At 55.0% G+C, this 125,332-nt stretch overlaps 7 protein-coding genes, 1 long non-coding RNA gene and 1 pseudogene across 22 annotated transcripts in view; 6 read left to right on the top strand and 3 right to left on the bottom strand.

The window, feature by feature from the left end:
• The first annotated feature begins 7,626 nt into the window (after nucleotides 1-7,626).
• ZMYND19 (zinc finger MYND-type containing 19) lies at nucleotides 7,627-16,129 on the top strand. The gene is given in 8 exon segments (XM_082401933.1): nucleotides 7,627-7,904; nucleotides 8,512-8,601; nucleotides 8,604-8,630; nucleotides 9,257-9,316; nucleotides 10,011-10,117; nucleotides 10,721-10,861; nucleotides 15,253-15,433; nucleotides 15,643-16,129. Coding segments are annotated over 8 exon segments (801 nt in total). The 5' UTR covers nucleotides 7,627-7,853; the 3' UTR covers nucleotides 15,787-16,129.
• Nucleotides 16,130-18,881: 2,752 nt separating this feature from the next.
• DPH7 (diphthamide biosynthesis 7) lies at nucleotides 18,882-33,185 on the top strand (the record flags this gene model as incomplete). Its single annotated transcript, XM_082401932.1, has 11 exons — nucleotides 18,882-19,457; nucleotides 19,993-20,106; nucleotides 20,214-20,347; nucleotides 20,893-20,980; nucleotides 22,470-22,564; nucleotides 22,943-23,115; nucleotides 25,897-25,950; nucleotides 26,720-26,789; nucleotides 26,909-26,974; nucleotides 27,207-27,379; nucleotides 32,660-33,185. Coding segments are annotated over 11 exons (1,995 nt in total), but the record flags the coding sequence as incomplete, so codon positions are not given.
• Nucleotides 23,122-25,540, top strand: LOC309633302. Its single transcript, XR_014247414.1, has 2 exons — nucleotides 23,122-24,359; nucleotides 25,473-25,540. It is a non-coding gene; the product is annotated as an uncharacterized lncRNA (long non-coding RNA).
• Nucleotides 33,186-34,459: 1,274 nt separating the features above from the next.
• On the bottom strand, nucleotides 34,460-35,135 carry MRPL41 (mitochondrial ribosomal protein L41). The gene has a single exon (XM_082401941.1). The coding sequence runs from the start codon at nucleotides 35,017-35,019 to the stop codon at nucleotides 34,612-34,614; it is 408 nt and encodes a 135-aa protein (XP_082258067.1). The 5' UTR covers nucleotides 35,020-35,135; the 3' UTR covers nucleotides 34,460-34,611.
• A 266-nt stretch (nucleotides 35,136-35,401) lies between these two features.
• PNPLA7 (patatin like domain 7, lysophospholipase) lies at nucleotides 35,402-90,189 on the top strand. The gene is given in 35 exon segments (XM_082400650.1): nucleotides 35,402-35,456; nucleotides 36,712-36,743; nucleotides 38,610-38,681; nucleotides 38,841-38,928; nucleotides 39,298-39,377; nucleotides 40,716-40,807; nucleotides 40,987-41,127; nucleotides 42,559-42,718; nucleotides 45,163-45,243; nucleotides 54,618-54,746; nucleotides 55,239-55,319; nucleotides 56,247-56,373; nucleotides 57,080-57,128; nucleotides 57,130-57,218; nucleotides 59,831-60,301; nucleotides 61,985-62,341; nucleotides 69,535-69,684; nucleotides 75,656-75,719; nucleotides 75,838-76,006; nucleotides 77,305-77,487; nucleotides 78,188-78,306; nucleotides 84,293-84,449; nucleotides 86,426-86,542; nucleotides 86,683-86,752; nucleotides 87,378-87,494; nucleotides 87,989-88,092; nucleotides 88,096-88,137; nucleotides 88,503-88,523; nucleotides 88,527-88,604; nucleotides 88,606-88,659; nucleotides 88,739-88,849; nucleotides 89,259-89,343; nucleotides 89,551-89,642; nucleotides 89,780-89,857; nucleotides 89,859-90,189. Coding segments are annotated over 34 exon segments (3,894 nt in total). The 5' UTR covers nucleotides 35,402-35,456; nucleotides 36,712-36,713; the 3' UTR covers nucleotides 89,895-90,189.
• On the bottom strand, nucleotides 42,728-43,365 carry LOC309633300 (NADH dehydrogenase [ubiquinone] flavoprotein 2, mitochondrial pseudogene; annotated as a pseudogene). The gene has a single exon. The product of its transcript is annotated as an NADH dehydrogenase [ubiquinone] flavoprotein 2, mitochondrial pseudogene (transcript).
• Nucleotides 90,190-90,908: 719 nt separating the features above from the next.
• On the top strand, nucleotides 90,909-102,579 carry NSMF (NMDA receptor synaptonuclear signaling and neuronal migration factor). Of its 7 annotated transcripts, none has more exons than XM_082401926.1 (16): nucleotides 90,927-91,176; nucleotides 91,382-91,449; nucleotides 91,583-91,644; nucleotides 92,282-92,782; nucleotides 93,992-94,067; nucleotides 95,201-95,269; nucleotides 96,135-96,187; nucleotides 96,540-96,633; nucleotides 97,186-97,306; nucleotides 97,429-97,512; nucleotides 97,604-97,637; nucleotides 97,710-97,780; nucleotides 97,928-98,007; nucleotides 98,149-98,251; nucleotides 98,472-98,547; nucleotides 102,348-102,579. In XM_082401926.1, exons 1-16 carry the CDS (start codon nucleotides 91,087-91,089, stop codon nucleotides 102,392-102,394), a joined length of 1,629 nt encoding a protein of 542 aa, XP_082258052.1. In that variant the 5' UTR covers nucleotides 90,927-91,086; the 3' UTR covers nucleotides 102,395-102,579. The 7 variants fall into 7 exon arrangements, with proteins under 7 accessions (XP_082258056.1, XP_082258052.1, XP_082258053.1 ...); XM_082401927.1 differs by lacking the exon at nucleotides 102,348-102,579 and adding an exon at nucleotides 99,033-99,783; XM_082401924.1 differs by lacking the exon at nucleotides 102,348-102,579 and adding an exon at nucleotides 98,634-99,783.
• Nucleotides 102,580-116,226: 13,647 nt separating this feature from the next.
• Nucleotides 116,227-121,606, top strand: ENTPD8 (ectonucleoside triphosphate diphosphohydrolase 8). Of its 8 annotated transcripts, XM_082401921.1 has the most exons (10): nucleotides 116,227-116,832; nucleotides 118,153-118,295; nucleotides 118,379-118,496; nucleotides 119,085-119,235; nucleotides 119,362-119,521; nucleotides 119,608-119,838; nucleotides 119,914-120,177; nucleotides 120,363-120,473; nucleotides 120,682-120,816; nucleotides 120,891-121,189. In XM_082401921.1, the coding sequence occupies exons 2-10, from the start codon at nucleotides 118,170-118,172 to the stop codon at nucleotides 121,077-121,079; spliced, it is 1,485 nt and encodes a 494-aa protein (XP_082258047.1). In that variant the 5' UTR covers nucleotides 116,227-116,832; nucleotides 118,153-118,169; the 3' UTR covers nucleotides 121,080-121,189. The 8 variants fall into 8 exon arrangements, with proteins under 8 accessions (XP_082258047.1, XP_082258044.1, XP_082258045.1 ...); XM_082401918.1 differs by having other exon boundaries at nucleotides 120,363-120,816; nucleotides 120,891-121,606; XM_082401919.1 differs by having other exon boundaries at nucleotides 119,608-120,177; nucleotides 120,413-120,473; nucleotides 120,891-121,606.
• NOXA1 (NADPH oxidase activator 1) overlaps nucleotides 121,563-125,332 on the bottom strand; it is a gene marked incomplete at its 5' end in the record, with an annotated part of 10,473 nt that continues 6,703 nt past the window's right edge. Inside the window, 10 exon segments of the mRNA XM_082401931.1 lie at nucleotides 121,563-121,714; nucleotides 121,812-121,926; nucleotides 122,017-122,128; nucleotides 122,267-122,421; nucleotides 122,663-122,721; nucleotides 122,945-123,038; nucleotides 123,040-123,136; nucleotides 124,234-124,366; nucleotides 124,871-124,914; nucleotides 125,158-125,217. Of these exon segments, the coding sequence (XP_082258057.1) occupies nucleotides 121,626-121,714; nucleotides 121,812-121,926; nucleotides 122,017-122,128; nucleotides 122,267-122,421; nucleotides 122,663-122,721; nucleotides 122,945-123,038; nucleotides 123,040-123,136; nucleotides 124,234-124,366; nucleotides 124,871-124,914; nucleotides 125,158-125,217 (958 nt within the window). The 3' untranslated portion in view covers nucleotides 121,563-121,625.

Here is a 125,332-nt window from a genome sequence, read left to right as displayed (position 1 = left end):
CTTGTGCAGGAATTCTGACTTCAGAATCCACATAGGTTTCCTTCCAACCTCAACCTCCTGGCCTCTATCTTAACATGAACCCAGGATTTGTTTTAATCAGCTATGGTAAGGTGACAGACACAAAGCCAACTGCCTTGAAAGAAGAGTTTAGAACTTACAGTTCCCAAGTGGGGCATGCCACACCATGCAGGGCCACATGGGGAAGCACCAGTGTCATCAGGAGCAGGAGGGAGAGGAGAGCTCAGCCAGAGCCTTTACTGTGTTTTCAGTGGGAAGGAGGCAGGGTACGCAAGTTTGAGCAAGTTCAGGATTGGATAGTTTGAATAATTTCAGTGGTCTCTAGTTGTCCAGTACCTGGCCCTGGGTGATTTAGGCAGGGAAATACTGGCCTGGTGTGCTGGTTACAGGAGGTGGTTGAGGTGTGGGCTCTGGATCGGTTGGTTTGCATGTGAAAGGTGTGTTGGCGGGTGAGTTGTTTGCTGTCTCTAGGAATTAGCCAGCCTGGGAAGGGCAGTCTCTCCCCAGCCAGCAAGGCCCTCAAGATGTCAAAGCATCAAAGATCTAGAAAATAAAAAACATGATCAAAGCAGTGCTCATTCCCTTGACTCCTGTCCTCTGAGAACCTTCCCCAGCTGGCTTCAGCAGCCCCTCCTGTGGCTTTAGGTTTGTCTGAACAACGTCACCCAACAACTTCTCTCACCCCTTTCCACTCATGCTGTTACTCCCATCAGCAGGTGGGTTCTACCCCTCCCACTGAATGGGGCTGGCCCCTTGACTTGCTTGAACTGCCAGAGAGAGAGATGCCATGCCAGTTTCAGGCTCTAAGAAGGGCTGGCAGCTTTTGTTTTCATTCCCTGACAGTCCTGAGCTGCCATGTGACAATATCTGGCTACTCCTCTGGAGAGATCACCTAGAGAGAAAGGGAAAGCCTGCACGTAAGAGTCTCAGACTTCTCGCCTCACTCACACATCCTGACTGCAGCTCCGTGAAGGACCCTGGCTGTTTCAGCTGTCTATTGTCGCATAACAAACCACCCAAATTTATTACTTACGCTGAAAACTAGGTTGCATTCAGCTGGGAGGCTCTTCTACTCTGTGTGGTATCTGCCTGGGTTAGAATGGCCAAGATGTCCTTTTTGCTGGTGTCTGACGCCTTGACTCGAGTGGCTGGGGCAGCTGGGGGCTGGTCAAGTATCCGTTCCCTGAGGCCTCTCCACATGGTTTGCTTGGGGTTCCGCACAGCATGAGGGTCTCCAGGTAGTAAGACTGATTACCTGTGAGCAGGCCCCCAAGAGGGAGGAAGGTAAAGCTGCCAGTCCTCTGGCCTGGGCTTGGAAGTCCCAGAACTTTCTACCAGATTAAGTGCATCAAAACAGTCACAGGGGGCTTCCCTGGTGGCACAGTGGTTAAGAATCCGCCTGCCAAGGCGGGGGACACGGGCTCGAGCCCTGGTCCAGGAAGATCCCACATGCCTTGGAGCAACTAAGCCCATGCGCCACAACTACTGAGCCTGCACTCTAGAGCCTGTGAGCTACAACTATTGAGACTGCGTGCCACAACTACTGAAGCCCGCACGTCTGGAGCCCGTGCTCCGCAACAAGAGAAGCCACTGCAATGAGAAGCCCGCGCACTGCAATGAAGAGTAGCCCCCACTCGCCACAAGTAGAGAAAGCCTGCGCACAGCAATGAAGACCCAATGCAGCCAAAAATAAATAAATTAAATTAATAAAATTTTTTTTAAAAAACAGTCACAGGAGGGAGATTCCTGGCAGTCCAGTGGTTAGGACTCAGTGCTCTCACTGCCGTGGGCCAGGTTCAATCACTGGTCAGGGAACTAAGATCCCACAAGCTGCGAAGTGTGGCCAAAAAAACCCCCCAGAAACAGTCACAGGACGAGTGAGGATGGAGCATCACACCTGACAGGGAGGGAAGGAACTGATGGTGAGAATTTGAGACAAACTACCCACCAGCCAATAGCAGAAGAGTCAACCAGCTGAGCCCAATCTCATCACGGAATAATTAGAAAATCAACAGCTTTTTTTTTTTTTTAAGAGCTCCTGACCTATTTATTTATTTTATTTTATTTTTTTGGCTGTGTTGGGTCTTCGTTTCTATGCGAGGGCTTTCTCTAGTTGTGGCAAGTGGGGGCCACTCTTCATCGCGGTGCGCGGGCTTTTCACTGTCGCAGCCTGTCTTGTTGCGGGGCACAGGCTCCAGACACGCAGGCTCAGTAGTTGTGGCTCACGGGCCTAGTTGCTCCGCGGCATGTGGGATCTTCCCAGACCAGGGCTCGAACCCGTGTCCCCTGCACTGGCGGGCAGATTCTCAACCACTGCGCCACCAGGGAAGCCCCAACAGCTGTTTTAAGCCATTATTACGCAGCAGCACATACCTGGAACAGACACTGACACTTAAAAGTGAGATGCTGCCTCGGAAAATCTACAAACAACAAATGCTGGAGACGGTGTGGAGAAAAGGGAACCCTCTTGCACTGTTGGTGGGAATGTAAATTGATACAGCCACTATGGAGAACAGTATGGAAGTTCCTTAAAAAACTAAAAATAGAATTACCATATGACCCAGCAATGCCACTACTGGGCATATACCCAGAGAAAACCATAATTCAAAAAGACACATGCACCCCAATGTTCATTGCAGCACTATTTACAATAGCCAGGACATGGAAGCAACCTAAATGTCCGATGACAGACGGATGGATAAAGATGTGGCACATATATACAATGGAATATTACTCAGCCGTAAAAAGAAACGAAACTGAGTTATCTGTAGTGAGATAGATGGACCTAGAGTCTGTCATACAGAGTGAAGTAAGTTAGAAAGAGAAAAACAAATATAGTATATTAACGCATAGATGTGGAACCTAGAAAAATGGTACAGATGAACCGGTTTGCAGGGCAGAAATAAGAGACACAGATGTAGAGGACAAACGTGTGGACAAAAAGGGGGCAAAGTGACGGGGGGTGGTGGTGGTGATGGGATGAATTGGGAGATTGGGATTGACATATATACGCTAATATGTATAAAATAGATAATTAATAAGAACCTACTGTATAAAAAATAAAATTCAACAACAAAAAAAGTGAGATGCTGCCATCACAAAATTCTGAAATGTGGCCCTGACTTTGGAACCAGGCAGCAGGAGGACCTGGCAGGCAGTGAGGACATTGCTGGTGGAGGCCTGAGAAGGGCGGAGCCCAGTCAGGTATTGGCAGAAAAGTGGGACACCATTGCCTGTGGTAACGGGGAAGACAGAAAATATATCTAAGGATCTGATTTTCCTGGCAGAAAGCTTAAAGGGCCAACCGGCTTCTTTCAGTCATTTATGCTAAAGTGAAATAAAGAAAAGAGAAATGAACTAAAGAAGTAATGTTCCATGTTCCAGCAGGAGTTGGAGGAAGTATTTCAAGCCAGGTCCTGCAGCCGGAAAATAAAAACTATTTCTCAATCTCAGCCTCTCCAGGCAGCAAAGGTTCTCAAGGTAAGAAATGGCATCGTGGGGAAGATCAAATCCAGGGCACTGCAGCAAAACACGACCTCAGGGTTAAAAGAAATGCAAGGGCATGGCGTATGACCCCTTGTTAAGACCTCTGAAAGATTCCCAGGGGACGGGACCCTCATAGATGCTGTCAGCCATACAGAAGCGCCTCCAGGCGTCTTGAGGTCTTTGTGCCACAGCACATGGCTCGACGTCCAAAGCAGAAAGGAGCCGCTCAAAGATATTTGCAGTGTAGCTTCTGTCTACTGAAATGTGTTATAATTTGACACCTAGAAAATCCACAAAGTTTTTTTTAGGGGTTGTATTTGCTTGAACTACAATGGACGAAGTTCGAAATAAAAGAGGCCTTTGGGGTCTCAACTGTCTCCAGGCAAGAAGCAGGCTGAGAATGCTACTCAGCAGCAAACAGGGCCCATTTCCCACGGCAAAGGGAGGACGAGCGAGCACGCAGGGCCAAGAGGCAGAGAGAGAAGCCGTGGGGACCCATAGAAAAGGGGGGATGGGTGAGGGAACCACTTGCCGGGAGCAGACAAGCCCTTAAAGGAGCACTGTGACAGCTGTCTGCTGGATTTCAACAGCGCTGTGTGCCCGTGGCTGCAGGGGGCACGCCCCCTTTTCCTTTTTGAACCGGGTGTCTGTTCACTTATCCTGTGCTTCCCCTTGGAATGTTGGCTCTTGGGGGGCAGACAACTTGCCTCTCGCCTTGTTGCACATCATAAGCCAAGAGCCACGGTGAGGTGGTGGTTCTAGGGTCTTCACGTGGGAGAAGCATGAATCATTAGGGGTCAGAGGGTGGACGGGTGGGGGGCAGGCTGTTCCACTGGTAGCCCCCACAACGCGCCACACTTTCAGGACTCATGCTCTTGTGCATATCCCTCCCACACAGACTCCAAGCTCGCCTGCGTGACTTGCTTTGGCCAGCGGGATACCAGCAGGTGTGATTCAAGCAGAGGCCCACTGGGACCTGTCACTTAGAACAGAGCCTCCACATGGTAAGCAGTCCAGCTCTCCTGCCTGGATAACGGTACACCACACCCAGGGTCACATGGAAGAAAATGAGGTGCTCCAGGCGAATTCCCAGCTGAGTCCAACCGAAGGAGGTATCCGGCTGACACAGTGTGGAACAGAAGATGCCCAGTCAGTCACAGAATTGTGCAAAATAATAAGTTGATGTGCTTTTAAGCCATGAAGTTTGAGGGGGTGGGGTTGTCACAGGCCAGCAGGTAACTGAGACACGATCATCCCCAGCACCTGCAGCCCCTTGCAAAAGTCTCTGAAGCACTTCCCGTCCTCGCTCACTCCCTCTATCAGCGATCCTTTGAACCCACTGGGACCTCCAACCCTCGGATCTGCCCCTCTGGTGTCCTCTCTTCTTTACTTGCTGAGCTCAGATGCCCCGGGCAAGCATCCCTCTCTTAGACAGCTCGCTCTCTCCCCCTCACCTCACTGCACTCGCCCAGCATAACCACAGTCTTGGCTGAATCCAACTCTTTCTCCTTGCCTTCTCAGGAGCAGCCTAAATAGGCTGGAGAAAAACACACAGTCACACGGACTGGTCCCCTTGACACTGCCGGGCCACCCTGTCTTTTCCTAGTTCCCTCCTGGTCCTCCTGGTCCTCTCTCCTTGGACCACACTCCCTTCTCACCTTCAACTGATGGCCTCGTTCTCATCAGAAGAGAACTCCCCAGATTCCTACATCCACATCCACTCACCTCTCCGACTCCTCTTCAAGCTGTGGCTGAGCTGAACCACCCAGGCTCCTGTCAGAGGCCAGCCCCCGCCCTCCCCTCTCAGGCGATTGCCTCACCTCTTTCTCCTCCGTGGGCTCATTCCCACTGGTGGACAACATGCTGCTTCCTTTCCCACTATAAAACCAACACTCTCTCTGGACTTGCCTTTTCTTTCTTGCTTTGGCCGTTTCTCTGCTCCTTTTCAGCCAGAACACCCCAGAAGAGTTGTCAGTCTCAAGATTTCCAAGCCTTTCCTTCCACTCCCCCTTAGCCCGTTCAGTTGGGCTTATTCCTCCATCACTTACTTGTCAAGGTGCCCAGTGCCCTCGTGCTGCGTGCTCTATTGACTAACTCCCAGTGCCCACTGACCAGGACCTCTCAGCAGCATCACACAAGGCTGATCCCTCCCGCTCACCCTAGCACTGTCTTCACTTGGCTCCTGGCCCACTGCCCTCTCCTGGTTTCCCTCATACCTGGCGTCCTCATTCTCTTTACCAGCTCCTTCTCTTTTCAACCTCCTTCTCCCTTTAGTATGAGAGTACCCAGGGCTCAATCTTTTCCCTCTCTTTTTCTCTATTTGCATTTCCTCCCATGGTGAGCTCATCCAGCTGTGTGGCTTTAAATACAACAAATATGCTAATGAACGCCAAATCTGTACCTCAGGCTGGACACCTCCCTGAATGCCATATTCACGTATTCAACTGCCTTATAACCTTAACGTGCAGCCTGAGGAAGAAATACATTTTTATTTTGCTAAGCTGCTGAGAATTGAGGGATGTTTGTTACTGCAGCATAACCAGGGCTATCCTGACTGCTACAGAACACTGCCACCACAGGTGTCCCAACATCATCGTTTCTTGGCTGGGTGCTTGCATTAGTTTCCTAAACAGCCTGCCCGCTTCCACTCTTTCCGGCATTGTCTCCATCAGCCAGTGTGATGCACTGAATAGCTATTCCTCTGCTCCAATCCTCCAGTGGCTCACTTTTCTGAGTGTAAAAGTCAAAGTCCTCACGAGAGCCTACATGACCCCCTTCCCGTCCTCCACCTCTCTGGCCTTGTCCCCTGTTGCTCTCATGCACTCCTTTGCTCACGGTGGCCACCTCCACTTTTCAGACACACCAAATGTGTTCCCAGTTTATGGCCTTGGCACTGTCTCTTCCCTCTGCTGGAGATGCTCTTCCCCTAGAGCCCACATGGCTCACTCCTCCTCCTCCTCCCAGTTTGTTCAAATTACTTGGCAATGAGGCCTACCCCGCCCACCACCTTTCCTGGATCCCCAACTCCCTAATGCTGATCTACTTGTTTCCCCACAGCACTGATCACTTTTTAACACGGCATATAACTCACAGGTCACTAGCCTTTTCTGCCTCCCTCGCTATAACAGGGGTTTTCAATTTGTTGGGTGCACCGGTGTAGAGTGGTTTCATCGGGCGCTGGGGGTGAGAGCCCGCTGGAGTGGCTGCCAGGAGACAGGTAAAGCCCCGCCAAAGTCCTCAGCCCTTGGAGTTCCTGTTCAGGAAGGACCTGGCCCAGGCTGTTCAGCGCACCGGCTCAAAGCCCAGGGAAGCCTGGTGTAGCCCGAGGATGGGCTATAGCGGCGGTCCCCAACCTTTTTGGCACCAGGGACCAGTTTCGTGGAAGACAGTTTTTCCACAGACCGAGGGCGGGGGGCGTTTTCAGGCGGTAACGCGAGCGATAGGGAGCGGCAGATGAAGCTTCGCTCTCTCGCCCACTGCTCACCTCCTGCTGTGCACCCAGGCCGCGGACTGGTACCGGTCCACAGACTGGGGGTTGGGGACCCCTGGGCTACAGGGTCCTGATCCGGGCCCCTGTGTGGAGGTGGCCAGGGAGAAGGAGGGCGGGCCTGTCGGCAATGGACCCAGACCCTACGCCACAGTGGCCCCTGGGCTCCAGGTCCCTGTCCCCACTCCGGCCTCCTGCCCGCTGTCCGAGGACGGGGGACGGTTTACGGGCAGCCGCAGCCAGTCCCGCAGGGACCCCGGCCTGCAGAGCCCGGACGGCCCGGGGCGCGGAGCCAGGCCGCCCTCCTCGAGGGGCGGGGGCCGGGTCGGGGTCGCGGGGGCGAGGGCGGGGGCCGGGTCGGTGTCGGGGTAGGGGGTCGGGGCCGGGAGCCTATAGGTCAGCATCCAGCACAAAGCTTCCCGCGAAACTGACGTCGCGCGGGGCGGCCGCGCAGGCACCGCCCCCGACCGCGCCCCTCCCCCGCGCTGGCCCAGGTCCTCAGCGCGCCGGCGCACTCGCCCTCCTGCCATTGGCTGCGTCGTGGCGGCGCGCGCCGGCCGGCGCACTGCGCGCCCCACCATTGGTCGGGCGGCGGCGCGCGGGGGTGTGTCCGCGTTGCGCTCCGCCCCTGGCCCCGCTCGCTGAGGTGCGCGCGGCGGTGGCGGCGGCGGCGCGTGGCAGGTCCGGCGGGCGCCAGGAGGCGGCGGCCCGACCCCGGCCCAGCCTCGTCCCGCCCGCCCGCCCGCCCGGCCCCGATCCTGACCCCGACTCATCCGACTGGCCCGCCCGGCTCGCCGTGGCCCCGCCCCGGCCCCGGCACCTCCTGAGGGAGAGGCGCCGCCGGCCGAGCGCAGGCCCGGCCATGACCGACTTCAAATTGGGCATCGTGCGGCTCGGCCGGGTGGCCGGGAAGGTGAGCGGCGCGGGGCTGGGGCTAAGGTCGGGCCGGGGGAGTGGGGCGCTGGGCCGGCGCTGGGAGTAGGGGGCCGGGGTGCGAGGCAGGGGGCCGGACCGGAGCTGGGGGTGGCGGGCGGGGTCTGGGATTCGGAGTCGTGGGTGCGAGGCTGGGGGTCGGGGGCGCGGGGCTGGGGGCTGGATTGGGGGCCCGACCCGGGCGGGGGCACGGGCAAGGGCCGGGCGGTTTGCGGGCGGCGGGCCGGCGGCCTGGCTCCCGGGGCAGCCCTCCTCCGGTTGCGGACCGGGGCTCCGACCGTGCGCCGTGGTCGGGGGAGCAGGGGGCTGTGGCTGCGCCTGCGGCCGCGGGGAGCGCAGGCCCTTCCGAGGAGGCGCGCTCGCTCCTCACCGAGACCTGCGTGTGCGCGCCGCCGGTGCCTGCCGGTCCGTAGTGAGCTTCGGGCAGGGTTCGTGCCGCCAGCGGCGGCCCCGTCTGGCTGAGCCTCAGTGGGCCTCGCCAGAGCAGGGCCTCCCTCTGCTTCTCTCCCTTACCTGGTCCCGCCCTCCGCGTGTTCGAGGCTGGGGCTTCCTGGCACCTGTGGGCATTGAGGCTTGGCTGTTTCCAGGAGCCGGCCGGCCGTGCAGCTGCACCAGCCACGGACCTTACCCTGGATGGGAACCCTGTTCCCATCACCAGCGGCGGAAGCTTCTGGTGGGAGAGAGGAGCAGAGGCAGTCAGATGAAGGTAAAACCGATTCAGATGCTAGAAAAAAGCTTTCCAAGCGAGAATGACACTGGTCCGTTTTGGGGACCGTTTCCTGCCCTTCCTGCAAGGGGACGTGGCTTTCTAACTAGGGAAGGGTGGGCTCCGCATCAGCTCTGAGGTCCCTTCTAACTCAGTGACTGATTGCACTAATGTCATCCCTTAAAACTTTTATTTGGAACATTTTAGACAAAGAGGTAGGAAGGACGATTCAGTGAGCATCTGTGTGAGGACCGCCTGGCTTAATAAATAAAATAAATGTTAACTGAAACCTGGATATTCTGCCTCAATCCCGGCCCCCTCTCTCTACTCCAGTGACGTCATACTCTTGGACTAGGTTTATCAGCACATTAAAATGCACAGCTTAGTACCTGGCCAGTCCTGTGGCACTTCTTTTGGTTCTTCACGAGCAGATGGGAAGTGAAGCCTGATGCCGCGACTCTGCGCGGTCGTGAGCGGGGAAGGACCAGGCTTTGGCACCTCTACCTGCTTTCAGGATAGACGGCCCCTCGCCTGCTGACCTCGCTTAGTCTCAAGGGGCCGCTCCTGCTTATTATCGGTACCTCGTACTGATTCCAAATGTAACGTCTTGAAACGTTAATTTCCAGACCAAGTACACACTGATAGATGAGCAGGACATCCCACTGGTGGAGGGCTACTCCTTTGAGGTAAGGACGCCGTTCCTTTGCTGGCATGCCCTTAGTCATGCCCGGGAGGGTCACAAGGGGTGGGCTTTCTTCCCTGTGATGCGAGGGCAAGACCTGGTACGCGAGCCTCTCAAGCTGTCTGTCACTGCCCCGTGGAGCCCCCTACCGCCTCTGCGATGCTGGTCTTCCCCCACTTCCGCCTGGTTGCAGGCTCTTCCTGAAAAGGAGACACATTGTGTCATGTTTGTGATTGAGTTCAGTTGGACAAGCTTCTGTGCCCTGGGAGTCTCTCCAGGGCTGCCCCCTGTCTCTGGCCCTCCGCTGTTCCTACCTGACGAAGCTGTCCGGGCTCCAGTCCTCCCCCTCCCACTCCTCCTTCCACAAGTCTGTGGACCCGCTCTTACCTCAGATGTCACCCTTTTACACTTACTTGGTCTAGGGCTTATCTATTTTTTACTGGGTGGGGGCTTTTTCTTTTTTAAGGGTAGGAAGATTTATTTCTCTGTGTCCACAATGTTTTGCAAAGAGTGCTTCGTGACCGTGTCTTGCCTCCACAAGAGGAGAGTGCTTCTTGGTGCCACGTGTCTGGGAGACTCCGGAGACCCCCAGGGTCCCAGGAATAGGCCTGGGATTGTCCCTCTGGCTTGTTTTTTAATATGGAATGTTGTTGATAATCAGAGGCTTTTTAACAGAGCTTTTTCTTGTTTCTTCTCAGGCCCGGATGGAAGTAGACGCAGATGGAAATGGTGCTAAGATATTTGCATACGCCTTTGACAAGAACCGAGGAAGGGGGTCGGGAAGGCTCCTTCATGAGCTGCTGTGGTGGGTGTTCCAAGCTGCTTATTTCCCCTGTCGGGTTTGCGCAAGCCCTGAGGTGCACGGGGCTCGTGGAGCCAGCAGACCCCTTGTTGACAGACGGTGCCTTCCCTGGGTCTCCCAGTTAATTCTGTGTCATTGTCACTATCCCGGAGGGGTGGCTGCTTTGCGACCTGTGGCACTGGCAGGGCAGCCAGAGAGTCTGCAGGCTGAGCGCCCTTTCTGCTCGGTGTGTTTGGGACGCAGCCTCCTCGGGGGCGGGGGGTGGGGTCTGGCCCCTCCTCCGGGTTGGGGAAGGACCTTCCTCTCTTCTGTGTGAACCGCGAGGTTCCGAAGTACTTGGGACCACGCAAGTGGGGTATTCTCCAGGCTGTGTGTGAGACAGTTTCGGGTTCCCTCCTTGGCTTCCTGCAGCCTGGCTCTTAAATCCAGGGGCTGGGCTGTGCACGTGGCCTGTCCTGTTCGGGCCACAGACGCACTTACCTGGGCTCCTCTCTGCAGCCTTGCTCCTGATGGGTCCCGTCGGTGTGAGAAGGGACCAGTTCAGGGCACGCGGCTGAGGCGTTCAGGAGGGTTGGGAGCCCACCTGGAGCACTGTCTGTTTCCTAGGGAGCGGCACAGGGGGGGCATCGCCCCCGGCTTTCAGGTGGTGCACCTCAACGCTGTCACTGTGGACAATCGCCTGGACAACCTGCAGCTGGTGCCGTGGGGCTGGCGGCCCAGAGCCGAGGAGACCTCCAGCAAGCAGAGGTGGGTCTTCCTGGGGCCCGGTGATGTGGCTGAGATGCCCCTGAGGGCGACCCCTCCAAGCTCACTGCCGAGAGGGGCCCGCGTCTACTCTGTGCTCTGAGGCTTCTGTGGGTTTGGTGACCTTGGCTGTTTTCCCTCAAGGTGCGGGGGTCCTCTTTTTCTTCACTGGGGGAGGAGACCGCTTGGATGCTTATCTTTCTGGGCTGGTCTTCTGAATTGGCTCTCGCGGGGAGAGGGGTTATGTGGGCCGGTCCCCTGTAGGTGGGCAGGACGCCCTTGAAATGTAGGAGCCGTCTCCATCTCAGGGGTGCCCCTGTGCACACAGATGGGTCTTGCTGTCATGCTCTTTTGTAAACAACTTGTCTGGTCAGTGGTTTAAAGGAAGCAGGACAGTGTGGTTCGGGGGTTGGCCGCTCAGCCTCCGCCTTTCCTTGGTCCTGAGGACTTGGGTGGAGGGGATGCTCCGAGGGCAGTTCCCATGGCCCCAGGAACAAGCCCCTCTGTGACTTCATGGAGCCCTTAGGAAGAGCTGGGGGACCCGCAGGATGGGAGCCAAAATGAGCCAGGGTGTCCCTGGCCACGTGTGCATCATTTAGGGGCTCCCTAGGGCTTCTGTGCATCTCCTCGGGCCCCTGGGCAGCTTTTCCTGACTTTGGCGGTACAGGTGCTGACTTCCCCTACAGGCAGAAGTCGGTGAGGTCGGTGCGGGGGTGTCAGTGTTTCTTAGGATGGAGACTGGGTGGAACCTTTGCAGTGGTCACCACTGGGGTCTCGGTGGAGCCCCATGCACTGGAGGTAGGAAATGGCAGGATTGCCCGGCCAGCTGGGCTTGCTGGTGGGGGATGGTCCCCAGGTGTAAGAAGGCCACATCCAATCCGATGCTGCTGCAGCTCTGGAGGAGTGTCCATAACTCTACGAGGGGAGGGGGTGGGTCTCCAGGCGTTGGGGGTCTCTGCTCTGTTGTTAGAGGCTGATCCTCTTGTGATAGCTGGGTTAGGATTTTCATCTTCCTGGAGGTTATGTGAGTCTAGACTTTTGGTTGCAAGTGACAGAAACTAAGCCCAACTTGGCTGAAGCAAAGATAGGACCCTTAATGGCTCCCCTGCTGAGATGTGGAAAGCCACAAAGCCACCTCCAGGTCTCAGAAGCAGCTGCCAGGGCTGCACACTCGCTTTCCTCAGCAGTGTCTGGCGGCGTGGGGGAGTCAGCTTGTTTTGAGTCACTTTTGTCTCCGTGCTGGGGGCAGGAGGGTTCTTTCATCAACAGAAGGAAGCTTGTGTCATCAGGACAAGTGTAAGGGCGGCTGAGCGGAACACCAGCCTCCGTGGATTTCCCCCAAGTTGTCCAGCGCTCACAGGGGTTCAGGGCAGGCCTGGGGCTCACCCTCCCTGGCTCCATGCAGGTCTGCTGCTGCCCATCGCAGACACTGGAGGGACGCTGCCCACCGTGTCACCCAGCGATGGGTCTGTCTTTCTGGGATCTCAGCATTTGTCCATCTGAGCACCATGTATTGTTGTGAGATGAGGCGACCACAGTTAAGAAGACCTGTTTGGAAAAGGGTCTGTTACACCCAGGGCTGCCCCACCAGTGGTCTCCCCCAGGCCATGGCCCAGCTGCCCCATTCTCCTTCAGACCACTCTCAGGAGGCCCAGGACCACCCCAGGGACCTCTCCCTGCTGGTTGTCCCAGGAGCAGACGGGCTGGGGTTGGCCTTAGTTTGCAGGCCTGGGGTCAGCCCGTCAGCAGTCCTCCACCTGTCGGGGCAGAGCCAGCCCAAGGGTGGCCTGAACTCCCCGCTGGCCCGGCGTCACGTGTCCTTCCGTCTCACTCAGTGGCCTCCGCACGGCGGCTCTTCGTAGGAATCACCCCATATGTGAGGCGGGCGGTTCGGCAGCACAGCTCCTGCCAGGCGTGTACCTTCTGCTCTGCTTTCCTGGCGTCACTTCAGTGGGGCCATGAGGGTGGCCCAGCCGCGTGGAAGGTGCTCTTTGCAAAGGTGCATTTTCCTCCCTTTCTGCCTTCAAAAGCCAGCTGGGACTGAAACTCACCTCTGTCTTCCAGGACTTCATTGGAGGGCTCAGAAAGTAACCAGTTTTCTCCCACATCCTGACTTTCACCCTTTTCTTCTTTAAAAAAATCTTTTTATTGTGGCAAAATACAGATAACATTTATTGTTTTAACCACTTTTAAGTTCATGGTTCCGTAGCATTAAGCAAATTCAGATTGTCGTGTATCACCCTGCCATTGTCTCCAGAACTCTCACCTTCCCAAACCGAAGCTCTGTCCCCATTAAACACTAATTCCCCACCCATCTCCTCCGCCAGCCCCTGGTACCTACTGTTCTGTGAATTGACAAGTCCTTGGACCTTATCTGAGTGGATTAATATGGCATTTGTCTTTTTGTGTCTGACTTATTTCACTTCGCCTCATTTATGTCTTTGAGGCTCATCCATGTCATAGCATGTGTCAGAATTTCCTTCGTTTTTAAGGATCAGTAATACCCCATTGCGTGTGTGTGTGTGTGTGTGTGTGTGTGTGTGTGTGTGTATGGCACATTTGGTTTATCCATCATCCATCAGTGGGCACTTGGGTTGCCTCCACCCCTTGTCTGTCGTGAATGATGCTGCTGTGAACACAGTTGTACAAAGAGCTCTTCGAGTCCCTGCTTTTGATTCTTCAGAGTGTGTACCCCGAAGTGGAATTGCAGGATCATAGGATAATTCTGGGTACTTTTTGAGGAAGCTCCACACCGTTGTCCACAGCATCTGTGCCATTTTACCTTCCCCCCAGCAGTGCACAGAGGTCCCAGTGTCTCCATACCTTCACCAACACTTGTTTTCTGTTTGTTTGATAGTAGCCATCCCAGGAGTGTGAGGTGGTCTCATTGCGGTTTTGAGTTGCATTTTCCTGATGATCAGTGATGTTAAGCATCTTTTCATGTGCTTTTTGGCCATTTGTATGTCTTCTTTGGAGAAATATCTATTCAGATGCTTTACCCATTTTTAAATTGGGTCGTTTGTTTTTTTGGTTGACTTGTAGAGTTCTTTATATATTCTGGGTACAAATCCCTTATCAGCTATATGGTTTGCAGATATTTTCTACCATTCTATAGGTTGCCTTTTCATTCTATTAATTGTCTCTTTTTTTTTAAAGTTTTTATTTATTTATTTATTTAGGCTGCATTGGGTCTTCGTTGCTGTGCGCAGGCTTTCTCTAGTTGCGGTGAGCGGGGGGTACTCTTTATTGCTGTGCGCGGGCTTCTCACTGTGGTGGCTTCTCTTGTTGCAGAGCATGGGCTCTAGGTGTGTGGGCTTCAGTAGTTGCGGCATGTGGGCTCAGTAGTTGTGGCTCTCGGGCTCTAGAGCGCAGGCTCAGTAGTTGTGGCGCACAGGCTTAGTTGCTCCGCGGCACGTGGGATCTTCCCGGACCAGGGCTCGAACCTGTGTCCCCTGCATTGGCAGGCGGATTCTTAACCACTGCACCACCAGGGAAGTCCCTGATTGTCTCTTTTGATGCACAAAATAATTGAATTTTCATGGAGTCCAATTTGCCTATTTCTTCTCTTGTTACTGTGCCTTTGGTGTCATATCCAGGATTATTGCCAAATCCGATGTTGTGAAGCTTTTGTCCTATGTTTTCTCTGCGAGTTTTATTGTTTGGGGTCTTACATTTAGGTCCTTGATCCATTTTGAGTTAATTTTTGTCTGTCACTTTAGAAGAGGGTGACCCTTCCCTTTTTCTTTTTTCTTTTTTGGAAGTATAGTTGATTTACAGTGCTGTGCCAGACCCTTCCCTTTTTTATCCAAGTCCCTCCCGGCCTGGTCCCCAGAGAGGGTGGGTGGGTGGAAGGGGCTGGTCCACCCATCCATTTACTCTCAGAGTGCGGGAGGTGCCTCCTTTGGGGGCCAGCCCCAGGGCGGGCCTGTGCTCACCCCACCGCCTGTGCCTCTTGTGGGGCAGGTGCGGGCACTTACAAGCTTCTGGCCCCGTCCAGCAAGAGAAGTGTTCAGGGGGGTGTAGAGCAGCTCACAGCAATCAGGCAGGCAGACCAACCAGGGGCAGATGTGGGCGCCTCTGGGGCCGCGAGCACGTGATCTCCGTGCCTGTCTTGTGTGCAGCCGTCCCAGGCGTTGGGGAGATTGACGAGCAAGGCAGACAAAGCCCTGCCCTGTGCCTTTTAGTGGGAAGATGAAACAGGCTACATACTGGATGTTACGGAGAGGTGAGCCCAGGCAGTGGGATGGGCCAAAGGAGAGTCAAGCTGCAAAACTGGGGGCGGGGCAGCCTGAGAAGAGGAAGCAGCTGGTCCACCCTGGGGTCACTCATCGTCACCTCCATACCTTGACCCTTCCTGGCCAAGGCATCCTGAAGCGCCTGCTTCTCTCTTTAAGGGAGCAAAGCTTATACTGGCTGGCGATTCAGCAGCTGCCCACGGACCCCATAGAGGAACAGTTCCCCGTCCTGAACGTGACCCGGTACTACAACGCCAACGGGGACGTGGTGGAGGAGGAGGAGACGTCCTGCACCTACTACGAGTGCCATTACCCGCCCTGCACGATGATCGAGAAGCAGGTGCGCGGTGGGGGAGCCGGGCCGGAGGCTCGACCCTGCGGAGCCCCACGCCTCCCCTAGGACTGCCCTCTCGCGGCTTCTCCCCTGCGGTGGCCGTTCCTTTGTCACTGCCTGACCGGGGCCCAGACCCTCCGGCCTCGGCGCACGGGTGGCCAGGTCCTCACAGGTCTGCCGTGTGACCAGAGCGCCGCTCTTCTGTGTCCTTTCAGCTCCGGGAGTTCAACATCTGCGGGCGCTGCCAGGTGGCACGCTACTGCGGCTCCCAGTGCCAGCAGAAGGACTGGCCAGCCCACAAGAAGCACTGCCGGGAGAAGAGGCGCCCCTTGCAGCACGAGCTTGAGCCGGAGCGATGACCGGCCGGTCAAGTGGCTTCTCATCTCCCCAGGCTGCGGGCGCGGCTGGCGGCTGGACCGGGGCCACCAGGGGGGCTGCACCTGCCCCTGCCCCTGCTCCGCCACCGGAGGCCCCCCCGCGCGCCGCAGAGCAGAGACAGCTGGGAGGCCCCCCGGGACGCTTCTCATTATTTATATGTTAATATGTTTGTAAACTCATGTACAGTTTTTTTGGGGGGGAGGCAGCGGGAGGGTTAGAAAGTACAAATAGGGTCATTTGCTGTAACACTCACTTTCCGGGCGGCTGAGCCGAGGAGGGCGGCCCGCCCGGGCTGGGGCAAAGTAAAGGGTGGGACCGCCCGGCGTCCTGGCTGCTGTCTGCTCTCTGCCTTGGCCGGCATCCGTGGTGTGGGTGTGGGTGTGGGTGCGGGTGCGCGGGCTGCCCTCCCCACCCCCAGGCTGCGTGGGAGCGTGAAGGAGACCCAGACCTGTCCGTGTCCTGTGGCAGGAGCTGCTGAGGGTGGTTAGTTGCTTGGCCCCTGTTCTCGGCCCCTTTGAACTCATGCACTGGGTGCCTGGGAGCTCGGGGCGGGGCGGGGGGCTTCTCCCAGCAGGACTGCTGAGGTCCGCCTGCGACTTGGAGCAGCCCCAGGGGTGAGAACTGCTTTCCTGTGCTCCTTCTGGGAGCCGCAGATCTCAGGGCTGGGCAGCGTCTTGTACACCTGGCCAAGCCACCTGGGGGCCACGAGCTGGGTGGTGTGGCTGGGAACTTGCTGGTCTCCAGGGAGAGTGAAGGCTGGCGTCCGTCTTGGGTCATCCCTGGCCCCACGTTGGTCCTGCAGGCTCCTGCCATGCCCTCCTTTCTGCAGCGTTTCTGCAATCTCCCAGGACGCCCTGTGTGTGCTCTGCTTCCCTGGCTGGGGCTAGCCCCTTTGTGGCCTTTGGTCTGTGAACTGAGCTGAGCTTTCCGTAGCTTCTTTTGCAGAACTTGGAGGCCTCCTGGGCAGTGCGTCCTGGAGAACAGGACTGGGGAAATGGGTGATAGCAACATGCGGGGAGCAGGCGGGAAGGCTCAGTTCCAACCCCGAGGGAGGGGTTTTCTGCAGGTGAAGGGACTCCACGTGCCCACACGGGTTTTTGCTGAGAAGACCTTGCTACCGTGCAGGTCAGCTGTGGTGCCTCTTCCAGGTTGGGGTTTTTTGCTCCGGGTTCCCCGAGACCCCAGGTTGAGCAGCAGTGGGGGCTCAGAAAGCTGTCAGAGAAGAGGCTGTGTGGTCCTGAGAGACTGTCCTACCGACCACAGCTGGCCCGAGCCCTCGGGACGTTCCCAGGGCCGGGATAACTCCCAATTCAGAGGCCAGCTCTGGCCAGGCCCATGGGGGTGGGGAATCCGGTGTAGAGCAGCGTGTTGAGGTTTGGGTAGTCTTCCAGGCATGGGGCCCTGAGTGTGCTCAGTCTGCTTTTAAAAACAGGCTCCTGGGATGAGGAGGCCCTGGGCTACAGGCTGTGTGTCTTGCCTGTGTCCTTTGGGGAGTGGCCAGGTCGGCCCTCCAGCCTGTTTACGTTCCCTGACCAGGACTGTCCTGTGGTCAGCTGTTCCTCGGAAAATTACATTGAAAGGGAAGTGCCAGAGTGTCGGCCGACCCATAGGATGCCACGCTGGGTCCTGATCCCGGGTGCTTGCTGCCGTGGCTCATGGCTCATCTGGAATAGCCTTGACCTGGGGATCGCTGTCCAGCGTGGCTGCAGGAGCTGGTGCTGTAGCTGGTGGCTGTCCCCTCCTCATGGTGCTGTGTCTTGTGCTACTTGTTAGAGACTCTGAGTCTGGGCTGGAGCTAAGAGGGTGGAGGCCATGGGGGCCTAGGGTTTGCTCATATCAAGGCTCCTAGAGTGGATGCCCTCGTGAAGCTGCCAGTGTTTTTATTCCCCTTTGCTTCCCTTGTTCTTTATTTGACACCCAGCCCCTGGTTTCTTTTCTCTTCTGAAGGCCCCGAACCTCTTGATTTTTGTAGCCACACATCTGAGAGCGTCTGCAAGTTCAACATTCATTCATGGTTAAAACGTGGGCCATGTTTCTTACCTGTTTGGAGCGAGGTGTAGGGGGCTGCTTGGCCTGACTGCCTTTTGTACCAGATCAAATCAAGATGTGTGGCTCAGCCATTTCAGGGTGTCCTGTTGCTTCCTGACCAACCTTTTCTGCTTCTCTGCTTCAGCTGCCGTCTGAGCTGCTGACTGGTATCTGTATCTCTAGCGATAGAAACCACTTTAAAAACCACAGGCTAACTACCCAGGTATCCATGTGGATTTCAGTCTTGTCCCATTTCCTGGAGCTGCCATGACAAATTATCTCAAGCTGGTGGCTGAAAACAATGTATGGTCTAGGTCCTAGAAGCCAGAATTCTCAAATCAAGGTGTGGGCAGGGCCATGCTCCCTCTGAAGGCTCTAGGGAAGGTTTGTTCCAGGCTCTCCCAGCTTCCAGCAGCCTCAGGCAGTGCTTGCCTCTTAGAGACCTACCAGTCTTTACATTGTCTTCCGTTGGTGTCTAACAGACCACATCTCCCCTTCCTAAGGATGCCAGTCATACTGGATTAGGGCCACCCTAATGACCTCATTTTAACTGGAGTACCTCTGTAAAGACCCTGTTTCCAAAGGTCACATTCTGTGGTACTGGAGATAAGACTTCAACATATCTTTTTCGGGGACACAATTCAATCCATAACAATATCAGACAATTGCCTTCCCCAAACCTGTTCTGTAGAGTTCACTGACTTTATTGAATGCTGTCGGCACATACTTGGTTTACTAAATCAGATCGTGGCTGTGCTGGGTGTCCTCCCCTTCATCCTAAATCTAACTGGCACACAGACCCCTGCCCCTGGGGTTCAGACGCTGGCTCTTCTCCATGCCCTCTGTCCACCTTCCCGTCCACCACCCGTGCTTGGGGCCCTGTGGCCGACCCTGTCTCCTTTCTCTGCTGTCCTGGCAGGCAGATGTGCGCCCACCGATGCGCCGCGCTTCCTGCCCTATGGGCAGCTCCTTGGGGTGGACATGACCAGGGAGAGGGAGGGCAGCCCAGGCCCAGCCCTTTTGGGTCAGACCCTGAACTCTGCTCCCTGGACGCCCAGGCCCCTTGCACACCCCACCTCCATGCCCTGCTTTCCTCTGCTCCCCCTTCAGAGCCCAGCTCGCCCGTGACTCTTGTGCTGGACGCTTGGCTGTCCCCTCCCAGGCCCGCGTCTCGCCGCCACGGCAGTGGGCGCGCCGTGCCGTGGCACGTGGGTCCAGTCGAGGTCCCCCGGCCGGCAGGGGGCGTGAGATCTCGGCCTCACGCTGGCGTCCACGGGGGCCGGAAGTCCCTCCCCGGAAGGCGTCATGGGGACGACGGCGGAAGTGGGAGAAGTACCGCCCCTTGGGCTGTGCACCTTCTTGGCGCCGCGGGCGCGGGGACCCTGCTGTCAGCCTGGCTTCCTCACTTCTCCGCCGCCCGCTGTCCGCCACCCCGGTCGCCGCCGCGTCCTTCTCCGAATGCTGGGCGGCCGGCAGTCGCGTCCGGCTGTTGCAGGCGGTGGACACGGAGCACACCGTGGACTCGGTGGAGTGGTGCCCGCTGGAGGGCTGCAGGCACTTGCTGGCGTGCGGCACCTACCAGCTGCGGAAGCCGGAGGACCAGCCCGCCGACCCGGAGAGCAAGGTGCGCGGGGCCATCCTGGCCTAGGGAGGTCTTCACCGTAGGTTTGCAGGTCTGCGATCTCAGGTGGCATTTCCCGAGCACCTAAAGCCCCAGACTCGAACTCCTCTCTCAAGAAGGGCGAGAAAAGGCTCGTGAGAGGCAGAGCCGACCACAGGCTTTGAGACCTCTGTGATCTGCTGCGGGGGAGGCTGAAAGGGAAAAAGTCTTGTGTGGAGTCGTTCAGGAGGTGTGGATGCGACCTTGGCCTTGTGGCCAGAATGTAGGTTAGAGACAGGGCATCCTGAAAGCGGGATGTCGTCTCTCTGCAGGCGTCGTCAAGGTTATGGATGAAGTCTAGAGCAAAAAGAAAATGGAATTTCATAGGAGCTGTACGTAATCTCTTGAAGGCATGTAGCTATGCGGATCCAAACCAGGACACTTTTAAGAGTGAAAAATGGCACCGGAGCAACAGGCCTAAGCCAGGACTCTCCCAGGCAAACTGTGCCCTGTGGGGACCGTAACTGTAGCTCCTCCCTATTGGCCCCCCCCCATTTAGAAGGAGCCTCCCATCCTGGGCCCAGCAGGGTTTATCCACCTACTCATTAATCACATACAAGAGAAGAGACGTTTCTCCAGCTCGGAAAATCATCGGTGCTGCTTCCAGGCAGAGGTCCGGAGTCTTGGCAAACCTCTTCTTTCCCTCAGTCCCTTTTCCCATTCCTTGGGTTCCTCAGTATTTATTAAGGTAATCAGAGAACACATTTGCATTTTTTGTAGAGTGGACTGGATGTTGATGAGCCTCAAATTCGTTTTGGTCGTCTCTACCTGTATAGTTTCAATGAGGACAGCTCTTCTTGCCCCCTGGTTGAGGTCCAAAGAAGAGATACTTCGGCGATCCTGGACATGAAATGGTACAAGTTTGATAACCGTTCCCCTTGTTTGGAATTTGTCATGAGTACCTAATTGTTTAGTCAGAGGAGCCTGCTGCCTGACAGCATTCAACAGGACGGGGAAGTGTCTGAAGTTTGGGTTCATTTCTTCACTGTGCTGTCCTGCCTGCCTGTTGGCACTTGGAGGATGCTGTAGACTCGGGGCTCGTTTCCCTTTTCAGTTTCCAAGCCCTACAGGTACTGTCAGTCTGGGAAGTGAGGCTAGTTTTCTGCTTCCTAAGCTGGGTGATCTTGTTGGAACAGAACTGTAAGCTCCAACCTGGTTTTGGAGCTGAAGTAAATACATTTATTTATTTATGGCCGTGCTGCGCGGCTTGTTGGATCTTAGTTCCCCTAACAGGGATCGAATCTGGGCCCTGGGCAGTGAAAGCGCAGAGTTCTAACCACTGGACCGCCAGGGACTTCCCCGGAGCTGAAATTTAAACAATGAGTTACTGGGGCGCATAGTGTTCTCCTGTACTCTGGCACATCCTGTGTTGTGACCGGCATGTGTGTTCTCTCCTCAGGTGCCACATTGCTGTGGCCGGCCATGCGCTCTTGGGAGTGGCAGAGGCTGCTGGGTCCATAGAGCTACTCCGCTTGGTGCGATCCGAGGTGAGTGACTGGGGCAGGCTTAGTGGAGGGTGGAAGGAACCTGGATGGAGGGGGTTTGGGAGGGAGGCTGTGCTGATACAAACATTTTTCTAGGACAGTTTCTGTTCAACGGTGAACTTTACCATAAAACATTCTAAGGTAGCACAGGGTCAATTTTGAGTTATTGGGTTCTGTATCTAACTCCAAGGGGAGGACACCTTGTGTGTCATCAGCAGAGGGGCTTTCACTGGACCTGAAAGTCCTGTAAGGAAAGCCTGGGCCAGCATCTTGGGTTGATGATGCTGGGGCTGAGGAGAGCAGCGCATTTACTGGGTGAAAGTGGCGTTTCTCATTGATAATTAGGAGAGCACGTGATTCCTACGTGTATTTTCCCAAGCATCTGACAGTGATCCTGTACCGTGCATTTGTAAAATGACCACATGTTGGGGGAGGGAGGGGACAGGGAAGGCATATAGTGGGTTGAAGGAAACAGCCCACAAGACCGTGCCCTGTCTGTGGGGGGACCCACTCTAATGTAGGTGCTGCAAGTGGGATTGGAGCAGAGGTCCAGCTGGTCTTGGATTCACAGCACCTGAGGGCTTGTATAGCAAGGTCCTTGCTTCAGGCCAGCTGAGAGCAGCAGCCCTGTCTTAGGAAAGAGGGAAGAAATATCTGGGGAGGATATCTAGAACCAGAGCTGGAGGCAGGAACAGGTAAACCCAAGAGAGGATGCAGCTGCTGGAACCCTGTTGATGGAGCTGAGCGCTGTCTAGGTTGCCTAGATAGTAAAACTTGGACCTCAGAAAAGAGAAACAGCATTTTAATGGCTAGCTGTGGCTTCTGAAAGAGAATCAGAGGAAAGTTCTCCTTGTCTCTGTCCCTGGAGGCAGTGGGGAACCCGCACCAGCGGTGCTCCCTGGAGCCTGCAGTAGTCTCCAGGAGGGCTTGGACAGCGACGGGTCTGAGAAGCAGAGACCTGCTTCCCCTGGGGTCACATGTGTGGGAAAGTCCTCCTTCAGGTGTGAGCGCTCCTGGAGGGCCTGGGCCGTCTGCAGTGTCCTCAGGTTCTTTTTTTTTTTTTAATTTATTTTTTGGCTGCACTGGGTCTTCGTCGCTGCGAGCGCGCTTCTCGTTGTGGTGGCTTGTCTTTGTTGCAGAGCACGGGCTCTAGGTCCACGGGCTTCAGTAGTTGTGGCACACGGGCTCAGTAGTTGTGGCTCGCGGGCTCTAGAGCACAGGCTCAGTAGTTGGGGCACACGGGCTTAGTTGCTCCACGGCACATGGGATCTTCCCGAACCAGGGCTCGAACCCGTGTCCCTTGCATTGGCAGGCGGATTCTTAACCACTGTGCCACCAGGGAAGTCCCTGTCCTCAGGTTCTGCTGTGAGTGAGTGACTGACACACTTTGTTCGCCGAGTAGATGAGGAAAGCATGGCATACCCAAGCCAGGGGAATAGTCTTCTCAGGGTTCCGGGGCTGTTCCCCTTTGATGGCGTTCTTTTCTCTCCAGCAGAACTCTTACACACTACAGCCGTTCTCCCGCTTTGCCCTGGAAAAGCAGTGTCTGGCCTTGTCCTTGGACTGGTCCACTGGGAAAGCCGGAAGGTGAGGGCCAGCGGTGACGGGCCTGTCCTTCCTCTGAGGGTCCCGTCCTATTTTCATGCAAGAGAGAAGGAAAGCCACCTCGTGCTAGCCTTGACTGTGGCTCCCCAAGCCTGGGCGTATCACTGCCAGTCCTCATCTGAAAAGAGTGTTTTCATCAGGAGAAGCTGACCCTGGTTTATTTTGACAAGCTACTGGTAGCTTTGGTCTCTGCCCAGGCAAGCCTCTTAAGAGGCGTGTCCCTGTACCAGGTCCTGGAGAGCCTCTCTGTGACAGGTCTTGGGGGCATAAAGGGTCACTGGTTGGGAGCCAGAAGAGGCGGTGAGTTTGGGTCAGTGGATATATTTCAGCCAGATTTCCCCACTGCTTCCCTGTGTCTAGGGCCGGTGACCAGCCCTTGAAGATCATTAGCAGCGACTCCAGCGGGCAGCTCCATCTCCTGCAGGCGTACCAGGCAGGGCCAGGAATGCAGGCCGTGGGCACGTGGCAGGCCCATCACTTTGAGGCCTGGGCTGCTGCTTTCGATTACTGGCAGACGGAAGTCGTGTATTCAGGTTGGTACTCCTCCGCTGGGCGCCCGTCTCTGAAGACTTGCTGAGGAGGCACGGGCCAAGGGCGTCATTCTGGCCACGTTGGGATCTCAAAGACCTTTTCGGAGAGTCTGTTTTCTGGGGCAGAAGCTGTAGTTGGTGTTCACTTAGCTGCTCCTCGGAGAGTGAAGTGCAGTTTGCTGCAGGCACTGCAGGGTCTTGGGTGGCAGTGCCCCCGGTGTTAGAGCAGCCCCCTTGGGAGCCGCTGCCCCCCGCCATTGCTCTGAGTGTTGGATGCTTCTTCTCACGCTCGGAAATCCAGTGGGAACTCCTTGCTTTCCACCTGGTGCTTTGGGTCCAGTATTGACTTGTCATGCATTTCAGGCTTGTCTGTTCCCTTTTGGAGTAGCTTATCTTCCTGGGGAAAGGGAAGCGTGAGGGAGAGAGAGGGCTGACTTCCTGGTATTGAGAGTGGTGTGTGTGGAGCGAGGTGCTGCCGTGGGAACGGGGTAGTTCGGGTCAGCTCCTTTCATGCGCACGGCAGGCCGGGGCACGGGTCTCTGAGAGAAGACAGAAGAGGAGCTGCCAAATTTGCAGAGGCAAGAAGCCGTCTGCGCCCGTATCCCTTTCTGCGTCCAGTTGCTGGTAGTGTTCTGAGCTCCAGGGCGAGACGGGGAGGCCAGGGCTGCAGGGCTGTTCTGCTGGCCTGTCAGGGTGCTGCACGATCTCCCTGGGCCCCCAGAAGCCCCTGCTGAGGGACAGCGGGCGCCCAGTCCAGGGCACACATCGGCCTCGTCTTGGCCTCTCCGCGGTGTTCGCGTGCCCGACCCCTCGCTCCCGCACGTTCTTTTCCCTGGGTCATCAACGCCATGCCATCTGGACTTGCCCCTTCTTCCTCTGGCTCCTCTCCCTTCTGCTTTTGGGCTCCTTTCCCTCTGACCACAGTGTTCGCCGTCCTCTGACCTCTGTCTGGATCCTCCTCTCGCTCCGCATTGCTGCTCTCCTGACTCACTTACTGTGTGTCTTCCACAAACACTGTGTTTCGGTGGTTTAACCAGACCTTGTTTCCTGAGCGTCTCTGCGTTGTCTCGCCAGCACCGCAGCGCTCGTGCAGGGCTGCTCCCAGCGCCTCACTCCGCGGGGCTCCGGCTGAGCCCCATGCGCCCCGTGCTGCCCTGCCACACACCCGCGCCTCCCTGATGTCCCGGCCCCGGGACAGGGTCTGCTCACCCAAATCACACATCTCTGTCCGCTCGCCGCTCCCGTGAGTCTGTGTCTTGTTGGTTTTCTCTTCTTCTTTTTAAAAATTAATCAATCAATTGATTAATGTTTTAGGCCGCACTGTGCGGCCTACGGGATCTTAATTCCCTGACCAGGGATCGAACCCGAGCCCACTGCATTGGAAGTGTGGATTCTTAACTACTGGGCCGCCTGGGAAGTCCCGCTCATCCTGATTATGATTTTGTGTTTAATGCTTTTCCCCTGAGAGAGGATCCTTTCTGGAGTTTTTGCTGTCACACCCTTGAACAGACTCAGGGGGAACGATAAAGATTTAATTTTTTGAGCTCTCATTTGTAGATTAGTTCTTCTGCCTTGAGGCTTAGCTAATTCAGAGCAAGGGTGTAGTAGGACAGTGATTTAATAATTCAACACCAATTCATTCATCCAGCAAACATCTGTTGAGCACCTCCTGCGTGCCAAGCACTGTCCTAGGGGTTCAGGAGGCATCCGTGAGCAAGAGACAGCAGTCCCTGCCTTCATTGCACTTCTGTCGCTTGCAGGGAGATAGACAGTGAACGCTAAGCGTAATATGCACCGTAGGTGACAGGTGCTTTGGAAAGGAGAAAGCTAGAACAGGCCGAGGGCATCAGGTGCTGCAAGCAGGTGCAGACTGTGCCATCACAGAGCCCGGTGTGTTCAGAGTAGCGAGTGGCCAGTCTGGCCAGAATGACATGAGTGAGCGGTAGAATAGAGAAGGCAAGATCAGGAGTCACAGAGACAGGGCACGGGGCCTTACAGGCCGCACGGGGGGACTTGGGCTTTTGCTCGGAGTGGAATGAAGCCATTGTAGGATACTGAACAGAGGAATGACATTTCCCGACTTACATTTTAAAATTTAAGAGGATCCGGGACTTCCCTGGTTAAGAATCCGCCTGCCAATGCAGGGGACATGGGTTCGAGCCCTGGTCCGGGAAGATCCCACATGCCACGGAGCAACTAAGTCCGTGCGCCACAACTACTGAGCCCGCGTTCTAGAGCCTGCGAGCCACAACTACTGAGCCCGTGCGCCTAGAGCCTGTGCTCCGCAACAAAGAGAGGCCACCACAATGAGAAGCCTGCACACCGCAATGAAGAGTAGCCCCCGCTCGCCGCAACTAGAGAAAGCCTGCACACAGCAACGAAGACCCAATGCAGCCAAAAAATAATAATAATAAATAAATTTTAAAAATAAATTAAAAAGCAAACTTAAGAGGATCCCTTCAGCTAATATGTTGAGTGTAGACTGCAAGGGGGTGAGGGTATAGGCTGGAGACCTGCCGTGCAGGTGAGGTATGAGAATGACTCAGGCTAAGGTGGGAGCCGTGGAGAGGAGGAGAAGTAGGAAGACTGCTTTGTGTGAAGGTCAGTCAGTAGGATTTCCTGGTGGAGCAAATGTGGAGTGTGAGAGAAAGAGGAGAGACTGGTGTGTAAAGAAGCCACACCAGTTCTCTTCACAGATTTGCCACAGAACGGCAGCTTGTGTTTGAGGCTCACACGCAGGCTCAGTGCCCGGATGGACCGACTCTGTGATCCGCTTTGTCACAGACCACGTTCATCCCCCATCCGTCGTGTCTGATACGGGGATCTGTGGTGTGCTCAGTAAGTACCTGTGGGTGGCTGAGTGGGGGGGTGGATGGATGGCTTATGGATGGTGGATGGATGGATGGATGGATGGGTGAATGGATGGATGGGTGGGTGGGTGGGTGGTAGATGATGGACGGATGGAGTTTCAGGCTGACGTGGTTGTCTTTTTGCTCCTTTTTGTCCTCTCTGTAGGTCTTCCTCTTCAGTGTTTCTTCCCTTCCCCTGAGATACCATGACATTCTATCTTGATGTTGTTTTTCTTCAAAGACTGGTTGTGGATCAGGGCACCAGCTCCCTTGTTCTTTCTATCCTTTCAGTTTCCCCCAAACAAGCACAGGGCTCTTTTACTGTAAGGTTACAAAGGGCATTTCTCTTTAAAACACATGGCGGTGTGTCAGAGGTTCCAGAACCTTACAAAGCCTCCTCGTCTGCTGCCTCCTGCACGCAGGTCTGTTCAGAGCCCTTCGACGGGGCCGCTCTGGTTCCTGGCATCAGGAGCCCGAAGGGTTGAGTCTTGTGTGACCTGGTCATTCTGCCCCCATAAAAGGTCTGCCCTTTTCCTACGGGAGTGTAGCCTCTGTCTTTCCCTTCTTCCCTGCAGGTGTCTGAAGACACGGTTACAGCACAGGGGTGACTGTTTCTGGGGCTCCCCTGCCTGTGGCAGCCTGAAACCCGAGAAAAGCCACCCATGGGAATTTCCAGACATAAACCCATTCCCTGAGAAACGGCCAGGTCCTGTTGTCATTGCCCTTCCTCATCAGTGGGTGTTTCTGTTTCCGTGCAGGTGGGGACGATGGCCTTCTGAAAGGCTGGGACACCAGGACCCCTGGCACACCCGTGTTCACAAGCAGGAGGTAAGTCACCGAGGGGCCAGTGCTCGGCGTGGGGGGCCAGCCCTCCGTGCCCCGCCGCGGCCTTCCGCGGGAGGAGCAGGGCTGCCGGGCGCTTGCTCAGGCTCACCCTTCGCTCTCAGACACTCCATGGGCGTGTGCAGCGTCCAGAGTAGCCCCCATTGCGAGAACGTCTTGGCCACGGGAAGGTGAGTCCCCTAGGGTCCGTGCACACGGGTTCCTCCTGCACTGTCGCTTCCTTTCCTCCTGTTGACCATTGTGGTGCTTGACTGGGCCGACTCTCCCCCCAGAGTGCGGGCGTCGGGGTTTGGGAAAGCAGCCGTGTCCTGGAGGGGAAGTGGGCCGGGTCTTCCGGGAGGTGACCCCTGCTGCCCCGGGGCCTGGCTTTCCTGCACGCCCTCCGCGGTCGATGGGTTTTAGCTACGACGAGCACGTTCTTCTCTGGGACACTCGGAGCGTGAAGCAGCCGTTGGCGGACGTGCCCATGCAGGGCGGGGTGTGGAGACTCAAGTGGCACCCTTTCCACCACCACCTGCTCCTGGCAGCGTGTATGCATGGTGGCTTTACGATCTTCGACTGCCAAAAGGCAATAGGTGAGTGGGGGGCCTGGGGCGGGGGCTCCACCAAGCTCTTCCTGCACCCTCCACACGTTCCCAGGGTCGCCCCCTAGGCCTTGCCATGATTTGTAACTCTGCCGACTTCAGAATCTCAGTTTCAAGCACGCTGCTCTCCTACCGTGGTTCTTCCCTGACCATCTCAATTATTTCGGTACCTTCTGCATTCAGCAGTCTGCTGGCCCCATTGGGACCTCTCCTCCAGAGGTGTTAACCACTGGTCGCTTGCATAACCATCCTTGTCCCACCTTTTGCCAAGTCTTCCTGCTTGCGGACGGCGTAGGCTCCATGGCCTTATGTTCCAGACATCGTTAAACTCTTCCCCTTGCTCCTCCCTCATACCCTCTGGGCAGAATCCAGCACTGATAAACCCCAGTCTGCTTATGCCTGAGCCACAGAACGTGGCTGGAGGGAAACAGCCACCTTGCGTGATCTCACTTCAAGTTTATGCTACTGTGGGTCCCTTGCCAGGCCAACCTTGACCTTTCTGTAGCCAGTGATTCTTCACTGTCAGGACTGTTCCACGTTTTCTTTTCTTAAACCCCCACCCCCTGCTCTCCCCGCCTCATGCATCCCTCGTGATCTCCCGTCCCCCTCCTCTGTACAAACAAGGGATCATAGGCACCTCCCATGGTGGTTCCAAGGTCAGTCTCCTCCCCGTACTGGCTGTTCTCAAGGGCTTCGTCTTCTGAATCTTCAGTCCTCCGTCTACTGCATCATTTCTGTTTACCACGTGAATGTGCTCTGATAGTTCTTGCTGTAAAACAATTTGCAAGCTTTTTCTTTTCTAGCATAGGATTTACAGCCACCAGTTGCCCTCCAAGCTCTGCTTTCACTGCATCCCATAAGTTGCTTCTTTTGCTTGTTTGTTTTTGTTTTTTTTTTTTATTCTTATTTTTGGCTGCATTGGGTCTTTGTTGCTGCGTGCGGGCTTTCTCTAGTTGCGGCAAGCGGGGGCTACTCTTCATTGCGGTGCGTGGGCTTCTCATTGCAGTGGCTTCTCTTGTTGCGGAGCACAGGCTCTAGGCATGCAGGCTTCAGTAGTTGCAGCACGCGGGCTCAGTATTTGTGGCACGTGGGCCCTAGGATGCATGGGCTCAGTAGTTGTGGTGCACGGGCTCAAGAGCACAGGCTCAGTAGTTGTGGCACATGGGCTTAGCTGCTCCATGGCATGTGGGATCTTCCCGGACCAGGACTCGCACCTGTGTCCCCTGCACTGGCAGACTGGATTCCCAACCACTGCACCACCAGGGAAGCCCTATTCCTGACCTTGATAGGGTCCCTGCTGGTTCCCACTTGGTTTGATGATATATAAGGACTAATGTGTGTGCTTAGTATTCATCAATCCATGTTTTCATGAGTATTTTTTAAAATTAGGAATTGTTGATTTTTTTGTCAAATGCTTTTATAATACCCATTGAACTGTATTATTTTTCTCCTTAGATATATTAATATGGTAAACTTTGTTTATGGATTTCCTAATATGGAATATATTCCTGGAGTAAATCCCACTTGGTTATGGTTTTGTTTTGTTTTAGTTGTCAAAAAGTTTTTTTGAGGTATAGTTGATTTACAGTATTATGTTTTAGGTATACAATATACTGGTTAACAGTTTTTAAAAGTTATATTCTATTTATAGTTATTATAAAATATTGGTTATATTCCCTGTGCTATACAATATATCCTTTTCTTGTTTTTGTTTTTGGCCACGGCATGTGGGATCTTAGTTCCTCATCAGGGATCGAACCCATGCCCCCTGCAGTGGAAGCGCAGAGTCCTACCCACTGGACTGCCGGGGAAGTCCCTGTACAATATATCCTTGTAGTATATTTATTTTATACATAATAGTTTGTACCTTTTAATCCCCTACCTCTATCTTGCCCCTCCCCCTTCCCTCCCCTTACTGGTAACCACTAGTTTGTTCTCTACATCTGTTTCTTTTTTGTTATATTCACTAGTTGTTGTATAGTTTAGATTCTACATATAAGTGATATCGTATAGTATTTGTCTTTCTTTGACTTATTTCACTAAGCATAATACCTTTCAGGTCCATCCATGTTGCAGATGGCAAAATTTCATTCTTTTCTATGGCTGAGTAATATTCCACTGTATATATACACCACATCTTATTTATCCATTCATTTGTTGATGGACTCTTAGGTTGCTTCCATATCTTGGCAATTGTAAATAATGCTGCTATGAACATTGGGGTGCATATATCTTTTTGAAGTTTTTCATTTGGAATTGCCAGATCATACAGTAGTTAGTTCTATTTTCAGTTTTTTGAGGAACCTCCATACTGTTTTCCACAGTGGCTGCACCAATTTACATTCCCACCAACAGTGGAGGAGGGTTCCCTTTTCTCCACATCCTCACTAACATTTGTTATTTGTGGTCTTTTTGATGATGGCCATTCAGACAGGTGTGAGGTTATACCTCATTGTGGTTTTTATTTGCGTTTCTCTGATGGTTGACCATGTTGAGCGTCTTTTCATGTGCCTTTCGGCCATCTGTGTGTCTTTGGAAGGTATGTTATTTTTTTTTTAGCGTGGTATTGGACTGTGGTAATACTTTATTTGGGACTTTCATTAATGTTCAAAGGAGACACAAACTTTCTTTTGTGCTATTTAGCAGCATTATGTTTGGTTCATGTGAGAATCAAAACCAAAAGTGTGAAAATTTTTCTTCATTTTCTCTTGAAAAATTTATATGCCGTTTGGATTATCTTTTCATTCAAGATTTGGTAAAAAAAAAAAAAATCTCCTGTGAGACTATCTGGGCCTGATATATTTTTGAATGATGGTTCCGTGTTAACTTTCTCTATATTTTTCTATGGAAGTTGGTTTGTTTATGCTTTATGTCTCTACTGGGGTCAATTTTGTTTTCCTTTTTCTTTCTTCTTTTTTTTTTTTGGCCACGCCAGGCGGCATGCGGGATCCTCCGCGCCCCCTGCAGTGGAAGTGTGAAGTCTTAACCACTGGACCACCAGGGAAGGCCTGGGGTCAATTTTGGTGAATCGTAGTTTCCTAGGCAGCTATTCATTTCATCTACATTTTGAAATTTATTTGCCCAAAGATGTGTAAAGTCACTTTGATATAAAAAAAAAAATTTTTTTTCTCTAACAGTTATTTCCCTTTTATCATGTTTTACTTTGTATACTTACGCAAGTATACAATATTTTTTATGTCTTTTTCCTTAATTAGGTTAGTTAGTAGTGTGTATATTTCATTTCTTTTAAAGAAGCAGGGTTTTAATTTTTTATTATAGGCATGTGGTTTCTGTTCTCCACCTCATCAACCTCTCCTTTTATCTTTGTTGTTTCTCTCCATGTGCCTCCTTTGTTTTTTTTCTAGCATTTTGAGTTGGGAATACAATGCACTTACCTTTATTACTTTGTATTAAGTGTTTTTATGTCTGAATTTTTCTCTGATTTAAGCACACTTTTAGGTTCTGATATGTAGTAATTTCATTTTCATTTTTATGAAGAAATTCTATGATTTGAGTTTGTATTTCCCCTTTTACCCAAGTGTGGTTTAGTAGAAGGTTCTAAAATTTCTAGGTGGAAGCAATTTTTCGTATTTTGACCACATTATTAATTTTGTTTTATTGCGTTGTGATCAGTGTTGCTTGTCCTGTTTCTACTTTATGGAACTTTGCGACTTCTTGTTGCCCAGCGTGGTTGTTCAGTTCATGCTGCACATGCACCTGAGTAGTGGATGTGCTGTTACTGGGTGGTAGGAAGGCTGCTGTGTCCACCTGGGGCGCGAGCGGGTGCTGCCACTGGTTGGATGTACGGCTACAATGCGCCTTTATTGTCCCAGCGACCCCCGCCTCCCGGTACCCCAGCGTGCACCGCGTGGCGCGGGGAGGGCTCCTGGGAGCTTCCTTCGGCGGTGGTGCCAGGGCGCCTCTCTGCTCTCAGGGGAAGCTTGGTGTCCAGCTCCTCTCTGGAGCTGCCTCTGCTCAGGCGAAGCCCTGGGTTACGGAGGAGGATCTCCAGGGCCCTGGTTGTATCCTTGGTGTGTTTCCTGATGCCAGCTGCAGCCAGTCCGCATCACTGCTTTTTCTGGTCGTGGTTCAGATTCTGATCACACTTCAGAGTGCAGTGGCATTGATCCTGCACTTGGGAGGCGGCAGTGGCATCCAGGCTAACTGAAGACTGAATGGCCGGCCACTGGGCCTGCCGGCTGGTGACAGTTTTCTAAGCCCGCATCCCCAGCTCACTGGCCACTCGTTTTCTGAGGCTGCTCTTGCCAGCCTCGGCCTTGCCCTGGACCCTTGACCACCTCAGGTTTGGTAACACCTCATTTCTTTTTCTGGTCGCATATTACTTTCTCAGCTGTGTTCTGTCCAGAATAAGGCCGGGCCTTTGCCCGTCCTGCCCTCCGTCTTCAGAGTTGCCATAGCAACTCACCATAAGGAAAGCTGCTCACGCTTCAACTCTTCAGTGAGTTACTCCCTTTCCAACTCAAGTCCAAACTCTCTAATGCAGCATGCCGAGCTCTGCATGACAGGACCCTTCTGACATGTCGCTAGTTCCTAATGACACCTCAGCCACGTCCACTCATGTGTGGTTCCTCACACACGCCGGGGTCTTTCCACCTCTGTGCTTTACACGTGCTGTTCCCTTCATTTCTCATACACCCCTTTCCCTCCATTTGGGTCACTCATTTTTCCTTTGCTTTTAAGTCTTAACAAGAAGCTTCTGCCAAGTCCTAAGGGTTCAGATTCGGGTTAGGGTTAGGGTTAGCTCTGTAGGGTTAGGGTTAGGGTTTAGGGTTAGGGTTAGCTCTGTAGGGTTAGGGTTAGGGTTTAGGGTTAGGGTTAGCGCTGTAGGGTTGTGGTACAGGGTAGGGTTAGGGTTAGCTCTGTAGGGTTGTGGTACAGGGTAGGGTTAGGGTTAGCTCTGTAGGGTTGTGGTACAGGGTAGGGTTAGGGTTAGCTCTGTAGGGTTGTGGTACAGGGTAGGGTTAGGGTACGGGTTAGGTTATGGGTTAGGGTTAGGGTACGGGTTAGGGTACGCGTTAGGGTTAGCTCTGTAGTGCAGGCTGACTCCTCTCTCAGGAACACAGAGTGCATTCCCTGCAGGATAATGGTCTGTGCTTCTCTGCCTGTCTGTCCGCATATTGACAGTCCTCTGCGTGACACACAGTGGTTGCTCTTGGCACACTGTTTCGCTTCGAGGGTGGGTAGGGCCATGGGTGGGGCTGATGAGATCAACCTTGGGTAAGTTTCCCGTGTCCTCCTGTCTCTCTCCAGAGGAGAATCAGGAAGTGCTCCCAGTCACTCTGTCCTACACCTTGCCCAACTCGCTGGTGTATGGAGTCGACTGGTCCTGGCTGTACTTCCGCCGCTTGCCGCAGACCCATCCGTCATTCTGCTTGGGGTCCTCTCCTGGCAGCGACCCAGGAGGCAAAACAGCAGACCCAGTCTGTTCCCTGAAGGATGCGGCCCAGTCGCCAGCACCCTGTTTTGAGCGTTTAGCTGATGCTGATGGAGAGGGTGGTACCAAACGCCAGAGTGGAGGCAAGCTGAAGACTCCTCTCCAGCCCTTTGCAGAGGACAAGGACGGCGGCCAGCTGCGTGCCTCAGGGGTCCAGATCTGTGAGCGTGGCCACTCTCTGGAGGCAGCTGACTCTGACGTCAGCCTTGTAGCCACTTGCTCCTTTTATGATCATGTTCTTCACCTCTGGAAGTGGGAGAACAGCTGAGCTAGGGCAGTTACTTGGTTTGACATCATAAAGACCATTTCCACCAATAAAACCAAGAGTATGTCTTTATCTTTTCTGAGAATGAAGTGTCCTCAGACCATCTCACTGAGATTCTGGTTGCATGCAGTTTTTCTGTATAGGGCTCAGTGCATCTTATGGAATCTCCAGGTAGGCAGTCAGAAAAGCTGCTGGCCTCTTAAATAAAGCTTATCTGCTGGGGCCCTTCAAAATGGTGATTCGGTGGCAGCAGGGGGCAGGGTGTGAGTGGGGCATGGTTCCCAGCTCCGTCTTGTCAGTTTCCTGCGTTTCTGACTTTCAGTTCTTCATACTTATTTAAGCAACTATTTATATTAACTAAAAGGAGTGGCTTTTTTTTTTTAAGCTACTTTAAAACACCAGAAGTAGTTTTGTATGAACATTAAAAAAGCTCATGTCATGGCACCAGAAGTGCTTGTATAGCCTCCTGTGCAGATAAGCAAAAAGAAGTGTATACACGTTCTGAGTTGCTTTAGCATGTCATGAACTTGAAATATGTTGTCATATGCTGAATTAGTGATACTTCCTCACTGTGGCTTCAGTAAACCAAGTAGCTTCCAAACCTGGACACGGTTTAACTCCAGGAACATAACTGGGTTTGTGACTGATCTGACTCCCATAGATCAGTTCCGCCTTGCCTCTCTGGAAGGAGCAGATGTTGAAGTATAGGCCACTGTGGAATCTGTCACTCCTCAGCATCCACTAATAAATACAATAGATAGGTGTTCTGCGTCAGAAAACACACACCTCTATCCTTTGCTTTCTTATTGTCTGATGGTACAACACTGTGTGCCAGTACAGGTCAGAATGTGTTAATGCTGAACCTTCCTCCAGAGTTTATTTTGGGATATTTCACTTAAGGGTCAGTTAAATATGAAACAGAATTAGAATCTGAGGGATTATGCACTGAAACAGGAAAACACAAGGAGGAAGGAGACTAGAGATTACTAGGGAAATACGAGTTTGGCATCAGCTTCCTGTGTGGTCTTATCTTTAGGTTTACCCCAAGGGGGGCTGTCTCACCTGACTCCCCAAAATAAGCTGCTTTGGAACCCATAAATATTCTCACTGGTGGTTCCTTGGGGTGAATTGTGGGGGATGAATTAACCAGTGCTGTCATGTGGCTGGATCTGCCTTGTGAATTCTCTTTCTCCTGCAAGCTAAGCCACATGTTCTTGCCTACTTCCCAGAACCTGTTGGTTGGGGTTCTGGTTTGGCTGGAACCTGAGAACTTCGCCTCGGTCACTACGCCCTAGCCTGTTACATAGCACACTTTCCTTTTCAAAATGACCAGTTGCCCCGAACAACACTGTAGGGTAGCCAAGGTCTTTAATAGAAGCGAAACGAGGGCAACGCCTCCCCACCCGCCACCCGGGAACTAGGCTCAGCGAGGATAGGTGGAAGTCCTCAGTCGCAGGCACACCCGGCCGCCGCCGCCGCCGCCGCCGCCGCCGCCGACTGCTCCTAGCGCGGGAAGTTCTTGGGGTACAGCTGGAAGAGCTTGCCTTCCTGCGTGGGCTCAAAGCCGTACTTGTCCAGGCGCTCAGGGTCGAAAGTCCCGGCCTTGAAGTCCTTCTCGATAGCAGGTGCCGCTGTCTCCAGAAAGAGCTGCTTGGCCGTCAGGGGAGCTTCTGTGCCCTCCGGGGCGCGGTAGTTCACGTACGGCTTGAGCCTGAAGCCGGCCAGATCGGGGACCACCAGCTCCGGGACCATTTCCTTGACCTGCACGAACCTGCCGTCGCGGCCGTGGAAGCCGATGCCCTTGGCGCCGCGGCTCTTGTAGAAGGTGCGCGGGCCCCGCTTGCTGGTCCACTTGCTCATTCGGTCGGCGCCCCGCACCAGGGCGCGAGCCGCCCCGCTCAGGAGGCCCATGCCGGGGCCCGAACGACGCGAACGCTCTCCGACTCCCGGGCACAGCCACGCGGCCCCCGGCACCGCAGTGCTCCGCTTCCGGCGCCCACGGCAGCTTCCGACACCGCCTAGCCCCCGCGCCAGAGCAAGAGCAGCTCCGATTAGCTGCGGCGCGTCCAATGTGCAGCCTTGGCCCTGCGGGGGGGGCGGGACCTGTGGGGGCCTGGCCAATGATCGGGGAGATCCCGCGTCCGGGCGGGGCGTCGGGAGCGCGGCCGTGTGGGGCGGAGCTTCGAGGCGAAGTGCCGGTCGCCGTGAATGCGGACGTTAGGGGCGGGGCTTCGGGAGGAGTGACGGGAGTGCCGAGTGTCGGGGGCGGGGCGTCAGGGTGGAGTGACGGGAGCGCGGGCGTCGGGAGCGCGCGATCCCGGTGAGTCGCCGCCGAGCGCCCCGAAGTGGTAGGCCTGGGGGTCCGGTTCTGTGAGCAGAGGTAGCCATCCCCTCCCCCAGCCATCGCCGGGACGTACACTGCCCCACAGGGCTGTCGCCGGCGACGCACCTCAACCCAACTGCCCCCAACCCCTACGGCCCCCAACCCGACGCCTCCCAACCCTACTGCCCCCAACCCCGACTGACCTCAACCCCGACTGCCCCCGACCCCGATGCCCCTCAACCCGACTCCCCTGCAGCTGGACGCCCCCCAACCTGACTGCCCTCAACCCGACGGCCCCATAATCACTGCTCTCCAGCCCTGCACCCTAACCTCCACGCCCCCCTAACCACCATCTTCCTAACCTCGATGCCCCCAACCGCGCCGCCCCCGGCCCCCCAGTTCCCCTGCGCTCTGTCTCCTTCCCTCCCGCCCCCTGCGCTGTGTAGCATGTGCAGCAGCTGAAGGCGGTTCGGTTGTGTGGCAGGTGCCGGGGGCTTGAGCTCTGTCGCCTGAAAGCCTGGGGGGCGTGGGGAGACCGCCCTGGTCAGGGCTGCGCCGCAGAGCTGGGGTCACGGCGCTGCTGGTCCTTGAGGAGACATCTGAGAAGAAAGGGTTTCCCACGGGGCCAGCAGGGGCCTTTGACCAGTGAGCAGATGCAGGTGACCCTGCGCCTGCCTCTCCCGGTGGGATTTCGGAAGAGACAACCCTCTCTTACTGTTGCCCTTCTAAGGGACCTGGGAGCCACAGGGTGAAGGCCCTAGACGGGGCTCCTCCCTGCGGCACAGAGGCCAGGTGCGCAGGGCTGGTCCTCAAGTTCACCACACCCCAGACCAGCACAGCCACCTCCAGGGCTCAGCCACACTGCGGGGGAAATCCTGTGCACAGGCCACTAGGGAGGGTCTGGCTCACAGCCTGCCGTGGCCACACACCCCTCCCCAGGGTGCTGGAAATCCCTGCTGCACTAGGCCTTTGCCCAGCTGCCCACACTTGCCCTCGACTGGCTGGGAGAGGAGCCCGGGACTTGGCTGCAGTTCTAGGTTCCTGGGCAGCCACACGAGGGCTGTTTACAGAGAGGGAAGGGGCTCCGATTGCTTGTGAAAAGAGCTTCTCGCCATGGAGAACACAGTTTTTCATCAGGGTTTTCCTGTCAATAGAAATGTAATTTAACGTGTACAGGAACCTGGGGAAGGGCTGGGAGGCGCTGCGTTGCACGTGAGCTTGAGGTGGTGGAACGTGTGCCCTCCTTGGAACCAGTCCCTCTTCTTTTGTTTCACTTGTAGCCATGGAGCAAGAGGAGGACGCCGGCCCAGAGGTACAGAACCTGAGGATTCCAGTGAGGAATCAGAGCCTTAAAATTCCCAGTTATGGCCACTTCTGGACAAGGAGAAAGGGTCCTTTTAACATCTGCCCCGCGGCAACTCCTTGAAGCCTGCTGCATGTGGGGGTGGTGTGTGGGGCCTGTTTTCCCCTTGTCAGGGCTGAGGCCCTCCCTCCTCTTCCCCAAGGTCACTCTTCTGAGTTCCTGCTTCCCCTTAGGAAGTCTGCTTGCTTTGACTTAGGGCCTTCTACCCGTGGAACATATATAGCCACATTACAAGGGCCTTTATCTCTAAACCAGAAATTTAGATGCATTAAAACAACAGTGAAAAGCTGGGAAGTCTGAGATGCCTAACCACCAGAGACTGTACAATAGGCCTGGGGCATCCCCGTGACCCTTGCCGTGCGCAGCCCTGGCTGCCCCCTGGGGTGGCTGAGCTCGGAGGGACACGCCTAGGAGGAGGGTGCTCGTCCTCCTGGTGGACGTGGGCCGAGCACGCGGTCTGGGCCAGCAGGGCCCGGACGCCTCACTGTGAAGCAGAAGCTCCCACTGCTTCCATCCGCCTCCTGAGCTGAGTTCAAAGGGTTGAGTTTTCTGAATCACTTCCTCATCCTGTCTTGATGCAACATTCTGCTTTTGAAATGCTTTTCTGAGTGCATTGATTTCCTTGGGTTTTCTGGCATCGAAGCTGTGTGTGATCCTGGCTCTGAAGGACCAGGCAAGCTGCTTTAGTCCTTGGCACTTGTGTAGAAACTTGAAAGGATTAACAAGTCCCCCCACCACTCCCCCAAACCCATCCTGTTCCTGCCTGCTTGGAAGGAGGTATGTGGGTACCGGGAGGAATGGAGTGTAGCTACTTGTTTGGCTGGTTTCTTCAGCTTTGGGGGGAATCTGCCAGCATCCTGTGTATGGGCGGCCCCAGCTGTCTGCCCACTCACCATTCCACACTCACTGTTCTCTCTTTTTTTTAATAAATTTATTTATTTATTTTTGGCTGCATTGGGTCTTCATTGCTGTGCCCGGGCTTTCTCTAGTTGCAGCGAGCGGGGGCTACTCTTCGTTGCGATGCGCGGGATTCTCATTGCGGTGGCTTCTCCTGTTGTGGAGCACGGGCTCTAGGCGCGCGGGCTTCAGTAGTTGTGGTGCACGGGCTTAGTAGTTGTGGCTCGCGGGCTTTAGAGTGCAGGCTCAGTAGGTGTGGTGCACGGGCTTAGTTGCTCCGCGGCACGTGGGATCTTCCCGGACCAGGTCTCAAACCCGTGTCCCCTGCACTGGCAGGCGGATTCTTAACCACTGTACCACCAGGGAAGTCCCTCACTGTTCTCTCTTACCTTCCTTTCTCTCTCCCTGGGGTCTGGGCTTCTGCAGCCCCTTGGTAACTCCCTCCCTGGGAGCCCTTCTCTGCTGTGAGCTGGTATTTAATGTTCTCAAAATCCAGTTGGCTCCTTAGGGTTTCCCAGCACTGCTGCTGTGTGGGCTTCTGTCTGCCCCGAGGCCAGCAGCACATGGTTCTGTTGGTGATGAGAGGGCACTGCGAGGTGGCCTTTGTACCCACTGTGGCCAGCCGGGCTTGCATCCTGAGGAGCAGGAAAGCTGAGGATTTCGGATTCAGATGCGTTAGCGATGCCTGGAGCGTTTGTTGTCGACACAGCACAGCTGCTGGCCCTGCCCAGCCATGCTGTGGGTGGCCCTGCTCCAGAGCAGGTGGGCTCAGGGGACCTCAGCATCCTGGAAGGTCGCTTCTTTCTGGAGGTCTCCAGGGCTGCCGACTTGTCCCTGACCCACAGCTCTGTTGTCACTCCTGGGGGAGCCAGGGCCGTGCCCATCCTGGCCCTTCCTGACTGCAGCCTTCTCCCCTAGGCGGGCTTCTGCCTGGCCACCCTTCGGTCCTGGGGTCTGCAGCTGACGGAGCAGCGTTCTCAGTCCACCTCGGTAACCGCCTCACTGCCCCCGGCTAACGGGCAGGCCCCGGAATCAGTGGCCTATTGCACCCTTGGCTGCCCTGGGTCCTTTGTGTCCACCCTGTGTTTGGGCTTGGGAGGGGCCTCATGGCGCCTTGCTGACGGGTGCTCTATCTGTGACCTCGCCCAGCTGATGGGTGTTGCAGCTGGAATCCTCCTGGCCCTGGCCCTCATTGGCATGACCATCTTTTTTGTGTCTAGAAGGGTTAACCGATTCCGTGAGTATCTTGCTTCAGACTTTGGCCCTAGGGGGACGGGGAGGAGGCCTTGAAAGGGTGGGGGAGGCGCGGGTGTTTTGAGCTCCTGGGAGCAGCTCTCAAGCCCGCGGTGGCTTTTGTTGGAAACTGCTGGCCTGTCCGTGAGGCTGAGCTCGTCGGATCCATGGAATTCGAGTCTGTTCTGACCTTCCTTGGCTCACGTTTCCAAGAAGAGTGGAGTCCCGCTTCCTCTGCAAGGGTCTGTCGCAGCCCTGGGACGAGGTGCTGTGTGACTGGGGGCGGGGCAGGGGCAGGACAAGCTCAGTGTGTACGCGGGGCTGCCTCGCGGGTCCCAGCCGTGCTCAGGCAGCCCCTTGGCTCCCCTTGCAGGACAAGTGCAGCCCACTCCTCAGTACAGGTTCCGGAAGAGAGACAAAGTGATGTTCTCCGGCAGGAAGATCACGAGGAAGGTGACTCGCGCTGCAGGCCCAGGCCTCCTGCCCCTCAGAGGTGTGGGCACCAGCCGGCCTGCGCCTGGGCGCTGCGCAGGGGCTCTGGGGCTCGGGGAAGGTCTGGGGAGGGCACGGCTGGGTGGAGGCATTTGGGGAGGAGGCCCCGTCACCGCGTAAGGTGGACGTGAACTGGAAAGGAGGACAGAAGCCCCTCCCTGGAGCGTCCCTGGAGTGTGGGGGGCAGAGGGTCCTGGCTCTGGTGCTGAGATTGGTGGTCCGCCCAGGATTTGGGGCCAGGCCCCGCGAGGGGGAAACTGCAAGGCCTCACTTGCCGGTGTCAAGACCCCCCTGGGGAGCGGCATCCGCGCCCAGCCCCGCCCCCTGCTCCCCGCGAGGGCAGGAGGCCTCGGCACACTGCCGGAGGCTGTGCTTCAGATGCACACTTGAAGCCTTTGCTGATGTTTAAAAATATCTTCTCTTTGTTACTTTTCTCGAGTTACACAATTGATTCGTGTCTTCGTGGAAACACTTGAACTGCCGCTCGGGGGTCACGTGGGCGCCCTCACGTGGCTCTTCCTCCTCAGTGTCAGGCGCTGTGAGAGGGCGGGTCGGCTGGGGCCGCTCTGGCGGGCGGGCTGGCGCGCAGGGCCACGTGGAGTGGCTCCCGGCAGGTCTCAGAGACACCCATGCGTGTGTGGTTGGGTGCGGGGCTGTCCGCTGGTGGTCCTGCTGAGGACTGGGCAGCGGCAAGCTGGCCCTGGGCTAAGGACAGGAACGTGGTCCAGTGAGGCCAGGACACCTGGGAGGGAAGGAGGAGTTGTGCTGACCGCCCACCGACAGCCACAGCTGACACCGTGGGGCAGATGCAGCTCGGGAGCTGAGGGACAGCAGGGGGCAGTGGCTGCCCGAGGAGTCTGGCCGGTGCCCGGCTAGGAGCCGGGCCCTCTGCACTCCTCGGCACCGCTGTTTGGGGCAGTCCAGTGGGCCTCGACTGTGGGGGAGGGTGAAGAGCCTCCAGACCAGGAGGACTGGGCAGGCACTCGGGTTGTCGTGTGTGCCAGCATGACAGGTGTGGGGTGGAGAGCGTCAGCCTTCTAGGCAGGGGGGACGCAGGGCTGAGGACTCAGAGCTCTCAGAGCATGGGCTGTCTGGGGACGTGGCCATGTGGTATCGCTGTCATCAGCACCAAGGATGGTTCCCTGTGTCCTGGGCAGGTGAGCAGGGTGGGGCCGGACCGGGATGCTGGTGTCAGGCTTCAGGCAGGCCAGGTCCTGAGGGCTGGGACCGACCCTGAGGCTGAGAGCTGGATCCACCGGCTGCAGGGTCCAGACGTGGCCTCCCCCTTTCACTCTGCAGGTGACCACGCTCCCCCACGCGCTTGTGGGGAACACAGCTGCCCCCCGGCAGCGGGTGAGGAAGAGGACCAAGGTGCTGTCTTTGGCCAAGAGGTACTGGGGGTGCCCTTCAGACTAGCCGCGTCTCAGCTGCCCTCCCCCGTGGGCGCTGGGGGGCCTGCGGACCTCGCGCCGCCCGTGGCTTCCCTGCCATGGGGTTCACAGCGCAAACACCGTCTGCTTTTGAGCCCCTTTGGGCTTCTGCTCCAGGTGCATGTCTCTCTGCTTTGTAGGATCCTGCGTTTCAAGAAGGAATACCCGACCCTGCAGCCAAAGGAGCCCCCGCCCTCCCTGCTGGAGGCCGACCTCACGGAGTTCGATGTGAAGAATTCTCACCTGCCGTCGGAAGTTTTGTACATGCTGAAAAATGTTCGGTAAGAGAGAAGTGGACACGGGAGGCCCGCCATGTGCCCTGGGGACTGGCTGTCGCCTGGCCTTCGAGGTGTCCTTTCCCTGTGGCCACCGTTGGTTGTGTCGACAAAGATAATGAATAAACAATCTATAATAGGAATAAAAAGAGTTTTATTTGAGCCAAACTGAGGACTATAGCCTGGAAGACAACCTTTCAGATAACTCTGAGGAACTTCCCCAGAGAAGCATGGTTTTTAGCAGTTTTATGTCTTGTCAGAACAAAGAACATTAAGCTAGTCAGGGATACATTCCTTCAAGGTTTCAAAAAAAACAGATCAGCAGGTACATGGTGAGTCAGTATGGCCTCGGCACCTGGGAAGGGAGTCTTATCATTGAAGGAGAACCAGCATTGGCATCCTAGAAAGGGAGGCATTTAATCTTTATTTTCACTTGGACGTTTTGTTGTTCTTGTTGTTGTTTAATATTTATTTATTTAATTTATTTATTTTTGGCTGCATTGGGTCTTCGTTGCTGTGCGCGGGCTTTCTCTAGTTGCGGCGAGCGGGGGCTACTCTTCATTGCGGTGCGCGGGCTTCTCATTGCAGTGGCTTCTCTTGTTGCGGAGCACAGGCTCTAGGCGCACGGGCTTCAGTAGTTGTGGCACACAGGCTCAGTAGTTGTGGCTCGCGGGCTCTAGAGCGCAGGCTCAGTAGTTGTGGCGCACGGGCTTCGTTGCTCCGCGGCATGTGGGATTTTCCCGGACCAGGGCTCTAACCCGTGTCCCCTGCATTGGCAGGCGGATTCTTAACCACTGTGCCACAAGGGAAGTCCCAACATGGACGTTCTTTACTTCTGGTCAATGTGCCCTTTAATAATTAAGCAGACGTACAATGTGTGTTTGATCAGCCACAACAGGCTATTCTATCTAGTGAGCATGAAGTGGGAGTTAACTCATGTGTAAGCCAGAGTGACCTCCCCAGACCCCAACATGTGAACATTGCTTTCATCAGTTGGGAAGGCTTCTTGCCATCGCTGCCCTCCCAGTGGCGAGTGGAACCTCCTCGCCGGTTCTTTCGTGTGTCTGTCTGCTTATCAGAGTGTTCACCTTCAGGGCAACATGGAGCGAGTGCGGGAAGTGTGTGGCTGGATGGAAAATTGAAAGTCTGGTTCCGCATTTCTCCCTGGAAGCCCCGACTCCTCTTTCAAGCGCTTCACTACCTGCCCTTGTTTATGCATCTGGTTCAAATTCATGGTCACGGCCTGAGAGCTCTCTGAGCTCATGGAACAGTAGCTGATGGAAATTCCTGAAGCTTAAGCCTCTGTCCTGCTGGTGCTTGTGCCATGGGCTCTGCAGCCCTGGAAAGCTCGCTCTGTGGTCTGGCCGGCAGGGACGGTGGCCTGTGTTCCTCCTCCCCTCCTTCCTGTAGGTGTCCCACGTGCACTGTTTCTTGTAGGGTCCTGGGTCACTTTGAGAAGCCACTGTTCCTGGAACTTTGCAAACACATGGTGTTTGTGCAGCTTCTGGAAGGGGAGTATGTCTTCCGGCCAGGGGAGCCAGATACCAGCATCTACGTGGTGCAGGACGGGCGGCTGGAGGTCTGCATCCAGGATTCGGTGAGAGCCCTCGGGTGGGGCAGGGCTGGGGGGTCTGTTGTGTTTTCACTTAGAGGTCTGCCCTCTTTAACATTTGTTAAGTTTTCCATTGAAAACTTAGTACCAATTTTTATTTTATTATATTTTATTTTATGTAGATAGGAGATTCATATTTTATTTCTCCAGTGGCATATTTACAGTTGAATATAAATTAAAGGCCTGCTTGCACACCAAAGCCAGGTTCTTTAGGTGGTTCAGTCAGAGAGGTAAGGCCTCTGGCTGGCTCACATGAGCAGCGTCCACTCCTTGGCCCAGGTTTTGGGGCTTTGCCAGCCTTGAGTTCATCAATAATTTCTTCAGTATCCTTAGGTGTCACATCCTCATAGTAGTTGTCATTTATTTGAACCATTGGTGCGTTGACACAGGCCCCTAAATATTCCATTTCTATAAGAGTGAAAAGTTTGTCAAGTGTAGTCTCCCTGACCTTTATTCCAAGCTTTTTCTGAGTGGCCTCCAGTATGCTGTCAGAGTTTCAAGCATGCAAGGCATAGTAGTGCAAACTTGAATATGATTCTTTCCAACTGGTTTTCGATTATACGTTGTATAAAAAGCTGCTTCTTCATATATTCTCATTGGAGGTACTTGTAACTTTCTGCAACCTTGTTCATAGCAGAGATGGGCAGCCATCCATTCTGCCTTTGGGCTAAATCCAGGACTGGAAGTACAGCTGCTGCTTTATGCCCTTCTGGGTAGTTTTTTTTACAGTTGCCTCTATCCTCTTGTACTTTTCCAGTGTGAAATCAAGTGGAGTATCTGGGTTATTCTCAGGAGTATCTCTGTGCACAGATAAGGCTCCTCCAGCTCCATTTTGCACCACTGTCTTATGCAAATTTCCTTACATGTCTTCCCCACTGAGCGGCGAGGGCACCTGTGTGGGCCAGCACGCCGCGGAGAGGAACGTGGTGAGCCAAACTATGGGCCTTCGGAGTGCAAAATTTAAATGTTTTGTTCCTTGGAGGAAAAGGCACATTGGACCACAGCTGCCCTTGGCGCAGGTGTGTCAGCTTCCGCTGCACAGGGGCTGCGCATGGTGGCTCACCTCTGCATTTCCCCAGACACGTTGCAAGCACTTTTTAAAAATTAATTAATTAATTAATTAATTTATTTTTGGCTCTGTTGGATCTTCGTTGCTGCGCGCAGGCTTCCTCTAGTTGCAGCGAGCAGGGGCTACTCTTCGTTGCAGTGTGCGGGCTTCTCATTGCTGTGGCTTCTCTTGTTGCAGAGCACGGGCTCTAGGTGCGCAGGCTTCAGTAGTTGTGGCTCGCGGTCTCTAGAGCGCAGGCCCAGTAGCTGTGGCACACGGGCTTAGTTGCTCCGCGGCATGTGGGATCTTCCCGGACCAGGGCTCGAACCCGTGTCCCCTGCGTTGGCAGGCGGATTCTTAACCACTGCACCACCAGGGAAGCCCACATCACAGGCCTTTTGCCGTGTCTCTCCCACTGCCTTGGAACCCCTCAGTGGTTGGGTATTGATCTATGATGATCAATAGCACCCTTGCCTTATTTTCAGGTTTCAGGCTGTAAATAATTTTAAGTCTAAGAAAATAATTAAGATATTAATTCACCTGGAAGCTAACTCTTTGTTTCCTGCCTCTGTTGACTTATATGCTTAAGTCACAATTGCCAGGGGGGACCTATAGACCAAGACTTCTGAGGGCTTGTCAGTTTATTTGCCTGCTGGTGGGTGACGCAGGCTCCCACCGCAGACACTTAGCGAACCCTGGACCGCATGAGGTCGCCCCCACCCCAGCCACGTGAAGTTCCCGCCTGCCGGGCCCTGGGTGGGCCCTGACCTAGGACAGCTCCTGCATGGTCTTCGGGCTCCTAGACCACAGTGTCGCTTTGTCTACGGGTGCCCTGGTGGGGCAATTAGAAAAGGCGTGGCTTTCGTCCAGTCTCCTCCGGCGGGGCCTCCACGTCATTCACGTGGCAGGCCTTCACCAAGAGAGCCGGAGCCTTCGGGCCAGACGGAAGGGCTCCTGGGCAGTGGCCGGTGCCAGGTTTGAACAAGTTCACAGGGGTTTTCCTGGGTCACACTGAGATGAAGCTCCTGTACTAAATCACCAGCGTCGCATCGTTTTCTTTTTCTTTTAATCCAGTGGAAAGATATGTCAAAATGCTCTTATTTATACTGGTTCGAATAACTGCATTTGGTTCTCACAGCCCTTTTAGTTAGGCCAGCAAATTCACATAGGCAAAGCCTCCTGGTGCTGACAGGACACGGGGCAGAAAGGCTGGGCTGGGCCCCTTCTTTCCTCCTAGTCGCCGTCATTTTCCTGTCCTCCTCATTCCCACACGTCGGCTGGGGTGCAGCCCCTGCCCCACATGACCAGTGGTGGTGGAGGTCGTTTGCCCAGCCGGCCTGGCCTCCACAGCGGGTGACTCTGTTCTGCTTCCCAAGCGCAGGATGGCACTGAGGTGGCGGTCAAAGAGGTTCTGGCTGGAGACAGCGTCCGCAGTCTCCTCAGCGTCCTGGACGTCACCACTGTGAGTGCCCCGCGCCCCCAGGCCTGCCCAGACTCGCCTGGACAGCAGGTCCCTCAGCACCGAGGCCAGCTCTCCAGTGACAAGGGGCTGGTCTAGGTCCGGGGGACCCCTAGTAGGTCAGGGGTGTGCCCGAGAGCAGCTCTGACCAGGTGTCTAAGGGGAGCTGGGTGTTGGCTTATGGGATTTGGCCGTTTCTTAAATGATCATTCTTTGGACTGAGTAACACATGCATGGGCTCCAAGCTTCAGGTGCCTAAAACATCGCAAGGTGAGAGTGATTTCTCCCGCCTTCAGGCCCTGAGTCCCCTTCCCAGGAGGGACCCTCTCTGGATCTTTTGTGCTAATGTGTGTCCTTCAGTCGTTCCCCAGCTCTTGCTGTTCATCATTGCAGGGAATGGTCTTGTGTGGACATTGTTTCCTGTGTTTGAAGGCCAGTCTGTAGGGCAAATCCCTAGGAGACTCACTGGATCCAAGGGACACGCCTCACACCCCACACAGAGGCTGAACCGCGGGACATGTGTGAGGGCACCTATTTCTTCAGCCTCATCCACTAGTGAGCCATTTCATATCTGATCTTTGCTAGTCCAATAGCTTAAAAACTAGCATCTCATGTTATGACTTTCAAACTTTTTATCATGGAATGTTTTAAACATGTTCAGAAGTAGACAGAATAGTAAAATCAATTTATTTCCATCACCAGTTGCAAAAGGCTCAGCTCAGTGTGCCTCATTTCCTCCTGATTAACTAGAATTTAGTATTTGTTTAATCTTCTTTTTCTTCTGAGCAAAATCTACTTACAATAAAACACATCTGAAGTGTGTGTAGCTGTTTTGATAAATGCATACACCTCTGTCACTCAGAAGGTGTATCTGATTTTAATCTTATCCTTGGAAGTTATACCTCTTGCTTTTATTTTTGTCTGTGTACTGAGGCAACTTGCACCTCAGTTTCTCCAGACACTGCATGGAGAGGTCTCCAGAACAATTCAGCAGCACCTTGGCAGCGACGTGTCTGCGCAGGGCCAGGAGGCTAGGAGCATGTGTGACGCTCACCGTGGAGGCACCCCTCATGGGTGTCCTCTGAGCGAGCCCTAAGTTCTTGTGCACGACAAGGGGGTGGCAGGCTCCAAACGGAGACTTTGGGCGTGTCCAGTGTGCTCATCTTGCCCCTGTCAGACGGCACACGTGTGCTTCGAGCTGTTTGGGGCCTGGGGCGGAGGCGTGCACAGGACTCTGTGGTCTTTGTCTGCCCCCAGGACCTGGGATGTCTTCATCAGACGCTTGGCCGGGCCTGAGAGGGACACCGCCTCCTACTAGCAAGGCTGGCCAGGGGCTATCTGGAGGGGATGGGGGAGGGTATCCAGGCTGGCACTCGCGGCTGGAGCAGGCTGGCTCTGTGGGGCTCTGGCTGGTGTGCGTCCGAGTCTGTAACTCGTGCTGTGGGCCTGAGAGGCTGGGAGGTCTAGACGGGCTGTCCATCTACACGCAGGTAAATTATTAGGGGCTCCTAAGTAAGAACGAGAGAAGGGCAGTGGAGGCCCTTCTCTTATTTCTTGGTCCGCTGCTGACCCTGATCTCGTTGTAACTTTTGGGCTGAGTGCCGTTCGTGGCAGCGTCGTGGGCTGTGTGCTGTGAGCAGGGTCGGGGCTACGCAGCCTGCTGCGGTCACCTTGCGCCGGCGTCAGTGTCAGCAGAGTGCCCCTCCCTGGGGCAGGAGTCCTGCTGCCTTGAGTGGCTGGAGGGAGAATGTGGGGGATGTTTGGGAGAAAATAATTCTATATTGGGTTAAATGATTATTTGGAAGGACATCATTTTTGCCTCACCAAACATTTGTGTTTGTGGTTTAAAATTTTTTTAATTTATTTTTATCAGAATAACCTGAACAAATTCTAAAAACATATTTGATGTTTTGTGAACTGCAGTTGTCTGTTCCATCGCCCCCTCCCCAGAAAGGCCACTTCCAGCTCTTTCAGTCTCCTCCGTAAAACCAGCTGCTCTTGTTTCGTAATTCTTCGTCTGAATTTTGTGTCGACTTCCCACTGTAGAAAATGCCCTGCTTGCCTCACCATCCTATTCCTCTCGTCCCACCTTTGTGGACATTGTCAGCAGCCGAGCTTGTGGAGCCTGGGGGTGAGGTTCCTTTGTTTTCCCTGGAGTTAACAGTTGCCTCATTTTTCGGTTGCTTAGTTTTCTGTGCGTTGTGTGCACCGCTGCCCTGGCCCAGCGCTCCATGAGCTGGGGAGAAACCCCCGGGTCCCCATCCTCCGTCTCCGTCCGACCTTCTGGGCCACACAGTCCAGCCCCCCTGGGGCCCTTTCTTTCTTCCTGGGCAGGGCTCTCACCTCCTCTCCTGGTCTGCTTGCTTGTTTGGGTGGAGCAAATACTCTATCTGCTTGCTGAGAAGGGTGCAAGGGAGATAGAGGGTTTTTTGTTTTTTTTTAAATTATGGCTGCGTTAGGTCTTCGTTGCTGCACGCGGCTTTCTCTAGTTGTGGCGAGTGGGGGCTACTCTTTGTTGCAGTGCACATGCTTCTCATTGCGGTGGCTTCTCTTGTTGTGGAGCATGGGCTCTAGGCGTGCGGGCTTCATTAGTTGCAGCATGCAGGCTCTGTAGTTGTGGCTCACAGGCTGTAGAGCACAGGCTCAGTAGTTGTGGTGCACGGGCTTAGTTGCTCCGTGGCATGTGGGGTCTTCCCGGACCAGGGCTCGAACCCGTGTCCCCTGCATTGGCAGGCAGATTCTCAACCACTGCGCCACCAGGGAAGCCCAAGGGAGATAGAGTTTTGAAACCTTATAGATCTAGAATTGTCTTTGTTTTGCACTCCCTTTATCTTTCTATTTTACTTCTTAGGAGGTTTCTTCAACTTTATTTTCCAAATCTTCCATTGAATTTTTAATTTCTGTCATTTTTTTTTAATTGAAGTCTAGTTGATTTACAATGTTGTGTTTGTTTCAGGTGTACAGCAAAGTGTACAGCAAAGAATATATATATATATTCTTTTTCAGATTCTTTTCCATTATGGTTTATTACAGGATATTGAATGTAGTTCCCTGTGCTATACAGTAGGTCCTTGTTGGTTATCTATTTTAAATATAGTAGTGTGTATTTGTTAATCCCAAACTCCTAATTTATCCCTCCCCCCCTTTCCCCTTTGGTACATTAGTTTGTTCTCTATGTCTGTGAGTCTATTTCTGTTTTGTAAATAAGTTCATTTGTATCCTCTTTTTAGATTCCACGTATAAGTGATATCATATAATATTTGTCTTTCTCTGTCTGACTTAGTTCATTTAGTATGATAATCTTTAGGTCCCTCCATGTTGCTGCAAATGGCAAAATTTCATTCTTTTTTATGGCTGAATAGTATCCCACTGTATATATATACCACATCCTCTTTATCCATTCCTCTGTTGATGGACACTCAGGTTGCTTCCGTGTCTTGGCTGTTGTGAATAGTGCTGCTGTGCACATTGGGGTGCATGTATCTTTTCCAATTAGAGTTTTCTGCAGATCTATGCCCAGGAGTGGAATTGATGGATCCTCTGGTGGGTCTAGTTTTAGTTTTTTAAGGAACCTCCATACTGTTCTCCATAGTGGCTGCACATTTACATTCCCACCAACGGTGTAGGAGGGTTCCCTTTTCTCCTGTCATCATGTTTTTTATTTCAAGGGCTTTTTTTCCTCTCTGAATATTTTTTTTGTGGATGAAGTAAGATGAGATTTTTTTTTTGCCCCCTGTATCACCTCGTCTCTGTTTATTTGCTTCTGTCCTTAAGATCTGGGCCTATCCTGTTCCCAACAGTCCCGTTCTGTGAGAGGGAAATCCACATCTGACATGGCTACACAACCAGTGCAGGTGAGCCGTGTAGACGTGTCGTGCTTGTTTATCTTGTAACTGGAAGTTTGTACCTTTTGAGCACCTTCCTCCAATTCCACCCCCTCATTGTTTTAATTTTTACAAATTTGTTATGAAATATTTCAGATGTACCAAAAAGCACAATGCAGGAAGCAGACACGTCGGCTGTCAGCCAGGTGAGACAGTGATGGCCCTGTAACTCAGGTTAGCTGTAAGCTGTCAGTACCATTCAGCTCCCCCCTACCCTTTCCTCAGAGGCAGCTGCTCTTCTGAGTTTTCTCTGGCGTTCTGCAAAGCGTGGTGTGATTGTTCACGATGGGCTCCTCAGTGGCGCCATGCTCCACACGGTTCTGCAGCCCCCTGGCTTCGCGGGGATTGTTGCCACACGTCCCCCCACGTGGGCGTGTTGTTCTAGTTCAGTTGTCTGCTCAGTACCCGTTGATCTACCCGTTGTTGACTGACATTCAGGTGGCTATGATTGTTTCCTATAGTGGCTGGTACTGCAGAGAACACCTGTAGGTCCCTGCAGGTGTGTACCAGGCCTGTGCACACCCCAGCAGCAGCCTCTCCTGTGCTTTTCAAGTTTCGTGGAGAGGTTGAGGGCATTGTTTTTCTAAGTAAACAAGTCCATTTGAGCTGTTTCTAGCATTAGATGTTAAATTGTCATTTTCTCTTTCCACCCTCTCCCCAAACACACAGACACATGTTCACAGACACAGGCACACAGACGCTTTTCTCCCTGATTCTGGAACAGATGAGAATTGCTGTCTGATGGGGTTTGTGGCGATGTCCCTCCCGTGCTTCTCCTGGGGTCTCCTGGCAGCTTGGCTTGCTGGCGAGTGGAGGACATGCTGCCGGTACGGGTCTTGTAGAGATGGCCTGGAAACGGGGTGAGGTCGTGCCCGAGATAGACCCTCACCCCGTGAGCCCGCTGAAGAGGGCGCCCGCTCCCCACAGAGCAGCCCAGTGGTGCATAAATACTGAGGGGCCGGGCTGGACTCGCCGGCCTCACAGGGAATCTGGAGCTGGCCCCCCGTTTCTGTGTTGGACGCCTGGCAGGTGGCCGCTCCGTGCTGCTCTGGGCTCCTGTTTCTTGTGTGTGGTTGTGGGTCTCTTGCGGGACAACCTCTCTCTGTCTCTTTTTCTTTTTTTTATTGTTTTGAACTCAGAAGTTAGGTTTTTGTGTGGTTTTTTTTTTTAATTGAAGTAGTTGATTTACAATGTTGTGTTAGTTTCAGGTGTGCAGCAAAGTGATTCAGTTATACTTATATGTATATATCTCTTTTCTTTTTCACATTCTTTTCCCGTATAGCTTATTACAAAATATTGAGTAGTGTTCCCTGTGCTATACAGTAGGATGTTGTTTTTATCTGTTTTATACATAGGAGTGTGTACATGTTAATCTCAAACTCCTACTTTATTGCTCCCCCCGTTTCCCCTTTGGTAACCATAAGTTTGTTGTCTGTGTCTGTTTGTTTTCTGTGAATCTATTTCTGTTTTGTAAATAAGTTCATTTGTATCATTTTTTAAACGATTCCACATATAAGTGATATCATATGATATTTGTCATTCTCTGTCTGACTTACTTCATTTAGTATGATAATTTCTAGGTCCATCCATGTTGCTGCAAATGGCATAATTTCATTCTTTTTTATGGCTGAGTAGTATACCATTGTATAAATGTACCACATCTTCTTTGTCCATTCATCGTTGATGGACACTTAGGTTGCTTCCATGTCTTGGCCGTTGTGAATAGTGCTGCTGTGCACGTTGGGGTGTATGTATCTTTTTGAATTGTGGTTTTCTCCATATATACGGGGCCAGCCTTCTCTTTATAAAGGATTTGAAGTAAGCAGAAAGGACTCCAAGGCAGAAGTAATGTCATTGAGTCCCAGAGCTCACTAAGGACACCTTGAGCCAGATGCCCAGTGTTCCCGACACGCAGGGCTCTTCAGAGGAAGGGGGATTTGCCAGGTTTATTTCAGAGGACAGTCAGGCCAGGAGCCTGGCCGTCCACTAGGTTTCACCTTGTTTGAGGTCTCGTTTTCAGGGCCTCACATACGAAGTTAAAGCAGGGTTCTCTCTAACAGCAGCAGCAGTGAGCCTCACCGCACAGGTGAGCCGCTGTCTACGGCAATTCATTAGGCTTCTTCATTCTGGCTTTAAAAGAAGAAGGAAATTGAGATTTTATTTTTAATAAAAGTGAAATAGAATTCCATTTCTGCTGTGGCAGGGTGATGCCACCACAACCTCTCTCTCCTGCTGATGACAACAAAAACTCCAGCAAAACGCAAGAAACAATTACCCAGGAATCTGAAAATAAAAGTGGGTAGACTGTGGGTGGGAATTGAAACAGGAAAAGCAGCCCAGGAATGGTGAGTTCCCTGGGTTTCCTCTGCTGTCTCACTGCTTTGCCTTGGGGCAAACCAGTCACGGACTTTCTCAGTGTGGGAGAGAGTGTGGGTGGATCCTGCAAGTGTCAGCGCAGACGGAGAGCAGCACAGCACAGACCATGAGAAAGAACGGGACTAAGATTCAGCCTCAGCCCAGGTCTCAGCCTAACCCCCGAGGGACACCTGTGCCAGCAGGAGCCAAGCATGCGAGGTATTGCCCCCAAATCAGAGACACTGGCACCCAGCCCCACGGAGGGTGGGTCGGGGGAAGTAAGACAGAACTTGTGGTCTGAACCCAGCCAGCTTGATGACCTGCTAAAAAAGTCAACATTCCCCAGAAAATTGGAGCCTAAACCTAGCCACATCAATAATAACATTGAATGTACCAATTAAATGGTGATCAGATTGGATGGAAATACCAACATCTAGCTATATGCTGACTTCATGAAACCCACTTTAAATATAAAGACTTAGGTAGATTAAAAACAAAAGAATGTGAAAAGCTATACCATGAAAACTCACAAGAAAACTGAAGGGCTACATTAATGTAGACAAAGTAGACTTGCGACCACAGAGTGTTTCCAGGGGTGAGGAACAGCACTAGTCAAGAGGATACAACAGTCCCAAATGTGTATCCTCCTAATGGCGGAATTTCAAAAGCGGAACAGAAACTTACAGAGGCGAAAGGAGAAACGGATCCATACTTACAGCTGGTGACTTCACTTCTCTCTCAGTAATCGACAGAACAAGTAGAAAGTCTGCAAAGATGTAGAAAAATCTAAACAACACCATCAACCACCTTGATTAATTAAGTGAACATTTATTGAACACTGGTCCCAACAACAGCAAAACACATTCTTTTCACATGAACATGGGACACTCGCAAGACATACTATATTCTGGGCCATAAAACAAATGGTAATAAATTTCAAGGACTTGAAATCATACAGTGGAGATCATTTTGTAATGTATGGAAATATCAGATCACTGTGTTGTGCACCAGGATCTCACATCCTGTTGTAGGTCAGTTATACTTCAAAACCAAACAAACAAATTCATAGAAAAAAAGATCAGATTTTTGATCAGAGGCAGGGCTGGGGAGGGGGCACGTCCTGCCAGGAAAGGCTGGATTCCTCCCAGCTCCAGGGCTCCCTGGGGGCTGCGAGGGATGGCCAGTTTGCACGATGGTTCTAAACCAGGAGCCAGACCTGCAGGTATCCAGCTGAATACACCGAAAAGACAGCGGGTTGTCCAGTGATATTGCTCTAACCAATGTGCTTGCTCTTTAGTTTTATGTCATTGGGTCTCTACTTCCCCAGAGGCATTTAACCACTTGCAGCAAGAGGGGTTTGCTACTGCAGACACCTCCTTGCTCAGCAAGTAGGTAATCGCAGTCTCGTGGTTATCCGAAACCACCTTGGCAGATGAGTTAAGCAACCATCACTGAGCTGAAACTGTTGGCTCTGGAATCAGCTAACGTTCCCTAAGTTCTCCTGGAAACCCAAGAAAGTTGCCAGAGTCCTGGCCCAGATTCCAAAAGGAATAAAACAAATTACTGGATTCCAGTTAGCTCTGTCTTCCAAAAGAACATCACTATTGTGCACTCCAGAAAACAACTGAGTACTCACCAAGGATGAAGCCTTGAACCAGAAAGGATGAAACCTTTCCCCTGAAAGGACAAAACCGTTCCAGATCCCAAATAAAGTCAGAGAACTCAAAATGCAAAAAGAGCAGAGTTTGGAATCCAAGACGAGACTCAGGGAAGTGACGAGCATGAGGGGCTCACAGTGTGGGTACCTCGCTCAATTCCCGGGCCCGTCATCTCTTGGGGTTTGCCTCCTTCAGATCCCACTTCTGACACCCTATAAATATATCAACTTTAATAAACGGTAGCCAGTTATTTTATCAGCAAAAGCGAGTTTATTCAGGAAGAGCAGAGGAATTGCAATTCAGAATATGGAAACCTTGGCAGACAAAAGCCAAATCCAGAGAACAAGGAGGGGGAGCTAGCTTTTATAGGGAGAAGGGGGAGTTGGGAGGGGCTGTGATAACCAAAGTTTCCATTGGAGGAGCTGGGGGTCCAATGGAGGCTTCCCATTGGCTGGACCCCTGCTGTCTCTGATTGGCTGGGCTGTCGGGGGCAGAGGGAAGTTTCCTTCCTCCTGCCTGATGGTAAGTAGAGGCACCTTCCTGTCCAAGATGTAGGCGGAGATCTCTTCCTTTTTGGGGTAATTGACATGCATGGCAGGCATGAGACCTCCCCCTACAGGCCGGTCCCCACTCCAACTTTAGCTGAGGTTTTGGTAAGTAATTCCACAATACTTAGCAAGAGAAACAAAAACTCTGTTCACGCAGAACCCTGTATGGAAATATTTACATTAGTTTTATCTATAATTGCCCATACTGGAAACACCCCAGATATCCTTCACCTGCTAGATGGATAAAGAAACTGTGATGCATCCATAAAATAGACTAGTTCTCATCAATAAACAGCACAAACTACTGGTACATGAACAGCATGATGACCCTGAAGTGCGTAATCTCAGTGGACGGGCCCAAGCCTTGTGTGATTCCATTTATGTGGTACTTTGATGAAGGAAAACCATCAGTTCAGAAAAGAGCTGGTGGTTGCCTGCAAATGGCAGTTGGGGGAGAGGAGGTGGCAGGACCCAAGAGTTGCGCACCAGAAAGGGCCAAGGTCACTGCCTGGGGGTGATTCTGCGACTGAAAAAGTCATCTTTTCTCTCGAGCACCAGCCAGTTCCCAGAAGAGAGAAACCACATGCTGCCCACCGGGTCCTTGGCCGTGTGGCGCTCCGTCGGTGGCGGGGCAGGGCTCAGCGGGGGTTGCTGGGCGGGTGACCCTGCCTCCACGGGGCCTTGCGGTAGGCCTAGGAGAGCGGGGTACTGAGTGCTGTAGGCCTAGGAGAGCGGGGTACTGAGTGCTGTAGGCCTAGGAGAGCGGGGTACTGAGTGCTGTAGGCCTAGGAGAGCGGGGTACTGAGTGCTGTAGGCCTAGGAGAGCGGGGTACTGAGTGCTGTGATGCTGGAGACCGGAGGGCGGGCTCGGGGAGCCAGGCTCCGAGGTCTTAGGACAGGCCAGAGCGGACCAACTGGGGCTGCCGTTACAGGGCCACACCGCGCCGTACAAAACCGTGTCTGCCCGCGCTGCTGTCCCGTCCACCGTACTCCGGCTTCCAGCTGTGGCTTTCCAAGGAGGTTTTGAGAAATATCCTGAAACCCTGGTGAGGGTGGTGCAGGTGGGTCGCTTCTCTGCGGTGCTGCGGCCATCTCGGTGGAGGGTGCGGGGCCAGCACCCTGAGTGTCTCACCATCGGTTTACTGAGTCACGTGGCCATGAGGACGTGTCCGCAGTAGTGGAATCAACTTCACTGGCAGGACTGAGTGCTGGTGATGCGGGGTTCGGGCGGGGGGGTGTAGGAAGAAGTAAGATGGTTTTTAAAAAATTTTGTAATACATATTTTGCTGTAAAAATTAGTATTGATAACCTCAAAGGGGTATTCAGATCTCCCACCATGCCCCCAAAGAGCTCTTTTTGTTATTATTAAACTTCTTGATTTGCAGTCATTTTACTCTTACAGAAAACTTGTGAAAACAATGCAGAGGTTCCTTATGCCCCTAGCACTAACACCTTGCGTGACGAGGGTGAGTTGTCTACACCAGGGGCTTCCCCGCCCGCGAGGCCGAGGCAGGCTCAGCACGTGGAGACACAGTTGGCCCGTCTCTCTCCAGATGATCATGGTGCGGCTGCAGAGGGTCACCTTCCTGGCTCTGCACAACTACCTGGGCCTGACCACGGAGCTCTTCAACCCTGTGAGTGTGCTCGGCGTCCTAACCGTGGGTCCTCAGGACCCGGGGCTTTGAGAGGTGACGACAGAACGAGTTTTCTACCTCACGGCCATGGCCAGCGGACGCGCCAGGGTGGGGTGCGCCTGGGGCCTAGTGCTGAGCGCCTGTCCCATCAGTCAGGTCTCGGGGGCCTTCCTGGAGACGCGTGCCTGTTGGCCAGCCTCCTGGTCGTGCCCCTGCGGTTCCCTTCCAGGAGGGTCTGGGGTTTGGCCCGAATTAGCTCCTCTGATGCCCTTGCTCCGTGAGCGCGCCTACCCCTCCCAGCTCCTCACCTGCCACGCGTCCAGCGGAGGCTGTCCCGCCAGGCCCTGCGGCCCTCCTGTGGGCACTCGGGGCGGTGTGCCCTGCCCTCGACCATCCCTCTTTCGAGGCCGGTGGGTTGAGCTGACGGCCATGAGGTGGGAGAAGCTGCTCCGCCCCGTTGACTCTGGTGGGAAGTAACCTTGATGTCGGAGCAGGGCCCAGAACTGCGTGGGCCGCAGGCTCAGCCCTCGGACGGGCTGGCGGCCCCTCAAGGCTGAGCAGACGTTCGTTGTCAGCGTTCACACTGCACTTGGATGTTCTCCCTGGTTCTCCCGATATTTTAGGTACTGTCATCTTCCCGTGCTGATATTTTAGGGCGTTTTCTACATTATGTTTCATCTTAATGAAGAGTATGGAGGTTTCTGACAATTTTGACCATTATTTAAACTGATAGAATTGCCAAGATAAAAGCAAGCTGGGCCTTTCTTGCCTTAAAACCCTTCCTTTCTACATCACCGGCATCCTACTTGATCACTGCCTCCTGCAGTCCCCGAAACGTGGCCTCTCCCCGAGGGTTTTGCAGTCATTCCCAGGGCGCTCGCTCACTAGGAGTGCTGCTGGGGCAGCCCCACTTCTCTCATGTCTCAGGAGAGCCAGGCCATCCCGCTTGTGTCTGTAGCCAGCGTGGCTGCTGGGAGGGCCAAGAGGCCGATGTGCTGCAGCCTCGAGGAGCGGCTGGAGAGGCCCCCGCGGCCCCAGGAGCCCTGCGACCCAGGTCCTGCTCCCCCGGGGCCAACCTCCCACCCTCGGGTCACCAGCTGCTCCCCCCGCCGCCCCCACCCAGGAGAAAACCAGTCGGGGGTGGGTTCCCAGCTTCGCCCTCCGACTGCACTGCTCTGAGCTCTCAGGAGGGGCCTAGACTTGGGGAAAGAAATCATTCATCGAGGCTTCTCTGCCAGAAGTCACCTCCAGGGTGACTGTCACACACAGGCACGCTACAGATGTGGACGTGTCACCTGTTTGGTCATGAAGTTCATCTCAGCTGCGTTGCTCAGGGGGCTTCCTGGAAGGTGGTTCTGGATCCACTCACCTGGGGAGCTGGGGAACCCTGCCGCTGGCTGCGCTCAGAGCTGGGCAGGAGTTTGCCTTCGGGGCGCTCGGCCGCAGACCTGGGAGTGTGGCAGAACAGGACCTGCGGATGGGGCTGGCATTCGCTTGCCACTTGCCTGGGCAGGTGGGCACAGGTGATGGGCCAGGCAGGTGCAGGTGACGAGGACGCGGCCTGAGGGGCAGGGGGCGGGGCCGGCAGAGGGCTGTCCCCAGGCCTCCAGACACGCCGTCGGGGTCTGTGCGCTGCTGTGGGAACGGAGGCCTTGCCTCACGCCAGCCCCTCCCAGCAGATCGTGGCGGCAGCCGTGCAGCAGCCTCTGGGCCTCTGCCGAGGAGGAGCCCCCTGCCCGCTGCCTTCTGTCCACGACGAGATCGTGGACAAGCTCAGCCAGCAGCCTCTGGGCCTCTGCCGAGGAGGAGCCCCCTGCCCGCTGCCTTCTGTCCACGACGAGATCGTGGACAAGCTCAGCCAGGCCCAGGCAGGTGACCAGGCTGCTTCAGCTCCGCCAGGTAAGCGACCCTCTGTCCCACTCCAGACGGCGGGCAAGCCCTGGGCCCAGAGGACCCTGCGCCTGTGCCCTGCCTCCCGGTGTGAAGCAGTGGCGGGCGTCTTGTTGCCTGAACGCCCTGCTGGCTGCTCTGCCCACCGCCCTGCAGCACCCGTGTCCGTGGAGCGTCCCTGGGCTGGACCCCGCGCCCCGCTCGTAACCGCTAGAGTGGCTGCCTCGGCGCCCTCCCTTCTCCCCTCTGCTGGGCTGTGCTAACAGGCTATGGCCTCTACTGTCCCCTCTGTCCCCCAGCCATCGCCCGGGCTTTCCTCCCCGGGAGGTGTCCGCACCCGCCCCTCTCTGCTGTCTCCTTTGTCTTCTCGTCGGCTCTCAGCTGCAGAGAGAGCTCCTCTCGGCCTTTGGTCAGCAGTCAGCCCTCTTCCCCTCTCCTTGCTGTGACCTCAGCTTGCCTGTGAGTGCTGCAGTGTGACTGCTGCTCGGCACGCCCCAGCGGGGGGGCGTTGTTGGCCCCCCAGAGGCTAGCTCACTCCTCGTCCCCTTCCTCCTTTTGCTCTCACGTTCCTTAGAAAGTCCGTCTTGTCTTCACCTGCGTTTCATGGGTTGCTGGCAGGTTTCATCATCTCCTGGTGTGTTCAAGAGCTGTTCGGGCTCCCTCTTTAAGAATTGCCTGTTTATATTCTTCGCGCATTTTCTGCAGGGTTTCCTGGATTTGTTTTGTTGATTTGCATTAATTCTCTATATGCTCCAGATAGAGATCCCTCATCAGTGTGAATGTTCAGATACCTTCTCCCGGCTTCCGTCTGTGGAAGAACGGTACCCATGGGGCCCATCCGGGAACAGAGACCCTTGTTGTTCGTTTCTGAAAACCAGTTGTTGCCCTGCGGTTTGTGTTCTGGGTCTTCACTTTTTCCCCTCCTTCTTCCCAGACGTAAACACATTCTTCTGGGTTCTTGTCTGGTAGCTTTTCAGTTTTACTTCCACATGGAAGTCTGTCTTTCATCATGGTTCCCTCTTGCCTTGTATTCGAGGTAAGAAATTCAGCTTTTTCTTACTCTATCTAGTGGTAATTTACCCAACACCATTCAGGAAACAGTCTTTCACTTCCCTGTTGCTTTTTCTGGTGCCATCTTCATTAGGTATCAAGTTTCTGCATCTACGTGGATTTGTTTTAGTAACAACTTTTTTGAGATATAATTAACATACCATAAAATTCACCCTTTTATTTTTATTTTTGGCCGTGCCATGCGGCTTGCAGGATCTTAGTTCCCCAATCGGGGACAAACCTGTGCCCCCTGCAGTGGAAGCACAGAGTCTTAACCAGTGGACCGCCAGGGAAGTCCCAAAGTTCACCCTTTTAAAGTATACAATTCAGTGGTTTTTAGTATATTCACAGAATTGTGCATCAGCCCCCCTGTCTAATTCCAGCACGTTTTCATCACGCAGTAAAGAAACCCCAGACCCATCAGCCGTCACTCCCCAACCCCTGGCTACTACCAACCTGCTTTTGTCTGTGGATCTGCCTGTTCTGGGTGTTTCATGACTTGGAGCTACTTTTTAGGAATCTTTGTGTTCTGTTGGTGTATTTACCTGTTTCTTCACTAATAGCAAGTTATTTTTTATTTTCATTAAATGCTTATGGTTGTATAATCTACTTATAGAATGTAAAAGCCCAAGGGGGACATTTGATGAATTTTCATAAACTAAGCTCATCTGTGAGACCAGCACCCAGACAAAGAAAGCCTGGATGGTGGCCCTGCAGTGCCCGTCAGCAGGGATACGGGTTGTAACCCTGTGCCCCTGGCACTGCCCTGCTCCCCTGACCTCTGACCCATTAGCCTGGGTTTGAGTCTGGCTTCTGCTCAGCCTGGTATTGTGGCCTCCAAATTGCCGGCTGGGCAACACTCACCATTCTCACTGCTGTACATTGTTTTCTTTTTTTAAAAAAATTAATTAATTAATTAATTAATATATTTATTTTTGGCTGCATTGGGTCTTCGTTGCTGTGCGCAGGCTTTCTCTAGTTGTGGCGAGAGCGGGGCTACTCTTCGTTCCGGTGCGCGGGCTTCTCATTGCGGTGACTTCTCTTGTTGCAGAGCACGGGCTCTAGGCGCACGGGCTTCAGTAGTTGTGGCATGCGGGCTCAGTAGCTGTGGCTTGCGGGCTCAGTACTTGTGGCTCATGGGCTCAGTAGTTGTGGCTCGCGGGCTCTAGAGCGCAGGCTCAGTAGTTGTGGCGCACGGGCTTCGTTGCTCTGCTGCGTGTGGGGTCTTCCTGGACCAGGGCTCGAACCCGTGTCCCCTGCACTGGCAGGCGGATTCTTAACCACTGAGCCACCAGGGAAGCCCAGTGTTCATTGTTTTCCTGTGAACAAACTGTGTTCGTGTGTCTCTTGGACGCACATGGATGGATATGTTCCTGTTGGAACTGCTGAGTTGACGGAGGGCATGTGCGTTTAGCCTGGGAGATGCTGCTGGTGGTTCTGCACGTGCCTGTCCCGATCTATACCGTCATCAGCCTCGTAGGATTGAGTTGTCCCCCCAGTCTGCAGTCCAGTGTGGAGCCACCTGCCGCTTGTGGTTGTTTGTATTTAAATTTTAACAGTTTGATTCTCAGCCCCACTCAGGTGCTCACTGACTTCATGTGTCAGACAGTCAGCTCACAGGCCGCACCACTTAGAGGCCATGCTACTCACAGGCCACACCACTCACGGGCCACACCACTTAGAGGCCATGCCACTCACAGGCCGCACCACTCACGGGCCGCACCACTTAGAGGCCATGCCACTCACAGGCCGCACCACTCATGGGCCGCACCACTTAGAGGCCATGCCACTCACAGGCCGCACCATTCACGGGCCGCACCACTTAGAGGCCATGCCACTCACAGGCCGCACCATTCACGGGCCGCACCACTTAGAGGCCATGCCACTCACAGGCCACACCACTCACAGGCCGCACCGCTTATGGACCATGAAGCTTAGAGGCCACACCATTCACAGGAAGTCTTGCTCCCCAGCCTGTACAATTGTCCATCATTTTCATTTGGCCCCTCTGTGCCCTGTGCCTTGCTGTGGCTGTTACCCATCTTCCTGACAACTCATGAACCTGAGACTCTTCCATCTCCACTGGGATAGGAATGCATTGTCTTTTGGCCATTTTTCTCTTAGGTTATCTTTCATTTTCTTATTGATTAATAGGAGTTCTTTAGATATTCTCTATATGAGTCCTTTGTTGGATGTATGTATTAAAAATATTTTCTGCTCACTTTTCACTCTCTTAATGGTGTCTTTTGATGAATAGAAATTTTTAAATCTAATAGAGTCTAATTGATCAAATTTTTTTTTTGTGGTTAATACATTTTGTGTCGTGTTTAGGAAATCTGCCTGTAAGATTTAACGTTTTACCTTTCATACTCGTCTAGAATTGAATCTTTTGTCTGAATTGAGTAGGGTCGAAATATATTTCTTCTGTGTGGCTAACCATTTGACCCACCATATTAAAAAATATGTTTATTTTTCAAATAAAATAAAATTTGAATTTTTTCAAATAAAATAAGTAACAGATAACTGAAAATAGTAGCAATCCACATATAACAAAATTTGAATATGAATTATCCAATTCCATGAATATATCCAGTTAACATTCATACAGGGACAGATTTACCTTTCCTCTGGTCTGTACAGATAATACACTCTTACAGGACATGGTTTTGGCAAAAGTCAGAGATACACTCAGTCGTCCCTCAGCATCCATGGGGGATTGGTTCCAGAACCTCTAGTGGGTACCAAAACCCACAGACACTCAAGTACCTCGTGTAAAAGGGTGTAGTACAGTCAGACGGCCCCTTGAATGGGTCCTCAGGTTCCATATCCACATGTTCAACCAAACGCAGGTCAAATTCAATAAACCAGCTAATTATACTCAACATTTTAAGTTTTATAGACTGTATGATTATAACAGCAGCATAATACAGAAATGTACAACTTTTAACGTATGCATGTATTTATCACAGGGAGTGTAGTTGGGTTTTATTTTTCAAATAGATATTGGTATCATAATACTTTGGCTTATTAGTAATAAATAATAAAATAATAATATGGTAATATAATAATATATATAGCATATTAATGTGTATATGCATAATATTATAATAAAGTACTATGAATACACAGTTTCTCAGGATGGACAAAAATAGTTATTGTTAACTGCTACGTTGTTTTAAACATTTCAAAATCTTATTAATATGATAAGAAAATAGCTATACAGATTTAAGTATTTTCCTCTGAGACATAACCTTTAAAAAATTAGTGGAGATTCGTCTTTGTAGTCCCTGTTAATAACCCATCTTCTACTTTTTCATGAGCACAAACTGCATTCTTTTGCCACGTGAAGGGCGGTAATGAGGCAGAGTCGCTCTCCAACGACAGGCAGACCCATAGTCTGGACTTCCTGCCTCCCAGGTTCCAGCTGGCCCTGTGGGAAGTGCCCCGCCTCACTCCTCTCTGCTTTTGCCTGGAACTGGGCCTTCCCATCCTTTGCACGTCTGTGTGGTTGTGACAGCAGCTTTCTGTGAGTGCCCGAGGCTGGTCTGTCTCCAGTGTCACCTGCCAGGTCTGTGTGCTCAGCCAGCCCTGCCCTGGTGTGTGCACAGGGCCCAGCGTGCCCGGGCGGCCAGCATGGTGTCCTGAGTCTCCCCTGCATTTTTAGGGGGCACAGCAGGTGCCACCTCAGACCTGAGGATGGCCTGTGACGGCGCCCGGTCCCGCAGCACGCAGGGGGCACCGTGGCCAGCGAGGTAGGCAGCACCCCGACCCCGGCCTTCGCTCGGCCGCCCCCGCCCCTCGCGCTAGCGTTCTCTGCTGGGCCGCGTGGGGTCGGGTCCCAGGCTGGCCGGACCGCCCGCGCCGCCCGCATGCTCCGGATCACGCTGCCTGTGCTCTTCTCAAGCCCAAGAAGAGCTTGGTGGGTGCAGAGACCCCGCCGGCTGTCCTCCTCCACTCGGACGGTAACGCGGCTGAGGCTGTTGCCGGCAAGAAGACAGACGCCATCCTCAGAGCCGCCAGGAAGGACCTGCTCACGCTGATGAAGCTGGACGTGCGTGGCCCCTCCTGCCTCCTCCCTGGCTGAGCTGAGGCGGGTGGCGGGAGGCGTCTGACTGCCCCGAGACCCTTGTCCTCGCAAGACCTGCTTCCTTCACGCAGCGGGTCCCAGGGTAGGGGTGGCCACGGCGCCCGCCGGGCAGGGCCCCGGGCAGGGCTCAGGACGGCATCCTAATGCTGGTGCTCTACAGACCCTCTCCCCACAGCGGTCTGGGGTCCTCGCCCTCCTCCAGGTGGCCACAGGGGACAGGGGAGTGTTCTGCAGATGTGGGACACCACTCAGGATGCTAATGAAAGGTTAAAAGTGCCCTGCTAGACATGCCTTCTAGACAGAAGAGCGTGAAGCCACCTTGTCCTGGACTAGACCGTTAGCAGCTCCGCGCCACAACCCCTTCCGCTCCCAGCGCACTGCCGCCCTGCACCTGACCGTGCGCTGTGTAGGAGGCGCGCGTCCTGTGCGGCTTCTGCGTTCACGCCCACGCGCTGCCTGGGCCGCAGGCTCCGCCCACGCCAGCCCACAGGTGGGCCTGCGTCCCTGCGGGCGCCCACACTGTAACCTCTCCAGATTGGTGGGTGAGGGCTCCTGTGCTCCCACATCCGTGCCAGCGGTCCGAATTTTGGGGCTTTTCCATGTTTGATGAGCATGGGGGTGTGGGCGTGCCTTTGGTTTTAATTTGATTTCCTCGGCTGTTAGTGGGGCTGAGTCTCTTTCACATCTTACTGGCTTGGCCTCGGTGGGGGAGGCGCTTCGAGCCTTCCGCCCGTTTCTGTCTTTCCCCTTTAGACTTGCAGGGTTTCTTTATACTTTCTGAATGAAAGTCCTGTGCTGTGTGGGGCTTGAACACAACCATCTGCTCTAGGATTTGCCTTCTTTGCCTCCGGAATGGCCTTTTTGCAGGACAGAAGTTTGTAGTTGTAACGCGGTAAACATCAGTCTTGTCTTTTATGGTTTAGTGCTGTTTGTGCCTTGTTTAAGAAACATTTCCTTACTTTTGACTTCATAAGTATTTTTTTCTATATTGTTGTCTAAAAGTTTTATCGCTTCACCTTTCTTAGGTTTTAATGCAGATGGAATTAATTTTTGTGCAGGTGGCAGGGAAGGCCTTGGACTGTATATATCTTTGCTCACGAGGACCTGGCTGGCTCAGAATCGTTACTGGGAGGTCCGCGCTTTCCCCCGGGTCCGCTCTGTCTCTGTCAGAAGCCTGGCCTATCTGGGTCCTCGGCTCTGTTTCTCGCGTTACTTTCGGCACCCGCGCAGGGCAGCCGAAGCTCTGCAGCTGGGGCTGCCCTGCTAGGGCCCTAGAGGACAGGGGTCGGAGGCGTGCCACCCAGGCCCCCCAGCTCGTGGGATCCTCCTTTCCTGGCCCCCTGGGCAGGAAGTGGGGGGGTTTCATGAAGGTTTCGTCGTCTGCACACGCGGCACAACAGCACATCCCGACTGGGTCAGCCTTCGGGCCAACGCTGGGGGCTACACACACCTCCGGCCGCAGCGCAGCGGTCCTGATGCTGCCGCGAGCCAGCTGGCAGGTGCCGCCGCTGCTTTTCGCACAGAGAGGCGGAGGCTGGTGCGCTGACCCCTCCCCCGCTTGCCTTCCTCCTGCGGGACGGCTCCAGCCCACTGGGCTGCGTTCCAGGTTGCCTGTGGGCGCCAGTACGCCACCTCCGGCCCCAGGGTCGCCGCTGAGACGGGCGTGCTCGTCTTCCCTCCTTCGAACATAACTCTTCTTTTTGCTGTCAAGATAGGCTCTCTTGGATTCCTGCAGCTTCACTTTGACAGAACTGGGCATGGGTTTCTTTTTATTTATCTTGCACGGGACTCTGTGGGCTTCTTCAGTCTGTGTCTCTGAATCCCTTTTGGAAAATTATCGGCATTATCTCTTCAAACATTGCCTCTGTCCATTTCGTCTCTTCTTCAGAGACTCAAATGAGCATATGTTCTCATTTATCCGTTACGAGTCTAACCCTTTCTTCTTCATTTTCCATTAGAAAAGTCTTTCTACACTTGAAAGAAATAGAAATATCCATGTTTTTATTTAAGTTCACTAATTCTTTTAACAGCGTCTAGTCTGCCGTTAAACGTGGGATTGAATTCTTGAGTTTGGTTCTCCTACTTAATCATTCTAGCGTGCCTGCTTCTTGAATCTGCTGCCACGAGCCTGGCTTTCATGTGCCTTGCCAGTGTGCACCCGTGTTCCTGTGTCAGGTCCCTGCCTGGGAGCCCCTTTGTTTCCTTTGTTCCCTCTGGTCCTTGCTTGTGGTGTCTCGTCTCTTGCTGGACCTGGTTTTCCTTGGTAACTGCATGCTGTATGTAGTGCTTATTTGTAGAAGTTACATGAGACCTAAGATGACGTTATCTTCCTACAGAAAGGATTTCTCTTTGCTTTTGCCGGAAGTCTGGGCCAACCAGATGCCCCAAAGCTGGACTTCAGAATTCCTGTTATGCATAAAATTTTATTTATAATATTATATTTCATCCATCAATAAAATTTTTAGATTATTTTAGTTGACATTTTCTCAGTCCCATTTTAATAATCTTAAACTTATTTTTATTATTTTATTTTTTGTATTCAATAATTGGTTCATCAAGAATTTATCTATTTTTTCTCTTCTTATTCATTATGTGAAGCTTTAAACATGTAAAAAGGTAGTGGTAATAGCATGACAAACCCCCATTATTATCACCCAGCCAATAATCATCCACTCACGGCTGGTCTTTTTACAACTGTACTCCTAACCCCTCCTCCAATTATTTTCTGTCTGAAAAATTTCAAACACTGTATCATTGCACATCATCCTTCTCTAAAGGTTAAGGGCCCTGTTTCAAAACAGAACCACAATATCATTCTCACAATTCAAGTGTTGAAAAGGCCTCATGACATAATCCACCCAGCCAGTGTTCACGTTTCCTCAACTGTATCATGAAATATTTTTTTTCCCACTATTTAAAAAATTTTTTTTAAAGACTTTATTTTTTAGAGCAGTTTTCGGTTCACAGCAAAATGGAGAAGAATGTGGAGATTTCCCATCTACCCCTGCCCCTCCCACATGCACCACCTCCCCCGTTATCACCATCCCCACCAGATGGGACACTTGTGACAAGTGAGGGACCTGCCTGGACACGCCATCATCACCCAAAGTCCGTCGTCTACCTTGGGGCTCACTCTTGGTGCTGTACGTTCTGTGGGTTTGGACAATGCAGAGTGACATGTTATCTACTATTGAAGTTTCGTAGAGTAGTTTCACTGCCCTAAAACCCCCTGTGCTCTCCTGTTCATCCTCCCTCCCCCCTGCCCCCGGCAACTCCTGATCTTTTTTTTTTTTTTTTTTTAACTCCTGATCTTTATACTGACTCCATAGTTCTGCCTTTTCCAGAACGTCATAGAGTTGGAATCATACCGTGTACGTAGTCTGCAGCCTTTTCAGATTGGCTTCTCTCACTTAATAATTTGCATTTGTTTCCTCCCTGTCTTTTCATGGTTTGATGGCTCATGTCTTTTTAGTGCTGAATAATATTCCATTGTCTGGAGGGAGCAGAGCTTATTTATCCATTCACCTACTGGAGAGCATCTTGGTTCCTTCCAGATTTTGGCAATTAAGAATAAAGCTGCGAGGGGCTTCCCTGGTGGCGCAGTGGTTTAGAATCTGCCTGCCAATGCAGGGGACACGGGTTCAAGCCCTGGTCTGGGAGGATCCCACATGCCGCGGAGCAACTAGGCCCGTGAGCCACAACTACTGAGCCTGCGCGCCTAGAGCCCATGCTCCACAACAAGAGAAGCCACTGCGATGAGAAGCACGCGCACTGCAACAAAGAGTAGCCCCCGCTCACCACAACTAGAGAAAGCCCATGCATGGCAATAAAGACCCAGTAGTTGCAGCACATGGGCTCAGTAGTTGTGGCTCTTGGGCTCTAGAGCGCAGGCTCAGTAGTTGTGGTGCATGGGCTTTGTTGCTCCGCGGCACGTGGGACCAGGGCTCGAACCCGTGTTCCCTGCATTGGCAGGCAGATTCTTAACCACTGTGCCACCAGGGAAGCCCTGCGATCCTTTTTGAGTTAATTTTTTTGAAGGGTATAAGGTCTGTGTCTGGATTAATTTTTTGCATGTGTATGTCCAATTGTTCCAATACCACTTGTTGACAAGGCTTTCTTGTTTTTTTTTTTTTTTTAACTTTGGGTTTATTTATTTATTTATTTATTTATGGCTGTGTTGGGTCTTCGTTTCTGGGCGAGGGCTTTCTCTAGTTGTGGCAAGTGGGGGCCACTCTTCATCACGGTGCACGGGCTTCTCATCATCGCGGCCTCTCTTGTTGCGGAGCACAGGCTCCAGACGCGCAGGCTCAGTAATTGTGGCTCACGGGCCTAGTTGCTCCACGGCATGTGGGATCCTCCCAGACCAGGACTCAGACCCGTGTCCCCTGCATTGGCAGGCAGATTCTCAACCACTGCGCCACCAGGGAAGCCCCGACAAGGCTTTCTTTTCTCCATTTAATTATTGCCTTCCTTCCTGTATCAAAGATCAGTTGACTACACTTACTTATCAAAGATCAGTTGACTACACTACTTCCTGTATCAAAGATCAGTTGACTACACTGGCGGATCTATTTAGGGGTTCTGTATTTTGTTCCATTGACCTCTTTGTCAGTATTTCTCCAATACCCCCACAGTCTTGATAACTGTAGCTTTATAGTAAGTCTTGTAGTTGGGTAGTGTCAGTCCTCCGACTTTGTTCTCCTTTGGTATTGTGTTGGCTATTCTGGGCCTTTTGCCTCTCCATATAAACCTTACAATCAGTTTGTCAATATCCACAAAATAACTTGCTGCAATTTTGATTGAGATGGCATTGAATCTATAGATCAAGTTGGGAGGAACTGACATCATGACAATATTGAGTCTTCCTATCCTATAAACGTGGAATATTTCTCCAATAATTTAGTTATTCTTTGACTTCTTTCACCAGAGTTTTATAGTTTTCTTCATAGAGATCGTGTACATATTTCGTTAGATTTATACTTAAGTGTTTCATTTTGAGGGGTGCTAATATAAATGTTAGTGTGTTTCTGATCTCAAATGCCACTTATTCATTGCTGGTATATGGGAAAACAATTGACTTTTGTATATTAACCTTGCATCCTGTAACCTTGCTAACATTGCTTATTGGTTCTAAGAATTTTTTGTTGTTGTTGATCCTTTTGGATTTTTCTCTGTAGACGATCATGTCATCCATGAACAAAGACAGTTTTATTTCTTCCTTACCAATCCTTATGCTTTTTATTTCCTTTTCTTGTCTTATCATAACATTAGCTAGGACTTCCAGTATAATGTTGAAAAGGAGTTGTGAGAGAGGACATCCTTGCCTTCACAGAGCATGTCCTGGCCCTCTTCCCTGGGCTGTGTTTGAATGTTAACTTAATTCTCAAGGCCTTTGCAGTATTGCTCTGGTCTGCTGTGCTTGTGTGCTACCCAGAGCCAGTGTAAAGCCTGGCTGGTATGCCACACTGGATTCTGTTCTCAGAGCCTCTGCTGTGCGATCCTGGCCAGTTTCATGCATGGGCTGCTTGGGGGTGAAGCCAGGACTTCATACTAGATCTAGAGGACTCCCTTCTCCATCTCCCCTCTCTAGTGCAGGGGATGGAGAGTTGGGGGCTCCACCCCACTGTGTCTATAGCCCCATGCAGGAACTTGGGGCCCTGGAAAGCCTCCCTGGAGACAGCACCCAGTGCAGAGGGGGAGGGATGGACCCTGCTTGGCTGTCGGTGGGACAGGGCAGTGGCACGTCTACCCTTGCGGCATTAGTAGAATGGTCTTCCCACAAGTTGAGGTCCTAGCTCGTCTGCCCTCCTCTCCACGTCCCTCTGGGTCTCCTGAGAACTGTGTCCAGAGCCTCCTTGTAACTGGTGGCAGCGGTTAGGTGCGATATGCCGGCTCCACCTCCTTCTTGGTCAGAACCAGAACCTCCCACGTGCCTTTCTTAAAGGCTAAAAGAAAACTATCAGAAGCTGGCAGTAGAATTCCCCTCTGGTTCTACCTCAGACGGAGGGTTCTAACGTCAGAGGTCACTGGGAAAGAGCGAGAGGAAGGGGATTCCCCACAGAGAAGCTGCCAGAAAACCGGTGAAAAGGGGCCCCCTGGTGCCTCGCATGCAGCTGCCAGCTGGCTCAGAGCCCTCACTTTCTTTCCCTGCCCCCAGGTTAGCTCTTAGGGGCCCCTCTCTCTGCCTTCTGCAGCCCCTGCTCTGGCTTCTGGGTCAGGCCTTGCAGGGACCCACGCTCCATGCCTCAGGACCCACCGCTCCTCCCCAGGGACGAGACCAGCAGAGTCAGAAATGGATGCCCTTTTGGTGGAGCTGGACCTTCCTGCATGGCCAGTGCCTGCACCTGGCACCTGGCCGTGCCCTTCCTGGTCGGGAGGGTCTGTGCAGGAGCTGGGCTGGCACAGCGGCCAGCCAGGGGAGCCAGGAAGAGAGCCTTCGATGTGTTGGGGCCCCAGAAGACGGGGGTCTGGCTGGGACGTGGGCAGCAGGAGGGGTAAGGCTGCCCCTTCAGCCACCTCCATGAAAACAGGAGGTGCCACTTGCCAAGCAGTAACTTTGTGTTGGGAATGAACTTCAGCCGGGGACGCTTGGACGGAGGCTGATGAGCTCGTGGGCCCACGTGCCCGCTGCCTCCGTCCTGCTGCTGTGGGCTTCCTGGCCTCGTCTAGAGAAGGGGAAGCCTGTGGCCTCGGGGACAGGCACCCCAGGACCCAGCCCTGACCAACCATGGGTTGTTTTGTGCCTCACCCCGGGGTCTGGAAACCCCACGCAGACGAGGTGGTAGAAGGATGTCGATCTCCTAAACCTCAGGCTGTTTACTGTCTCTGGAGCGGTCAGTGGAGAACTCCAGGAAGGGGGGCAGGTCAGAGGATGGGCCCTCCCCTGGCCAATCCTTTCAACTCTTCGCGTTTTCTCTGGGCCTCACGGCCTTCTCTGTGTCTGTGCGTCTGTGTCCCCTTCAGTCGGCCCAGTCCTGGTGTGAAAACGCAAGGGCGCCACAGTGTGGTTGATAATTTCAGCGGGAAAGGCGGGGCTCTGGTTGTGGAGACTAGGGGCAGACCCTCGTGCCTGTTCCTCCTGCCCAGGCCTCGTGTGCCGTGGTGTCACCTCGAAACATCCAGGGACACTGAGACTGTGCCAGTGGCAGCCCGATTCCTCAGGCCAACGCACGCCCCTGTGCTCTGCAGGTCACCAGTTTGGGCTACATGCTGTAGGCAGCAAGTGGGACTCGGGGAACCCTGCCAGCAACCTCTCCACGGTGGCCGTCATGCCCGTGTCAGAGGATGTGCCCCTCACCGCCATCACCCTGGAGCTCAAGCACGCCCTCAGCGCCATCGGTAAGCCCTGCCCAAAGGCACCTGAGGTCCGGCTGGCCCCCCTCCTCCTCCTGCCTCTCATCCTTCCAGGTTCTCCTGAAAGAGCAATTAGTGTTGCCCGCAAGGCTAAACCCTGGGCAGGGGGTGGAGAGGGGTGCAGTGGTGGGGAGAGGACTGTCAGTGAGATGGGCGCCTCTGGACAGTCTTGATGGGCAAACCCTATCTCACAGGAGCTGGTGTGAGTCACACCGCACTGCTCCTACCAGCTGAACTCTGGGGCCTCCAGGGGCACAGAGACCCCTGCACCGCCCCCCGCCAGCGGTAGCCCATCCTGGGGTGTGAGCCTGGGGTGGGTGCATGCAGCTGCTGCACTACTCGGAGGGAACACCGCAGTGGCTGGGGGAGCTGACTGACCACGTGGAGAACACCCGCAGCTGGGGTCAGGCAGCTTCGGTCATGTTTCCAAGTTGCACGGCTGTTAAGTTTGGGGGCTCAAGAACAAGAAACTGAAATTCCTAAGAACTCTTGGGAATTCCCCAAATCATAAAGTATTCCATATTCTTAACACTTTATGTATATGTTTTTATATAATTGTGAGCGACCATAGTAAGAGACAATAAGTCAATTTTCTGAGATAGGGCTATCCTAAAGCTTTCAGGGGTGTCTTCAAAAATGATATAACAATAGGTGCAGTGAATGTTACATTACTATTATGGAACAATACATTGTGACAAGAGTATGTATCTTATTATGGCGAAAACGTGCTCTACCTGAAACAGACACTTGATAACAGAAGGCGTTAAATAAATGCCAAATGAAAGTGATTTATAAAATTGAAGATACTACTATAAATATTTAATATGTAAAAGTTATTCTCCAAGGGAAAATTTAAATCACAGAAAGCATTAATTTCCATTAGTCTTGGTCTTTGTTTTATAACAAATATTCTGGATGTAGAAAACATCATACATTTTTCAGTGACGTTGGTCAGACTGTCCAGGGCACACCCAAAAGATCTGCAGTTGCACAGTGGAGATGTGTTGATTCATAAAAGTTTATTCCCTTTTTTAAAAAAAAAAAAAAAAAAAAAACCTTTTATTTTGAAATAATGACAGATTCACAGGAAGTTGTAAACATAGTGAAGCGAGAGCCGCACACCACCCGCTGTCCCAGACCAGGGAGTTAGCGTCTGTGCGGTGCGCTGATGTGACACTCACATGTGTCCGTGCGCATTTCTATTTCTTCGAGGAACTGGGGATCTTGACAGGGATTGCACTGAACTGTTGGTGGCTTTGGGTGGCACTGACATCCTAGCAATGTTAAGTGAAAGCAGGCATCCTGCCTCGTTCCTGATCTTAGCGGGAAGCTTTCCGTCCTTCGCCTTCAAGTAGGATGTTAGCGGTCAGTTCTTCATGTATGGCCTTCAATATGTTGAGGAGGTTTCTTTCTATTCATAATTTGTTGAGTGTTTATATCATAAAAAGATGTTGAATTTTGTCAGTGCTTTTTCTGCGTCAGTTGAGATGATCATACTTCCCCCCCTTTGTTCTGTTAATATGATTTATTACATTGATTGATATTCATATGCTGAGTCATTCTTGCATTCCAGGAATAAATCCCACTTGGTGTGGTATGTAATCCTCTTAACACCCTGCTGAGTTTGGTCAGCTCCTCTTTCCTGAGGCTTTTGCATTGTCAAAGGCTCTTCAGTAGTTTCTCCTGGCATCTTGGTCCCACGGAGACTTCGGTACTGGTGGGGCGGGGCGGTGCTGGCCCCATGGAATGAGTTAGGAAGTGTTCCCTCCGAGTCAATATTTTTGGAAGAGTTCGAGGAGGATTGGTGTTAATTTTTCTTTAAATATTTGGTAAAATTCCCTAGTGAAGCCACCTCATGCAGGGCTTTTTTTTTTTTTTTTTTTTTAAACTGGTGCAGTTTTCTTACTGGTTATAGGTCTTCAGATTTCCTGTTTCTTCGTGCTTCAGTCATGGTAGGTTGTGGGTTTCTAGGAATTTGTCCATTTCATCCAGATGACCCAGTTTGTTAGTATGCAATTGCTCACTGCACTCTCTTGTATTGCTTTTTATTTCTGTAAAATAGCTCATGTCCCAATGTCATTTCTGCGTTTAGTAATTTGAGTCTTTTCTCTTTTTTTCTTTATTCCTCTAGCTAAAGGTTTGCCAATTTTATTGATTCTTTCAAAGAACCAACTATTGGTTTTATTGATTTTCTCTGTTTTCCTATTCTCTATTTTATTTATCTCTGTTCAGATCTTTATTATTTCCTTACTTCTGCTAGCTCTGTGTTTAGTTTGAGATTCTTTTTCCAGTTACTTAAGGTACAAAGCCGGTTGTTGATCAGAGATCTTTCTTCTTCCTCAAAGGAGGCATGTGTAGCTGTAAACTTCCCTCCTAGCTATGCTTTCGCTGTGTCCATTACATCCAGGAATGTTGTTATTTCTGTTTTCATTTCTCTCAAGATATTTTCTCATTTCTCTTGTGATTTCTTTGACCCATTGGTTGTTTATGCATGTGTTGTTTAATTTCCATATATTTTTGAATTTTCCAGTTTCATACCATTGTGATCAGAAAAAATGCTTTGTGTAAATCCAATTTTTAAAAAAATTTTTATTGGAGCATAGTGCTTTACAATGTTGTGTTTTAGTTTCTACCGTACAGCAAAGTGAATCAGCTTTACATATACATATATCCCCTCTTTTTTGGATTTCCTTCCCATTTAGGTCACCACAGAGCACTGAATGGAGTTCCCTGTGCTATGCAGTAGGTTCTCATTAGTTATCTATTTTATTTTATTTTATTTTTTTTAAGAAAGATTCCATTTTCTCTCATTTCTTTTTTTTTTTAATTAATTATATTTTAATTTGGTTGCGCCAGATCTTAGTTGTGGCAGGTGGGCTCCTTAGTTGCGGCTCAAGGGCTCCTTAGTTGTGGCATGCATGTGGGATCTAGTTTCCTGACCAGGGATTGAACCCAGGCCCCCTGCATTGGGAGTGCGGAGTCTTAACCACAGAATCTAACCACTGCATCAAGGAAGTCCCAGTTATCTATTTTATACACAGTATCGATAGTGTATATATATCAATCCCAATCTCCCAATTCATCCCACCCCCTCAACGCCGCCTTGGTATCCATATGTTTGTTCTCTACATCTGTAAATCCAGTCCTTTTGTTTTTTTTTAAGTCTTTATTGAAGTTGTTACAATATTGCTTCTGTTTTATGGTTTTGGTTTTTTGGCCCCGAGACATGTGGGATCTCGTCTCCCTGACCAGGGATTGAACCCACATCCCCTGCATTGGAAGGAGAAGTCTTAACCGCTGGACCACCAGGGAAGTCCCTGTAAATCCAGTCTTTAAAGTTCTTTAGGACTTGTCTTGTGGCCTAACATATAGTCTGTCCTGGAGAAAGGGAAGAGTGTGTGTTCTGCAGCTGGGCGGGTGGCCTTTCCTCTTTGTACATTTTGGTGAGTGTGCAGTGGTATCTTGTTTGGGCCTGAATTTGCATTTCCCAACAACTAAGAAGTTTGTTTGTTTACTGGCCATTGAGATACCTTCTTTTGCAAGTGCCTGTCAAGTTACCCACCCTTTTTATTGGTTTGTTATCTTTTCCTTGTTGATGGGCAATCTGGATACAGTCGCTTTATTGGATGAAAGTGTTGCAGATATCTTTCCCTCTGTGGCTTGTTTTTTTTATTCTTTTAATGATATCTTTTGACAAACATAAGTTGTTAATTCTAATATAGACCAATTTATTTATCAATTTTTTCCTATATTGTTACTGCTTTTTGTGTTTTATTGAAGAAATTTCATCCTGCCCCCAAATCATGAAGAGGTTCTTCTAAAAACTTTATGGTTTTACCTTTCAAGTTCACAATTCATTGGAGATTGATTTTGGTGATGATATGAGGTAGAGTCGGGATTCACTTTTCTGTAGGCTCTTCAGCTGACCCAGAGCCCTCACTTAGAAGGACTGGACTCTGCCCCGCGGTGCTCTTTTGCTGACAGCCAGGTGACCACATTTCTGGAGGGTGTTTTTATTTTTTATTTTTTTTGAATGTTTTTAAATTTTATTTATTTATTTATTTATTTATTTATGGCTGTGTTGGGTCTTCGTTTCTCTGTGAGGGCTTTCTCTAGTTGCGGCAAGTGGGGGCCACTCTTCATCGCGGTGCGCGGGCCTCTCACTATCGCGGCCTCTCTTGTTGGCGGAGCACAGGCTCCAGATGCGCAGGCTCAGTAGTTGTGGTGCACGGGCCTAGTTGCTCCGCGGCATGTGGGATCCTCCCAGACCAGGGCTCGAACCCGTGTCCCCTGCATCGGCAGGCAGACTCTCAACCACTGCGCCACCAGGGAAGCCCGAGGGTGTTTTTAGAGTGAGGATCTAGGCCAGTGGTCCTTTTCTTCCGCCTGTGAAGGTGTCCACCTCCTCTGGCTTCCAGAGTTTGCGAGAGAGGCCGTGTGACAGCCAGGCTGGCAGTGACTGTCCAGGCCAGATCTGTCCTGGAGCAGCAGCCGTGCCCAGCAGAGCCGACACATAAGTGCCTAGGAGTCACCCCGTGTCCACGCACTGCCCTGGACCTGCCCGTGACCTGGGCCCTAAGCAGACCCTCCCAGGGACGGGGTTGGTCACCACATTCCTGACTGGCTGGGGCTGCAGCCCGCACCTTGAGAGCCCAGATCACTGCCTCTGGGGGGCTCCACACTTTCCCGAGGGCCTCCTCAGAACCCTCCGAGTCCAGGCAGGCGGGCCCAGAGCAGGAGACGTGCACTGAGGGCCAGATAGAGCCCAGCCTGGGGTCCCCTGAGGACCTCAGGCTGGGCTCCTCAGTGTTCCTGCAGCCAGACATGGCCTGCCCGTCCCGCCTCGTCCTAGATGTCCAAGAGGTGGACGGGGTGAGCCACTGCAGTGCCCAGGAGTGCCCACCCTCGCAGGCACGTGAGGCATCAGCCCCGAGAGGACTCCCTCTCTCTGTCAGACCCATGCGGGGTGACCAACTCGAGCTTGAAGCTCTTCCCGGCCTGGCCCGACCTGGCCTGACCCCCAGAGCAGGACTGCAGCCCCCGGGGGACCAGCGCCCTTTGCCCCGAGCCCCCAGAGGAGATGCTTTCCCGCATCAACCGGCTTCTGCCATTTGAGTCAGAGCTGCACAGACGCACAGGTCAGTCCAGCCGCATCACAGGGCACCACCCTGTGAGACGCACCCTTATGCTTGTGCCTCCAGGAAAGCAGATGCTGCCAGTTAAACACAAGGCGGTGATTTCTTGTCTCTCGCCTTCTGATTACAAGCCCTCAGGGAAGCTCAGGTGTAAGTGCGGGTGTAAGAAGGAAGCCATGGGGAAGGCCCCGGCTTCTCCTGCAGCAGCGGGACTTCCGCATCCTCGGGGCGGTCCAGCAGCCTTCCTGACACTGAGGGCCGCTGGCCTCTCAGCTTTTGTCCCTGCCCCTGGCGGCCCTCTCGCATATTCTGGCGCTGGCCCTCCTGGCTGAGAGCAACTGTGTCTGTGTGGACGGCAGCTCTGAGACTCTGTAGCTGGAGGAAGCACGCTGATCCCAGAGACACGAAACGTGGAAACGTGTGCATCTGGACACTGGTGAGCCGCACCTGACTGGAGCCCAGCCAGCCGGGCTGCCTTGGGTTCGGGAAGCTGTCTAATCTCGCACTTCACAAGCTCGTGCTTCCCTGTCCCCGTGCACACACAGCCTCGGTGCTGCAGAGATCCAGCCCCTTCGTGTGCAGAGGAGGAGACTGAGGTCAGAGAGGCCGCGCCTCCCTGTACTGGGTGCAGCGCTTCCACCGGCACCCCTGCAGCCTCGCCTGCCCAGAGGGCCTCCTTCAGGGCCACAGGCACTTCCTCCTGAGTGCTGAAAGGCTCATTGCTTTCCAGAAGAGCAAACTCCAGGAGAAGGCAGGGCCTTGCTTGTCCTCCAGTGTGAGCTGCCAGCACAGTTTTCTGTATTTGGTGGTTGTGTTTTCAGGCCCTGCCCTGCTGCTGACCGGCGCCAACATAAAACAGCGCCTTGGCTCTGCTGCTGTGGACAGGCACGCCGGCCTCCACGTCGGAGCAGCCTGGCCGAGCCTGGCTTCCTGCTCTCAGTGGGTCCCAGCCCGGCCTCGAAATGCGCCCTGGCGTCTGCAGCCCTCTGTCTGTGCCTCCCAGTATCCACGAGTACCGGCTGTCCAGCTGGCTGGGGCAGCAGGAGGACATCCACCGGATCGTGCTCTACCAGGCGGACAGCACGCTCACACCCTGGACCCAGCGCTGTATCCGGCAGGCCGACTGCATCCTTATCATGGGCCTGGGCGAGCAAGAGTCCACGGTGGGCGAGGTGAGCCGGCCTGCGGGAGTGGGGCAGTGGGTGGTGGGGCCTCAGCAGGTGGGGTCCATGGCCAGGGCTTGCGGGGGGGGGGGGGGGTGGGCGGGCCGGGCCGGCTGCTGGGTTGGGCCAGGCAGTGGGCGTGGTCAGAGGGCTACAGGCTGGGCAGGTCTTGGCGGGAGGGGGGCCCCACTCTCTTCTCAGACCCCTTGTTTCTCTCTTTTCCTCTGAATGAAGTATTTCAACAACTCAGGAAGGGATGGATAATAAGAGCATTCACCCAGGTATTTGCTCTACACATTTTGGAAACATTTTGCCGTGTTTACCTGTGACGGTTGTTTTAGCAGAGGCAGGCAGGTACCCCGAAGTGGCCAGTGGCCACTTTACAAGGCAGAGGCTCGTGTAAAGTCAGAGCCTCTGTCCGTGTTTCAGATTTTTACTATGTGTGTATATGGCACGTTTTTTTTTTATATATATATAAATAGTGTTCTAGTTTATACCATCTTGAAATTTCCTTTTTCCTCAACACTTACACTTTTGAATTTTATCCATATTGTTTCACTCGTCTTATGGCTGTTTAGTGTCTATTTGTGAATGCCCCACCATCTGTCTCTTCTCAGCCAACGGGCTGTGAAGTTACTTCACTACACGCGTGTGCAGGGGTGTCTTCAGGGCACCACCTGGAATTGCTGCCGGGCGGCAGAGGCTGTGTGTCTTCAGGTTCAGAGAGCTGCCAGACTGCACTCCTGTTGTGCGTGTGATGTGGGCGAGGCCTGGGGCTCCCTGCTCTGCACTGTCAGCCCCCTGTGTTCCCAGCTTCCTGGGTGCGAAGTGGAGTCTCGTTGTCCCTTTGCTTCGTGTTCCCCACCTCCTTCCTCTGCCCCGTCGTCTGTTCTCATTTCACGCTTCCACCCCGGTCCTGGGACAGCTACAGACTCGTCATCTCCGATGTGGGTTCCTGTTCTTACCACGAGTGATGCTCCCTTGTGGGGGAGTGTTTGCAGAAGAAGGTGTGGCGTGTGCGCCGCCCCCCTTCCTGCAGGCCCCCGGAGCTCCCTCATGCCCCCGCACCCAGCCCCGCACCCCCTGGGTCACAGCTTCACAGAGGAAGGGCCAAGCACACCACAGCCGGCTCGGTCTTCAGAACCAGGGTACCACCCGCCAAGGCCAAGACCTGTGTTGGGCTGGGGGGTGAAGCGGCATCCAGCGTGGGACCTCTGTGGACAGCCCCGTGCTGGCCTTCGGCTCTGTCCTGCTCCAGCCTGCGGCCTCTGCTGGGCTGCCTGACGCGGGGCTCCGCTCTCCCTCAGCTGGAGCGGATGCTGGAGACCTCGGCTGCGCGCGCCCAGAAGCAGCTGGTCCTGCTGCACCGGGAGGACGGGCCTGCGCCGGCCCGCGCTGTGGAGTGGCTCAACATGCGGGGCTGGTGCTCCGGCCACCTGCACCTCTGCTGCCCTCGCCGTGTCTTCTCCAGGAGGGGCCTGCCCAAGCTGGTGAGGCCCGGGGCGGCTGGGGGCCCCGGCGACCTGCTTCGGGCCGTTTCCCTCTGACTCCGCTCTGAGCCCGCTGGCCCTGATGAGGGCGCTTGCTCTCCAGGAGCTCACCCACTCCTGTGCACTCACATCTCCTTGAGCTTGGTCTTCAGATTCCCGTGGCCACAGGGTGACATGCCCCCCAGATGGGGGAGCCCCTACGGGGGGCCAGAACCCCAGAGCGATGGGCCTGAGGCTCTCACATTCAGCTGAGGCCTCAGAGAGCCCGGTGGCCTCAGGTTGGCACTGCTTCCTCCTTTGGACAGAAAGCACACAAATCCTGAGGCACCTCCTCCTCAGGGGTCCTCAGCCCTGGCGGCTGGGCGCGGGCCGTGGTGGGAGCGCAGGGGCCGCCGGCTCGCCACGGCCCGCCCAGCCCCGCAGCTTGGTGGAGGCACCCTGCCAGCGGCGTCTGTCTCCACCTCGGGGCTGGTGGGCTTTGGCTGGGCCCGTCGGTATGTGGCCCAGCTGCCCGCACTGCCCACCCCACCCCAAGAGCCCTCCCAGGTGAGCCCGGGCGCTGAGGTGACGACAGGGTCGGGATCAGACCCACCGGCCGCGTCCAGGAGGAGCTCTGGGTCAGGAGTGGGGGAGAACAGCCAGGTCACGTCGGGTGTGGGAACTCGGCCCAGCCCTCCGCGTCTGCCGGCCTCTCTCGCAGGTGGAGCTGTACGAGCGGGTCTGCCAGAGGCCCCCGGACCGGCACTCGGACTTCTCCCGCCTGGCGCGGGTGCTGACCGGCAACGCCATCGCCTTGGTACTCGGGGGAGGGGGAGCGAGGTGAGTCCCGCCCCTTCCCACGGGCCACGCGTGGGTACATGTGCGCGTGCGCCCATCCTCCCCAGGCTGGGCTGGCGCACGTGCCCGGCAGTGTTTCCCACGGGCAGGTGTCCCCTCCTTCCACGAAGACAGTGGAAGAGAATGTATTTCTCGTTCTGATTGTCTCCTCTTCTGAAAACTCTGTTCTGATCCTTTGCCAGTCTTTCCATTGGGCTGCGGGTGAGTTTCTTTCCATTTTAATGCACACTTTATGGAACAATGATCTGCTCTGCTCACGACCCTCGTGAAGCAGCCTTTAGTTTCTTGGGCTGGGGGGTTCCTTTAAGGACTTTTAACCCAAGCCACTCGTACCCCAAGTTGTCCTGACGCTTGCTGCCCTTCTCCTGACCTTGGTTAAAGAGAAAAATACACGTGGGGCAGAAACGGAGGGGCAGGTGTGTGGTGAGGGTGTGACAGGCCAAGGCTCCCGGGTGAACCGGTCGGCGCGAGGAGGGGCAAGGCAGCACCTCCTGCAGCATCCGTGCTGGACCCCCGCCCCTCTGAGGGCCAGGTCCCAGGGCCAGGGGTGCCCTGTGGGGTGGAGCCCCTCACACCCCTGGCCTCGGAGGACGTCAGGCCAGTCGCTGGGCTGGCGGGCTTGTGCCGCTTCCCCGGCACTGCAGCGAGGCTCCCCGAGTGCCAGGGCTGGGTGCCAGCCCTGCTTACCGTGCTGGCCACCTCTCCCCAGGGCCTGAGGGAGGAGCCTGGCTCACCACGCCCTTGGCCCGAGGATGTCCCTTCCAGAGTGAGCTGCAGTCACTGTGAGCGTGCACCCCGCAGAGCCGGGGCTGTGCTCGTGCCCGGCCCCGCTGCTCCTCGGCTAATTGTAGCTGGAGAGGGTCAGGGAAGTGATGCAGACGAGCCTCAGAACTGCTTGTCTAGCTGGAGGCACGCTCCTCGCTTCCCCACCCCTGCAGACTCTGAGGCTCGAAGTTCTGGCCTGAGACCCTTACAGCCGGGAGAGCGGGGTGGACACGGGAGGGCCTGCCCTTCCTGAAGACCCCGCCTCCTCAGCCCCAGCCTCTTCACTGGCCTCCTCTTCCTTCACAGCGCACGTTGTGGCCTCTCTCCGAGGGCCGGGCTGCAGGGGAGGGATCCCACGGTCTGTCGGCAGCGGGCCGGGGTGGAGCGCCCTGCACGTGTTGACCCTGGCACCCTGAGTGCGGCCTGGCCTGGGTGGTGACGTAATGAGTACTCTGCTCGTTTATTTCGGGTGATTTGGGGGCATCATGTAGTGCCACGTTTTTACCTGAAAGCCGAGCCAGTGGGCCTAGAAAATCAGGTGATTTACCCAAAGTTGCCAGGATGGGGGACTCAGGCTACTTTCTGCAGTGAGGTGCCCTGGAGCAGCTGGCCCGGACTTGGACCTGGTTTGCAGCAGCATTTTTAATGAAAATTTAGTTGAAGTAATACTTAGTTTAAAAGCCATGTGGCCGTTCTGTAAGGCCATACGGTATTTGTGTAACACACAGCAGTCCTCTGCCCAACCTGTCCCACCAACAAATCCAGAGATATCCCACAGACAATATCCCATAGACAGTCACTTCCAACTTTTCTTCAGCTGTTTCCTCATTTACGTTTCTTTTTTTTTTTATTGAATTATAGTTGATTTACAATGTTGTATTGGTTTTAGGTGCACGGGAAAGTGATTAAGTTTTATATATATGTGTGTGTGTATGTATATATATATGTATATAGTATACATATGTTGTTTTTCATATTCTTTCCCATTATGGATCATTACAGGGTATTGAATATAGTGCCCTGTGCTATGCAGTAGGACCCTGTTGTTTATCTGTTTCTTCATTTTTTTCAGTTTTAGATGATTAAGTTCCTCACCGCCCCCACATATGCACAGGGTCAAAGTCTGTTTGTCCGCCTCTGTCATGTATCCTCCGTCTGTCCTCCTCCTCAGCGCAGGACCCCGGTGTGGTACCCTCCCTAGTCAGCCAGGGCTCACTGTTTGCCTTACAGCAAGGTGGGTCTTCTTTGGAGCTAAGCCTTATCCTACTGTATAGACGGCTGCGTCTCCCTCCTCCGAGTAATAATTGCGGCAGTTGCCGTTTGCTCAGTGCTCCACCCCAGATGCTGCTGGAGACGCAGGCCCCCTCAGTGTGCTCAGACCACCAAGTCATCTCTGCTGAACTCACGCTGGAGCGGCCTCTCAGCTCTGCTGGGTGCTGCCCGGTCATGCTGCTGGGATGTTGCCTTGGAGTTGCCCTTGACCGTGATCCTGGGAACTGCCTTGTCTCTCTCCTGTGTCCAACTCCGCTTCTGGATACCAGGTCTTCCTCTTTCTTGATACATTCCTGATTTTGGTGGAGTTCATACTCTAGAAATTTCCTTAAGAGAAGATGCATGGGAGGGAAAAGTTTCAACACCATGCTTAGCAGAAAGTATCCTCATTCTGCTCTCACACTTGCATGACAGTTTGGTCGTGGAATTCTGGATGGAAATAATTTTCCCTGAGAATTTTAAGGTGTGGTTCCATCATCTTTTTAGCTTCCAGTATTGCTGTTCTGAAGTTCAGTGTCGTATTATTCACGAAGCCTGTTCTTTCTGGATCTTGTAGGAGACTCTCTTCACTCTTGTGTTTCTGGAAGTACTTGATGATGTGCCTGGGTGTCGTTCTTTTCCCGCATTAGGCCGGGCAGACTCCCCGTGGGCCCTTTCAGATTCGGAAATTCATCAACTTCAACCCTGGGAGTGTTGGGTAAGGCCCACACCCCCGCTCCCTGCTCTCTCTTCTGGGTCACGATCCAGATGACCTCCTCATCCTCTCATGCTCCTACCTTTTCTTTTCTCTCCCAAGTTTTTCATCTTTGTCTTTTTGTTCTACTTTCTGGGTGATTTTTCTCAAATGTATCTTCTGATTGATCTTTTTTTGCTAAGATGTTTCTAATGTTTGAGTGCTTTTTTCAGGTTTTTTCTGTGTGTCCTAGTAGTGCAGTTTGAATTTCTCTGAGAATAATAATGCTTGCTTGCTTAGTTTTCCATGCCGTGCCGGCCTGTGTTGGCTCGGTCCCGTGGACTCCACGTCTCCGAGGTTGTCTGTGTGCCCCGACCGCGCCTGTGGCGTCGCCGCGTGGGACGCTGTGGGCCCCGGGCTGTGCCGTCCTCCTCCTGTCGACAGGCATTTGCGTTGTTTTCTGGGTTTGGTTACTGAGCACAGAACGGCTACAGGCGTCCTTGTACAGACCTTTCCCGTGGACACATGTGCTCTTCTCTCGGGCTAATACCTAGGAGTGGAATTACCTGCCTACGGGGTAGCTGAACAGTTTTACACCCCCACTGGCGGTTTTGAGAGCTCGGGCTGCCCACATCTCTGTCACCCTTGGTACGGTCCGGGGTGTAAGTTGTGGCCACGCCCCTGGTGGGAGGCCGCGCCTCTCTCACAGGTGGCTTGCCCTCTGCTATTTAGCTAGAGGAGTTATTTATATAGTCTGAATACAAGTCTTTTTTTTAACTTTCTTTTTTTTAATTAATTAATTAATTTAATTTTTGGCTGCGTTGGGTCTTCGTTGCTGCGCGCGGGCTTCCTCTAGTTGCAGCGAGCGGGGGCTATTCTTTGTTGCGGTGCGCGGGCTTCTCATTGCGGTGCCTTCTCTTGTTGCGGAGCACGGGCTCTAGGTGCGTGGGCTTCAGTAGCTGCGGCACGCGGGCTCAGTAGTTGTGGATTGTGGGCTCAGTAGTTGTGGCTCGCGGGCCCTAGAGTGCAGGCTCAGTAGTTGTGGACTGTGGGCTCAGTAGTTGTGGCTCGTGGGCTCTAGAGTGCAGGCTCAGTAGTTGTGGACTGTGGGCTCAGTAGTTGTGGCTCGTGGGCTCTAGAGCGCAGGCTCAGTAGTTGTGGTGCACGGGCTTAGTTGCTCCGCGGCATGTGGGATCTTCCCGGACCAGGGCTCGAACCCGTGTCCCCTGCATTGGCAGGCGGATTCTTAACCTCTGCGCCACCAGGGAAGCCCTAAATGGTATGTTTTAAATTTCATTTTAAATTGTTTGTTGCCAGTATGTAGAAATACAAATGATATTTGTAAATTGATGTCATAACTTACAACCTTGCGAAATTCACTTCTTCCAGTACCTTTTTTTGTAGTTTTTTTGCACTTTATTCTTCTGAGAATAAAGACAGTACTTCCTCTTTCTTTCCAAAATACATAAATGCCTTTGTTTCTTTTTCTTGCCTGTTGCACTGGTTAGAGCTTCCAGCACAGAGCTGAGCAGAGGCGGTGAGCGTTGGGGAAAGCATTCCCTTTAAGCGTTAAGTGCCATCTCTGCCATCTCGGCTGTTGGGTTTTGTGGATGCCCTTTATCAGACTGAGGAAGTTTCCTTCTATTCTTAGTTTGCCGAGTTTTTATCACGGGTGGTTGTTTTTATGGGTCTGTCAGGATTGTGTGATTCTGCTCCTTTATTCTGTTAATATGGTGAATCACATTGAGTGATTTTAAAGTAACATCAAACATCACCTCCTTGGGATGGACTCGTTGGCCTGTGGCATGTGGCCCCGTTTGTGTCACCTGACCCCTTGGGTCTGAGCAAGGTGGGCCATGCTTGTCCTTTCTTGAAATGTAGGCAGGTTTGTTTGCTGCCTTCAAAACTGAACTGGAAGGTGCTGCCGCTTTCCCTGTTCTCTGGAAGGTTTCAGGTGGTTTGTGTTGTTTTTCCTTACATGTTTAGTACAGTTCACTAGTAAAACCATCCGGACATGAAATTTTGTGAGGATTTGAAAATTAAAGATTCAGTTGTTTTGATTGTTATTGGACTCTTCAGGTTTTCTACTTCTAGTGTCAGGTCTGGTAAGTTATGTTGGTCTAGGGATGTGTCCGTTTTATCTGATTTTTCCTACTTAAGGCATGAAGCTCACACTAGTTTCTTACCTTTTTAATTGGAGCATCTGCACAGATGTTCCTTTTCTCAGTCCTGATATTGGTTATTAAGACCTTCTGTCTCCCTCCTCCTCCCTCTTTGTCTCTCTCCATCTCTGTCTCTCTGTCTCTGTCTCTTTCTCCCTGCCCCTCCACTCCCCGACCCTGTCCGCCTCTCTCTATCCCCTGCTTTTTACCTTTGTGGATCAGTCTTACCAGCCTTACCTGAATTAGTCCTTTCAAAGTACCAGCTTTTACCTTTGAGGACCCTTTCTATAATGTGTTTGTCTTCTGGTTCATTAATTTCTGCTCTTTATTATTTCCTTAATTTTACTCTCTTTGATTTAAACTGTTCTTTCTTTCCTAACTTACGGGCCAGCAGACATTGTCTGTGAAGGGCCAGATGGTAAGTCCGTGACCTCTGCAGCCAGCATGGGGCAGGGGAGGTCAGCTCTGTGTGTGCTGACCCTTTGGAGGCAACATGCCTTTTTGTTCTCAGCCTGGTCTAAAGTTTTATTCATCTTGGGTTTTCAACAATGTAGGATTTTTTTTTTTTTTTTGATTTATGCTCAGCATTTAGAATGCTCCTGGAACCTGAGGCTCAATGTCAGTCATCAGTTCTAGAACTTGGGTGTTGCTTCTGTCCACTTCCACTGTCTGTCCCTCCTCCTGGCCACAGTCACACGCTCTCTTCTCCTCACACATGCTGTTTCTGGTTGTGTGGTGGACGTCACACACGAACAGTGGCCAGAGTGGTCTCAGCTGGCGCTGCTTTCCGGTGGTGGCTCGTCCGGCCCTGGGGGCTGCGCTGGGGGCCTCCACCTGCCTCCCCAACCGCCCGAGTCTGTTCAAAGCCTGTTGTTTCAGCTTCACAGCCTCCCAGACGCCAGCGGGTGGAGGAGGCCGAGTGCTGGCTGCCTCACGGGAGCGTCCCACTCCCTCTCTGAGTTGGCATCTTTGCCCCTCTCTCCGTGGCATGTGCAGGACTCGGGCACTGAGGGGTGGGGTGCAACGGGACGGCCGTCCCTGGGGTCCTGGCGGCCCGGCGGCGCTGACTTCCTGCTCCATCCTCCTGCTGGCGTAGAGGCTGTGCCCAGGTCGGCATCACCCGGGCCCTGACGGAGTGCAGCACCCCTGTGGACACGGTCAGAGGGACGTCCATCGGGGCCTTCATGGGCGCCCTGTACTCTGAGAAGCGGAACTACGGCCAGATACGGATCCGGGCCAAGCAGTGGGCTGAGGTGAGGGGCCCTGCGGGGCCGGGGACGGCAGGAGGGCATCGAGAACGGACGTGGCTCTGCAGGGCTCTGGCCTCAGAGCGTGGCTTGTTGGGGGAGGGAGGGCACACAGAAGCAAGGGCGTCAGTGTTGTGGGATGGGCTCCGGTTCGTGCCTGGTCTTAAGTTGTAAAGGTGGCTGAGGAGAGGTTAGGGCACCCACAGTTCCCCTCATTTCCACGCCCACCCCACAGGCCATGGGCACCAGTGCCGGTAGGCAGGCAGGGGGCAAGGCCTAGGTCGGGGCCCTTATTGGGGTTTCTGTGGGAAGGGCAAGGCAGGGCAGGGCACACAGCTTAAGATCTGCCCGTTCGAATAATTCCGGTGGGTTTCTGGGCATAGTTGCCTGGCACCTGGCCCTGGGTGATTCAGGCTTGGGGTGTGGGTTAGACAGAGGTGGTCGGGTGTGGGCTCTGGAAGGGCTGGGTGAGCCCGGGTCTGTCTCTCTCCCTGGGTGTGCGGGACCCCAAATGCCAGAGCATCAGGGACACAGAAAGTAAGAAATATACATTATTGGTACAGTTGGCCCTGCAGTGAATGGACGCCAGGGGACAATCCAGGACCTGGGGACCCACCCGGGGCAGGGGGGCTGTGGGCAAGGGAGGGGCGGGCTGCAGTCTGCCCTTCTCAGGGCTCTGCTGGTTTTTTGTGGAGCAGAATGGAGCCCTGGCTGAAACCAAGAGTGGGCTCAGAAGTGTTGGCACTCTCATTTTTAAAAGAAAAGATGGGCCTCCTCTGAGCAGAAGCTCTCAGAGCAGGCCATCTGCCCAATCCACACATCCCCAAGGCGCCCAGTTTCCCTGGGGGCTGCGGGCTGCTCAGCTCCGGTCACTAAGGACAGCCTCTGAGGGCAGTGGCCGCGGGGGACGGTGCTCCAGCCTCAGCGAGGGTCCGCGTGCAGGTCGGGCAGACCTCTCCCTCCCTCAGCCCTGCTGGTCCGGTGCAGGTGCGGGAACAGCCAGGGAGCCTTGGGCGTCATGTCCTGCCGCCCTGAGTCTGCGCTGGGCCAAGGGGGCCCCCTGGGCAGCCACTCTGTGGCGCGTGCGGGACGGACCCCCCGGGCTGCTCTGCCGTCCCACCTGTTGGCACGTGGAGGGGGCACGGTGGGGTGGCTGTGGTGCTGGGCAAGGGCCTCCTCGGGAGTGAGGGCCTTGCTGACCGCGGAGGACACCGGGGATGTCCCAGGCCGTCCGGGCTCCCTGTCCTCCAGGGGCACGTGTGTTCCTCCTGCTCGTCCACGAGTCTCAGTGTGAGCAGCCGGGGGGGGCGCGTGACTCATCCCCCGCTGGGGGCCTGCCCCCCCCCCTCCCTTATAGCCCGTCCCAGCGTCTGTCCACACAGAGGCAAGGAGGGCCCTTTCTCTCCATCCCTGAGCCCTGAGGAGTCAGGCATTCTTGGTCCTGTGTCCTGTGCTCGCAGGTCTCACCGGCCCCCATCCTCGCTGAGGAAGGATGGGCCTCGGTCCTGCCAGAGATCACGGGGCTTTGGCAGTGAGGGCCCTTGGTAGGGCTGCTGCTTCCCAGGATCAGAGGGATGGAGCGTCTGCCACGGTGGAGTGTGAAGGCCAAGCCCGGGCCAGCCCGGAGGGGCAGTGGTGGACACTCAGCTGGCCCTGGTCCTGGACGGACCTTGTCCCAGTGAGCCTTGAGCCGTCCCCGCTGAGCGGGCGGTGAGGGCCCAGCTGGCCGGGCCTGCCAGGGGTCAGCGGGCGTTCCCCTGGGACCTCCAGGCCCTGCCACTCAGGCCACAGTGTTTGCTCCCCACAGGCTTCTGTTCGCAGAAGGCGCACGTGTGTGCCCAGGTCCCTGCTCCCTTCTCCTGACGCAGGCTCCTGGTGGTCCCTTGGGGTCGCCTGCTGCCGGTGCCTGGGGGGGGCCGCGGGGGGTGAGCCCCTTCTCCTCTGCAGGGGCCTCACACGTGCCCCCATGTGCCACCCCCCAGTATGTGACGTCGATGGTAAAGACCATGCTGGACCTGACCTACCCCATCACCTCCGTGTTCTCGGGGGCTGGCTTCAACAGAAGCATCTGCAGCGTCTTCAAGGACAGGCAGATGGAGGTGCACCCCCTGGCAGGGACCACCTGGGGAGCCCCAGCAGAGCCCACGGCCTCAGCCTGCCTGGGTCTGGACGCCCTGGGCCCACAGGGTCGAGGGCTGGCAGCCGGGGGTGGCCCCTCTGAGTCCCGTTCCCCTCACAGGACCTGTGGATCCCCTACTTCACCGTCACCACCGACGTCACAGCCTCTGCCATGCGGGTCCACACAGACGGTGAGCGCCTCGTCCCGGGGTGCGGGCTCCTCTGTGGGGGCAGAGTAGCTTCAGGGGAGGGGCGTTAAGGGGCCAGTTCCCGGCCAGGCCCAGGGAAGCCCCAGGGTCCCCCAGAGGAGGCGAGAGGCTCGGGGAGATGTGAACAGAGATGACCCTGCTCTGGGCCTGAAGGCTGAAGGGTGCACAGGGAGAGGGAGAGACGGGACGGGGCAGAGTGAGGGCCCACGTGGGTCACAGCTGCGTGTGGGTTGGAGCAGCGTGCCGAGGAGAGAGCCCATCTGTGGGTGGGCGGCTGAGGCCCTTCTCCAGGCCAGAGTGTTTTGGGAGCCCCTTGAAACGTGTCTGCTTAGAAGTGAGTGGGGTGGCGGGGCTGGCAGAAGGTCACGGCAAGGGGAGATGTGGGGAGGCCCAGAGCCAGCCCGGCCCCCGTGGGCTCTGTCCGAGGAGGAGGATGTCCAGGAAGGGTGTCATCTGCCCGGGCCTGGTGCTCTCCGCCGGAGGCCAGATGTGCAGGGCTCAGGACCCACGTCGGCGAGGCTCTGAGCCGAGGGTCCAGGGCAGGAGCTCACCTTGGGCAGTGAAAGGCTCCTTTCCTCTCCCCCGATCCCTCTGGACTCCCTCCCAGGCTCCCTGTGGAGGTACGTGCGTGCCAGCATGTCCCTGTCGGGCTACGTGCCCCCACTCTGCGACCCCAAAGATGGACGCCTGCTGATGGACGGGAGCTACATCAGCGACCTCCCAGGTACCGTGGCGGGCAGGGAGGGGCCGCCCGGCCCTGCCTCAGCCCCGCTGCTCCCGCGCGCCGGGGGCAGTGCACACGTGCGCACGCTCGGCACCGCGTGCTCCCAGCAGATGGTTCTATCTGTCGGCTCCGCAGCGCTCAGAACCAGGCCAGGTAGAGGGGCCGGCCGCAGTTAGGGCCCGTCTGTGCCCACAGTCAGAACCAACAGCCTGCACGTGTCGGGTCTGCTGTGGGCAAGGCCCCTCCTGGGGCACACCTGTCACCTGTTGGACAGCTCGGTGCGCTCGGCCGACCCCCTCCGCAGGCCCAGGTGTGAGGGTGGAGAGGAGACCCTCACCCCCATCCCCCCACTCTCAGCGCCTCTCGGGCAGGCTCTGCCCCCAGCCCTGGCTCCACCCCAACTTCCCCCAGCTCTGACCCGTCACCCCAGCCATGCTCCCACCTGGGGCTCTGCATACCTGTCCCCATTGGTGACCAGGCCACCTCCTCCCCAGCGGATGTGGCCAGGTCAATGGGGGCAAAGGTGGTGACGGCCATCGACGCGGGCGGCCGGGATGAGACAGACCTCACCAACTACGGGGCTGTGCTCTCTGGGTGGTAGCTGCTGTGGAAGCGCTGGAACCCCTCGGCCACGAAGGTCAAGGTGGGGGCCCAGCCCTGCCTACCCCAGCTGCTCCTCCCCACATCTGGCGCCTGTGTCCCTGAAACCCTGAGATGGGCAGGGAGGGGGGGTGCACCTTCCAGGCTCTGGGTCCAGGAGGGTGGTGGTCACTCACTCACCATCCCTGCCCGCCTGGGACCAGCTCTGGGAAAGGAGCCAGGCCTAAAGGCCCCCCCCCACCCCCTGGGTGCCCAGCCTCCCCCCAGGCCTAGCAGAAATAGCCTCCCCTTGGGGGGGAGGGGAGGGGAAGGAAGGGCCAGGGCAGGAGACTCAGTGGCTGTGCCCAGATGGAGGCCACGGGCCACACGGGGACAGGAGAGCCACGCTCAGGGGCTGTGACACGGCAGGTGTTGAACATGGCGGAGATCTAGACGTGCCTGGCCTACGTGTGCTGCGTCCGGCAGCTGGAGACGGTGAAGAGCAGCGACTACTGCGTGTACCTGCGCCCCCCCCCCCATCGACGGCTACGGCACCCTGGACTTCGGCAAGTTCCACGAGATCTGCGTGAGTGTCCAAGCCGGCTGCCCGTCCCAGGCCTCCCTGCTCTCGCGCCCCGGTCACGGGGTTCCCGGTGTGTGTGCAGGAGGTGGGGTACCAGCACGGCCGGACAGTGTTTGACATCTGGGGTCGCAGTGGCGTGCTGGAGAAGATGCTGCAGGATCGGCAGGGGACGAGCAAGGTGAAGGCGTGCAACGTGAGTGCCTGAGCTGGCGCCCCTCCTTCCTCTCCCACTCCTGTGACCCGTCCTCTGCTGCCCAATCCAAAAAAGAGCCAGGGCTCCCTGCAGCCAGCAGCACGTTGGCACACCCTCTCAACTGCTCAGGCCTGCAGGTTCCCCTGCCCCGCCCCAGGGGCCAGAAGACAAGGGCAAGGGCAGCGGCCCTGGGGGGCTGTCTCTTGGCCTCTGCCCCCCTTTGACTCTCCACCCTTGAAGTGCTCCCGTGGGAGAGGATGTCGCTGTGGGTGGGGGGCTGCTCAGGACTCTGCCTGTCATCCGTGCCCCACCCGCAGTCTAGGGCTAGGACCACAGAGGGTCATAGAGAGGGTGGGGCCGCCTGCGGTCAGGGGCTTGGCCAGATGTCTCCTTCGCCTCTGCCCCCCACGTGCTCACCTGCCCCAACGCCTCCTTCACGGACCTTGCTGAGATTGTATCATGCATCGAGCCTGCCAAGGTGGCTGCCGCGGACGGTGCGTTGGACCCCGGGCCATATGCCCACACAGCTGAGGATGGTAGTGGCAATGCCCTCTCCTGACCCTCGACACTCTCAATAAGCCGCCCTGGCCACCAGGCTCCCTCTAGCAGCCCCTGGACCCGGTAGGCTGCATATGGGGACCCATGCCGGCCCCTGCCCCTGCTCTCAAGAGGATACCTGCATGGCCCTGCTCTCTGCCCAGATGAGTCTGACGACCAGACTGAATACAAGGAGGTGCTGCTGGGCGGCCCCAAGGACTTCCGGAGTGCCCCAGCCGGCCTGGGCTCCGACTCGGTGAGCTGCCCGGGCACCCTGTGTGCCTCAGTTGAGCTGCCAGCTCTGACGGCTCCCGAGCAGGCCAGCTGCTCCCTCCCTGCTGCCCTCCTGGCTTGCCCCCACCTGGACCTTGACCGTGTGCGGTTTGCTTCCAGGAGGACGAGCCCTCGCTTCGACATCGGCACTCCCGTCTGGCTTCCCCCGAACCATCCCAGGACTCCTCATCCCCCCTGGCTCTCTGACCAAGACGGGCAGAGGTCTCAGCTCTGACGCGCCCTGAAGCCAGCATCTCCCGTGGGTGCGTTCCAGAGAACCGGCTCGCGCAGCTCTTCCCCAGCCTGCCCGGGAGACCCTGCTGGGGCCCAGGGCCCTGCCGGCCGGTGTTGGAGGGGCTGGGGCCTCTCTGCACTGGCCGCTCCTGGTGGGGCACTGGGTCCTGGCGTCCCCTGCACACACAGCAGTCCTGGGGGGCTGTGTCGGCCCCTGTGGGCCCCCTGAGGCCTCTGAGATATCAGAGCCCCTGATGTTTCTGCTTAGCCTGTCAATAAAGGTAGATCTGATCGTGTGGGACATGTGGTCCCTGTGCCGAGGTCCCGGGGGCAGGGGGCAGCACCAAGATGGGCAGCCACACAGTCCTGAGGCTGCAGGGGGGCGTGGTCACCATGTGGGGACCCCAGAACCCCAAGCCAGGCAGGCGGGACACCCAAGGTCTGGGGTGCAGCTGGGATCCCCCCAAACCAAGGATGAGGCCCTCCCGAGCTCTCAGGCATTGTTTCCATTCTGTACACACGGGAGTCTTCCCTAAGATGATGCCCACACCGTACTTCTCAGATCATTAAATAGCGCCAGGGGGGTCCTTTTGTACAAAAAAGGAGACCTGTCAGCTCTATGACTTTGGAGTCCACGATCCCTGCAGGTCTCGGAGCAGGGCACGTGGGTCTGCGAGAGCAGGGAGACCCTTGACTGGAGGGCCCAGGACCCTGTGGTCAGGGGACCGCAGGCCTCAGTTTCCCAGCTCCAGAGGCAGCGCTGAGAGGGCGGAGAGACGGTTGGTCCCGCCCCCTGCCGCCCAACCCGGACCCCGGGACGCCGGGCCACCCGCCCCCCCCCACCTACTGCCGGCGTGGTGGGCGGGGCTTCAGCCTAGTCCCTCCTGGGCCCCGCCCGGTTCTGACGTTACGGTGGGCGGAGCCTTCCTCGTCCTGCCGTGGCTGTGGACGGTCCGACCCCAGCCCTGACGTAACGGGGGCGGCTCCGCCGAGCCCCGCCCCGGCCCTGACGTCGCGGTGGGCGGAGCGCCACCCCCGGGCCTGGCAGTGCTGTTCGGTGCGGCGGGGCGCGCGGAGGGATCGGCGCGGCCATGCGGGTCCCGAATCGGAGCCCGAACCCGAGCCCGATCTTCGGCGCGGCGCGGCTCCCCCGACGGAGGCGACGGGCGCGGGGCGCGCTCTGAGGCCTGGGGATGCGCCGCCGCCTCGACCATGGGCGCCGTCGCCTCCCGGAGGAGGGCGCTGCGGAGCGAGGCCATGTCCTCGGTGGCGGCCAAAGTGCGGTGAGTGCGGCGGGCAGGCTGCCGGGGCCAGCGCCGCCCCCGCCCCCGCCCCCGTCCCCGCAGCGTGCTCGCAGCCGGCGCCCCGCCCCCACCTCCGTGCGGCTCCCTTCCCTGAGGCTGCGGTGGGCGAGCTGCACGACCTCACGACCCTCACACACTGGGTGGCAGGGGCTGGATGGCAAGCAGACCTGGGTCCCGCCTGCAGGTCCGGCCAAGGTGCACCGGCACCCAAGGGTCCCCGAACTGCGACCTGCCAGCCCTGGGCATTCTGAGGTGGGATGGGAGTGCTTGCTGGGGGTGATCCCTGAGCCCTCCCTTGCTGGCGCCGAGGGCCTGGGTGGGGTGGGGTGGGGACGCCAGGGTGGGTGGTGTGCACTGACGACGCACCCCGCTGTCCACCCCTCAGAGCAGCCCGAGCGTTTGGCGAGTACCTGTCCCAGAGTCACCCCGAGAACCGAAACGGTGCAGGTAAGGGCACGTGAGGCAGTGCCGGGACGGGGTCCACCCACAGCCCCCCATCCTAGGCGAGGGGATGCTGTCTCCTGTCCAGGTCAGGCCCAGCCCCTGCGCACTGTGGGGTGTGAGCAGGCAGCTAGTGCCCTGCTGGGCTGGCTTCCTCACACCCCCTGCCCCGCCTGGCCCAGAGCCCCAGGAGGAGCTCCTATTCACTCATCACCATGGCACCCACCCAGCTTGGGCCGTTGGCATGGCAACAGGCCTCCTGGCACCCCCAGGACTGGCACCACTGTCTCTGGGGGCCAGCTGGTGGGGGGGAGGGGAGAAGTTGGCACTGGGCACACGGGCGTGGTGGCAGGCTGGGAGGTGGCCTGCTTGTTTCTGCCCCCCCCATCACCCACAGGTAGCAGCACAGCCTATCGCCCACACGCACGTAAGAGGGGCTTGGGGCCCCAATAGGCGTGAGACGGGAACCTCTAGGGGGAGTGCGCAGCTCAGAAATACCTTTTCTGAAGTCGTCAGGGCCCGGGGTTCGGTCAGTGGGCCAGGTACACGCTGGGTATTCATTCCCTGCCTTCAGAACACAACACCCGGAGACTGGGAGGGCAGGGCCAGCAGGCTGCAAGCTCACCTGGTGCCTCTCCCCCAGACCACCTGCTGGCTGACGCCTACTCTGGCCACGACGGGTCCCCCGAGATGCAGCCTGCCCCCCAGAACAAGCGCCGCCTCTCCCTCATCTCCAACGGCCGCTATGAGGGCAGCCTCCCGGAGGAGGCCGTCAGTGGGAAGCCGGCCGGTGAGGGCCCCCAGCCCCGTGTGTATACCATCTCTGGGGAGCCGGCCCTGCTGCCCGGCCCCGAGGCCGAGGCCATCGAGCTGGCTGTGGTGAAGGGGCGGCAGCAGCGGGAGCGGCACCCCCGCCACCATAGCCAGCCCCTGCGCGCCAGCCCGGGCGGCAGTCGTGAGGACGTCAGCAGACCCTGCCACAGCTGGGCGGGCAGCCGCCAGGGCTCCAAGGAATGTCCCGGATGTGCCCAGCTCGCCCCCAGTCCTTCCCCTCAGGCCTTTGGGCTGGACCAACCGCCCCTGCCTGAGGCCGCCAGCCGCCGCAAGAAGCTGGAGAGGATGTACAGCGTTGACCGCGTGTCTGGTGAGGGGGCCCGTTGGGGGCCTGGGCAGCTTCAGGCAGGATGCTGGTGCTGGGGTCGGCCCGCAGCAGGCACCGTGAGGCTTGGGCAGAGCAGGGTGCCCAGGTCACGGCCTGCAGGTGGCGACCTGCCGCCACATCCCGTGCCCCATCTCAGGCCTCACGGTTGGCTTTAGCCTTGCCAGCACCAAATCATCGCAGGAGTGCTTCCCCGAGGAGGGGGCCTGGGAGGGTCTTAAGGCTTGAGCAGGCAGAAAACCTGGCTGAACGGAAAGATCAGGCTGCCTCCAGGGAGTCCTGGGGAACAGTCCCTGCCCTGGGGCCCACCCACCGAGGGAGGCGCGTGATTGCCCGGGGCGCAGCCAGCTAGTGGGGCCCTCCCCAGGATGGTCGAGCTGTGCCGGTGGCTGCGGAGCCCCGGAGGCCTGCTGTCGGTGAGAGGCCTCCCTGGGACATTCGAGTGGCCCCACGCTTCCTGGCTCTGAGGTTGTCATGTCCTGAGAGCAGAATTCTACCTAGCGGACCTGGCACATCCTCTCAGGGCACCTCTTGGGCCTCCAAATCAGCACCCCAGCTGGGCCTCAGGGCACAGGCCTGGGGTGTGGGCAGTTCACCTCCACGACCTCATGCTCCTCTGATGCACCCAGGCCAGGGGCTGGGACAGGGGTCAGGGAAGAGGGTAGAGTGACCTTCACCCACTCTGTCCAGTGGCTATAGGGGCCCTGGGAAGGGGCGGTCTCCACGCCCGGTGAGGGCCTCCACCTCGCCCTCCGAGAAGGGTTTGGGGGAGGGGAGGTCCAACCAAGTGGGCGCCAGAGTGGGCCGCAGAGAAGGCCCTGGAGACCCGAAGGAGAGGCCGCAGCCGTTGTCCCTGCCCTTCCCCTGCTGCTTAAACGGAGCCAAAGTCAATCCTTTTCCTGGGCACCCTGGCGGCAGGCTGTGCTCTCAAAAGAACACTCGTCAGCTGTGGGTAGCAGAGGGAGAGCTAAGCAAAGACAAGCGTCACCAAGCCGCTGAGCTGTCGTGCCTTGAGCAGCTGAGCGACACCCGAGCCTGCTGGCCCCGCGCCGGCCTCCCGACCGGGGATGGGGCTGGGGAGCCCTGGTGCTTCTCCACCGTCTGTGGCGGAAGCATCCCCTTCCCCGACAGGTGGGGGTAAAGACCTCAGGACCCCTGAGCCGGCCTAGTCACTGCGCCTTCGGTCTCTTCCAGATGACATCCCCATCCGTACCTGGTTCCCCAAGGAAAACCTCTTCAGTTTCCAGACAGCAACCACAACTATGCAAGCGTGAGTCACGTCTGATGTGTGCTGGGCCCAGGCCAGGCGCCCTCTTCCCGGCGCTCAGGAATTGCTGCCGGACCCTCTCCTGTCCTCTGAGCCCCCCTGCGTGGCTGCTCCGAGCGTGCAGTCGGAAGGCCTGGCTGCTGTCAGCGCCCGCTGCCCCGCCCCCGCCCCATCCCTTCCCCACTGCCCCGCCCCTCGCAGGCCCCCAGTCCGTCCATCCTGTCCTGCGGGGACTTGGCTGGGGGCTGCAGCTGACGCAGTCACCAGCAGAGATGGTTCGCTGCCCCGCGTCACCCAGCTCCGCCTTCACGCACGCCCCAAACAGCAGCCTACTTGTGTTTCATGTGCGCTGCAAGTGATCACAACTTAGTCCCCCGGGGGGCGTGCTCTTGACCTTCGCACAGCTGGGTGTTCTGTCAGGGCTTCCTTCCAGGGAGGGACTCTGCTGCAGTGTCCCCGATACCGAAGAAGCTGCCTCCTGCATATGCTACCCTGGGCAGCGCACCACCGCCCTTGGGCTGGATGGGGGCCGCTACCTTCGCTGCTGGACCCAGGGCCAGCAGGGCACAGTCAGGCCTCTGTGCGGCCTGACAAGGTCACAGCATCTGGTGGCCTGGGCCACGGTGACTTCCGCGTCTGCTGCCCTTTCCAGGGCTGGCCTGCGGCATAGCCGGCACCCTGCTGGTGCCTGGGATGCCTGTGAGGGACCCTCCAGGTCAATGACAAGAAAGGAACGAACTGAAGGGCGGTTGGGGGTCTGAGGGTCTCTGCTCACTGTGTCTTCTCTCTCATGCTGCCCCTTCCCGCCTCGACTCTAGCATCTCGTAAGTACCGTGTGGACCTCGAGCCTGAGAGCATGGCGGTTGTCCCTGGGGGACTCTCCCACCCCCAAGTAGGTTGGGGCAGGCCAGGGACCTGGGCCTTGACCATGAGGGCGTGCTGGGTCCCAGCGAGCGCCAAGGCTACAGCAGGGCCTGCGGGAACTGGGCCGAGGACAGGGCGAGGCCAGCCGGGACCTTCTGCCTGGCCCAGCGCCCTGGATGCCCCGCTGGGCCCTGTGCTCGAGCCTCTGTCCCCACGTCTCTGTCCCTCTTGCCTGCGGCCAAGGGCAGTGCTGACTCGCGGTGGTTTCCCAGGGTGTTCAGGGGCTACGCGGAGAGGAAGCGCCGGAAACGGGAGAATGATTCCGCGTCTGTAATCCAGAGGTAGGGCCTGCCAGCCACTCGCCACCAGGGTCCGTCTCTTGTCTGTGCTGGTCTAGCCTGGGCCCACCCAGCCCAGCAGACCTGAAGGGGGAAGGGCGGTGGCGAACACTGGCCTGGCCCTGCTCTGGGGACGCGGCAGGCAGGAAAGGTCATGTGGCCTGAGCCCCTAGGCCTGTGTTTTGGGGGTACACTGACAGCTGAGCTGCAGCCAGCTGGCTCCCCTGCGCCTTTTTCTGGCCCTTGAAGCCCAGAGCAGTGGGGTCAGCAGCCAGGCTTACCCTCTCTAATCCCCGCCCACCTCAGAGATGTGTCCAGGAAGCTTGTCTGTCCATCTTGGAAGTTGGGCTTTGGCAGGGCACAAAGTTTGGGGTGAAGGAGACCTTCTGAGGTGGCCCAGGGACACAGCGGCAGGGGAGGGGGCATCTGCCAGACCCAAACCCACCTCACGCTTGGGGACAGTTGTGCTGCCCTGCCCACCGTGTGCAGGAAGCAGGAGCCCTTGACCACGTGGGGAGGGAGGCTCCCGGGGTTCAGAGTGCCTGGGCACAAGGAGAGAAGGGAAGCGTGGGCAGCGGAGGCGGGAGAGCCGAGTGCACAGGGTCGCCGGGGGAGCTGTCCTGGGAGGGGGCGGGGCTGCAGGAGGAGGCTTGCTTACCGTGCCTTTGTACTGGCAGCAAAGGGGGAGCCCGGGAGGAGTCTCAGGAGGAGAGGGACGGGGTGGGATTTGCCTGGGGGAGAGCTGGGGGCGCCGGGAGGGCATCCCTCACGGCAAAGGGCGATGTTGGGACGGTGGCCAGCAAGCCGTGGGGAGGGGAGCTCGTGGGACGGGGCGGCCCTCACCAGCCCCCGGTGCTTCCGCCCCCAGGAACTTCCGCAAACACCTGCGCATGGTCGGCAGCCGGCGGGTGAAGGCCCAGAGTAAGGCCCGGGGGCGCGCTGTTCTTGGCCGCTGGGGCTTCGCGTGCTGCTCTCCGCGCCCCGAAGGCCGCGCTGCTGCCCCGCTGTGGCCCCGCGGGCACCTTCCCACTCCCAGGCTCCGCCCCAGGACAGGGCCCCGCCCCTGCACCCAGGCTCCGCCCATGTGCGCCCAGCACGGTCCTTGTCCGCTGTCGCCCATCCGCACTCCCCACTCCCGCCCCTCCCGCCGCAGTGGCGTCTTCCACTCCCCGGACCCCCTCACGGTCCCCACGTCCTCCCCCGCCAGCCCCTGCCCCGGTCCACCTCGTGCGGCTGCAGGCCCGGCCCCTAACGGGTTCTGCTTTCGCTGCAGCGTTCGCCGAGCGGCGCGAGCGGAGCTTCAGCCGGTCCTGGAGCGACCCCACCCCCATGAAAGCCGACACCTCCCACGACTCCCGAGACAGTAGGTGCCCGGCGGCGCAGGCCCGCACACCTCTCCCAGAGGCTCCCCTAGGCCCCCAGTCCTGCGCTCCCACCCCGGGGGGGGGTCAGCTAGGCTTCTGCGCCTTTGCTGAACCTCAGTTTACCAGACTGACGGGGGGGGGCGCTCCGGCACCTCCGATCTTCTGGGCAGGGGTAGCTAAAGGCTGCGGCTCGCTGGCGGCCCTGGCCTGGTGCCGCCCTCATGCCCGAAGCCTGAGGAGCAGTGCCAGACTTCTCCTTGGCCCGGGCACCAGGCACGCCTGGCTGGAGCTGACCCTTGCCCTCCGGCTCCCACTGGCCTTGCACCAGGGTCCACCGCCTTCGCAGTCGGGCTGGTGGCAGGCGCCAGTCTTGCCGGGCTGCTGGGCTCCTCAGCTTGGCTCTCTCACCCACCCTGGGTTTCTCGCTGACCTGGAGGACCCTCCGGGACATGGCTTGCCGGCTCTGGCCTCCACCCGTCTCTGGGGGTTGCAGCCAGGACAGGAGGCGCCGCAGGTGATCCTCAGGCCCGGTGGCACATCCTGCCCTACAGGTAGTGACCTGCAGAGCTCACACTGCACCTTGGGCGAGGCCTTTGAGGACCTGGACTGGGAGACGGAGAGGGGCCTGGAGGCTGTAGCCTGTGACACTGAGGGCTTCGTGCCACCCAAGATCATGGTGAGGCCCCACACAGCTGTTGCAGGCTGCTCAGCAGTGGGGAGGGGGGTCTCAGGGGGGCTCCTGCTGCCCACTGGCTCCAAGGCGGCCAGGGCGCTGAGTGGCCCCCCTGTTGTCCCCAGCTCATCTCCTCTAAAGTGCCCAAAGCTGAGTACATCCCCACCATCCTCCGCAGGGACGACCCCTCCATCATTCCCATCCTCTACGTGAGTGCCTGCCCAGCCCCCGTCGCGGTGTCGGGTGGGGGGTGCTGCCTGAGAAGGGCTCTGACGTGGGGCTGGCTTCCGTCTGTCCCAGGACCACGAGCACGCCACCTTCGAGGACATTCTGGGTGAGTACTCCGCCCCCATGCCCTCTGGTCTTGGGGCTGCTGGGGGCGGCACTCACACCTCTGCCTCCGCAGAGGAGATAGAGAAGAAGCTGAACGTCTACCACAAGGGGGCCAAAATCTGGAAGATGCTGATTTTCTGCCAGGTAGGGCTCAGCCCTTCCTGCCCAGGGGTCAGGGGTGGAGGGTGCCGCCTCCCTGGGCATGCACGTTTGCATCTGCACGTGTTGGGGGCAGCGGTGGTTGGACACCTCCGGTGCGCGGCCCCGTCGGCTAACTGCAGCCTCTCACAGGGCGGCCCAGGACACCTGTACTTGCTCAAGAACAAGGTGGCCACCTTTGCCAAAGTGGAGAAGGAAGAGGACATGATCCAGTGAGCAGGGGGGGCCTGGGAGGCTGGGGGGCTGGAGGCAGCATCTGCTGGGGCACCGTGTCCCCGCAGTGCCTCCTGTGATGCCCCCTCACACCTGGGGGTCAGACTGGGGGCCACCTGTGACCACCCCTCCCCCGCCAGCTTCTGGAAACGGTTGAGCCGCTTGATGAGCAAAGTGAACCCAGAGCCGAACGTCATCCACGTCATGGGCTGCTATGTCCTGGGGAACCCCAACGGGGAGAAGGTATGGGGCCCAGACTCCACACCAGGCTGCAGATCCCAGACGTGTGAAGGGTTGATACAACCCCCGTTTCTCTCCAGATTCCCTTTCCCTTCTCATTCTCCCGGAGAAACCCCCATGCCTGGGCCTAACCAGCTGGGGGGGTCCTGTTCCCCAACCCCCCATTCTCCTCATCCCTCTCTCTTCCCCTGCCCGGAGCTCACGGCCCACCCCCTCTTTTCAGCTGTTCCAGAACCTCAGGACTCTCATGACCCCTTACAGGGTCACCTTCGAGTCCCCCCTGGAGCTGTCAGCCCAAGGTGAGTCTGCCGGGCTGGTCTCCAGTTGTGGGGTGGGTTCCGGGAGGGCGGCGGCCTGAGCCCCGGCCTCGCCCCTCCTGCCTCAGGGAAGCAGATGATCGAGACCTACTTTGACTTCCGGCTGTACCGCCTGTGGAAAAGCCGCCAGCACTCGAAGCTGCTGGCCTTCGAGGACGTTCTGTGAGGGGCGGGTCACCACCCGGCCGCTTCCTCGGCCCGGCGACTGGGGCTGGGCCGCTGTGTGCTGCCCGGTACCGCGTGGGTTCTGGTCTTCACGGCCACTTCAGGGCACCCTCAGACGTCGCTCAGGTTCCCTTCCAGGGGTCTGGTCCTCAAGGCATCACGGGTCAAAGAGGTCACAGCCCCCACGCCGGGAGGAGCCACCGCGGCCGGTGGACGTTGACCGGGTCTAGGCCTCGCCCGGAGGCTGCAGCTCTGGGGCGGCGCCTGGGCAGCTTCATAGAAATAAGTGCAATTTTCTACAGCCCCTGAGACGACTCAAAGGGAAGCAGCGTTACTAGTTAACTAGTTAAGTGCTCCGCTACTAGTCATGGCGTAGATCACCCGGCTCAACGTGTGTTCAGGACCTTGTCTGCCCCAGCGCCCCAGCCCCGCCGTATCTGATCACCAGCACCAGGGCGGCCCGCCTGCCCGGCCTGCCTCCGTCCCTGGCCGAGTCCCTGATCGTCTGTGCTTGCACTGCTCTCGCCACCCCTGCTTACCTGACTTCGGCTGCGCCGGCTCGGCAGGGGTGCCTGGGCAGCAGCTGGGGGGCACAGCTTCCTTGCTCTCAGAGCGGGCGCTGGGTCGAGCCAGGCCCTGCCTGCTCCCCGGCCTCCAGGCCCGCCCAGCTCCCTGCTGCTGTCGAGCTCAGCTTTTGGCGGCCGAGCTCTGAAGGCCTCTGCTAGTGCAGAGGCCTGGGGTCTTGGCGGGGCCTGCCGGGGCTGGGTCCTGGTGGGTGAGAATCCTGCTGCACTCCACGTGGGGGCCTGGACCCTGCAGCCGGAGCCCGAGAGCTGGGCGGCCGGTGTGCTGTGGGCTCGAAGCCTGGCCCGCGGCCCAGTGGGTGAGCTCTCTTGTACATAGCTGGGGCTCGGGGGCTGGCCCCCCTTTGCAGAGCCTGGTCTGAGACACCTGGCTGTGCCCCCAGCCAAGGGGGGGGCGGGGGCTTGTGCCGGGCTCTGAAAAATGTACGACCTCCCTTAGAGTGACCATTAAATCTGATCCTCTGCTGCGGCCGCCGCGTGGGTCTCCTCTCTCAGCACCCAACGTCCACTACCTCCCTGGGCCCGGAAGATTCTGGGCCCGCTGGTCTGAGGTTGTTGCTGTGGTGGCCGCCTGCACATCCTGGCTTGGGCCGAGGGGGCTGGAGCCGCTAGGCCTGCCCTGCCAAGGGCACACTCTGCGAGAGGTCTGGGGATGGGGCTCCCGGGGCTCCGAGGAAGTGTCTGGGAAAAGAGCGGGTCCTGGACGCGGCTGCAGGATGCGGTCCTGCAGCGGAGCCAAGTGAGGTCGGGAGATGAGAGCAGAGGCAGCACCCCCTCCTGTAGCCTCTGCCCCGCCCCCGGGCACAGAGCGGAGGGCCGTTCCTTCCCTCAGGCCATTCTCTGCGTGTGTCAGCAGTGTGGCCACAGTGGGAGGCCGGGAGGTGACCACAGGACCAGCTGGCCATCACTAGCCTTAGTCATCCCCAGATGTGCCCATTGCCGCCACCCTCCCCTCCAGTGGCCAGGGTGCTTTTGGGTCCAGCCAGGCTTGGCTACCCTGGCGGCTCCTGGTCCAGTTGCCTGTGGGCAGATCAGCAGGTGCCAGATGGGTGCATCCAGGGCCACCAAGGGCTGGGGAGGGTGGGGGGCTGCCAGGGGATGGCATGGGTGAAGGCTGGGAGGCCTGGGGTTCTGGGGGCCTGGAGGCTGGCAGCGTGGCGTCGGGGGCTGCTGCCAGGAGAATTCATGTCCGGAAGAAAGCCCACGCAGGCCACGAGGATAGCTCTCCAGCCTGACCCATCTGCCCTCACCGTGTGCTTCGAAGGCACGATTACCGTGTGACCTGCAGGCCTGACCCCGGGACTGCCAGAAGCTTTGTCGCGTGCCCCTGCCCCTCCCCCAGACTCTGACGGGGCACCCTGTAGTCGAGGGACTGGGGCTGTGGAAGCAAGTGGGCTTGCCCCTCAGTCCTTTGGGTTAGCCGCTGTGGGTAAGGGCTGGCGAGGTCCGCCCGTGGGAGGCTCGAGGTCTTGCATCTGTTTCACACGGTTCCTTCCCTCACACCCCATAACCACCAACCAGTGTGATGGAGAAAAAACATGAAACCCAGTACAAATGAGGAAGGCGTTTTGGGAAAAGAACAAAACCGAGGGGAGGGGTGGCAGACCCGGAGGCAGGCTGGGTGGGGTCGGGGCCGGGGCAAGCTCAGGGCTCTGCGGCCTTCCCCGTACACCCAGCCAGCTGGGAAACCGCAGCAGCAGCCAGCGAGGGCTGGGGGAGAACTATTGGCAACTAGTGTGCGAGGAAAAGGGTTAAGGTCCTTAGCATACGAGGAGTTTTTATGTATTGACAAGAAAGAGACAAAAGCCAGCAGAGAAAAGTGAGTAAAGGGCTGAACTGACAGCTCACAGAGGAGGAAATCAAATGGCCGATGAAAAGCCAGTGAAGGGAAAGAGGTGCTTGCTGCCTGTTTGTTTGGCAAAAATTTAAAGGGTATGAGTCACCCTATGCTGGTGACTGTGTGGGGAGAAGATCATGTGAATTGCTATAGCCTTATTGGAAAACAGTCTGGCAATAGCTCTTAAAATATAACTGGTAAACACTGAGCCAGCACCTCCCACTGGGGCCTTCTGCATGGATGTCCATGTCCCACAGTTCATGCCATTAACTGCGGCAAGGCCAGATCATGTGGACGGCTATCCTGGAAGAAGCAGATTGTTCAGAAGGCTTGTAGTTGAGGGAGAAGTATGGTTGGGCCTGCAAGAGGCCCGAATATTCTGTTTAAACTGATGAGGTCAAGCTCACACTGATGAGGTGTGTTCTGCTCACCCACTGTGACACACAAGCCTTTATAATGTCTGATGTCCAGTCCTCACCTCCTGGTGACAGCATGGACAGAGGTGGCCCCGGCCTGCCCTGTACTGCTCTCCCCAAGCCTTGCAGTGTGCGTGCCCCAGCCTACGTGGCCAGGCTCACCCCCTCAACCCCGAACAAACAGCCACCCCCTGATACCCCCTGCCCTGGACGTGTGCCCTAGAGGGACAGACCCCACCCTGGGGAGGACAGACTCAGGGCACATCTGCCTTGTCTAGAACCTTCCATCACCATTAGGATGAAACTCAGATCCACTGTTTGCCCTACTTCCGGAAGGGACACGTGCCTACAGCTCCTTTAGTAGGTCTGTGTGGGGGGAAGAGAGTTGCACTTGAATTGCCAGGGAGGGGTCTCCAGAAACCAGGATTAGGAGGGAGATCATCAAAGCCACTGTGGAGGCACCCTCCTGCTGGTCCCACCCCACGCAGCTGTCACCCAGACAGGGCCAGGGTTTTTCTGGGGACCCCAGGAAGGCAGTCATGGACTAGACATGCCGTATTCATTGGACATGGCTCAAGGGCCAGGAAGGGAGACCCTGGAGGGGTCTGGGAGCTAGGGATCTGGAAAGGTCAGGAAAACCACCTGCAAAGGTGTTTATGAGCCCCTGGACCTGCTCCCAGGCCTGTGTGGACCTGACCCAACCAGCGCCCTCAACAGTGGACCAGCCCATTCCCAGACCCACCACTGGGGGTGCAGCTAAAACCCCAGCATTCTCCATAGGATGGAGGCAAGACCCCAGTCTCACGGGGTGGTATTCAAAATACTAGAAACCAGAAGAATTATGGCACTTGAAGAACCATGAAGATCTTGACCAGCAGGTACAGGCCACGAGCAGGTACCAAGGATGAGAAGACACAGGTGCTGAAATTATCTGACAAAGACTTGGTAGAGCTGTTGGAAAGATGCTCACATGAGCTGTTGATCTAAAATAATAAAACAACCAGTTATTTTACCAGCAACATGGGTTTATTCGGGAACAGTAAAGAACTGGAATTCAGGACAAGCAGTCTAAGATGACCCACAAGCAAGTGCAGAGAACAAGGGAGCAGAAACTCTTTTATAGAGGAGAAGGGGGAGTTGGGAGGGGCTGTTCTAAACAAAGTGTCCGTTGGAGTTCGCAGTGTGGTGGCTTTTCATTGGCTGAACTGTGATGGTCTCTCATTGGCTGGGCTGTTGCTGGGCAGGGAGAAAATCTTCCTCCTGCTGGGTAGTAAGTAGTAACCTTCCTGTTGGGCCTGCAATTGAGGCTGCACAGTAGGCCGTGGGCGCTCCCCGTTCTGGCCTCCTGTTAAATAAGGTTTCTGTTTATTAATTTTCACATTTCTCCTCTTTGATCAAGATTTTTCTCTGAAAGCATTGCTTATCAAAAATCAGTTTTTTATGGATTCAGTGACTTTTTGTCCATCAATGCCAGGGAGGACCTTTCCTGGGTACCTTGTCCCTCGTGGAAGGGAGAGTGCACAGACTGGAAACCTCTTGAGGTCACATTCAATTAACAAGGAGGAGTAGGAGGGAGATCTCTCAGGAATTTCCCATCTAAAGTCTGTGTCTTGGAATAGTGAAAACAGCAAGGGAACAGTCAACACAGAAAGAAATAAGCACTTTGAGAAGGCACAGTGCAGGAATAAACATGAAGCCATAGCTGATAAATTTTCCCCCAAACAGCAAAACTTCAAGGACTTTTTATTTTATTTATTTATGAAAATTGAAGTATAGATTGACAATGTTGGTTTATCAAAGACTTATTCATCTGAAACTAAATGTTTGTCAATAATACAGCCTGTAGGTTACAAATTTAGACCATGAATTTGGATAAGAATCCGGAGTCACTTAATAGTCCAGATGAAAGAGAGAGACTTGTGTGAATTTGAAACCTAACAGGCCTGGTTCTGACATCTGGTCAGATGTTGTCTTCTTCAATTCGGGGAAATCTTTACTTTCAGGTCCCCAGTCGGCGTGCAGCTTCATTCAGGTATGAGTCACCTGAATCCAGGGGTCTATTCCTTGGAGTTTGACAGCCCAAGCGTGGGTTAGCAGTGCCTGATTCGGGCCTTTCCAGTGAGGGTGAAGGGGGTCCTTACTCAGGGGTCTTTTCCAACAAAGTCTCTGGGTTGCAGGTGTGATGGTTAAGCTCTTCACCTCCCGGGAGCGTGCTGTGAAAAGGTCGCTCTTCCAGAGCATGATTATTTTCAACAGAAGCAATCAGGCCTCTATAATATTGAAGTATATCTCCCTTTATCAGCAGTGGACCAAAAGAGGCAGGTCTCAGGTGCATCCGAGGTCTGGTGACTGTCTCAAGGGTGAGAGTTTATGAGTTCCAAAGGGAGTGGTCTGAGATTTAGAAGGATAAACAGCAATGCTTTTGGCCATGGTAGTTGGAGAGTCTCTGTAAGTTTTGCCAGTCGGGTTTTAATAGTGCCATTAGTGCATTCGAGTAACCCTGTGGGTTGGGAATGGTAAGACAGTGAGAGTGTAAAACCGGCCAAACAGTGCAGACTAGTCACAGTACCAGACCAGTAAAATGGGTTCCCCGGTCACTGTGAAGTACTACCCAGGGAAGGGGATTAGGGATTACCCAGGGAAGGATAATCTTTTCTAACAACATGTCAGCCTTGGAAGAAGCAGAGGCCTGTCTACAGGGAAAAACTTTGGTCCAGTGAGAAAACATACAGCTCATGACGAAACATGTTTGTACCGTGAGGTGGGGAAGCTGTATGAAATCCATCTGCCGAAACTCCAGCGGTCCGTGAAGCAGTTCAGTGTCAGGGAGCAGTGCGAATGGGTTTCCCTGGATCGTGTTTTGTTTCTCGTGGAGGTGTTTTTGGCCCCACCGTGTGGCACATGGGATCTTAGCTCCCCAACCAGGAATCGAACCCACGCCCCCTGCATTGGAAACGCGGAATCCTAACCACCAGACCGCCAGGGATGTCCCTGCCTGGATTATATTTGGACAGGTGAGACAGGTGGGACGAGCCAGGTGGACACTTTCTGCAGCCTTCTGAATGTTTCCCCACCAATGTTGGTTCATGAAGGCTCTCATTTTGTCAGTGGACCTATGGTTTAATGCATGTCCAATGGTGAGGAGTGAGAACCTTAGAATTTCTGGTGGAGGCTGGATTGTTATTTGGCCCAAGCTAGAGTTCTTTTTATCGAACCAACAGTCACTAGTTTTCTGGGGGCTTCCTTGGTGGCGCAGTGGTTGAGAATCTGCCTGCCAATGCAGGGGACACGGGTTCGAGCCCTGGTCTGGGAAGATCCCACATGCCGCAGAGCAACTAGGCCCCGTGAGCCACAACTACTGAGCCTGCGTGTCTGGAGCCTATGCTCCGCAACAAGAGAGGCCGCGACAGTGAAAGGCCCGCACACCGCGATGAAGAGTGGCCCCCACTTGCCGCAACTAGAGAAAGCCCTCGCACAGGAACGAAGACCCAACACAGCCAAAAATAAATTAATTAATTAATTTAAAAAAACAAACAAACAAAAAAACAGTCACTAGCTTTCCAATATTGTTTTTCCTTTTCTGGGGCCAATTGTTATGCATTTCTAGTCAATTTTTCCAGATTGTCATCTTGGGGAGGATGCCTTTGGACTGTGACAGAAGTTTGGCCATTGGTTCCTTTGAGAGCAGTGATTTTGGAGGAAATGTCTGGGAGGTGGTTTCCTTTAGCCTCTAGGGAGTCGAGTCTGGAATGCCCAGGGATCTTAATAATCGTCAAGGCGGCTGCGAGAGTATGGTATCTGTTAGATTTGGACATAGGAGCCATTTTTAATCTTTTCCCCATTAGAGGTAAGGAACCTAGTTGTTTCCATCAGCATCCCAAGGTCTTGGGCTGCCCCAAAGACATACTGACGGTGTAAATATGGTGGTTTTGCCCTTGGCTGAAGTACAAGCCGAGTGAGAGCATATAGTTCAGCCTGTTGGGCCAAAGTAGCCAAAAAGTAAAGGTGCTGCCTTGGTGACTTCAGCGGGGGATGTAACGGCACACCCAGCACAGTGTTTACCATTGTCATCTTCAACAGGAAGCGTCAGTAAACCACGGGAAATCCGCCCTGGTTAGAGGAGCCCCCTGTAAAATGTCGTGGGACATCAGCAGGTGATCGTCAGTGTGAGGAAGTCATGAGGTTGTCAGAGAGGGAGACAGCAGAACAGCAGTGGCGAGGTTGCTACAACGGGACGGGGAGAGCTGTGTGAGGACCTGTCCGCAGGGTTTCCTGGGAGGTGGTGTGACTAACTGGAAAGCGTTGAGTGTGTGAGAATTTGGGAGGATTTCTGCCGCGTGGGGTGCAAAGATGGTGAAAACCCTTTCTCTGGTGATGACTCTTCCTCTGGTGGCCTTGACTGGAAGGGCAGCGGCAGGAGTGGCTCTGAGACAAGGGGGTATCCCTGTGCCACAAGTCCAGCTGTTGGCTGTAATACTCAATGGGTCAATGACAGTCCCCATGTTTTGGGGCAAGTATTCCAAGGGCGTTCTCTTCCTTCTCACATACAAAGAGGGAAAAGGGAAGCTGATAATTAGGACGTCAAGGGCAGGTGGTCTTGTTAAGCTTTTCTTCAAGGTCTCAAAGACTGTGGCATCTTGATCTTCCCAAATAATAGGGTCAGTTTTGATCTTTTTTAATGGAGCATATAGGGACTTTCCTGGTGGTGCAGTGGATAAGACTCCATGCTCCCAATGCAGGGGGCCCGGGTTTGATCCCTGGCCAGGGAACTAGATCCCACATTCATGCTGCAAGTAAGAGTTCACATGCCACAACTAAGGAGTCCGCCTGCCACAACTAAGACCCAGTGCAACCAAAAAAAAAAAAAAAAAAAAGAGCATATAGGGGCTGGGCCATAAGGGAGAAATTTGGAATCCAATTTCGACTGTAGCCAGCTAACCCAAGAAAAACCTCATAATTGGGGATTAGTTTTAGATTTGGGGACATTCAGGATGCCACAAAGAGTACACAAATCCAAGCGTCACCCTTGTTCTGAGATCATGTGCCCTAAATATCGATCCTGAGTTTGAGCAACTCAATTTTTCATTGGAGACTTTATGTCCCTTTAAGGTCAAAAGTTTTAACAGGTGGATGCTGTCTTCCTGTGAAGAGGTTTGAGGAAGCGAGCAGAGCAGCTTATCATCTGTGTAATTGGCCCTTGAGAAACGCAGGGGTTTGGGGCATCCACCCCTGTACAGTTGAAAATCCACGCGTAACTTTACAGTCAGCCCTCTGCATCTGCGTTTCTGTATCCATGGATTCAACCAACTGCAAGTTGCACAGTACAGCAGTACTGTAGTATTTATTGGAAAAAAATGTGTATAAATGGACCTGCTCAGTTCTAACCCATGTTGTTCAAAGGTCAACTATATACTGTAGCAAAATCAAGCCTGCAAAAACTTTGTCATCCAAGTCAGCTTTCAAGATTTGTGGAAAGTAAGAGGGATTTTTGTAAAATCTGGGGCATTACTGTCCAGGTATATTGTTATCCTTCCCAGGTGAAGGCAAAAAGGTACTGACTGGCTTTATCAGCTGGAACGCTGAAGCATGCACTGCATAGATCGCTTATGGTGAAATTTTTGCTTTCAGTAGGAATGGATGCTAGTAGAGTATGGGGGTTAAGAACAACAGGGTGTCGAGGGGCAGCAACGTTGATTATTGCCTGCAGGTCCTGGACAGACCTCCATCCTCAGCCATTGGGCTTTCTCACAGGTTATATTTAATAGTAGTACAGAGACTAGCGCAAGGGGTGGTGAGGCCCTGAGCCTTGGAATCCTCTTATGGGCTTTATACCTTGAAGGGCTTCTTCTTCTACTCATAGGGTATTGATTAGTTCTGGAGAGAGGTTTCGAGGGACCTATTTGAGTCTTGACGGGAAGAGCACTGTGGATTTTGCCAATATCAGTTGGAGATTTTGCCCATAAGGAGGATGGTAGCTGACTCAGTAGGGACAAATGATCAGCGTCTCCCGAATCAGCTCCAGGACCATCAGAGACAAAGCAAAGCAAAGACAGTGAAGGGTCACTTAATTCACCTGGTTGGCTATTTTGACTGTTACTGTGAAATTCTAGAATTATTTCCCCTTTCGGGAGAAAGAAATTCCAGCATGATATTTTCTGAGCCGTCTCAGCTTAATAAATGAATAGGGGCGGAGAGACTAAGGAGGGAAGTGTGGGTATCTCTCAGGGGCCTAAACGAAAAGGAACAGGTTCAGAGACAGGACCCTGTTGAGGTTCCTCAGAGACCCCCACTATTTGGATCACTTTCATGCTCCGAGGCAGGGGCTGCTTTACCGCAGTTGAACTGAGAGTGTGGCTCTGGTGCCAAAAGAGATTCATTCCCAATCTGGAGAGTTGTTTTTCTGAGCTGATGAAGAGGGAGGGTTGGGAAGAACCCCTGTGGTTCCTTGGAGCCCCATCGTTGGGGGTGAGGAGGGCGTTGGAAAGGCTGGTTAGAGGGCTGAAGGCACTTGAAGCACTTACACTTGTGACAGTCTTTTTCCCAAAGTCCTGGCTTTTTGCGATAATAGCAGGAACTAGGAGGGTTTGGGTTTTGTTTAGGGACCTTCATTTGCTGGAGTTGAAATTAATCTTTTTTTTTTTTTGAAATTAATCTTTTAAGTGACTCATCTAGGGTGTGAGTGAGCTGATCTGCCAGATTAACTAAATACGGAGTGGACATAGTTTCCCATTCCATCCTGCTCCTTTTAACTAAAAGGAAAGATCTTCATTCAGCCCATTAATAAACAGAGTTAAAGGCTACCCTAATGGACTCAACATCTGAAGGAAGACCAGAATTTTTTTTTTTTTAAACTACCTGAAGTTGATTGTAATAGTCATGAGCAGTTCATCCGATTTTTGTGCGCAAGCCTGAATCTTGTTCCCAACAACAGGCTGAGGACAGGCTATTATGATTGCTTGGCGGGATCCTCCAGCAGGTGTGCTCGCCTCTTGCCGAAAGTTGGGGGTTGTTTCTCTAAATCCCTTTCAGGATGTTCCCATCAGGCAAGTTTCATTCAATGTTTGGCTTGACCCCCATCCACAAGCATATAGATCTGGGGAAACCAGGCTGGTATGTTTGGATAATGATGTTAAATTCTTCAGCAAACTTGTGGGGTTTCTCACTGACTTTAGGATACTCTTTTAGGGCTCTCAATTTAGCCTTAGTCTAGGGAACATAAACTTGGGGTTTGTTGGGATCCTCAGAAGACTTAAGTTTAAAGGGGCAGGTCCTGAATTAATGGTTACCGGTGGGAAGGATGGGGAAGAAGGATAGATTGGGAGTTTGGGATTGACATGTACACACTGCTATATTTAAAATAGATGACCAACAAGGACCTACTGTATAGCACAGGGAACTCTGCTCAATGTTCTGTAATAACTGAAATGGGAAAAGAATTTGAAAATGAATAGATACATATATATGTATAACTGAATCACTTTGCTGTACACCTGAAACTAACACAACATTGTTAATCAACTATGCTCCAATATAAAATAAAATTTTAAAGAATAAATACAGAGGCAGATTCTAACAGGTTCAGAGGAGGAAGTTGGGAGAGGTTTAGGGAAGCACAGTGAGAGAATTAGAATGAGACAGCGGAGGGCAGAAGGAAAGAGGAAGATAGCACGGGGGCGGGGGGTGGTGCTGAGCACAGGGGCTGCTTTGTCCAGAGACAGGAGATGGGGGCCAGGGGGAGAGTCCTCAGAAGCCATTTTTCCTTCAATTGTTTGTTTGCCTCAGTTAATTTAAAAATTTTATTTTTCTAAGAGGCAATTTCAGAATCTTGATGATGTTTAGAAGCCTCAAAATACCAATCAAAATAGGAATCCCATTTAGTTTTGAAAATTTGTAGAGCCATGGCTGTCCAATTCATCTTTAAGAAAAGCTTGGAAAATTTAAAAGTTCCCCATAATGACCATCAGTGTTATAAATTACTTTGGGTTAAGTTGGTCCATTTAATTAGAAATGTGCATGAGATGGAATCCTCTGGTAGTCCAGTGGTTAGGACTCTGTGCTCTCACTGCCAAGGGCCTGGGTTCAATCCCTGGTCAGGGAACTAAAATCCCACAAGCCACACATGGCACGGCCAAAAAAAAAAACCCCAAAACCACAAACAGACAAAAAAGAAATGTGCCTGAGGAAGGACCACAGTTTTTAACATAAAACTGGCTGAAGGGGGTGGAGGGGGCACTGTCAAAACATTTAGATTGCTGGGATCCCTTTTCTTAGAGGTTTTTCTCTAGAGCAAAGGAAATAAATTTTTAAACAGCACAGTTCCTATAGAAATAACCCAGTTCCAAAGGAATTGGACCAAAGGCTTAGCAGTGCAGTTTCAGTAGGAACAGCCTTATTTCAAGAGACAGGCCAAAGTGCCAAACAAGTACTCCCAGAAAGGACAAAGCCTTTAAAGAAAGGATGAAGTCTTCCCAAAAAAGCAGATCTCAAATACAGCCTGGAGAGCTTCAAAACACAAAAAGAGTGGGGTTTGAATCCTGGAGAAAACTTACCCTCAAACTCCAGGGTCAGCAAGAAAGTAGTGAGCTCAATAGGCTCTGCAAGTCCACACCTGTTTGCTCACTGCCTTGGAGTTATCAGGGGTCTTCTCTGGATCCCTCTTCTGACACCAAGTAATGTTGACCTAAATCAATGAAACCATCAGTTATATTACCAGCAAAAATGGTTTATTTGAGAACAGCATAGAATTGCAATTCAAGGTATGCAATCTATGGTGTACCACAGGTAAGTTCGGAGAACAAAGGAGAGGAACTTTCTTTTATAGAGGAGAAGGAGGAGTTGGGAGGGGCTGTTCTAAACAAAGAGTCCATTGGAGGAAACTGAGAGTTGGAAGTATGGTGACTTTTCACTGGCTGAGCTGTGCTGGTGAAGTAAAGACAGTCTCAGATGAAGGAAAACTAAGAGAATCTGTAGGCAGCAGACCTGCTCTAACGGGACAATTAAGGGAGATTCTTCAGACAGACATCAAATGATACCAGAAGGAAACTTGGAACACCAGGATTAAGGAAGAGCAACAGAAGTGATGCATATCATAGACTATTCTCCTCTCAAGTTCTCTAAAATATGTTGGACAATGAAAGCAAAAGTTACAGCATTGTCTAGGGGGGATTTCAATGTCAGTGTGATGTATAAGACAACTATAACGTGAAAGGTCAGGGGAAAAGAGACCAATGTGGTGTGAAGAGGTCTCCAACTGAAGTGGTAAATACTGATTACAAACAGACTGTAAAAAGTGATGTATGTATTTTGAATTCCCTAGAAAAACCAGTAAGATTTTATACAAAACAGATATAGTCAAAATCATAAGAGAAAAATTTTAATGGCATATGAAAAAAAATATTCAAATAACACAGAAGAAGGCAGGAAAGGGGAAAGGAGGAATGAAAAAAAAAAAAACACCAAAATAATAAAATGCTAGACCTAAATTCAAATTACCATTTTGAATTGAATTGCCAAATACCAATTGACTTACCAAATTCAAATTATCCATATTACACTAGGTGTAAACGGATTTCTCTCATAGCCTAGGAAAGTGCAAGGGTTTTAGGAACTGAGAACCAGAGACAGATGAAGACCAAATATATATTTCTCATTGTAAATCACAATATCTAAATCTGTTTACAAGAAACTTACTTCAAATATAATGATAAAGTAGATTAAGGTAAAAGGATGAAAGATGATATACCATGCAAATACTAATCAAAAGAAGACAGGAGTGAGTGGTTTTGTTAATATCACACAACGTAAACTTTAGAGCAAAGCGAATTACCCGGGATAAAGAGGGACATTACATATTGAGAAAAGGGACAATTCTTCAAGAAGCCATAGCAATTCTAAAGGTAGGCACCTGAAAACAGAGCTTTAATAGAAAAAAAATTTTGAAGCAAAAATTGACAACTGGAAGTAGAAATAGACAAATCCACAATTACAGTTGGAGTCAGCAGTACTTCTCTCTCAGTAATAGATAAAACTAGTAGACAGAAGATCAGCAAGGATATAAAATAAGTGAACAATACTATCAACCAACTGGACATAATGACATTTACAGCACACTCCACACAACAGCAACAGAATGTATATTCTTCTCAAGTGCACATGGAACATTCACCAAAATAAAGCATAGCTTGATTTAAAAAAACAAACCTTAGCAAATTTAAGATAATCAAAAACATACAAAGCATGTCCTCTGACTATAATAGAATTAGAGTAGAAATCAATAAGAGAAAAATGTCAGGAAAATCTTTAATCACTTGGGAATTAAACACCACAACCCTAAAATAATCCATGGATCAAAGAGGAAGTCTTAAGGGAAACTTAAAATATTTTGAACTGAATGAAATTAAAATACAGCATGTAAGAAAATTGAGAGATGCAGCTAAAGCAGTGCTTAGAGGGAAATTTATAGTACAAATGCTTACATTAGAAAAGAAGAAAGGTCTCAAGTCAATAATCTAAGCTTCCATCTCAAGAAATTAGAAAATGATGAGCAATATAGACCCAAGTCATGCAGAAGAAGGGAAATAAATATAAGAGCAAAAATCAAAAGAATGTGGAAACCAAAAAACAAAAGAAAAAAAATTGTGAAAAAGCTGATTCTTTGGAATGATCAATAAAATTGATAAACCTCTAGCAACACTGGGGAAAAAAAAAAATTGCAGACACAAATTACCAGTATCAGGAACGAAAGAGGTCTGTCACTACAGACATCACAAAAGGATAGGAAAGGAATGCTCTGAATAACTCTGTTGACATAAATTCAATAGCTGGAGTGAAATGGACCAAGTCCTCAAAAGCCACAAGCTACCAAAACTCACTCAGCATGAACTAGATAGCTTGAATAGCCCTATCACTACTAAAGAAATTAAATCTATAGTTAAATATCTTCTGAAAAAGAAAGTCTCATAGTTTCACTGGCAAATTATACTAAACATTTAAAGAAGAAATACAAAGTCTACAAATCCCTTCCAGGAAATAAAAGGGGAAGGACAACTTCCCAACTTGTTTACCAGTCCAGCATCACCCCAGTACTGAAACCAGCACTAAAAAGAAAACAACAAACCCTTGTGAACATAGCTGCAAAAACCCTCAACAGATACAATTATTCTTATTCTCTGAAGTAGTTCTGTTCTATGAAGTCACTGCAAACTCCAAGTTAGCCAACACCGAACCACTGCTCCCCAGGGGAGATAGAGGCTCAGGTTCCTGAAAGCACAAAAGCACAAAAAACATGGCACGAAACAGACCGTGAAAAGGACGCTTGTTTACAGCAAGAGCTGAAACAAGAAGGCAGTGTCGCCTTGTTCAACCTCAGCTGAGGACATGCACATCAAGTCACTCAAACTTTTTGCTGCTCTGTTCATGTCCACAGATGACCACGGAAGCGCTGCAAGTATTGATTTGGGGATTACAAAAAACTTCTGAGGTTAGTAGGCAAAATTGCAAATACAAAATCCACAAATAATGAGACCTGACTGTGTCAACAAATAAAATCCAGTGATATATAAAGAAAACAATGCACCACAACCAAGGGAAGTTTATCCTGAGAATGTATGGCTGGTTCAGTATTCAGGAAAATCAGTCAGTGTATATCACCACACTGAGTGTCCAAAGAAGAAAAATCACACGAACATATTAATGGATGAAGACAAAGCACGTGACGAAATACAGCGCTCATTCGTGACGAAAACTCTAGCAAACTAGAAGGGAACTTCCGCACCCTGACAAAGGGCATCCGCGTAACACCAACAACTAACAGACACCGTGCTTCATGGTGGACGACAATTCAGGCTGGGAACAAGGCTCGGGTGTGCGGTCATCACCCTACTTCGTGCACCTGGGAGTCTTGGCCAGGGCAGTAGGTGAGAAAGAGGAAGAAGAGGCACACACGAGAGGAGGAGATGCCGCTGTCGTGTTTAGAGACCACACGACTGTCTGCGTCAGAAACTCCAGGGAATCTACACAAACTCCTGGGGCTAATAGGTGGGCTTCGCACGGTGGTGGGTACAAGGTCAACCACAAAGACCAGTTGCATCTACTTACCGCCAATGAACAATTGAGAACTGAATTTTTAAAAGTACCATTTACAATAGCTCCCCGCAAAAATGAAATACGTAGGTATAAATCTAACAAAACATGTACTGGATCATTGTTCTGAACACTAGAAAAATGCTGACGAAAAAAATTTTAAGACCTAAACACTAACTAGAGAGAAGAGAAATTGTGTTCATGGATTGGAAGACTCAAAATTGTAAAGATATCAATTCTCCACAAAGTGATTATATAACGCCAATAAAAGTTTCAGGAGAATTTTTTTGTACATAAAGAGGGGCTGACTATAAAATTTATATGGAAGGGCATAGGAACTAGAATAGCTAAAACAATTTTGAAAAAGAAGATTGAAGTTGGAGGACTCATACTGCACAATATTAAGATTTACTATGTGGGGACTTCCCTGGCGGTGCAGTAGTTAGGAATCCGCCTGCCAATGCAGGAGACACGGGTTTGAGCCCTGGTCCGGGAAGAGCCCACATGCCACAGAGCAACTAAGGCCGTTCTCCACAACTACTGAGCCTGCGCTCTAGAGCCCGTGCTCGGCAACAAGAGAAGCCACCGCAATGAGAAGCCCACGCACCACAATGAAGAGTAGCCCCCGCTCACCGCAACTAGAGAAAGCCCACGCACAGCAACGAAGACCCAACACAGCCAAAACGAAATAAGTAAATAAATAAATTTATTTTAAAATACCCACATCTTTAAAAAAAAAAAGACTTACTATGTGGCTGCATAATTAAGACAGAATTGGGGACGAGAGACACAATAGAACGTCCAGAAATGGGCCCTCACAAATATGGCCAATCATACAGAGGTGCAGAGGGGTCCACGGAGAAAGGATGGTCCTTTCTTTTTTTTAATTTTTTTTAAATTTAATTAATTAATTTATTTTTTGGCTGCATTGGGTCTTCATTGCTGCGTACAGGCTTTTCTCTAGTTGTGGCGAGCGGGGGCTACTCTTCGTTGCAGTGCGCGGGCTTCTCATTGCAGTGGCTTCTCTTGTTGTGGAGCACGGGCTCTAGGCGCACAGGCTTCAGTAGTGTGGCACGCGGGCTCAGTAATTGTGGCTCGCGGGCTTAGTTGCTCCGAGGCATGTGGGATCCTCCCGGACCAGGGCTCGAACCCATGTCCCCTGCATTGGCAGGCAGCTTCTTAACCACTGGGCCACCAGGGAAGCCCCCGTCCTTTTTTTTTTTTTAATTTTATTGAAGTATAGTTGATTTACGATGTTGTGTTAATTTCTCCTGCACAGCAAAGTGACTCAGTTATTTTTATATATATATATATATATACACACACACACACACACACACACACACACACACACATATATATATATTCTCTTTCATATTCTTTTCCATTATGGTTTATCACAGGATATTGAATATAGTTCCTTGTGTTATGCAGTAGGACCTTGTTGTTTATCCATCCTGTATACAATAGTTTGCATCTGCTAACCCCAAACTCCCATTCCTTCACTTCCCTACTCCCCCTCCCCCTTGGCAACCGCAAGTCTGTTCTCTATGTCTGTGAGTCAGTTTCTGTTTCATAGATAGGTTGGTTTGTATCATATTTTAGATTCCACACGTAAGTGATATCATACGGTATGTGTCTTTCTCTTTCTGACTTACTTCGCTCAGTATGATAATCTCTAGATCCATCCATGTTGCTGCCAATGGCATTATTTCCTTCTTTTTTGATGGCTGAGTCATATTCCATTGTATATATGTACCACATCTTCTTTAGAAAGGATGGTCTTTTCAACACCCGGTGCCGGTGTCTCGGCCGTCCACATGCAGAGGAGGTGGACTTGACCAAGCCACACATCTTACAAAGAATAATTCAAAATGGGTCATAGATCAAGTTACATCATGAAACTAGGAGACTTGAGGAGAAAGAATTCTTCATGACCAGGGGTTAGGCAAAAAGTTCTTAGTAACAACACAAAAAAACCATCCACAAAAAAACACTGATAAATTTGACTTCATCAAGAATTTTAAAATTTGCTCTGTGAAATACACTGTTCAGATAAGATATGGACTGAGAGAAAATATTTGCAAACCTCATACAGGAGAAGGGGCTGCACCTAGAATATATAAAGAATTCTCCAAACTCAGCAGGAAGAAGTCAAACGATCCAACCAAAAGATGTGACACTTGACCAGAGAGGATACACGTGTGCAAAAAGCGCGTGGGGAGACGCTCAGCGTCCTCAGCCCTTGGTGCAAACTGAAGCCACAGTGAGGCTGGACTGTGCATCGGTCAGATCGGCTGAAATGAAAAGTTGTGACGCGGACACTGGAAAGGACGCAGAGAGACCGGCTCTCTCACGCTAGAGAACATCTGCGCAGTTTTGCATCGAGTTAAACCCAGCAGTCTGTCTCCGGGGTGGGAGCGAAAGCACAGGTCCAGCGAAGCCTCGTGCCTGAACGTCCACGGCAGCTTTTCACAGTCGGAGAGCGGGAACCCCAATGCCTCCAGCACCGGGGGTTCAGCAAACGGTTCATCAGAGCAGCCGGTCTCCGCGTGGGCACGGGGGAGACGCCGGGCCTCAGGCCTCAAGCTGGGGGGAAGAAGCCAGGCTCAATCCATCTCTGAGACCCCCTCCCGAGGACAAATCCTCAGCGAGGAGAGCCAGTGGGGTGGGGGGGTGGGGCCGGGCTGGGCGGTTCTGGTTGTGGTGGCCGGGGTCACACAAATAGACCCGTGTGCACAAAAAGGGGCAATTTCACCGCACGCCTGCAAACCACCAAACCACTCGACTGGGGCTGACTCTCGCCCTCCTCGTGGGACCACAGCTGGCCCTGACTCCGGGCCTTTGCTCTGGCCGAGCCCTCGGCCTTGGGCCCTTTCCAGTCACCTGACTCCGCTGACCTGCCCTTCGCCTGAGAGCGGGCACCGTCCTCCCGCTGGGGAAGGGCGGGGTCGGAGGGCAAAGTCTAAGCAGCCTCCAGAGGCGACCACCCTGGGCGGGGCTGGTGACCCCAGGTGGGGGCAGGCAGCAGCGGCTGTCGCCTGCCTGACAGCAGACCCGGGCTCAGGGGAGCGGTGACTGGCATCGGGCGGCGGGCAGAGGCGGGCCGGCACCTGGCCGGTGCCTGAGAGACGACAGCCGGGCCGGCTTCCACGTCGCTGCGGCTGTTCACCCACCAGCCCAGGTGAGGGGCCGTGTTGGTCTGGGGGTGCCGACCGGCCCTGGGGGCGTGCTCTGTGTGGAGTCTACCCAGCCTCTCTGCCCGCCCACTGGGGGCTCAGGCGGGGGGCTCAGGGTGCTACACGCCCGGGAGGGGGTGTGAGGTGGGGTACCGGTGTCCCTGGCCCTGCCTGTAACTTGCCTGTCTCTGTGAGGCGGCCTGTGGCCAGGGTGCGTTTGGGGACACAGGCTGGGTCCCGTCCGGCCTGACGGCGGCTCGAGCAGGTCTCCCGTCCTCTCTGAGCCTCGCTCTTCCCTCCTTAAAATGGGATCAGGACGCAGACGGGCCACCTGGAGCCCAGGGCCTTGCATTCGCCCTGGGAGGCGGACGCCCCCTGGGAACAGCCGCATTCCCGTGGGGATACTGATGCCGCACAAAGTCCATGAGCCTCAGAGCTCTGCAGACCTCAGACCATTTCCTTTGGACAGTGGTGGCAACTGGCCGAGGCCCCTGCTGACCTCGTGTGCGTGGGCCCTGCTCAGGGACGTCTGGGGGCTGGAGAGGGCCCCGCAGAGGCCCCAGCCACTGAGCTGGCACCGCGGCCCCGTGCAAACCACCTTCCTGGGTCAGCCCGGGCCGGCTGCGAGGGACCGTCATGGGGCCAAGTGAAAAGTTTCAGATCAGAGAAGCCCGAGGCTGGGTTTTTAAACAGAAACCAGATGAATCTGTTCAGAACCCCTCGGCCTTCAGGTCCTTCGGTAGAGAAACCGAGCTTCCCGGGCCCCCGCTGACCTGCTTGGCAACGATTAGACACCCAGGCAGTCGGTCACCTGTCCCCACCGGGTTCAGGCCCGACCTCAGGGCTCTTAGAAAACTGTCCTGGGAGAGGCCTGGGGTGAGGGCTGCAGGAGGAGCCAGGTAGATGGGAGAGGTGGGGCCCTGGGTTCCCGGAGTTCACTGTGGAGCTGGGGCTCCTTATCCTGCGGGGGACGGGAGGGGAGCTGGGGTCCTGGGAGGGTGCGGGGAGTGGGGCTGCCAGAGCACACGCGGGTAGCTCCGCTGGGCCTCGGTGTGGCACTAGAAAGGGGGTCTCTGGGACCTCCTCATTGCTGTGTGTTGCAGCCTAGCCTGTCTCCAGACAGGGCGTCCCGGTGCCCGGCCCCTGCCGGCCCCTGTGACGCCGTGACACCATGCGTAGCCCGGCTCTCCGGCGTGGTCTTTAGTCCTGCCCATCGACCCAGCCGGCATGGGCTGTCTGAGCCCCGGGGAGGACCGAGGGCCTCTCCAGGGCAGCGGCTCCTGCAGCCAGCAGAGTCGGGGTGCTCACTGCTGCCCACCCCACAGGTGCCAGTCCCGCCCCCATGGGGCTGACACGGAAGGAACGGGTCTTCACAGCCCTGCTTGGGGCTGCAGCGGTCTCAGGCCTCACCACGCTCATTCTCTTCCTGGTGGAGGCCACCAACGTCCTCCTGCCCGCAGACACCAAGGTGTGCCCCCAGACCCCACCCAGGGGAGGCTGGGCTGGGCCGTCACGGCCCCGACGCCCTCCTGACCCTGGTGTCACTCCCAGTTCGGGATCGTGTTCGACGCTGGGTCCTCCCACACATCACTCTTTGTGTATCAGTGGCTGGCAAACAAGGAGAATGACACAGGTGTGGTCAGCCAGGCCCTGGCCTGCCAGGTGAAAGGTCAGTGGGCAGTTCCATCAACGGTGGATGGGTGTTGGGAGCTGCCGACCGCTGCCCGGCTGGGCTTTCCAGCTGGATGGAGGTTTGGGAAGTGGCACAGGCTGGAGCTGGGCAGTAGCAAATCAACCTAAAGGAAAGGAGCTCAGGGAGGTTCAGTGAGTTGCCCCAGGGGGCCCAGCTGGTCAGTGGGAGCTGGGCCAGGGCTCTGGATCTGTCCTGCCTGAGCCTGCAGAGATCCAAAACAAACTCTTCCAGCTCCTGGGGCTCCAGACGTGGCATCCCTCCAACCTCTCCCTCGGACTTCACGTGGCCTCTCCCCTGTGTGTCTCAAATCTCCCTCTTCTGTCTCTTGTAAGGATGCCAGTCGTTGGTTTTAGGGCCCACCTGGGAAATCCAGATGATCTCATCTTAAGATCCCTAACTTAATGACATCTGCAAAGACCCTTTTTCCAAATACGGTCCCATTTGCAGGCTCCGAGGGTGAGGATGTGGACGCATCTTTGGGGGCTACTTTTCAACCTCCCACAGGCCCTTACAGCTCAGCTTCCTTCGGGGCCTGGAGCCTCGTCCTGTAGTGTTGTGTTTCAGGGCCTGGCATCTCTTCCTACGCCTCCGACCCTGCACAGGCTGGCGAGAGCCTGCAGGGCTGCCTGGAGGAGGCGCTGGCACTGATCCCAAAGGCCAAGCATCAGCAAACGCCCATGTTCCTGGGGGCCACGGCTGGCATGAGGCTGCTCAGGTGCGGGGGCTGGCATGGGCCCACACACGTCCCTGGGGTGCAGTGTGAGAGCTGTGGTCCCTGCTCAGGCGGGGCGGAGGAGGGGTGGCTCCTGCCAGCTCCAGCGTCCCTGTCCTCTCCGTGCAGCCAGAAGAACAGCTCTCAGGCGGAGGACGTCTTCGCAGCAGTCAACCGGGTCCTGAGCCGGTCTCCCGTGGACTTCTGGGGCGCTGAGCTCCTGGCTGGGCAGGACGAAGGGGCCTTAGGTTGGGTCACCATCAACTACGTCCTGGGCCTGCTGGTGAAGGTGCCACAGACGGCCCCAGAGTGGGAGGGGGGCGGGGGGGTCATCATGGCCGGCCCCAGGACTCAGTGCCCCCTGTCTGTGGCCAGTACTCCTTCTCTGGAGAATGGATCCGGCCTCTGGAGGGGACGTTGGTGGGCGCCCTGGACATGGGTGGCGCCTCCACCCAGATCACCTTTGTGCCTGGAGGCCCCATCCTGGACAAGACCACCCAGGCCACCTTCCGCCTCTATGGCACAGAACACAGTGTCTACACCCACAGCTACCTCTGCTTCGGGCGCGACCAGATGCTGAACCGGCTCCTGGCCGGGCTGGTGCAGGTGGGCTGCTCTGCGGGAGGAGGGCAGGGCACCCTGCCAGGCCGGTGCTCAGAGATGCCCCCACCCTCCCCACAGAGCAGCCCGGGCCTCCTGGTGCGTCACCCCTGCTACCACAGCGGCTACCGGGGCACGCTGGCCCTGGCCCCCCTGTACGGGTCGCCCTGCGTCCAGGCCGCGGCCCCCCGAGACCTCGGCCAGAACCTCACTGTGGAGGGGACGGGGAACCCCGGGGCCTGTGTCGCCGCCATCCGGGGTCTCTTCAACTTCTCCAGCTGTGACGGCCGAGGAGACTGCGCCTTCGACAGGGTCTACCAGCCCCCCGTGCGGGGCCAGTTCTACGTGAGCCCCCACGGCCTGCCCTCGGGTCCCAGCTTCCCCTCAGGGCCCCAGGGCCCGACCCCAGGGGGCCCTTGGGGAGCCTGGGACCCCAGGTGGGATGGGGTGGGGTGGGGAGGGGCGGAACCCGGTTCATCCTGGGCCCCCCTGCCTTGCGCCCTGCCCGGGCAATTCACCCCCCTCCCCAGGCCTTCTCCAACTTCTACCACACGTTCCACTTCCTGAACCTCACCTCCAGGCCGCCGCTGGCCACGGCCAACGCCACTGTCTGGGAGTTCTGCCAGAGGCCCTGGAAGCTGGTGGGTGGATGTGGGCCGCCCGCCCCCCAGCTGGGTCCCAGCTCCCTGGGCTGCAGGCTCCACCGAGCAGGGACCCCGTCCCAGGCAGTGCGGCCGGGGGGCTGGGGGGCTCCAGGCAGGAGACTCAGGGTCACGCCTCCGAGGGGGACCAGCCGTGGGGACCCAGGAGGTGAGGCCTCACGGGCCTCCTGGCCTCCCGGGCCCCCAGGTGGAGGCGAGCTCGCCCGGGCAGGACCGCTGGCTGCGCGACTACTGTGCCTCCGGCCTGTACGTCCTCACGCTCCTGCTGGAGGGCTACGGGTTCAGCCAGGAGACCTGGGGCGGCATCGAGTTCCGCAAGCAGGTGATGGCTCAGGGCGAGAGCGGGTTGGGGCTTTGGGCCGCCGCCCGCAGCCTGACCGGCCGTGTGGCCCGCAGGCCGGTGGCACCGATATCGGCTGGACGCTCGGCTACATGCTGAACCTGACCAGCTTGATCCCAGCCGAGGCGCCCGCCCAGTGGCGGGCACAGAGCTATGGCGTCTGGGTGGCCGGAGTCGTCTTTTTGGTGCTGACCCTCACGGCCATTCTCGGGGCCACTGCGGTGCAGCTCTGGCGCCGGGACTAGGCCGGCTGCCAGCTGGTGCTGGAAGGCAGAGGCCTGAGCTGGCCAGAGCCTTCCTGAGCCCTGACCCCCAAGGCTTGCCCTGTGGGCTCTGGCCCCATGGTCACATGGCCCCCCTTTGCCCTTGGGGTCATTCTGGCCACGGAGGCTGTGCCGTGGCCCCGACCGTGGCCTTCAGGTCCCAGCGCCCCAGCGTGTTTCCCATGTTGCACGAAGGCTGGGCCATCGCGACCCCTGCAGCCCTCAGGGCTGTGTGACTGCAGACCTACGGGTGCAGGGCCAGGCCAAGCCTGGGAGTGGGGGTGACTGCTGGAGGTAGAGGGGGCCCGGCTCTTTGGGAGGGGCTGGCAGCGGGCCCCGGCCTCTCCAGGAGCTGGCAGAGCCAATGTCCAGGCTCTGCGGGCTTTTCCCGGAGCGGCCACCCCACAGCCTCAGAAGCCTCGGTCAGGCCCTCTCAGTGGCCAAGCCCAGAACACGGACCACACCTTGGTGGGGGCAGATCGCCTTTATTAAACCCTCCTTGCCACGGACTTCTTAGCGCCAAGCTCCTCATGTGCGCCGGATGGCCGGGACCACGAAGCACTTGGGGAAAATACCGATGCGGCCGTCACAGTGGCCCTCCAGCCACGCCTGGTCCACTGCAGGGGGCGTCAGGGCATCACCACATCTGCTCGCAGACACCGCGTTTGCCCCGGGGCCCCCGGCAGGGCGATGGGGGGGCAGTGCCAGCTCTACCTTCGCACAGGACGTCCACGGTGTCTCCCGGCTGCAGGGCCAGGTCCTCTGGCCTCTGGGCGGAGTAGCCGTGCCGGGCCACCACCTGGTAGAGGACAGGCCGGCCGCCCACTCCCTGCGGCAGGGGGCAGGGCTGTAGGGTAAGTTCGGCACGGGGAGAAGGGCTGGACACCCCCGCCCCGGGCCGCCCCCCGCCCCGGCTCACCCGGCACTGTAGCCGCAGCTCCCCAGGGCCGGCAGCCCTCCGCCAGGCCCTCTGCAGTGCCTCCTCCCCGGTGAGGGGCACCCAGCCCCTGCTGTCACTAGGGTCTCGGTAACTGCAAAGAGATGCCTCAGAGTGGGGAGCGCGGGCAGGGGCTTTAGGGAGGGCGCTGACCTCTGACCTCAAAAGCCCTCCCAGGGCCGGGACTAATAGGTGCCCAGCTTGGAGCCCTCACACTGGCTTTCCAGCTCACCTGAGCTGCCCACTCTGGGCCTGGGGAGGGAGGGCCTGGCTCATCAGGGCCCGCAGGCTGGACAGGTCAGCTCCTCTTGGGGCCCTCAGGGCCAGGGCGAAGGTGCACTGCACTGTGAAGGTCACCAAGGACTCGGGGCCTCCTGCAGCCACGCCCTGGGTCCAGGCAGAAAGGTGGTTGGTCTCCAAGGCCCCAGATCTGTGTGCCCAGGACTGCCAGGGTGGCCTTCGGGCCAGGGGGCAGGGCAGGGACTGAGAGGGTGGGAGGGGGCTGGGGCTCTGGACTTGTGAGGCTTCTTTAGCTGGGGTCCCTAGAGGCATTCGGAGCATGCGGTCTGGCCTTGGAGCCCCACATCCCTGGGGGGTGGAGGGTGGCATGAGAGCCAGTGCCTCTTACCCCAGCACCTGCAGGATCCTCAGAGGAGCCAGGGCCCGGCCCCCCAGCCACCAGCAGCCCTGCGGGACGGGGAGGAGTCAGGGACTCAGGTGGCTACCGACCCCCAAAGTAGAACATGTTGGAGTAGAGATGCTGGCACCACGTGCCCACCAAGAGCCCCAAGGCTACCAGCTTCCTCCCTGGAGGACAAAGAGGCTGCTCCCAGCCCCGCCCAGACACCTGCCTGGGGCTCCCTCCACAAAGTACCCTCCCTCCCACCACCAGCTGCTCAGGGGGCCTCACCTGGAGGGACCTGCTGGTCAACTTGCTCCGCGTGGGGCCTCTGCAAGGAAAGCCACAGGCTGGGGCTCTGCCGGGCCGGGGTGGGGCCCTGAGGGTGGAGGTAGCTTCCCCTGGGCCTGGAGCTCGTCAGGGGCGGTGCCCAGACACTGTCCGAGCAGAGCCAGTGGTGAGGGGCATGGCCTGCAAGACGGCCTGGCCAGGCAGGAAGCCACAAATCGAACGGCGTTGGAGGTGAATTTGGGGCATGAACCAGGTCCCTATAGGCCTGGAGACTACAGACAGGCCACCTGGCACTGTGGGCTCCAACCCGTTTCCCCCTGGCCCACCAGGAGGTGGCAGCTCCAGCTGGGGTTCCCGGTGACCCCGGGGGCTGGGGACCGAAGCCAGGGACCCGCTGGACTTCACCCTGTGTTGGGACCCTAAGCAGTGGGTGTGCTGAGGGGCAGCAGAAACCCCAGAGGGCCCCAGTCCTGGCCACACCGACCAGCTGACTCAGATCCTGATTTCAGGTGGGATCTGAAAGTTGGACTAAGTTTGTAAACGGAGTGTTTAGATTTTTATCAGATTTGTCAGCTGTTTAAAGCAATTAGAAAGCTGCTGCCCATTGGAGGGCAAGTGCTCGAACACCCAGCATGTGAACTTAGGGCCACGGGGTTTCATCAAGCACAGCTATGATGGATGGCTTTCAAGGGCACCGATCTGTCCACCGAGTTAGCTGGACATCAGTGAAAGAGGAAGTGAAGTGACCGTCTCATTTTAAACTGAGTCCTTTGATAAACTGAATGTGAAATTTAACCACCTTCTCTGTGCTGGGCGGCCTCCCGGCTCCTGGTGCGGGCTGCACACCCCTGCCGGCACACCTGCCCTGGAGAATCCTGTGCCCCTCCCTTCCTCAGCCTCACCCAGTGCCTGGGGCATCGCGGGGAGTCCCGTGTCCAAGAAGGAAGGCCGGGGGCCCCAGCTGAGGGGTGGGAGCCTCACGGCTATGACGCACGGGCTGCAGGCCCCTCCCGGGCCCAGGGTGGGGAGCAGACACCCGGGCTCCTGTCTATGCACACGTGAGCAGCAGTGTGTCCCTGACCCATGACGTCCGGTCACTGTGGCTGGCTCCCGCCAAGTCCCTGGCCTGCCTGAGGAAGCCAAATCTCTATCCCCCAGCAGGTGATGAGGCCACCTGCCCTGCCCTGAGACCCTTGCAGGGTCCAGCTGTGGCTGGTCCCGAAGCTCAGCCTGGGGCGGGGGTCCTCCAAATACTGTGGCCCCTGCCTGCCCTGCCCGGGCTCACCCACCTGCTCATCATTGGTGACCAGTGTGCCACGGTCAGCCCGCCCAGCCTGGCCAGAGCTGACCCCCATCTCCGCATCAAGGGGCGTCCTGGGGCCACAGCGGGTACCAGGTCCGGAGGGGCCTGTGTCACGGGCCCTGGAGGGAAGGGGAAGGGGGTCCTCGTTCTCAGGCCTCACCCAGCCAGCACAGAGGTCGAGGTCCTCCGTGAAAGGTGGGCCTAGGAGAGCCCTGAGCTGGAAACGAGGAGCTCCCCAGTTGGACCGCCACCTGTGAGGCTGCATCTGGCGGGGCTGGCAGGGCTGCTCCCGTCGGCCTGCAGCCCAGCCTGCACCCCACCCCGGCGCCACTGGTGCCCACTCCCAGGCCTGAGCAGAGCTTCAGTGAGGGGCAGGCAGGCTCTTTCCCCAGGAGCAGAACAGGCTCAGGACAAATGTGGGCACAGGGAGGGCTGAGCAAGGCGGGCCCCCCCTCCCTACACCGGGGCTCCAGCCAGTCCAGAAAGGGGACACAGCCCCCCTGGGCCCTGGCCTGGAGCGAGCACACTGGGTCTGCAAAGGGGCTCTAGCCTCGGGCCGGAAGGCAGGCCTCGCAGGGCCTCTGCCGACAGGGGAGGAGTGGGGGGCCACAGCCCCTTCCTACCGTTCGGCAGCCCCAGGCCTGGCTTCACCACGCGTGTAGAGAGCCTGTGGGCACACAGTGACCCCCTCCTCAGGATGCAGACCCCATGGAGCGTCGGGGGCTGGGGGGCAAGGCTGCACAGTTTTCACTGGCTCTCTCCCGGGATGGGACGCCCCCCCACGTTTAGATCAGAAGGACGTTGAGAAGCCTGCGGGGAGGCTTTAAGGCATCCTTAAGAGTAATGGGTCTGGAAGGCCCCACCTGCAAAATGTCAGAGAAGTCAGGCGGCTGGAAGGCTGCCCACCCACCTGTGGCTGCTGAGGCCGGGCGTCCCCGTGCGGGCCGTCAGGGACGGCGGAGGCCACCACCTGGGGAGGGACAGCAAGGGGCCGGCCGAGTCAGGGGTGCCCAGCCCTCGCTGCCCATTCTGAACCCCGAAGTCTCCCATCTGCCCGGGGGGGCGCTGCCCAAGCCCGGCCCAAA

The sequence above is a fragment of the Balaenoptera borealis genome, assembly GCF_965194805.1.
Source record: "Balaenoptera borealis genome assembly, chromosome: 8".
Classification (NCBI taxonomy): Eukaryota; Metazoa; Chordata; class Mammalia; order Artiodactyla; family Balaenopteridae; genus Balaenoptera; species Balaenoptera borealis.
The sequence above is the reverse complement of the archived record's forward strand: the minus strand, read 5'-3'. Positions and strand labels throughout refer to the sequence as shown.

Excerpts from the sequence above, each read along its gene's own strand:
- MRPL41 (XM_082401941.1), bottom strand. The coding sequence starts at position 35,019 with ATGGGCCTCCTGAGCGGGGCGGCTCGCGCCCTGGTGCGGGGCGCCGAC.
- NSMF (XM_082401924.1), top strand. The coding sequence starts at position 91,087 with ATGCGCCGCCGCCTCGACCATGGGCGCCGTCGCCTCCCGGAGGAGGGC. Across the intron at positions 91,450-91,582 it reads CCAGCCCTGGGCATTCTGAG|AGCAGCCCGAGCGTTTGGCG; the intron begins GTGGGATGGGAG and ends TCCACCCCTCAG. Across the intron at positions 92,783-93,991 it reads CAGCGTTGACCGCGTGTCTG|ATGACATCCCCATCCGTACC; the intron begins GTGAGGGGGCCC and ends GGTCTCTTCCAG.
- ENTPD8 (XM_082401916.1), top strand. The coding sequence starts at position 118,170 with ATGGGGCTGACACGGAAGGAACGGGTCTTCACAGCCCTGCTTGGGGCT. Across the intron at positions 118,296-118,378 it reads TCCTGCCCGCAGACACCAAG|TTCGGGATCGTGTTCGACGC; the intron begins GTGTGCCCCCAG and ends TGTCACTCCCAG. Across the intron at positions 120,817-120,890 it reads GCATCGAGTTCCGCAAGCAG|GCCGGTGGCACCGATATCGG; the intron begins GTGATGGCTCAG and ends TGTGGCCCGCAG.